A 143,314-nucleotide genomic window follows, 5' to 3' on the forward strand; every position below is an offset into this window, starting at 1 on the left:
TGATTTGCATAATGTATAAACACACCCACAAAACAACAGTGCTTCATAGCTACAATTCATTTTTTACATTTCTTAATTTTATATTCATTCCTATTTGATATAATTTGCAATAGTAAACCATTTCATATAGCTACGATAAAAATAAAAATAATGGATCCAGAATATAAAAAATCTTTGGGTTGGATATAGTGAAGAATTGACAATTTTTATACTCCTATATTTAAATAATTCTTTCTTTTAAAATAATTTATTACTACTATAATTTTAAAAAATGTACTATTTATTGGTATATGTTGAATATTATTAAAAAAAACCTTGAAACTAAAATTAAATCAAAGAATCATGTTTTAATTACATTTTTTAATATCTTACACATGGTTTATTTTAAAATCAAACCAGAAAAACATTCCATATTCAAGCATTTAATATAAATATTAAAATAGAAAATAAAAACCCAAATTTCTGAATAATGTAGAAGTCAGGTAAATATAAATCTCCAATCCTTTCGGATACTTGGGGGGAATAGTCAAAGAATCTAAGATATACGAGAGGCACGCTGCAAGAATCAAAATAAACTTAAAATAATAGTCTAATTAAAAAAAATGATATTCTAGATTTACTATACAGGGTCTAGGAGTACAAAACAGGCCTACCGTATTGTTCTCTAAAATCATTTTTAGTAAACTCAACAATTTTTTAGAGAAAATTGCAATACAAAATACAAATGATGAAATTTAGTCATGCGGAGTATTATATTTTTTTCAATTATACTACTTTCAAAATTAGCTAATTACTAATTCCATATATCATGATTTTGACATTTTTTTAATTGTTACATTCATTTAGGTTTTTGGAAGAAATTATATATGACGTGAAAGTCTAAATACTTTATCGAATCTTGCATTCTATATTTTTCATACTATAATTAATGGTTATTATGAGTGATACACAAAATTGTAAAAATATCATGGAATTCGGCATCCAATTCATACACAATTTCTCTTCAATTCAAAATCAATAGATAATTGAGAAAAATATCAACGTTATGATATAATTGACTAAATTTACAAAATTAACCAAACTTCACGATTTTTCTAGCTTTCCTCTTTAGTTTCACGCTATTTCTTCTCCCAAGTCCTAATTTTATTCTAAATTTTTATTTTTCTTTACCTTTCTAGTACGTACTCTTAAATTTCGTGAGGTTGGAGGCTGAGTTGTCATGGCTCAGTGGCCGATTACGGACTCATCGGACGGCAATGAGGCCACCGACCCCAGTACAGGAATCGGTCATTAGTTCATCCTCTCGAACTTGGTAGTGAATGCTAGAGATTGACATCAAACTTCATAAAGCTAATGAAGTCACACATCTAGGTGACATTACTATTGAAAAAGTAAAATTTTCGCATCAAGACACAATATTTGTAGATTGTTTAACTAGTCGTTTTAGCCACTTATAGCTGTTACCCAAACTCAATTTTAAATCTAGTTGTCCAAACTTACTATTACTAATGTAAAAAGAAACAAATAATGCAACCAATAATCTTATTTTTCCCATTTTATTTGTTCACAAATATTAGTCTTATTCTAGTTTTGGTAACGTCGTCCACCGTTTCTTACATTCTCCTACCTTTTCTTCTCTATTTTACTTATTCATCTTCGGCTAATAATATTTCAGTTATTATATTTTGGGATATTGACATCTAATATCATGAAACTTTCAAAAAGTTGAATTTTTCCCATGAATTTTAAAATTAACAAATAATATCACGAACTTTACTCCGGGTTTGTTTTTTCCCACGAATGAAAAAATTCATGCTATTTTAATAGATTGAAGAATAATTTTGGAGGGTGTGCTTCAAGAAAAACTATCTTCGAAGATTGTAAAACTTGAAGCTCTCAAAATTGTTGTCGAAAAATTACGAAAAAAATTCCGTATCATAATATTATTTGAGAAATTTTTTCATTCGTGGGAAAAACAAACCTGGAATAAAATTCGTGATATTATTTACTAATTTTAAAATTCGTGAAAAAAATCAAACATTTTAAAATTTTCATAAATGATATTAGATGTCAAATATCCCTTATATTTTTCTTCTTACTTTATTAGATTTGTGCTCATTCTCAGCCAAATTTTATTGATTTTGACAAATGAAATTTGTGCTCGTTCACTGCCAAAATTATTGCCAGGTGTATTTCTTACCTCCATTCTATCTTATTCATAAACACAATCAATAAAATACATTATCCAGTTGTAGCCATTAAGAGTTTCGAACAAGAATATTTTTCCATATTAAATGCATATCACTAGATGGGGTCAAGGTTTTATTCATTAATTAACCTTGTTTCCAATCAATTAATTACTACTACTATATTGGGCAGTGCCTCATGTATTGATTTTGATTTTTCCGTTTGGCGTGAGTGTGACTTCTTTGCTCACTATATCTTCTTGAAATAATATATACTAAAAAAATAGTAATGCTTTAGAGAGTTGGATTTTATCATGCAAGTTGGCACTACTAGTTTGGGTGAAAGTGGATGGTATGACGTTAACCCTCTTCTCAATTTTAATGGATTTAACCAAACAATGCTTTCGTAAAAAGCGTGCTTCACTTTTCTTGGCCACGAATGGGCATATACACGTGTAGAGACATCTGGCCTTTCATGGGGATTTAAGGTCATTTTATCTTATTCCAGTAATTAGATTACCCAAGAAATAACCTTTACTTCCACTTTTGGCGTTTTCGTGGTAAAAAAATGTTGGATTCGGACCCGGACTATGTAACCGAATAAGACGGTTACATGGTCCGGCTTGAGAAGCGTAACCGATGATCAAGTCCGGTTACAGTTAATTCGACATCCCTATAGATAAAATGAAATATTGTATTGGTATTATTTAAAGCCTATTTCGAGATGCAAATTTAAATAACATTTAAATAATTTAGCGCGGTTGGTCCTTATTGCAAGCTAAATTTGTTTTTTTTTCCTCAAGAATTTTAAAATTTAACAACGAATTTTTGTTTCAGCATTGAAAAATTACTACAATATGACAAGTTCACAATTTTAATCACCAATTTTAAAGTTCATGAAAAACCATATTTCACCCTAAATTTGGTTTTAGCCACCAATTGCTGTTTTCTATTGTGTGCACGAGCCTTTGTTTTATTAATTTTTTATAGGAGTATTTTGTTTTGTTGGCATTTACACCGACAAATTAATGCGTAGACCAATTCATTTAAAAATAATATTTGTGCTGTAAATCATTTTTTGTTTAGTCCGTTACGTTTTGAGAGTGGGTTTTCCCAACTTTTAGCAAGAAATTATTTTGTGTGAATTTCTATTATGTTTTCAGTTTGCTATTTCAGGAGAACAAAAAACATTATTAAAAGTAAACACACACAAAATTTGATCTTTTTGTTAAACTACCGATAGCTGTCTGCTCACATATTTTGCACAAATGACTACAGGTGGTAATGTTCAGGACGGCCCCGGCTCAGCAAGTCGCAGTCCGGAGCATCAACGCAATGGGCTACCATGTATGCAACTGATGACTGCATCTAACACTACCTCTTCTTGAAACTACCAAACCCGTAAGCCATTAAAGATCGTTTGCAGCATTCATCCCCCTCTTCCGTCACTCTACATTGGCTGGCTGGCAAAAACATGCTTCATGCAGTTATCGACATATAGCACCACCCATCTCTCGCCAGTCAGATATTTGATCGTACAAGAAGATGCAAGCCTTCAACTTCAGAGGATTGATGGTTGAATGAACTTTCGAGGAATGGGTTTGGATCACAAGTTGCGTCTACTCGGCTGGAGTTGTTTTCCCCATTTTCTTAACGAATACATGCAGCCAGCAGCCGAGAATAGTCCAAGGGCAGCAACAGAGGTAATAGTTGAATTTGCAATGTAGTGATGACCTCTCTGCAATGCCAACACGGTAGCAACAAATCCATGTCAAGGAAAAAATAGATCAATAAAAGGAAGTACAAAAGGAAGGAAGCTATGCGATTTAGTTCAGACTGCAAAAAAGGCAATCGAAAACCCCAAAATTTCACATGTGCATGAAAATATGTAAATGTATAATATGCCCTCCTAAGTCCCAAGGAAGATACACATGACAGGAAATTTCATTAACTTTTATCAATTTCAAGTCATCTTTAGAATTCTTTCGGAAACAATTTTGTTAATGCAATTTTGTACCCAAAGAGACAGGTTATAGTGAACAAAGTAGCCTTTCCATAGTAAAAACATCTAAACCCATTGATTCTATTATAATTATGTTTACAAATATGTGATGTGGAAGTAGAATATACCAGGACCAGAAGAAACAAGATTGCTGCATTTGCAGGCATGAGAGATAAGCTCATCATTCCACCACGAATTTCATTTGGCAGATACCTGCAGGGGGTAGTTAGAAGGATAAGATTGCAAACAACACTTGTGTTCATCACTCGAGATCAAACATCAGGCGATAAAATAATTCATCACTGAATGTCAACATAGGGTTCATAAATAAGTAGAAAGTAATGATAGCTTACGTTGTTCTCAGTCTGGCAAGAAATGGCAAAACCATGCCCAGGCAAGTTTGAAATAAGCAGAATAATGTTACCAGAAGTCCTATTTCCTGAAATAAGGAAAACCTTAAACCAAAATACTACAACAAGAAGATTAAACACAACATAGTTAGCTGTAAGAATGAGTATGAAGTTAGCTCACCTGATAATCATAGGCCACAATAGACAAAGCAATGCCCATTATGGTGAATGCATACATTAGGTATTCCTCTGTCCGAAGCACTAATGGCATGTGGAAGAACCATGGGAATCCAGTGCTACCAAGCATCTTCGAACCAAGCAAACAAGGATATATCAATCCCAAAGACACCTCCCTTCCATCAGCCTGTAGCATAATACTGGTCAAACAAATTTTTAAGATCTTTTTACATAGTTAATAGGAGTATAATAAGAAACAATAGCAATCAAAAGAAAGTTTTCAAGCAAATACACCATAGTTAATATTTAGGTTGAACCAAAAATACAACTTAATTGTTGAAAAGAAATTCTAGCAAGTGTCAACTCTCTATGCATGTGCGAGCATTATAAGACACACACACACACACATATACATTAATATACATAGAAGAACATATGGCTAGATCATGACAAAAAGAAACATATGGATGATCTAGAAAATCCAGTATCTATGCGCTGCAGATAAATTCTTTATCATAAAAGTCAAATGACCTCGCAAGTTTCACAATTTTTTCAAGATACTGAACACTATCAGTACCATCTATTTTTCTATGACTCCAAATCCATAGAATTATAAAAGGAATAAAAAATGTGCACCAAATTAGCAAACCCACAAATTGCACCTTGCATAACTGTGACATCACAGGCTATAATAAAAGTGTAGGGGACAAACTGATGCCTTCATAATCATACCACTATAGATGGGGCCCAAAGAATCCAAAATGCTGCAACAGAAAAATACACGCTAGACTGTGCCCACGACAAGAGCCATATCCTTTTATCTGCAAAATGAGAATGCATTGTTACTCACTAGAGGATTTTGAGCCAAATGCCAATAACAGAAGTTCCTCTTATAATTCCTTAAGGTTGCAAACCCAAACATATGCCATGAAGGAAAGAACATGCATTTTGATATACCACAAATAACATGTTTGTGAAACGAAACACGATAATCCTTCAAAATCGTTGTTTGAGGAGCTTCTTGCCAGCCTCGAGTGACAAGACCAACAGCAAGAACAGCCAAAACTGCAGCTCCAATCCACAAAGATTTAATATTTCTGATCACATTATCATCAATAAGATAATTTGCAAGTGCCTGGCTTCCGATAAAAGATGCAGACTCCAAGAAAGTCATCAGCCAAAACATGTCATTCAGTACCTCTTGCCTCTGCCCAAGCTGCAAAACATAAGTACTATCACCATCATAGCAAAATATAAAAAGAATTAACATAAATAAATGATAGCCTTAAAAAAAATCCTAGACCAACCTTGTCCTGCTCAACAACCATCCATGCCTCGAACCCGAAGGAAAATATCGATGATGCCAGTGAAAGAAAGATGCTTGTTAACCAAAAAGTAGAAGTTCCAAAGACTAGCTTCCATAAACTCACCAAAAGGTGTAGCAAGAAAAACAACAAGCACAGCTTCTTGTAACCTCTGCGCAGACAAGATTTTTATAGAAGGTGAGTAATTACTCAAAGCATTCGCAAAATTGTCACAATGTTCAAAATATCCATACTTATAAGGTAGTTTCCAGATGTACAACTACAAAAAAGACTAATTTAGATTTCATTTCCTGCAAAATTGAGCAACACATTACCATCCAAACACACACAAAGAAAGGCCACATCTTGGCATAACTATTGAGTGACCATACTTACAATAAATCAGATAGCACTCCGATGAAACTCCCGATAAACAGAGAGACCGCAAATCCAACGGAAATAACATTCAGCAATTGATCTTTACTGAATCCATAAAACGCCAACTCGTATTCTCCAAACGCAGCCCATAAACCCTCCATCACTGTCGACACACAAATAAATTTTGTCAGCCAAAGGGGGAAACAAAGTAGAAGTTAATTTAGCAGGAAATAAACCTACATTACAAAAACACAAAATTGCAGTGACCTGAGGAAATAGCGAAGAGGAGGAGAAATTTGCGCTGGAAGCGGAGAAGAGAAGCGGAAGACGCGTGATCGAGCACATTTGCACTCGATTTGGCGGGCAAGCAGAAGATTGAAACCACAGAGAAGATGAATAAGAGTATATAAATTGATTTGTTTGGTTCCCATATATCAGATTCAATCACAACCCCCATTTTTTTACACGGATTGTCGCATGAATGTTGATTGGTGAGCTCACAATAAACGGTAAATCCAGTCGAAAATCGTGGTGAAATCAGAAGAGAGTATTATCAGCCGGGAAAGAGTTGTGGCCGGATTGAACTAAATTCTGCGTCCAAATCAAATTGACAGAGCATAAACTGAGCACGAGACTTAGTAAAATGGTTGGTTCCTTCTGGTGAAAGTTGTTGAATCCCTGTTAATAAAAATTACTACTAATTTACTGAAATACTCCCCCCGTCCCACACTTGTAGTAACATTTAGTTATGACACATGTTTTAAGGAATTGGTGGAGTGTGTAATTAATGAAGTGAGAGGTGGAGTGAGATGATGAAGTGTGTAATAAATAAAGTGAGTTGGTTGAAAGTGGGTCCCTCTTTGACTTTTTGGTTTTTTGTTTTTGTTTTGATTTATTTTAATATAGATAATGACATTTGGGTGTAATTTTAGTGAATAATGGGGTAAAATTTTATGTGCAAATATGGTAAATTCTAAATGTTACTCCAAATGTGGGACGGACTTTTATGGCAAAATATTACTACAAATCTGGGACGGAGGGAGTATATAAAATTTATATAATTAAATTTTAAAAAATAACTAAATTTATTGAAATATATAAAATAAATAAAATCTAGATTTAAATAAAAAATATGTTATAATCCGTGGACCAAAATGTGCTTATGTTTTTTCAATCATTATATTGGAGTTATCGTGTGTTGATTCCGGCGATGTATATAAGTTCAGAAATTCTTGGGTGCACCTTGATTTGGGGGTTGCTTGCGGGTGAGGAGTTGGTCATGTCTACATCCACCCAACTATGCTTGGCTCCTTCATCCTCAATAATCATATTAAGCCGTATGGCGTATACATATATGGTATCGGCTAACACATCCTTGAACGATTGCGAACCATGTTTGGAGTACGATAAAACATCTTTTTTAGCTAAATCATGCTTCCGCGACGAAACAAACCCTTTTCGATTTGTTGGACACGAAAAGGTCTTGACAAAAATCGACCACCTAGGATAGATTGCGTCTACAGGGTAATATCCATTGTCGCACCAATATAAATTGAGCTTAAAGTTTACAACGAGCACACATATTACTTTAGTGGTCAAGATTTGATTGGCTTCCATTGCAATTTGACGTTTTACATCCAACAAATAAGTTGATGGTTCGAATTATCATCGAAATAGATGAAAAACCATTATTGATGCTATTTAAAAAAAGTTAATCCATGCCACAGGCTACATGGGTTGGGGAGAGGTTTCACTCAAAAGTAAAGCAAAACAATCAAAGGGAATCATCCACTCATAATTAATGGATACATAAAGTAATATTGCAAAAATATACTCTTAATACACAGAAACTGGAAAACTCCAACATATACGAGGGTTATGTTATGATAGCTAGTTATAAAACAATTCTTGTAACTGACAAATGATCAAAATATAAGATCACAAGGGTATCAACGGCTGCATTTGTTACATTACCACAAAGCTATGCTGTGTTTTGCGAGCAAGGAGGTTGAGCTATTGAGTTCGGCTCCTGCTATTCTCTGCAGCCCTTACTTGCGAGAAATACGGATGAGCCTACAATAAGATTAGTCGAGCACAAGATTAGAGTTTGAAAAAGAACATACCAACAAAAAGACATCAAGATAGGTTAAAAGCCATTTCATAGCTTCATCAAACAAAGTTTATCTTGATATCAAAACATAAGTTAAACTCACATTTTCAGTTTTTTTAAAAAGGTCAAAAAGTCGGATTTTAAAAAAAATTAATTGCATGTAAATATACAAAGTATGCCCAAATTTTTGTTTTCTGCAACAAAAATGCAATAGAAATTTTCAAAATGCAGGGGGCAGAGTAGCTCAGTCGATGAGTACTATAAGTTAGCAAAGCAGTGAAGAAATACCATAGCTTCTCTTGCTGTGAGCCTATCTTGATGATCATATCGCAGGAGTTTATCGAGGAAATCGATGGCCTGTCAGAGTAAGACAAAATTTCTAAATTTGGAAAAAGAGGAAATTGATTTATGAATTTCATTTGTGTAAGTAATTTTGCTTAGAATTTAAAAGGTTGAAGAAGGAATGAAAGAACAAAGCATGACCTCTGGTGACACAAGATGCTGATTATCTGAATTAACAAACTTCGACCATGGTTTCCTGCTATGCCTGAGAAATTGAAAGTAGTTAAATGGAAAGCATCTAGTTAAGTCACAGCCAAAGACCAGCTTTCATCTAAAATATTTTACTACACATAGGATGAGTTAAAAGTTTAATTTGGATTCATTTTGTAACTCTTAGCAAATAGCATACCTTCCAACAAGAGCTTCTAGTTGAGGATCAAGCTCCAACCGGTATTTGTGTAGATACGCATTTAACTCATCAGTCCCAAGGACCTGGAGGAGAAAATCTCAAATCAGATGAGTTACATAGGAGATCCACAAACTTTAAGAGATTGTCAGCTGCGCCACTATATTACTTTGTGTCTCTATTAGTACAACCCATGAGTGTTTAAATATATGGGAGTTGAATTACATACAATGTCTCAAATACTCTCAATGGGCAAGCCAACGTATTTACCTTAGCGATTTTTACAAGTTGATCCTGGTTATCATGTCCATAGAAAAAAGGTTCTTTCCGAAAAATCTACATAATCAACATGAAAAAAAGATAAGGACAAATAAGGAACAAACATCGATGGAACTGATAAAGTGACCCATTCAATTATCTAACCATCCCGGCAAACATGCAACCCAGGCTCCACATATCCAAGGAATAGTCATAGTCTTGCAAGTCAACGAGAAGTTCTGGACCCTTGAAGTATCTGAATCAATAGAAGAGATTTAACATAATCATATCAACCAGCTAACAGTTTCTGAGTTACATTCCAAACAAATACAACCTCCGAAATCTACTACTATTAACAAGCAAAACTGAAATGAAGAACGTAATCCTTCCGATAATCCATACTCTGATATGCTAACTGAGTAGCAAGTAACACCCAATTGGAGATTGGATCCACCAAAATCCAATAAAATAAACGGGAAACGCATGCCTGCACGGTTCTATGCTAACAACATACAAAAATTAATTTAATCCAATATAGAATACAGAGATTAAGTCATTTATATTGGTTTCCGTAGAAAGTAAATCAAAGGTAGGGCCAGCTAGGCAGGTAGGGTATCCGGTCGAAATAAGTATTCATGACCCTAAAGTTATTATAGGTATGATACGACTGAAAGTGAGTAAAAATGAAAATAAGCATGTGATGTCATCCAACATATACAAATATAAATTTGTATATGCACTAAATATATGAAGTAACGGTACTTAACCTATAAAGTACATGCACTTTCATGATCCTGGGTTTGAAATTCGAATCATACAGGGCACAATTACAAGACCATGAAAGTGCAGTTACCTTATATGTCAAGTGCATTTACTCTATACTCTATAGGTTAACTACAGGATTCGTAATTTTACGAAAAAACAAATTTTTACCATAACCCTAACTATAAATGAGCTAGTTAGTTCTACTTATGGTCTCCAATTCCTAATTTCCTATGTTTTTTCTTCACAAACGCAAATCCAACTGGAACAACCTGTAAGGAAGAAAATTCAGGAAGGATATTGTATCCATCTGTATCCTAATGGCATGAGTCGTCTCTGGAAATGAGAAGTCAGAGCATCAAATGAAAAATATCATACTAAGGATAATCAAAAGGAAACATGAAAATAGTAACTCAACAAATCTAGTTAAGAAACATGAAGAAGGAGAAGAAAATATATAAAGGAAAAAATCACTACCAATTACCCTAAGAAAATAGCCACAATGTACCTTGAAGCAACACGGACATTATACTCCTTGCCAGGATGGTAAAATTCTGCAAGACCCCAGTCAATCAAGCGAAGCTTTCGCAATTCATGGTCTATCATCACATTATGAGGCTTAACATCTCTGTGCATTATTCCCTGAGAGTGAGAGTAATCCAGTGCCTACAAAGTAATCAATGACAATAGGATTGAAATACTATCAAACAAGACAAGTGATAGAGACCACTATTTAGTTATAGTTATCTTTAGTATTTCTGTAGTTTACTAATTTAGGGCTAAGTTATCGAGGGCTGTAATAAAATAGTGCATTGGTGAGTGAAGAAAGAATCTCACATCAAGGGCAGTGTTAGTACAAGTAATGATTAATATATCTGATATCACTTTCCTTTTTGGTTCCTCCCCCCACTAACATATGGTGGCCCCTTTCTCCACTAAACACACTTAGTTTTACCATACATTTATTAAAACCCATGCCGAACCCAAAGTGATACACTTAGGAGTAATTGCACTGTAAATGGAGAAAGTGAAGGTCATGTGGTGGAGATGGTATATAAATTGATATACTACAAGATAAATCCCTCATATAAAAATTATAATACATTTGAAAAAAATCAGTCAGTGCAAAGCCACCTAGCCTGTAGCACATGCACAAGCACCCTCCATATATGATAAATAAAGCCAACCGATGGTGGGGGTTTCTAAGGTACATCCTAAACAATATATAATCTTTCTTAACATAAGAAGTTTATAAGCATATTTTCATGAAAATATGTAGCCACTAACTGAAAGGTCAAAAGTATGAAATACAAGATTTCGTAGGAAATTGAATTTTCATTAATATGACATTGAAGCATATCCTCACCTTGAGAAGCTCATATATGTAGTAGCGTATGTCATAATCGGTTAATGTGGGGTACAGAACTTTGAAATCTGTACTATTAACAAATTCAAATATCAAGCTAGGAGTTTTAGAGTGCTGATCTCTAACAATGTCAAGGAGTTTGACAACATTGGGTCCCCCACATAGGTTCTGCAGAATTTTGATCTCTCTTTTTATCTGCACAGAAGTTTACAAGAAAACATTATAGACACAACATTGAATCACGGGACATAAATATGTAATTGGTCCAGTTACATGAAATTTTTTATATTTCTCATCGAAGAAGAACACTTTGATAGATAACCAAGAACATCAGAAATGACAATGAAGAAAAAAAAAATGAAATGAGATTGTAGAAGAAAAAAGTTATAAAAGAAGCTATAAATGGATACTTTCAGCAATGTAGAAAAGCATACTTTTTCATGCAGTTTCCGTTTACAGCTCAAACAAATACTTAACGAGTATGTAAGACAAAAACTTGAAACTGTGCACAAGTAGTACTATCCAAGTACAGCAATCTTTTTTTACATGAGGAAGATTCAATTTCATTCAGTTTAAAGATAATTTCGATCAAACAATTGGAGATGGATATAAAATCCACCATCAAAAGTCACGTGTCAGGATAGGTCAAATCTCCAAAGAGCATAAGCACATTGAGAATATGTGAATTAATCACTGGCCCCCATTAAGAGGATAAAAACAAACCTTTTTCTTCTTAACAGGCTTCAGAATCTTGATTATGCACCTTTCATTGCTATTTACATTTATGCCTTCAAAAACTTCACTGTATTTTCCCCTACCGACTTTACGAACAACCTCGTAATCATCCTGGTCTCTGGAAGCATATAGGAAACAAGTTAAAACATATTAATAAGTGCTCAAGGCCCTAGTGTTCGATAAGATATTTCTTTCAAAAATAAAAATATGAAACTTCTATAGAGCCACATTGGCCCCTAATTCTTCAGGCGTAGATAAGAACAGGTTGTTGATTGTTTTCACCCCCAAATGGATTAAACATTCGTTCTTCTTTTTCCATGTAGTAATACACAAATAATCTATGTTGAATCATAACACCTTATCAGAATAAGAATTGGGAAATTGCAAGATGAAGAGTAAGAGATGCATTCCTATACAATCTCGATATTGCAGGGCACCATTTTCTTTTTCAAGAATGATCTCATAACTAAGAAACAAGTGCAACTCAACTGATAAGATGCCTTTGAGTCATTTCGGTGAGTGCATGTGGATCTAAAAAACGAATGCTCTCCAAAACTGACAACGAAGCCCAACTCAATTAATAAGCCAGCTTTCGAGTCATTTGGGTGAGTGTGTGTAAATCTAGAAAAAGATTATCTTCAAATTCTTTCCAAGGTCTCATATATTGATTAAATTACCTTCACAGCTGAGTTATATATCATTACTTGGTTATCCAATACTCAGGAGATTTTAAGCACACAAGCACTTACTCGATAAGTGCCCCGAAAGCCACAGTCTTCTTTCGTGTTCAACTTAGAATATATATTAGGCAAAGAATTCACCACGGAGCAAACACAAATATATTCAAATTGAATGAAATAAAAGAATTTAAAATGCATTTACCAGACATATTAATTTGCTCAAAATCTTCCCATTAACAACTCTAGCTCAAAATCCTTACAGTTGAACATTTATCACGAATCATCCCCATTGGCACAAAATTACCGCTGTATAACTATAAAATTAGGTGGAAATAATTGTAATTAACTACTTACCCCCACTGAACAGTGAGATTCTCGTAATCCCAGTATTCTCTGGGACGCAGCACGTTAATGTCCGCGTATACCCGCGCTTTCGACATCACAGTGGCGCAGATCTCCGACGAGAAGGCGTCGTTGGCCTTACTTACAGCAGCAAAGGAAAAGGCCGAAGCGGACGGTTGATTGTGGAGCTGCGCGACGAGGGCGCAAAATAGCGAGATTTGGAGCAATAGGGCAGAGAGGTGCGCCAGCAGCGTCGATCAATTGCAATTGCTCGTTTTTTTTCTGAGCAACGATCGGGAACGATGATTAGCAACTGTTAATTCAGTGTGGATTAGAGCAGATAAATTGCATGAAATCACAGAAATTCGATTCGATCTGAGGGGAATAAAGGAATTGCAGTATCGATTTTGTTTGGAGGTGTGGATGAGTGATAAAAGATACAAGGAAATTATGGTTTGATTAGTACTCCCTCTATCCCATTAAAAATGAAACATTTTCCTTTTTTGTTTGTTTCATTAATGAAATGTTTCCTAAAATGGAAACAATTCTATCTCTACTTTTTCATCTCTTTTACTTTACTCTCTCCTCATCAACTCACAAAAAAACACTACATAAAATCTTGTGCCGATTCCCAAATGTTTCATTTTAAATGGGACGGAGGGAGTACGATTTATCCCAATTTACACAATGCGTACATACTAAAAGAGCTTTATTTGTCAATTAGTTGACTTTTTTCAATTTGGACAATTAGTTTCTTTAGAATAATTTTTTGCTTTTCTAAACTTTAAAATATTTAATTATACTACAAATAGTTGTTTTGGACTATATGTTGCCCATTACGTGTGAATTTAATTTTACGTGGACTATTACGGTATCAGTCGGTCGAAGACTCCACACTAGAACATTACGGGAAACAAATTCTTCACACTTGAGATACCAAAACCTCCCAAATTTCAGAAATCCTGCAAACCTTTGACAAATTTCTCACTCGTTACTTGAATCCCGACCGAGTGGATAAAGTTGGTGGTGGTCCTGCAGTTGTTGGCAGTAGGCGGATTCCCACGTGATCCCAGATTATTTGCATCATTCTGAGTGGTTGGTGGTCTCCATTCGTTGTGTCAGGAAGCTATGTCTTTTGGTGGTCCACAATATGGGGACGAACACCAATCCAGAGAAAAATAGTGGTATGATATCCTCATTGTGTTTTGACTATTTAATTTGATCGAAACTAGGATTTTGTTCCAGTTTATTTTAATTCGCAGTTCTTGACTTTTTAAATAGAGAAACAAAGTTCAGAATCCGATATCACTATGGCATGAGACTATGATTCTTGATGATAAGTTTGAAAAGTATGTAGGAAATACAATAATTAAGGTAATTTTTTAACCGGATTTGTTTGATTTTCAAGAGTTGGACCAAATCTTAATATGAAAGAACTAGGCAGGGACTTTAAGCTGATGGTATGCACATGATGCTATAAAATGAAATTGTATGATGCAAAGCATAAGGCAATTGAGTTGTTAAGGAGTTCTGTATAAGATTATTAAACTAAGATTAGGAAATGCCTTCTTAAGTTGATGATTGGGATTTTTGTTCAAGTATATGTACATGTGATTTAGTGATTTTGAGAAACGAGTTCCATATTTTTTGTAGAAGGATCATTAGCTTGGATGATGTCTTCTTGAAGAAAAATGGGAACAGCCAGATATTCCCTATAGCTTGGGCAATGATTGAAGTTTAAAATACGAGATGTTGGAATTGGTTCATCAACATTTTGGCAGTAGAATTCGGTTTTAGTGAAGAAGTTGGCATAATTTCTATTAGTGATCAATAGAAGATATACTTTTTTATTTAACACTAATGTGAAAGTTATAAATATTTTTCTTGTTTTTGACACTTGATTTTTGTAGGGTCTTGAGAAAATTGAAGCATTGGCCCCACCTAGCATAGAAATTGTGCAATGGGCATTTATGCAAAATGGAAGAAGAGCCACAAAGGATCTGTCTTGAATAGTCTATTATGCTGGTTAGGAGCACATATGTAAACGAATAGAATTGCAACATGGCATGCATGGAAATGGAGAAGGAAAATGACGTAGCGTTTGTCGACATAATGGATAAGAATCAAACTAGATTTTGTAAGACCTAATAGTACTTGTGCAATGCTCTGATTATTTTAAATAATGTTTGTGAAAGCTTCAATGATTATATAGTTAATTCTAGAGTTAAATTTGATTGATATACTTAAAGGACATGAGAATCTCTTTGATAGAATGAAATTAGTATTAGGATATCTTGAATCATTACTGTTTGTCGCTAGCCAAACGGAGGTCTTGCTTGAAGGTCCGAGGTTTGGAGACGTCCCCGGCCCGACACTATGAAATGTTTCAGTTTTGAGCCTTAATTGTTGTATTAGGCCTAGTTCGTCTCTTGTACCTATTTATATAGAAGTAGAACACAATAACTTTGTATCTGTAACCGCAGTCATAATACAATTTGTTTTCCGTTCTTGCTCGTGGATGTAGCCAACACATCGCTGGTGAACCACGTAAATTCTGTGCTTATTTACGTTCTTTTGTTTATCGATTACACAATTTCCCTATTTGTCATAACAATTAGATTAGACTAAGTTAGACGAAATTAGTTCTTATACAGACAAGTTGTGTCCGAAGATTAGGAAAAAGCTCGAGGCCTTGAATTATGAGGGGTGGACATTGTGAGTAGAGATGTCAATCGGGCCGGCCCATCGGGTTTCGGGCTGGCCCTACTCGGGTTGCGGGTTAATCGGAGTGGGCTAATTGAGTTGTGATTTTTTTCGGGTTATAAAAGTTCAACCCTAACCCTAAAAGCTCGGGTTTCGGGCTAGCCCAACGGGTTAATCGGGTTACTACCGATAAGATTAACATGCGATCAATCAAATAAATAGTGATGAAAATTAGTTATATTCATAAAATGTAAAATATTTAATTATTATAAATTTGAGATATATGCTCAAACTCAATCATAAACATGATCAAATACTAATTTTTGAGATATTTCGTGAAATTTTAATGCATGTTTTAGGAATTTAAATATTTTTTAAAGTGAATTTGAAGTTTTTAATTATTTATTAATTATTATATTATTAAAAATTTAATATATAATTTTTATATTTGATACAAAATTGAAAGGTATTTTTTTAGTTATTTTTACTCTAAAATTAATCAATGAAGTGTTGAATTAGAAGTAAAAAAATAGAATAATATAAACTTTATCGAGTTTTCGGGCTAGCCCATCGGGTTTTCGGGTCTGGCCCTAACGAGGCGCAGGTTAATCAGGTGCGGGCTAATTGGGTTTTAATTTTATCGGGCTAGAACCCTACAAATTTGACGGGTTATTCGAGCCTGCCCACGGGCTACATTGATATTCCTAATTGTGAGACTAGGGGTAGGTAAAAATACTGAAATACTATTATTACGCACTTATCGTATTGAAAAAATATCAAATTTTCAGCATATCGTAACTTTCGGTATGGTATGATATCGTACGGTAAAATTTCGGTATGATAACGGGTATGAATATTCTTACACTTCGGTATACCAACCATCTCTAGTAAAGAAAATGTGTGTTGGACCAAAGAAGATTAGGAAAAGAGACCCTTTTGAAAATGATTCATCTAGACCTGTGACATACACTGGTTCTTCAACTAGGATTATGAGACAGCGAAAACATTCCCACATTATATACACATGTTATGTAGATGTCGACATATATGGTGGGAAATCAAATACACATCGGTTAAAATCAAATAACAAGTACAAACTTGAATAGAAACGATTTATATAAGTTTCAAGGTCAATGCATGGAGAAAATCCAATCTCGAAGGTCTATGTATGGAGAAAATTCTTCAATAATAATCGACGAACCCTAGATAATCGAGGAAGAAAATCTTATAAATATTCAATTCTTGATTTAAACGTTTTCAAGTACAAAATGATGTCTTTTTCGGATACAAAAATAGCGCCATTTGCTTTAATTATAGGCCCATGTAAGTTTTTAGATCAAGCACAAAATCAATTTCTTCAAAAAAACACAAGTTCGAGTCAGATTGAAAAAATTACACATATCCTCAAAGTTTGTAAGATAATTGAATCTTTTGTTGAAGTTTATAGGAAAAACCGAAAAGTCTCAAACGTAGTGATTTTAGCAGCTATTACCTTTTTTCTTTAAATTGACATTTTCGAGGGTCGAAAAACACGATCCTATTTTTGCATTGATGGTCGTGGTTTCTCTCACCCTCTCTGATCTTTTTCAACGAAAATATCAGATTTACCGACGAAGATGTATTGCACACACTACACACTATGCACACCCTGCGCACACCCTGCGCACGCTATACACACCACACACACCACACGTACACAATTTCATTCCATGTATTCCTTACATTCACCAAGCACAAGAATGGAATGAGGATTCCATTCTATTCCCGTCCTCATTCCATTACCATCTCCATTCCCTTCTCCTTCCATTCCATCATACCAAGAAGACTCTTACTAAACAAAACAGTTGAGAAATGTTCCCTTGACATTCCTCATACGAAAGTTGCCACGATAATCCAATATCCAACCATTAGGCCAAAATGGAAAAAATAAACCAAACAAAGCATGAAATGTCACGAACATTTATTTCTCGGTCGACGGCTCATCAATGATCACCATCTACAATATCATGCTGTATATGGCGTACCAGCACTGGGATGGTGAGCTCCGGCGAGCTGAGCTGTGGCAGATGACCCTCTGTAGGGACCACCTCGACGATGGACTTCCCGCCGAGATTCTGGTGGATATACTCGGCCACCGCGACCGGCACGGCCAAGTCCTTGGAGCTTTGGATGATATGGCACGGTACAGTCACGCGCTCGAGGAAGTGCCTCAGGTCGAACGTGAATATCATCCTGAACATGCTCAGCGCTATATCCGGCCGCATGCTGAACAGCGTCCGGCTGAACTCCTGCACCGCCACTGAATCCATGTCGCCCCCCACCACCAGGGGCGCGAACCCCGACACCCACGACTTGTAGTTCGTCTCCATCGCGCCACACAGCTCGTTGATGTCCTCCTGCTCGAACCCTCCGAAGTAGTCCCCCGTGTTCAAGAACCTATCAAAATTAAAGCTTGAGCTAAACTGTATCGCATTTATTTCCCCCGTGTTCAAGAACCTATCAAAATTAAAGCTTGAGCTAAATTGTATCGAATTTATTTTAGAAATAAGTATAGATACTATAAGAGAGTTTCTATTTATTGAGATACCAAATAGAAAATAAAGGATCTAATATCCTAACTATTAAAAAAATTGAAAGAATTATAACTATGAATATAATCTACTATAATCATTCCAAATCGTGTATATGTAGGATTCGTTCTAGTTGAAAAATTATATTGAATTTCACTAACTTAGTCTCAAATCAATATTCATATGATATTAACTTAAGAGTAAGTGACTAAAATTTAGTACTACTAATGAGTGATAGCATCCAAATCTACTTCCTTCGTCCCCTTATAAAATTTTGAAATAAAAACAATTAATTGTAATTAAAATGACATTGGGAGACACCTTGGGGAGGCGGAGAGCATGATGAGCTTGTGAAATAGATCGGGGCGGAAAATGGAAGCGATGGCGCCGGCCATGGAAGAGAGCGAGTGGCCGACGTAGATGCACTTCTGGACTCCGAACTCCTCCAAGATGGCGAGGAGGTCGTAGGCGTAGCCTTCAAGGGTGGAGTAGCGGTCGAAGTCGAAGTAATCGGGATTGGTGGTGCCGGCGCCCATGTGGTCGTACACGATCACCTTGTAGCAGTCCACCAGGTGCGGGATCAGGTGCTTCCACACCGACTGATCGGTTCCGAACCCGTGCCCTAGGACCACCACGGTGTCGCCGCTGCCTAGCACGCGGACGTTGTGCGCTTCTGCGATCGAGCTCGCCATTTGCTTTGATTTTAATTTTTTTTTTTTTCAATTTTGTTTTGTGAATCGGTTTGGGGAAATGGAGGAATGGTGAGTTTGGGATTTGTGGCCTAGTTTTGGCTGTAGCGGGAAGGCGGTGGCTTTTGCTTTAATAAAAGTGATGATGCTCCGTCAGAATCTTTTCCTTCGATATTTTTAGCAATAGTGAATAGTGGTGATTTCAAATTTTAATATAGGTACTTAGGATAATTAATTTTTAGCAAAACAAACCGGAACCGGCAAAAATCTAAAGTTATACCAAAATGTCGCTTAGAGCATTCACAGCGGTGCTCGCTGGGACTGACGCCGTCTGTGCCGACGGTGCGGCACTACTGTGTCCGCCACTGGCACGGCGCTACTCGATGCATCGAGCACGTCCGTGCCATTGAGCAGGCGACGTGGCGCGTTTCTATTCGCCAACGGATTATCCGTTGGATTTTCCTTTTCTTAAAAATTTTTTGAAAATAATACCAAAAAGTTAAAAAATATATTTTTGGATTCCCAAAAAATATAGCCGTTTATTACTGTTTTTTGAAATTTTTTAAATTTTTTTAAATCCAAAAATCATCTATAAATACACACATTCATCATCCACTTTTCACATCAAATTATCTCTCATTCATATTTTTTCATACAACTCATCTACATCTTCTTCTCTCACTCAAACCCTCTCTAAAAAATTCAAAAATGGATTTCATCGATATCATTGCGGAAGCGTAGCGCGAAGAACAAGAATACTATGAACAATATCGTGCCGCCTATGTCGCCGCCAATACCCCTGCCCCTCCTCCTCAACCAACTAGATCAATTCGCCGCTACATCCCTTGTGACCAGGAGGGAGCCAACGAAAGGCTCGTTACCGACTATTTTTCCGACCAGCCGCGGTTTTCAGAAGATTACTTTCGGTGCCATTTTAGTATGTCAAAACGGTTGTTTATGCCTATTGTCAACACATTGTCCTTCGTGTTGAATACTTTCAATCACGTAGAGACGCAACCGGTCGACAAAGTCTCTCGGCGTTGCAGAAATGTACTTGTGCCATCGGACAACTTGCTACTGGGCAACCGGCTGACCTCTTCGACCAGTATTTGCATGTAGGTGAGTCAACTAGAATCATATTCCTCAAAAACTTTTGCGACAACGTTCGTTCTGCTTTTAGTGAGGAATTCCTTCGGACACACCACTGAAGATTGTCAATGGTTGCTTCATCTTCACGAAACAGTCCACGGTTTTCCCGGTATGCTTGGCAGCATTGACTGCATGCATTGGAAGCGGAAGAATTGTCCGACTGCTTGGAGGGGGCAATACTTAAGCGGCCACAAAGGCGGCAGCCCAACGCTTATCCTTGAAGCGGTTGCCGACTACCGCCTATGCATTTGGCATGCATATTTCGGTGTTGCCGGATCCAACAACGACTTGAACGTGCTCTTCTTCACCACTCTTCGATGATGTTTTGAATGGTGTTGCATCGGCGATCGACTTCATCGTCAATGGAAATGCATACCACATGGGTTACTATCTCGCCGATGGTATCTACCCAAGGTGGTCGACTTTCGTGAAGATGTTCAGCAATCCGCAAGACCCGAGACAGATTCTTTTTTGCGCAGCGTCAAAAGTCTGCTCGGAAAGACGTCGAAAGAGCTTTTGGGGTCCTTCAAGCCCAATTCAACATTGTGAAGGCCCCGTCTGGGTTGTGGTACGTTAAGAATATCGCCGACATCATGTACACGTGTATTATCTTGCACAACATGATTATAGCTGACGAAGGACCGAGTGTGGCTAACTTTTACGACGAGGATGAAGCCGGAAGCTCAACCGCGAGGTCTCTCCCACGCCGAGGTGTGCATACGACGGTGTGCGAGAGGATCGAAACAAGACACGCAATGCGCGATACCAGAACCCACATTAAGCTACAAGAAGACCTAATCAAACACATTTGGGCGAAATTCGGCCACGAGTAGTAGATGTTTTTAATTTTATGAATTTAATTATGTAATTTTAAATTTTTAGGATTTTAATTATGTAATTTTCATTTTTTTAACTTGTAGTAATAGTATTACGGGTATTTTTAATGCATTTTAATATTGTGGAAATATTTTTATTTAACTTGAATAATTGAATGATGGGACCCTTGAGCATATCCTTGCAGAAGAGCATGAATGTGGGTGTTGTGCTCTTCTTTAAAAGTGGAGAATAAAAAATGAATAAAAGTGGGTCTAGATCCACATTCGTGCTCTTTGGCAAAAGCACGGATGTGGATGCTCATGCAACCCTATTATTATGGTTTGTAGTTTGCAGGCATAAAAGCCCAGTTGTGATCAGTCCCTTATAGTGGATTTTTTTTGACATATAATTTGAGATATGTCAATTTTTCAAAATACTTCCACAAAACTAAGTACTTTATGTCCTTTATTTATTATGAATATCACTATTTCATTTTAAGACGTTTCTGTGAAATGTTTTAGTTTTTTTAGATGGATTTCAGATTATATTAATTTATTTCATTAATAATATTTAAAAACTAATAGTAGTATATATAATTAAGATTCATCATTAACTAATTTTTTCACTTTCTATTATATATATTGACTAAAATCGACGCCAAATAAAAATGAACAACTGACAAGGAAATGAGGGATATCTGTACTATAGAAATTAACAAGGAAATGAGGGATATCTGTACTATAGAAATTAACAGATCATTCATCTTAATTCGGAACGTATCTAATAAATATATTCAATTCATGTACTTAAAAACGTAGGGGCTTCATATTTATCATTTCATTCCAGCAAATCACAAGTATTAGCAATTTAGACTAATTAAATATGCTTTTTATTAGCTATATGTATACTGTCATTGTTGTTCTATTTCATAATCTAGAAACCAAAGGGAAGAATTAATATCGATAAACGGTACCAGATACATCAAAGGGAAAAACTAATACCATGATATGTTAGTTCATAATTAATTCTGGAAAAAAAGTAACGGTTTCAGTTTGTAACCTCCAGTTGTTACAGTCAAGCCATAAATTAGGGCGTGTTAATTCGATTATCACTAATTGACCAGAATTGGGGTCAAATTATTGCAATGTCGACGGTTCAGTGTTCATTAACTTAACCTGCATGGCCCTTGATTACACCTCCAGCCCGCACTGTTGGATTTGACTTTTGCATGAAATGATTCACGGCTCCCACTTGATATTGGAAATCTCGTTCGCTGCAGTGATGCAAATTTTGCGGCTAGATTACCAATGTAGCCCTCAAAATTTTTGGTCCCCTCCCCCCAACACGCCTTCCGCCTTCATTTTCAGATGTGCATTTGGGAATACATTCTCTCTCTAGATTGCACTCCCCATATGTGTTGAGCAGATGGTGGCGAAGATCCACAGGTTTCCCGGCGTGTTGAGGCCGTCATCGAGTAACATATTTCCTTGGTTTCGTTTTGTCTATATTTTTACCCCCCAACGTTGTTTGCAAGTTTTTTTTTTTTTTTGCTGAATGTAACTGTAGTTGTTTTGTTTACAGACCCAGATCCGTGTGGTTGGTGGAGGAGAGGGACTCTGACGACGTCAGTTTCTTAGAAAGATGAAGTTTCTGTGCAAGGTATGCGTGTGTGTGATACGAGATATCTCTATGAATATTCCCTCTACCCTATTACTTAGTTAGTTATTGATTTAGCAAATCTTTCCCATATTTTCCCATATATCTCTTAGGATCTTGTGTCTTGCTCATTAAATTAGTATCCCTATTATAAATAGGGCTATTGTTATTATCATTATTCATTCAAGAAATATGAAATTATCTTTTTAGCTTTTCTCGTGTTTTATCTTTTTGCAATCCTAAATCTTGGTTTGATCGACCGGCAAAGCTCCGGCGACTGCCTTTTATCGTGTTAAGGGAACTTCACCCTTAACAATTGATGCTTCCATCTTCGAACTCATGGCTCGTTACGCCAACAGAAATCAACAACGACAGCCTTGGGGTATGCATGTTAGAGTTAGAATACTAGAGTTCATGTTTCGAGTGATTGAATACTATAAACTCTTATTTTATTTTTCAAGGAATAAAACAGATTATTTTTGTGATAATATTGTTATGTTTTACATTTAATGGATGTTAATTGCATGTTTAATTGTATAAGTTAACTTAACAAAGTCTAAGTCTTTGTTTTAGTAGACCGGTTGTGGGCGACGTCCACTTTAAGGTAACACAGTCAGTCCTAAACAAAGAAAAAGAAGAATTTCACGACCTAGATGGAATTAGACTATCTATTGTGAAAGGTTGCAATGTCAATCCGCATATTTCTAAGCCTTACTGAAATAAGATGACATTGGTGTGGTAAAGCACTGAACGGATCTAACAGCAAGACGTGTCTTTGTGCTATCTACTGAAAGACGAGGTCTTGATAAATATTTGTTTCTTAATCAATGTAGGTTAGCATTGAGCATACGGTATTGATTATGCATTACTTTGACTTATCAAATGGTGCGGGTTTTTCGTAACCCAATAATTGGGTAGTGGTGATTAATATCTAGCGGTGCTAGGATTGCTATTATATTGAATCGTGCGCGAGGTGAGTCTCGTTTGATAATGTCCTCAAGATGAGCGTGAAACAAGGTTTTATTATTCAGAACCTAGCTAGTTGGAGTTTGATCACTCTATGAATAATAAATAAGCGTTTCATGCTAAGTCCACTCTTGGAAATAATAAGAAGTTAATTAATTAAGTTCATAGCAGACATTAATTAATTAATGGATATTTTTATCTTAAGCGCGGGAAATGAAAGTTAAAACGGAAACCCGGATTACTTATAATTTCGGATTTGGATGGAGAGAGTTCAATATTACTTCTGTAGTGGCTGCTCGTAATATTCCAATTAATGTTTATATTAAATTGTGGGTTCAATTTAATTAGCAAAAAGTAAATTGGGTGAGCCCATATCCAAAACCTTCCATAGATCCCTGTTTGGGCCAAAAAAGGAACTTAATATAAATAGGAGAATAAATGAGAAAAAAAACACAATTTTATTTTGCAAAATTTTCGTCCTCCCCCCCCTGGAGTTGGGCGATTTTTCCCTCTCTTCCGTGGAGTAAAATTTCTGTCTTCTTTATTTAAGTCCTAGTATTCCAGTGAGATCAGCCCACACTGATATTGGAGTACAGTTCGGGAACCAGAGAGAAGATTCATGGTCTAGTGTTCAAAGCGTCACGTGGATAAGTCGCTAGCCATCATCAATTCTTTGGAGAATTAATAATGGTATTATTTCTGCTCCGTAGAAAACCATGTTTTAGGTTTCAATGTACTTAAAGCATGATCAATTCAAGTTATGAGCATGATACATGTGAGAATTACGCGAATAGATTTTGTCTAAATAATCTGCTAAATAGATCTGATTATTATGTGATTTATTTGTTCGATTAATTATTAAATTATGGATCACACGCTTCCGCTGCAAGTTCCTTCAATGCCTCCCATGGAGGACTTGCCGCAAGACCCTCTGTTGCCGCCTCTGGAGGAGGCTAACACAATAGATCCGACCGCCGCTCAGCTTGACCGCATCTGTGCTGCACTTACTAACCTGGAGGCCCGGCTAGCCCTGACCGATCTTCGCATGGGAGAGCTCCGCGGGCCATCGCAACCGGACCCAGACCCGCCCGACAACACTATGACGTCTGGACCACTGGGATTACCACTGAATTCGGTGACTGGCCTACCAAGCCCGACACAATTTTCACCCTTTGGTCAGCCGACCTTGACTAGCCCAGGCTCATATGCCCAGCCACACAATTTTCACGCCGCCTACCACGCACCCCAGTGCGAGGTACAGCAGCCGCACATCTACCAGACTGGGCCAGACCCATATGCACAACTGGCCTACCAGGCCCAACATCCAACCTGCTGGGACCCGCCATGGATGCGAGATCAGTCGCCGCTCCCGTTCGTTGATGGACCAGCTCCTCAACAAAATCCTTACGCCGGGTATCCGGGGCTACAACACGAGCCTCATAATGGTCGCGCCGAGCATCTCCGTCAACCCTCTTGTTGGGACCCACCCAGCTACCGCTGCCCGCAGACCTTCCACGCCGGTTATCAACAATGGCAGCTGAATTACCACCCGCCAGGAGTGCTGCACATGCAGCCAACGTACCAGCCATCGCAGTTCGACCGATCACTGAGTCACTGCACAACGTCGCAGCCTGCCGTTGCCCAACCACGATCTGGCTCCACGCCCTTTCTTCAACAGTTCCGCGAGTTTATTGATTCGGGGCAGCCGCGTGGTCCCAACAATATTACCAGCTCTCGGTTCGATCGCCCTCTCCTGCCCAACTAGCTGCCGTAAACGATTACAACGAGAAATTACGTGTTTACAGATTAGACCAAGTCGCCCTGTTCGCCCTTGTGACCGCTTGGTTTGGGGAGAAGCATTGATGATGAACATATAGTTACGGAAAACATTGATAATACTCCCACAATGGTATTGAGTGAGGATATCCTTGAGGACATTAACGATGTTTCCAACAATGCTACTCGCAATGGTGGTGCTACTCTTGATGTTCTAGACGACGAGTCCTGCAAAGAGATCCCAAGGAACGACAATATGATGCCTCAAGTGCTCATTGAGGTATATGATGACAAAACTGGTGATGGAATTATTGTTCCCCATCGTGGATTGGGAATAAAATCTGACATCGAGACTTTGCTTGAGGAGAATGTTGTCGGCTATGCGGATAACTTTATTCATGTTAGGAGTCTATCTAATAGAATTATTGGAGCAACAAAGCTTTTGTTCACCGGCATAATTGAGTCATGGTGCCGATCTAGTATACAAAGTTTGTTCTTTTATCGGCACCGACCATGCACGTTTGATCCAGGAGGGGAGGTCTCGCCAAAGCTTGTGTTCGCGATGCTCTTCATTGTGTCGTGGTTCCCACCTTGAGGACAAGGTGGATTTCAACCGCAGGGGAGTTGATACGAGATATCTCTATGAATATTCCCTCTACCATATTATTTAGTTAGTTATTGATTTAGCATATCTTTCCTATATTTTCCCATATATCTCTTAGGATCTTTTGTCTTGCTCATTAAGTTAGTATCCCTATTATAAATAGGGCTATTGTTATTATCATTATTCATTCAAGAAGAAATTATGTTTTTAGCTTTTATCGTGTTTTATCTTTTTGCAATCCTAAATCTTGGTTTGATTGACCGGCAAAGCTCCGGCGACTGACTTTTATCGTGTTAAGGGAACTTTACCCTTAACAGCGTGTGAGGGACATTTGAATGTTTCACTTACGTTTCTCGGACTAATTCGAGTAGAGGGGTGGGAGAAGGAAATACGAAAAAGGGATGAGGACATTTTCGTCTGACAGCACACAAGCTCCCATTTCTTCACTCCATTTAAGTAACAACAAACATCCACAAATGACGTAGTGGTGGGTGGGCCGGCCAGAAATATTTAAGTCAACATTCATCTCATGCATTTACATTTAGTGATAACCGAACACGCCTTTAATGTCTATGTTGACTACATCCACTTATGACATGGTAGTCATCCATGCATTGTAACTAGGGGTGCTTAAACAGTTCTCCGGTTCTCGATTAACCGGAATCGGAACCGGAACCGACCGGTTAATTGAGGAACCGGAACCGGATTTTCCGGTTCCGGTTCCGATACCGGTTCCAACTTTTTAAATAACACCGGTTCCTAACCGGGAACTGGATTATAATTCAATTTTATTTTTTTATAATTTAATATACTAAAAAATCTAATTTATTGAATTAATTTTGAATTAAAGTAAAATAGTTTGAAATATTGAGTGATTTTTAGATTTAAATGTTTAATCTGTGATACTTTGAATCTACAATTATTTCCCTAATCCATTTTTTATAAACTAACTACAATGAGTAGAACGTCATAAGTTTGTTTTTAGTTTTCAAAAGAACTTATACAAATACAATATCAATTCATATGATATATTTATTACAAATTTATGTAACAATTCATTTAACATACGATTTTAACATATTTGTGAATAATTTATTAAGTGTTCCGGTATAAACCAAATAGTCACAACAATATCAATTAGTATTGGAAATTCCAATGAATACTGTGTTTAGCCAAAAAAGGGAAAATGAAATTCAATTTTAAAACTCATTTTTTTAAAAAAAATTGCTAAAGTTTAGAACTCCTATTTTTGTATTAGTAAAAAATTGCTAACATAAACTAGTCCGACCCGACCTACTACACTTGGCATCACTCTTATCCATATATGAATATTATTGTATTGTTGGTTTGTATTTTGTGTATTTATTTTAAGTTTTAGGTATTATTTGTTATAATTCTAGATGTTGGATTATTATTTTTTTAGTATTGTTACTATTTAAAATTATAAATAAATTCGGATTAAAATTACACATCGGTTCCGGTTCGGAACCGGGATCGACCGGTTCTTAACCGACCAATTCCAAACCGGAACCGATCGGTTCCGGTTCCGGTTCCGATTCTTGAATTTATGAAAATTTAAAACCGGTTTACCGGTCAATCGGTCCGGTTAGAACCGGAACCGACCGAATAAGCAGGCCTAATTGTAACACACAACTAACACATTTTCTCTGCATAGCAAACTGCCTCACCCAGCTTTGTCTTTCTGTCAAAGTTATTTCCTTGATATTATTCAGTTCGCCGGAGCTGTGTGCTGCTAGCAGTGCTGCTACTTCAAAGACGAAACCGTTTTATCTTTAGAGACGATACGCCAATCTGAGAGCACTATCGGGACGTATCTCGTCTTGCGCAAAGAGGACTCCTCGACTCGGACTTATTTTCCATTACAGTTTAAAGTTTCGATTTATATTTTCAATTCAATTTATTTCAATGTAAGCTCTTATCTTCTTTGGTTTGTACCTTGCTAATGTTTTATATACCTGTTATACCCAATACTTAAAGCTTTGATCAGTAGATTAAATTGTCGTGTCAGTAACAAAAATAAATACCCTCTCTTCCCATTTTCTAAGTTGTTCCACTAATAATAAATGATTTATTTCTATTTTTGGATATCTTTAGTATTCATACGGTTTCAAATAGTACTCCCTCCATTCTACAGTAATGGATGCGTTTCTTTTCGGCACGGAGATTAAAAAAAAATTGTGTTAGAGCACTCCCAATGGTCCGGCTAAAAACTCTCTTAATTCTCCCTAACTCCTGTCATATCAGCGCCACATCAGCACCAAAATTTATCCCCAATTTTTAGCCAACTGCTCCAATGGTTTCTCCCTTATTTCTCCCTAACTCAACATTTCATTTTTACATCATTACTAATTTAATTGTTTTATTTTTGTATATAATAAAGCTAGCTAATTTATAAGACAAGACAAATAATAGTAATAAAGTTCGTTGTATTAAACACGAGTAAAAAATTACAACGACGAAAATTAAAAAAAAATAGGGGGGAAATTATTTTAAATTAATTATTAAATTTTAAATTTATAGGGGGGGGAAAATTAAAAAAAAAAAAAAACTATTTTTATCGCCGGATTATCGCCCACAGTGGTCGGCGATAATCCGGCGATAATCCGGCGAATTTTCGGGAGTTGGCGTTAATTCGGTAGAATTAACGCCGAATTATCGCCGAATTCTCCCCAACGCCGGGCGATAATCCGGCGATAATCGGCGATTTTTCGCCGGATTTAACGCCGACCCATTGGGAGTGCTCTCAGGTGAGTTAAATAAAGGGAGAATAAAGTGGAAAATGAAAAAGGTAGAGAGATGAAGAGAGAAAAAAGTAAGAGAGAGTAAAGTAGGTGTGGAAAAAAGTGTTGAGTTTTACTAAAAAGAGAAATGACTCTATTATTATGGAACGTACCAAAATGGCAAAATGACTCTATTACTAAGGAACGGAGGGAATAATACCTAACTAGATCATCATTTAATCGATATGGGACAAAATAGGGTTTCAATACATGCATGTAATGTGTGAGCCGGAATGATCGTCGGACATGCATACTTGCAATAAAGAAACTCATCATCGACTTAGGTCCGCTATGATACCGTTTAAATGAGCTACTTGTTATAAGGAAAGAGAGTTATTCACTCCTTTATAGAGGAGTTAGGATCATCATTTTGTTCGATATAGAAGTAGTTTCCATATTATTAACATTAATAATGGGAGTGTAAGTGTTTGGTTTGCCTTTTAGGAGGATTAAATGCATCAATACACTCCATTTCTATCGATTGATTTGGCTTTTACCATTTCTGCAAGGCTCGCATTAATTGCTCCGGCCCGCCTAATTAAAGGCAATTCCTTTAGTTATGCTAAGTACCCAAACTTGGCATGTTACAAAACAAGAGTCGGTTGTTTAAAAAAAGAGAAAACTTGAATTGTCTAAAAGCCAAACTAAACACAGAAAATTGAACTCCGTAATGATAATGGTGAAACAAAACATTTGTTATGTAACATGAATACCATGAAAATATAAATATTAACAAGAGTCCTTCCTTTTCTAATGAAACCGAAAAAGACTAAGCAAGACTATTAAGATAAAAGTATTTGTGCCAAACTATCAACTATGCTCGAAAAGATCTTTAGTTTCTCAATTAGCCATCTACAATATCATGCTGTATATGGCGTACCAGCACCGGGATGGTGAGCTCCAGCGAGCTGAGCTGTGGCAGATGACCCTCTGTAGGGACCACCTCGACGATGGACTTCCCGCCGAGATTCTGGTGGATATACTCGGCCACCACGACCGGCACGGCCAAGTCCTTGGAGCTCTGGATGATGTGGCACGGCACAGTCACGCGCCCGAGGAAGTGCCTCAGGTCGAACGTGAATATCATCCTGAACATGCTCAGCGCTATATCCGGCCGCATGCTGAACAGCGTCCGGCTGAACTCCTACACCGCCGCCGAATCCATGTCGCCCCCCACCGCCAGGGGCGCGAACCCCGACACCCACGACTTGTAGTTCATCTCCATCGCGCCGCACAGCTCGTTGATGTCCTCCTGCTCGAACCCTCCGAAGTAGTCCCCCGTGTTCAAGAACCTATCAAAATTAAATCTTGAGCTAAACTGTATCGAATTTATTTCCCCCCGTGTTCAAGAACCTATCAAAATTAAAGCTTGAGCTAAATTGTATCGAATTTATTTTAGAAATAAGTACAGATACCATAAGAGAGTTTCTATTTATTGTTAGACTTAATAGAAAATAAAGAATCTAATATTCTCTACATATATATAAGCAAGTATTATAGTGCCCCGGACGCGCCAGAAGAACGATTCCATATTTCAGTACTGTTACGTTAGAAGATTATAGCATGTGTAAAGCAATCATAGAAATCTTAGATTCTCATTAATCATCATAGAAATCTTTATATAATTTTCCATTCCATTCCATTATTTCATGGTCTCATCAATTTCTAATTAAATTTAATCCATTTTCAAATAAAAGCTATCAATTACTTCATAATTCATCAAATCTTATCAAATTCTAATATCCTAACCATTAAAAAAATTGAAAGAATTATAAACATTTAATATTATCGTATATGTAGGATTCATTAGATTGAATTTCATTAGATTAATCTTAGATGATAATAACTTAATAAGTCATAATCACCCCATTTAACTAAAATTAGTAGTATCAATGAGTGATAGCATCCAAACCTACTTCCTTGGTCCCCTTTTATAAAATTTTCAAATAAAAACAATTAATTGTAATTATTAATTAAAATGAAATCACCTGGGGGAGGCGGAGAGCATGATGAGCTTGTGAAACAGATCGGGGCGGAAAATGGAAGCGACGGCGCCGGTCATGGAGGAGAGCGAGTGGCCGACGTAGATGCATTTCTGGACTCCGAACTCCTCCAAGATGGCGAGGAGGTCGTAGGCGTAGCCTTCAAGGGTGGAGTAGCGGTCGAAGTCGAAGTAATCGGGATTGGTGGTGCCGGCGCCCATGTGGTCGTACACGATCACCTTGTAGCAGTCCACCAGGTGCGGGATCAGGTGCTTCCACACCGACTGATCGGTTCCGAACCCGTGCCCTAGGACCACCACGGTGTCGCCGCTGCCTAGCACGCGGACGTTGTGCGCTGCTGCGATGGAGCTCGCCATTTGCTTTGATTTTATTTATTTTTTTCAATTTTGTTTGTGAATCGGTTTGGGGAAATGGAGGAATGTTGAGTTTGGGATTTTGCTTTAATAAAAGCGATGATGCTCCGTCAGAATCTTTTCCTTTGATATTTTTAGCAATAGTGAATAATGATAGGATAATTAAAATCGTGAACAAGAGTAAGCAAAACAAACCGGAAACGGCAAAAGTCAGAAGTTGAACCCAAAATGTCGCTTACAGCCCAATTATTGTGCTTTGTGGTTTGTACCCACAAAGCCCAGTTGTGATCATTCCCTTGTAGTAGAAACTTTTATAAACATGAGATATGTCATTTTCCAGAATACTTTGTCCTATATTTTATATGAATATCACTATTTCATTTTAAGACGTTACTTATTAAATGTTTTAGTTTTTTATTTTTTATTTAGATGGATTTCATATTTTATTAATTTAATTCATTAATAATATTTATAAAATTAAGATTTATAATTAATTAGTTTTTTCACTTTCCATTATATTAATTAAAATCAATGCCAAATAAAAATGAACAAATAACAAGGAAATGAGGGATATCTGTACTATAGAAATTAACAGATCATTCATCTTAAACTCATGTACTTAAAAACGTAGGGTGTCATATTTATCATTTAACTCCAACAAATCACAAGTATTAGCATAGTATACTTTTTATTAGCTATAGCCTATATGTATTCTGACATTTTTTTTCTATTGCATAATCTAGAAACCAAAGGGAAGAATTAATATCGATAAACGAAGAATTAATATCGATAAACGATACTGGATACACCAAAGGGAAAAACTAATACTGAGTTACGTTAATTCTGAATTAATCATGTAAAAAAATATAGTGACCCTCAGTGATTACAGTCACGCCATGATAGCAGTCTTAAATGCATGTGTTGACTACATCCACTTATGAAATGGTAGTCATCCATGCATTCTAACACACAACTAACACATTCTATCTGCATATCTAACTCTCTCCCTACAACCATTATTTAGTTTGCCGGAGCTCTGCTGCTAGCGGTGCTGCTACTTCAGAGACGAAACCGTTTTATCTTTAAGGATGACACGCCTATCTAATAGCACTATCGGGGCGTATCTCGTCTTGCGCTTCGACTCAACTTATTTTCCATACAGTTTAAAGTTTCGATTTGTATTTTCAGTTCAATTTATTTCAGTGTAATCTCTTATCTTCTTTAAGTTGTATTACGCCAAATAATGATTTATACCTCTTATACCCAATACTTAAAGCTTTGATTAGTAGATCAGTGGTATAATAAATTGTCATGTTAGTAACAAAAATATATACTCCTCTCTTCCCATTTTCTAAGTTGTTCCACTAATAATAAATTATTTATATCTCTTTTTATTTCTCTTTTTTGGATACTTGCAATAAAGATGAACTCATCACCGACTTGGGTACGCTCTGATATCATATATATATATATATGAGATACTCGATGTAAGGAAGGAGAGTTATTCACTCCTTTATAGAGGAGTTATGATCATCACTTTGTCGATACAGAAGTGGTGAGGGAAAAACATAAATTGAGGATTGTGATATGTATCACTAGTGCTTCATATAGTGCAAACCAAACAACTGTTTCGAATAACCAAAATATCGATTTGTGACTTTTTTTTATCTAGATCACACCTTTGCATGCATCTGAAACTATTGGAAAAAGAGAACGCCCTAATAATGGGATTGTATATATACATTAAAGAGATGTGTGGTTTGCCTTTTAGGAGGATTAAATGCATCAATACAATCCATTTCTATTGTTTTGTTTGCCTTTTACCATTTCTGCAAGGTCCTCATTAATTGCTTTGGCCCGCCTAATTAAAGGTCATTGCTTTAGTTATGCTAACTATCCAAACTTGACATGTTACAAAACAAGAGTCAGTTGTTTAAAAAAAGAGAAAACTTGAATTATCTAAAGCCAAACTAAACACAGGAAATTGAACTCCATAAATAATAATGGTCAAACTAAACATTTGTTATGTAACATGAATGCCATGAAAATAGAAACATTAATAAGAGTCCTTCCTTTTCTAATGAAATCGAAAAAGCCTAAGCAAACTATTGAGATAAAAGTATTTGTGCCAAACTATCAATAGGGCTCGAAAAGATCTTTAGTTTCTCCCACACTACATTTTTAGAGAAAACCCTCTAACAAGCAATCCCTTGCTTCCACTCGCATCAATGGAAGCAAATAAAGATATATTCTTGCATGCACAAGTAAGAAAAGAATTCAAACCTCCAAAACCAAAACCCCCCACTAAGATTCTCACAACAAATAGTATCAACTTTTCCCCTACATAAATGCAACTCATATATCTCACTTAACCTTCATTCACAACCCAAAAAAGCTCAAAAATCCCATCAAAACCAAACCCTACTCTCTTCCCCCTCCCATGGCTCCGGACCTAAACAACGCCGCCTCTCCCACCGACCGCGAGAAGCAGAAGAATCTCGACCAAGAGGTTCGAGAGATGATCTCCACCCTCACCAGCCGCTTGGGCAGCATCCAACGCTCCCAAAAATCAGGGAGCTCGAGCTCCCACGCCCAAGCTGACGACGACGAGCAAGGCATGAGGATGATCACGCTGGCCGGGACCAACCTAGGCGCCACCATGCGCGGCGACCTAGACGACAAAACCGCCGCCCCTCAGGGCCTCTCCCTGCCGGAGCAGGAGGAATCCGCCTCCTACGTCGTCAACAGCAACTTCCAAGCCATCAACAACTCCATCATGCTCGGGGGCAGCTACAAGACCAACGATCCCGGCGTTCATTTGGACATCACTGACTACGTTGACCACAACGACGGCGACAAGAAGGGGAAGAAGAGCAGGAGAGGGGGCCACGGCGGCGGCCACCACCATGGAAAACGCTCCGACAACCTTAGCGACACGGAGAGTGAGAAGAACTGAGAGAGATCGGTCGACATTGCGCACCATATGTGTGTGTGTGTGTGTTTGTTGCACTAAATAAATATTGCTGGTCTTATTTTTATCCTATTCGAGTGCCTTGATCATTTGTATCTTAATGTCGGTTATTTTTATAAATGACTATTTTTCAATAATTCCTTGCGCGTATCTATTTGATATAAGTAGACTTTGAAAATTGGTGTCAACTTGAGAGTTACATCAATACCAAATACGATTAAGTCATATTGGCTCATTGCTTTATTATTTTAAATTTAATTTAAGTTTTCTGGATAACTATGAGATGAACATACAACGCTAACTAAAAGGTCATATATCTCAACTAATTATATAAACAATCACCATATTAGTAGATAAACACAACATGAATTGTATTATAAACATAATAGTACTTCATCCAAGAAGTATGAATTATTTATATAATCCATCCTGAAAAGTATGAAATTTTCTATTTTAGAATAATTAAATAATATATTACCATTAAATATCATTTTCTTTACAACTTATATCATATACTGCATTATTAATGATGTAGAGTCCACTGCACTAAATTACTTATTCTACCATTTATATCTCTATCTTACTTTACCAATTATACATTAAAATTTATGCCGAATCAGATGTTCATAGTTTTTAGGGACAGAGGTAGTATATACTTTCCATTTGTTCCTACTTCTTTCATTGAACATGCGACAAAGAGGTATAGATCTCCAATACTTCGCACAAGACCTGACGCGGGTTTTAAAAAATGTAACAAGAAGTGGGATGAAAAAGTTAGTGGAATATAGATCCTACTTTTATATACTCCATTCATCCCACGGGAATATGCATTTTTGTTTGGATATGGGTTTCAATGTACATTGGTAAAGTAAAAGAGAGATAGAAAGAAAAATGAATTAAGGTATTGTTAGTGAAGAATGAGAGTCTCATCTCAATAAAAAGAAAAAAGTTCTCAAATAGAAAGTGCATATTCTTGTGGAACGAACTAAAAAAGAAAGAATGCATTCTTTTGGGGATGGAGGGGGAGTATTAGAGCGTCATTAACCCCGGTCTGGATCCAAGCCCCAAGTCCTCTCCACGTCATCATTCCCTTAATTTTCAAGGCAAGCCACAACTCCCATAACCCTGCAGGCACAATCCACACTCCAACTATTAAATTGCATTATTCACAATTAGAATCCATTTTACTCGTAAAAATAGAAAACAGTGAGCAATTATAACACGAGAAATTCATAATTCATTCCAAAATTGAAAACAACAAACATAGAAATTCAAAATTAAAAAAAATACAATAAAAAAGTCAGCCCATTAAATTTGAACAAATACTTAAATTAATAAAATTGAAATAAAATCTAGCCCATTAAATATATTAAATCTAAATTTTCCTCACTCCTCTTCTTTCCCTCCTCTTCCCACGCAGTCATGACTCATCTTCTTCCCCTTCTCTTCCCACGCAGTCATTACTCATCTTCTTCCCCTCCTCTCTTTTTCATTTTCTTTCTCTACTTCCATTTTAGTCAACTACTTCTCCCCTCAACTCGAAAATACAACAAATATGAAGGTTCAAATACAAAAACTAAAAAAAAATTGAACTTTTATATAAAAAAATTGTTTGCGGCCCGCCCCAGGAGCGTATAACGCCGGGCCACACTACAACCCGGCTCGGCCTCAGGTCGCTGGCTCGTCCCCAGGCGCGGCCCAGACCCACCCCCGCTTCCCTCCAACGCGCCAAGCTGCAGGCTGGAACCGGTGCGGTCTGACCCGCAACTTTAATGATGTTCTTAGTTTTATAATAAAATGTGAGTGATAATGAGTTAGTGGAATGTTTGGTCTATTGCCAAAAGTAACAGTAAAAAATAAGTGTGACAAGTATTGGCGGCCAAACTAAAGAGGAAACTAATGACAAGTAATGATCGACGGATTGAGTAATTTTTATTCATAATTTTGAAATAAGTACTCACTCCGTCCCAAAAGTATGAACATTTGGTTCGATACGGATTTTAATGTATAAGAAAGTAAGAAATATATATAAATGATAGTGTATGCAGTGTTATGGTGGAGAGTGGACTCCATTGTACTATAATGATATACTAGGTTGTAAATAAAATGATTTGTAGGAGTAAGAGCATCCGCAATGGTCGGCTAGCGACCGGCTAGCCGATTCGTCGCGCTAGCCGATCGGCTAGCCGAACCATTGCAACCGGCGAGGGCGATTTCGGCGAGCGGATCGGCATGGGCTGGCCGATCGCTCGTCGCTGGCCGAAGTGCTAGCCGATCGGCTAGCCGCCATTGTGGAGGCCCGATCGGCCAGCGATCGGCCAGCGCCGATTTTTGTTTTTTTTTTTTTTTTTAAATCATATATAAACGCGATTTTTGTTTCATTTTCATTTGCACCACTTGTTTTAACGAGTTTTCTATCTCTCTAACTTTCTGTACAAGAGCATCATCGAACGATGAGTAACGCGGGTGGTAGCGGTAGCGGTAGTGGTAGTGGTAGTGGTGTGGATCCTGAGTAGTACGAACGGAGGATGAACGAGGCTATGGAGGCCTACATGAACCGCGGGATGGAGCGGTACATGCGTATGGTGGAACAGCTGGCGATACCTCGCCCTCCACGAGTTGTCCACCACCGAGCAGTGATTGATCGGGATCACGTAGCTGCACATCAGCGGCTGTACGAGGACTACTTTGCAGAGTACCCGCGGTTTCCCGCCAACATGTTCCGGCGGCGTTTTAGAATGCGCAGGAAGTTGTTTATGCGCATCGTTGGGGCATTGGAGCGTCAATATCTGTGTTTCCGCTTCAGGCACGATGCGGCTGGCAGACCCGGCCACACCCCTATCCAAAAGTGCACGGCGGCAATCAGGCAGTTGGCCTACGGAGGCGCGGCAGACATGTGGGATGAGTACCTCCACATCGGTGAGTCGTCAGCCCTGAAATGTCTGAAGGAGTTCTGTGGGGGCGTGATCAGCATTTTCGGTGAGCAGTACCTTCGAAGCCCTACTCCCGAAGATTGTCAGAATTTGATGCAGATGCACAGGGAGAAGCATGGGTTCCCGGGGATGTTAGGCAGCATAGACTGTATGCATTGGGAGTGGAAGAACTGTCCGACTGCCTGGAAGGGGGCCTACACGACCGGCTACAAGTCAAAGAACCCCACGATAATCCTCGAGGCCGTAGCTGATTACCGGCTGTGGATCTGGCATGCGTATTTTGGGGTAGCCGGGTCGAACAACGACCTCAACGTCCTGAACTCGTCTCCCCTCTTCAACGAGAAGTGCCAGGGCGTCGGTCCAGCCGTCTCTTTTGTGGCCAACGGCAACCGGCATGATATGGGCTACTACTTGGCGGACGGGATATACCCTCGGTGGCCGGTCTTTGTGAAGACGATCCGACAAACAAGTGATGAAAAGAAGGCCTACTTTGCGCAACGACAGGAGTCGGCGCGCAAGGACGTGGAGCGCGCATTTGGTGTGCTCCAGTCTCAATGGGCGGCAATTAAGGGCCCAACGCGTTTGTGGGATGTCGGATGCGTTTCCGAGATAATGTACGCCTGCATTATCCTGTACAACATGATCGTCGAAGACGAAGGCGTACAACTGACTAGTTGGGTCAGTGACGATGAAGCCGGTCCAAGCCACGGAACGGCCACCCCTAGTGTACGACAGGGGGTACCTCTCGATGAAGCCGGCCGACTCAAGGAATTTTCCAACATGCGCCAAGTGGATGCTCATATTCAACTCCAAAAGGATATAATTGAAGAGTTGTGGGCACGGAGGATTGCACGGCGATAGTTTTTTTTCTTTATTATGCATGTAATTTTTTTTTATCTATGTAACTTTTTTAAATGCAATTAATGAATTTTCTCGTATATGTGTCGTAAATTTAATTCCGTATTTTAATCGTAATTTTAATTCCGTAAATGTAGTATATTTTGAATTGTTTTTATTGCGGCTGGCCTATGGCTGGCCTAAATCTGATGTGGCAGGTGGTTTTTTTAGTGTTACTGACGTGGCAGGGGAGAGAATGGCTGGTCTATGGCTGGCCTAAGCACCATTGCGGATGCTCTAATGTGTTGTTTAACTACTCTAAATTAGAAAGTTCCTAGTACTTTTTAGAGACATAGGAATAAATAAATAGTTTATACTTTTCATGGATAAGGGAGTCCAATTTTAATTGTTGTTTCTCGTTATATGTTTTCGACATTTTAATATCACGAAAATTTTAATATTGAGTTCTTAAATCTATGTTATTTTGGTATTTTATTTTATTTAATACTATAAAAATAAAATTAAAGAAAATGATTGTGAAATAACTTAGAGTGAATTTTTAAAAGAGAATTTAAAGCTTTATTGTAATGCTGGGTCAGCGTGGGGATGGGGAAACTGTGTTTGTGTATAGCACAGCAAAGCCTTAATCATCGCCGCGCGATGGACCCACCACTCATACAATTCCAGCTGTAACGTATATATACTCCAGCAAATATCAATTGCAAACAGAGCAGATTACTCTAGCTGTGTCTAGGGACAGACGATTCCTTTATTAGGAATTTTTCTATTTTTAGGCAATAATATTACTGCATTTCTCAATTTCATTTGCTTTTAATTTTTTATACATATGTCATTTAAAACGGTTCATATTTCATTGTTAGAAATGAGTTTTTACTACCACATCCGTCGTAAAAATAGGAGTGAACTACATAAATCATATTTGATTTTTCACTTTTATACATAAATGATATCCGGTCTTTATTTTATACTCCCTTCGTTTATGAAAATTCATCCCGATTTGACCGGGCACGGATTTTAAGAAATGTAATAGAAAGTGAGTTGAAAAAGTTAGTAGATTGTGGGTCATATTTTTATATATTAATTTTATAATAAAATGTGAGTAGGAATGAGTTAGTGGAATATGGGCCTACCAAAAATAGTAAAAGTGAAAGGGACAAATTTTGGGAGACGGACGAAAATGGAAAAATGAGACAAATTTTGGTGGACGAAGGGAGTATCATTTTTAGTACCCAGTGACAAAAATAAACCTAGATACCAAATATGTGATTTTTTTATAGAGGATATTTTTGAAAATTTCCATTAAATAGTACTAAATATGTGATTATTTTTTATCCTTTTCTCTTTTTCTTCTTTAGTTTCTTCTTCTTTCTTTTTTCTTCATCTTCCTTTCTTTTATCTTTTTTCTCCTTAGTTTATGTTTCTTCTTCCTTCTTTTTTCTTCTTTCTTTTTAGTGATTTATACATACATCTAATTGCATTCATAATATAAATAAAAAATAAAATATCTAATTAAATTATTTATTTAAAGTAATTAAATCAATCGAATATTTTTTATTAAATTATTTTATAGTTTTTTTGAAACACCTAACTAAAAATATTCAACTTTTAATATCATTAAGAATACAATTCACAGTGTTAAATTTTTATTAAGGCTATATTGTTTCGTTACTAATTTAATGTAAAATAATGATAATAATTATTACATAATATTATGTGATTCATAATATATATGATTATATTACAATTATTTATTAATTACTATCAGTTTTTAGTAATAATAATCTATAGTGACTAGTTACTAATTTAATGTAAAATAATAATAATAATAATAATAATAATAATAATTATTATTATTATTATTATTACATAATATTATGTGATTCATAATTTATATAATTATATTACAATTATTTATTAATTATTATCAATTTTTAGTATTATAACAATAATAATTAAATATAATTATAACTATAATGATATTTAGGAATATAAATATAATATTGAACGATATAAAAAATGAATATTAATATTAATATTAATTAATAATAATAATATAAAGAATTAGGAGAATGAGAGAAGATATTATAATATCACTTTTGGTACTAATATTATGTTTGCCCAAAATATCCTCTGTAACATAAATGGGAAAATATATCATCAGGTACCAAAAATGTGATTTATAGGTACAAAAACGATATAAAATAAAGATCAGGTACCATTTACGTGCGAAAGTGAAAGATCAGGTACCATTTATGTAATTCACTCTAAAAATAAAAGTATCTGCGATTGTACGAGTTTTACATCTAATTGATATCCCTCCGTCGTCAAAGTTTGTCTCATTCTACCATTTTCATTCATTTTATAAAATTTGTCCCATTTAGATTCTTACCAAAAATAGACATTATATACACCCTAAATCTTCTCAAGATGAGATCTTTATTCCAATATCTTTGTTTTATATAAAGTCAAACAATTTCTTAAAACTCGCGGCGAATAAAATAAGGACAAATTTGGGCGACGGAGGGAAAAATATATAAAGAAATAGAAGTATCCGCAATAGTATGAGATTTATATCTAATTGATAATATACGGAAGAGATAGAAAAAAAAGTTACTACTAGAATATATTAATAGAAAAATAGGCCCATCTGATTAGAGAAAGAAATAGAAGAGTACCATAAGATAGATCAAAACAGATAAAGTCTTTTTTTATAGGATGAAATGAGTATAATTTAACGTGTTAATCATAGAGAATTAAATAAAAATTCAACTTTTTGAATAAGAAAGTAATATTTAAAATCGATTAATATGAGTCGGTGGCAACTGTTGTATAGCATTGTAGATTAAAAAGAATACAAATTTGATGGTTGATAAATTGTTTCTATTTATTTTTTCGTCTTTGCTAGTGCTAAGTATAGGAAACTTTAATGAAGTCACTGCCTCAAATTACGGAGATTTTTAAAGTTGGAATTGCTTAGAATGAAATGTGTGGATTATTTTGAAAAAATAGGTCGTCTTTCAGATTAGCTGTGCTGCTATTACAGTTAATTGTTTAGATGGAATTTTTAGTTTTATTAATTGTTATTCAAAGAAATTATAGCTACAATTCTATATTTTTATTGCAATTTTACTTTTTATGTACATTAGTTGATCGTTTTTATTGAATAGATTTTATTAAACTTGATTTTTGGTCACTAATTGATTGTTAATTTTTAAAGATCACGTTATGATGAACTTATATTTTAAAGGAGTAGTAGTATTTTTTTGGTTTAATTAAATATCAAAGTATTTCGATTAGTATAATTCAGTTTCCTATTAATTGTTCCGATAGCTAAGAGTTAGAGATCATACCTCTATATTTTAGAGTAAGTTTAAAAAAAGTAGTACTCCTAGTTGGTCAAAAAAGATAAAAATTATGGAGTAGGAGTATATGAAGCAATTAGAAAAACGCGGAAAAGAGCCGTTGGTGAGATGGCGGGTCCGGACCTAATCACATGCTAATCAGGCAACTCCACTCTGTTTAATGTCTTTAATCTTCCACTCTCTTTCCTTTCCCACATTTCTCCTTTATTTATACATTACAGTTTACACTCTCACTCACTCACTCTCAAGTCTCACCTCTTCTGCTCTTCCCACTCCAAATTCTCTCTCCCCAAACCCAGCCATGGACAGAGGAACCGCAATTCTACTCGCATTCATCTGCCTCGTCGCCAGCGTCGGCGGCATTTCCCCCTCCTCCGCCCCCGCCGCCTCCCCCACGGCCGCCAAGGTCTCCACCCCTCCCTCCGCCTCCCCCGTCGCCACTCCCCCTTCCAAGCCCACAACCCCCGCCCCCGTCGCCACTCCCCCAGTCTCCGCCCCACCAACCTCAACTCCCCCAGCCTCACCTCCCGTCGCCGCCGCCGCCCCGCCGCCGCAAGTCAGCTCACCACCATCTCCAGCTCCCGTGAGCTCGCCGCCGGCAGCCACTCCCCCTGCCAAATCGCCGCCGTCCCCCGCGCCGGTCGCCGCTTCCTCGCCGCCAACTGAAGCTCCGGTCGAGGCTCCGGTTGAGGCGCCAGCGCCTAGCAAGAAGAAAAGCAAGAAGCACGCCGCCCCTGCTCCGGCTCCTGAGCTTGCTGGACCTCCAGCGCCGCCGGTCGGAGCTCCCGGACCTTCCGATGCCTTCGCCCCTGGCCCTGCTTCAGTTGGTGATTTGGTACGTTTCAGATCTGGAAATTATCTGCTCTTTTTTCTGCATTTAAGCTTAAACTATAAATCTGGAGCTCTAATTAACCAACTAAATCACAAGATTTATATGCTAATTAATTGTAATTAAAGTAATCACTCTCTGGATTTTTCAGATCTGTGTTAGAAGCTACATTTGGAAACACTAAATTTGTTTTATTATGACTCGTGCTTAAAATGTCGGTGCATTGTAGCGTCATTACCAATTGATTGTGTGTCTTAGTGGTCCCAAATCGAATTAGGTTTTTGCCTTTATAAGTTAGATTTGGAAACACTAGATTTGCTCTTTCAGATTAAACTTGCTCTTTGTCACATAATGATAAACAGTAGTATTAAAATAGAAGCGAATATTGGCTAAGATTACAAATAATAAGGTGTTCGGATCTGAGTTTCACCATGATTGGTAACTAAGTGATGTCAAATAACTAGAAAAGTTAGATCTTGACTAGTTTTATATATTTAGATCTTGTCGGTGTAGTATATAGTTAGAAAAATGATGTTCCAAATCTAAGATCCATGATTAAAATAGGAGAAGAATAGTAGGTTGTGTGAATTAAAAATTATAAAGACATATTTATTGAGAAATTAATGGTGGTTTACTTATTGCAGAGTGGGGTGGAGAAATTGATGAGCGTGAAGAAGGTGTTGGCAAGTTTTGCAATGGCCTCCGTGGTTGGGTGGATGTTGTTCTAGAAACTTCATTCTTTTTTTGTTTATTTGCTATTTTTATTTATATCGACAGGGCCCATCCACGTGCACATTATGAGCACCATAATTTAGCATATTTATATGTGAATTATATATGTCAGACATGATGGGGCTGTATTGGATTCTTTGTGCTTGGGTAGAGATTTGAGAGCGAGAGACAGGCTTTTGTTCATTTGTATTGTTCATTGCTTTACTTCTGTCATGTGCTACTACTTTATTAAGGCTCATTAATTTTATTGATTACTTATTATTTATGAGTAATACTACTACTCCACAATGGTTCTTTTTGTTTTTCGATTTCATAATATACAGTACATCTTTAGTCGGTGACTTATTTTGTCGATGGTAAATTGGGAAATTTTGATAGTAACAAGTTGCCGATGAATTTAATTACTACATCATGATTTGTTATATAAATGAAACATTATGAAACGGTACCAATTAATTGAAAATTTTGTATTGTATTGTACCATTAGTTGTGTTCAAGCTCAAACATGTATTGTACCAATTGAAAATTTTGGAGAAAGTATAAAGTTTTGGCTATACAAAATAAATGAAGACAAGTTCTATAATGAAGAATTGACGATGGTATATCCAGCTATTGTTTGTACTAAGCGGCAAGTCTTCACTAAGTTCTCAACTGTAAATTAATGTCATTAATTACTCCTACCAAGAGAAGTTAATTGCACAATAAGTTCAGATTCAGTTCTCACATTATTAATTAGGCTACACCTACACAACACTACACTACACCAATATAGCCGTTTTACATTTAACTAATAACAAAAATGATTAATATTCCTAGTTTCCACGTGGAGGAAGGAAAAAAAATACTATAAATCAGCACAGAATAATTAAATAGAGAATTCGTTTGATTGTAAAAACATGACTTGATTTCCATTCCTAGCAAATGCAGTAGATGTTTGTCTAATGATACCATTTATTGCCTAGGGGCAATAACGCTTTAATTTTACTGATGTATCAGCCTACCTATATCCAAGGTCCTTTTTGATATAAATGAAATGAAATATGATTTTTATTTTCATTCTATTAATTCGCTTGATATAAATGAATGAGGGATGTAATTGAATTAAAAATACACAGATACGTTCATATCAAGGACTTCAGTTATGCATGAGTTGATCTAATAATAGTGCAATAATTAACGTGTGAGGCCATTAAAGTAGTAGTAATATTTATTTACCTATATAAAATAAGTCTAAGTAATCTTGCGTAAGAATAAAGTTTTTCTAGCTTTATTAAAAAAGATAAGATGGAATAATGCAGGTAAAGATGAGAAACTATCGTACTAGTACACGACATTTAGTATATGAGTGTACAATGTTTTGTAAAAAAATAATCTCCATCCCTTTTTTTATAATTGAGCCGGAACTTTTCGGTATGAAATTTAAGAATTGTTATTTAGTGTGTTAAGTAGATAGATAACAAATTATAAAAGAGACAAAATAGAGAGAATAGAGTAGAAAGTTAACAAAGTATAGAGAATAGAGTAAGTGAGACTGTGAGGGTAAAGTTTTAATTAGGGGTCCTACTATGTATGGAAATGACTCAATTATAAGAGAACTTACCAAAATAATAAAAAAAAATGACTCAATTATGAATTATGGGACAACGGAGGGAATATTTGCCTAGGGGTAGGTAGGTACGGTATACCTTACCGAAACCACCATACCGTATACCTTACCGTAAATACGGTATGCGAAAAAGTTATACCTTTACCTTACCAAAGTTTTCGGTATACCAGACTTCGGTATACCTTATTTTCGGTATGATGACTTTCCATACCAATATCGTACCTCATTTTCGGTATACCGTACCGAAGTTCGATATACCCTACTTTTGCGGTATACCTGACTTTCAACATCAATTAAAATATAAAATTAGAGTTTTTAGAATATTATTTATATTATATAATTTTGAAAATAAATTAAATATAATTTATTCATAATTATATTTATATTTCACAATAGATTTTATAATTTAAAAATATATAAAATATATTTTATATATAATTGTGTTTATATTTTTGCGGTATATACCTTAGTTTACGGTATATACCTTAATTTACTGTATATACCGAATTTCGGTATGCAACGGTATATTGCGGTATTTGAAAATTCATACCGTTACCTTACCTGAATCTTTCGGTAAGGTATCATACCGTACCGAAAGTCTTACCGAAAGTCATGGTATACCGAAAATTCGATATTTTCGGTATTTTTTCGGTACGATAAGACCAGTATTTCGGAATTTCGGTATTTTTCCCCAGCCCTATATTTGCCTTATAAAATTTTCAACTTTGACCAAAATTCTAATTTTATAACCAATTAAGATTTTGGCGCTAATATGAGTTTTATGACTTACGTAAATGATAATATTAGATGTCAATTAAAATGACATCTTATTGTAAGCACCGAAATGACTTTGTATTATACTAAATTCAATAAATTCATTTTTGTACTACCTTTCATCTTGTTTCTCAATTTTCCGTTTCTTCATTTCTAAATTCCATTTCATTCTTTCTTAATAATCCCTCCGTTCCGTAATAGTAGAGTCATTTCATTTTTTGCATTCGTTTTGGAAAAATAATTAAAAATAGTTAAAATAAAGAAAAAGTAAAATAAGTGAGAAGAGTCTTATCTACATAATTCTCTCTCTTACTTAACTCTTTCTCTATTTTAGTTATTTATAATTATTTTTCAAAACAAGTGCAGAAAATGAAAAGACTCTGCTACTGTGGAACGGGGGAATAATAAACTATAATTCAACAGAATATAATCATTTAATTTCCTACTCCAACACAACGGCCTTTTGTCGCCTAAAATGTGACACCATTTTAGTTTATGTCCGATAGTGCTACGTGAACAAGTCATTATGCTATGTTAACGCCAAAATCTTGATTAATTGCAAAATCAAAACAATTCAATAAATTGATTAAATTAAAAAAAAATAATACAATTGGTTGCAAATCAGAACATATTCAATAATTTAGAGATAGATTTTAAGGGAAGTGATCAATTGCTAACTCATCATTTAATTGCTAACTACAACTAATTTAAGGTCATAGAATTTTAGAAACGTGTGGTCTATAATTTGCCACGTGTAATTTTCGTTTTTATTAATAAAATAAAAAAAGATAAAAAAAAACCCTCCAAATTAGGGTTTTAGATGAAAATGTCAATACAGTGTTTCGAAAATATCAACACAATGCTTTGAGAATGTCAACACAATGTTTTAAGAATGTTAAACCATTGCTTATATTGACATTCTACATGTATTATATTGACATATTTTATATAGTATGTTGACATTTCTGCTGTACGAAAAAATTAAAAATTTTCAATTTTTTTTTTCAAATTTTGACGTCAGAACATATGCATGTAGGATATCGTTGGAATCCTTATGAAATTATCTTTAATTTAATACTCCCTCCGTCCCGCTTAAGATGACACGTTTTCCTTTTTAGTTTGTCCCAACTAAGATGACACATTTCCTTTTTTGGTAACTTTCTCTCTCCAATTAATACAACCCAACCACTTTTTCTCACTCCTATTACAGTATCCATCTATCTTCATCTCTCTACTTTAATACCTACACTCACCTTCTCTCTCTCCAATTAAACACTTTAACCAATAACTCCTAAAATCCCGTGCCGGCTAAGCAATGTGTCATCTTAGCCGGGCGGAGGGAGTATATGTTATATGAATTTAAAGTTTTGAGATTTCTTTTAAAAGTTAGTTATAATTAAATATATAGTTAATTGACATTAATACCCATATTGATATTTTTTGAAATTAATCCTATGACCCTATTGACGTTTTTCGTTGATCGTATTGACATTTAGAGACTAATGATCTAAGCCCTTAATTTGAAAATTTAATAACTATTATTTAATTGTAGTTAGCAATTAAGTCATGAGCTAGCAATATACCACTCTCCTAAATTTTAAACTGATATTTAAAACCACAATTTGACGGAAATTTAAAATTTTATAGGGCGAATTATACTCTTAAAATTAATCTTAAATAATTGTGTTAAAATTTAAATAAGCCTCAGCCCAAATAATACTATTTCTCGGCCCAATGTTGATGCGAACGGCCCACAAACAATTTCCAAACAAATGGGGTCTTTCTCTTTCACCACAGCCCACACTGTGTGTGTGTGGTGAAGCTTAATTGGGAGCAGGCAGAGAGCTTCCATGGCGTCTTCGTTTCAATTGGTTCACTCCACCACATCATTGAAGAATTCTATTTTTTTCCGCCGCAGTAGAGTCCTAGCTTTTCCTCTCGACCTATCGCCTTTCTCCACCTCCTCCGCCATTTTTTCTTCCAGTATACTACAGGCGCATAAAAAGTCGAGGCAACCCGCTGCCGGCGTGAAAGTTTGTAGAGACGGTAAGCTTCAGACCTTCCATTTTATTGTTCACACGCACACGCAATTTCAGCTTCAATTTCAGAATATTTGCAATGACTGACTAGCTAGGATGTTATTGATTATTGGTAACAGAGTATTCAGATTATTCTACGGAATCCTACCAGCTATACGATCTAGCGATTTCAGCATTGTTATGCTATTATTCTGTGGTGATGATTCGACTTATAAATGTGCAGAAATTGTGAAGGATAATCCGACGAGCAATGTTCCTGATTCCATTTTCTCAAAGCTTGGATTCGATAGGAGGAATAATGCAATATTCAGCTATTTTGATACCAACTACGCCAAAAAATTTGCAAAGTTCGAAAATTTATGTCCTATAGTCTCTGTGAAAGCGGTAGGTTGATTTCCTGATTACAGATTTCAAGTTTATATCTCTGTTTTAACTACCATGTCTTCACACATCCACTCTGATTTTTCCACTGAATCCCATCATGTTATTTCTTGCTTTCGTTGTTGGATGCTAATTGATGATAATCCTGTGCTTTACATATTAACCTCTATAGAAAGGTCGAGCTTAATGCTCTTAGCAAAGCGTCCTTGGTTTGACAAGGAATTGTTTTTAGGTGCTTCCCATAAGATTAAGATCAACTAAAAAATTATGCCTAATTTCTGATGCTCAGTTGTGACAAAAATAGCCTACAAAACATAAATTTCCTGGTGCATTACTTATTTACTATGAGGGTTAAAAAAACAACTAGGCTTAAACTTCATGCAACTTGTAATTGTTGGGAAAATATCATCAGTTGTCACATACAGAATCAAGATGATTAGCCTATCTGTTGTAGTCAAACTTGGTTGACTGATTTGATGGGATACTGGAGCCAAATTGTCATGTTTGGAAAATTAAATTCACCTAATTGGGATTTAGAAACGATTCAAATCTTTTTGTTAGTTTGAACCTTAGCTATCTGGCTTTACCTCCAGGGCTTAACTAGCAACTTAGTATAGAAAGTAAAAGTAATTCTCTACATCAAGAAATTAGCTTGGGTTTCTGTTTCTCATCTTGAATCCTACGGATATTGTCGTAATCTTGTTTGCAGGATAAACATCTAACATTTTTTTTATCCTTGTACTTCTCCAATCTTATTTCTCTATTGATGAATCTGTAAATTTATATCGTGAAAATGAAAATATCTGGAAACAATAGTATATCTCTGTGTTAGCTAATTTTAGATATATACAGATTAGCTGCAGAGATAATCTCATAGTATATGTCTTTTTACAACTTGTACTTCTCAAATCTCATAGTATATGTCATTTTAGGTCATCCTTCTTAAAATAACCTAAAAACTAAACTAAAAATGACCTCCATGAATTGGTTTTGTGTTCTGCTATATGATTGAGTTAAGCATATATATATATATATATATATATATATATATATATATTGTTTTCTAAAAACTTAATGAAATCCTCCCCATCCTCGCTAATTCAAAGTGGAACTTGACCCCCTTTCTCTTCTTTAACTTGAAGGTTGAAAAACCAAAATCTAATTGATATATGTGTGTGATCAGTACCAGGTGGAAATAGTCGGAATGCCTGTCGGAAAGTTGTCTACATGTAAGCTCTTACGTCGATTCCTAACCCATCGCTTATTCTCTGTGGCTAGCTCCTTGAATGAACCAATTGCTGACTCAATATTCAGTGACACACACAAGTCGGGGTCCTACACGCGGGGCGACTCCACCTTTTACTCCCTTATTCAACACCATGCCCACTCTGGTGATTTCAAGGCCTTGGAGCTTATCTTTCAACGGATGAAGCGTGAAAACAGAGCCTTTTCTGAGAAGATTTTCATCCTAGTCTTCAAGGCTTATGGCAAAGCATGTCTCCATCGTAAAGCTGTTGAATTGTTCAATAGCATGGAGGATAAATACAGCTGCTTGCCAACTGTTAAGTCCTTTAATTCTCTTCTTAATGTCATTATTCAGCAGGGATTGTATCGTGATGCTCTGGAGTTCTATCACTATGTTCTTAACGATAAAAAGCATATTTCTCCCAATGGTTTAACGTTTAATTTAGTCATCAAGTCGCTGTGTCGATTGGGATTAGTTGGTAGGGCTGTAGATATGTTTAGGGAGATGCCTGCTTTCCATTGTAAGCCTGATACATATACTTACTGCACTCTCATGGATGGTTTGTGTAAAGAGGATAGGATTGATGATGCTGTGGCTTTGTTGGATGAGATGCAAATAGAAGGGTGTGACCCAACTCCACCTACATTCAATGTGTTAATCAATGGGCTTTGCAAGAAGGGGGATCTGGCCCGGGCAGCTAAGCTAGTTGATAATATGTTCCTCAAAGGCTGTGTTCCGAATGAAGTTACTTACAACACGCTCATACATGGGTTGTGTCTCAGAGGAAAGCTAGACAAGGCAGTCAGTCTTTTGAGCAGAATGTTGTCAAATAAGCTCAAGCCAAACGACATCACTTATGGAACCATAATAAATGGACTAGTAAAGAAGGGACCAGCTACTGATGCTTTGAACATGTTACTGGGAATGGAGGAAAGAGGCTATGCACCAAATGAGTATGCTTATTCTGCTATTATTAGTGGGTTGTTCAGAGAGGGGAAATCAGATGAGGCACTAAAACTGTGGGCCAAGATGTTAGAGAAGGGATGCAAACCAAATACAGTTGTGTATAGTGTTGTTATAGATGGTCTGTGCCAAGACGGAAAGCCCCATGAAGCTGAAGAGTATTTTTCCCAAATGATTGATGCGGGTTGCTTGCCAAATGCACACACATACAGCTCCCTGATGAAGGGCTTCTTTCAGGTCGGAGACTGTGATAAGGCAGTTCTTCTATGGAAAGATATGGTTGAGAAGGATTACATGGATAATGAGGTTTGTTACAGTGTGCTTATTCATGGTTTCTGCAAGAATGGGAAGTTGGAAAATGCTCTGGTGATATGGAAGCAGGTGCTGGCTAAAGGACTTACACCCGATGTTGTGGCTTATAGTTCCATGATTCATGGTCTATGCAATGTTGGCTTAGTAGAACAGGGTTTGAGCTTATTTAATGAGATGCTATACAAAGCATCTGACTCCAAACCTGATGTAATCACCTACAATATAATCATCCATGCCTTGTGCAAACAGGGCAGTATTACCCATGCCATGGATATACTTAATCGCATGTTAAGTGAAGGCTGTGATCCTGATTCAGTTACCTGCAAATTTTTCCTGACAGCTTTTAGGGAAAAGCTTGATCCACCTCTAGATGGTGGAGAGTTCCTAGATGAGCTAGTTCTAAGGCTACAAAAATGTGATAGAATAATTGGAGCTTCTAATATTGTTCAAGTGATGCTTCAAAATTTTCTCCAGCCAAAGGCCTCCACTTGGGACAAGGTAATTCGAGGGATCTGTAAACCAAAGAGAACTGAAGCAGCCATCAACAAATGTTGGGGGGACTTATTCTTCTGATTCAGCCAAACCAACTTTTGGTATGATTTCATACTTCTTTAATATCGTCCGGACATGGTATTTAGCTTCGTTTCGTAAGCTTCTGGAAATCTGATTATTTCCTCCTGGTCTTTGCGCTGCTCGAAAACTGTGTTACTGCTTTCTGTTTGATGTTTAGTTCTCAAATCTTCGTCTTGGACCACTGCAACACCTTCTTACTAAAACTGTAGTTTCTCTTGTTGAGTAAAAAATTACTACTCCTATATTTTCAGTATTTATTTAATAATTAAGGTCATGTCTTATAAATTAGAAGCATCGTAAGTAAAATACATAGGTCATGTTTGGTAGGGTAGATAACTCATCTGGGGATGAAATTCTATGAACAAGTTCATTTATGAACCATGATCCTCAAGGTTATTTAGAATTTATTTAAGGTCAGTGAAGTGACCACAGTGTAGACAGGTTCGGAAGGCCTATCTGCATTGAGAGATTTGGACTGGAAGTGCTCTTGAAGGTCACCACACTCAAACGCTACGTCAAGCACCAAACATAGAAGTATGAAAGACAATCAAAATCAAGTCTGCCGCTGCAAACAAACACATGAAAAGGAGCATTGCCATTCTGGATGCATAAGCTATGGTAATCACTCTCTTATCTTATCTTATCCTATCCAATAAACTCACCAATTAATTTTGTTTGATCACATTTTCAGAACTTCGAGAGTTTCACTAGCCCGGGACAGTAGGTTCTTCTGCAGCTGTACAAGATTTTCTACGACAACTATCCTGAGGTATTGTTTGTGTGTCTTCATATAGACCTCACAACCTGTGGAGGATTTGACAAAGAGTTTATATGCTCTTTTTGTGGAAATATTGCAGGCATTATCTGTCATGGTGATTGTGAATGCAGGGCATGCCTTTAACTTGCTATGGAACGCGTTGTCAAGTGTTTCCTCGACCCTCACACAGTGTCCAAGATTCAGGCATGTTGCCAACTGCTGCATCAGCCGCTTGCACCTCTCTCTAACTTCTAAGTGAAAAGGGCGTTTTTGACGCAGCAAGTACCAGAGCAGATTGCTCAAATTGGTTGGTCAAAGTTATGTGTAGCTATCTATGTATGCATGATTGTGTTGTTTTGATGATTTTGATGCGCATTTTTGGAGTTTGTTCTAGCTGGCTGCCCGATATTCTTGGGGGTAGCTGTTGCTGTAGGAGTGAAGGATAGTGTCAAGAGGTCCATAGAGAAACACATATGGGGCTGAAGGAATGTTTGTACTATGTACTTATTTTTAATGGTGTATGATCAAATACTAACTAATTTATAGTAATAACTAATAACTAACATCAATTTTGTATGTTAAAAATATCAACACAAGGACATAAATTTATCAATATTCTTGTGTTGATAAACTTATGTCTTTGTGTTGATATTTAAAATTTACATGTTGTATTGATATAATTATGTCTTTGTGTTAATTTTAATACACAGAATTGAAAGTTATTTGTTATTACTGTAAATTAGTTAGCACACTAACGCAACCCTATTTTTAATCGAGACCAAATATTGAGGAAAGTTTTCATATTTTAAGTGGATTTACACTCACATGGCTTAATTTCTAATGCAGTGGAGTGGATGCGATAATTATATGATTAAACTTGTTAAAAAAATACTATTGTTTATATACACCAACTCATATAATTAATCTGATGTATCAAAGTGATCTAGATTCACCAAAGGAGCAAGAGTTTCATTCCTGATCCTCTTAACATTAGGGGAAACCAAGCTCCTATGCCTAAAACCATAGAAGCTGAGAACTTGATTATCCGCAAAGTTGAAAGCTCTATCCATACTCTTCAAACACCTCTCCACTGGATAGTTCCCATAGCCACCACAGGGCTTGCAACCCACAAAATGCGTCACAAACGGCCACCTCTCGTCTCCCAATCCCGGGTGGTACTTGTCCATCATCTCCTCGTACCGGTCCACCAACTCGACCCAATACCCGTGCAAGTAAAAGGCGTTCTCCACAAACACCTTGCTCATCCACTTGTCCTTTTGTGTGATAAGCAAGTATATTAAAGCGGACTGATCATCCGCTTCAAAGGCCGGCCGATCCTTGAGATAGGCCGTCAAGACCTTTCCAGCCTCCTCGCGCGTTGGACCCTTGGGCCCCATGGGCGCCCAAGCATCCAACAAATCCAACGACCACTGGCAGTTTCGCAACAGGAAAATGCCGGTGTTGAGGGCAAGCCATGACTTGTTCTCGAACAACATATCGGGAAATCCATGGATGATCAGGTTGTAACCCTTGTACTTGGACATTGGAATCTCAAACACCATGTCTGTGAACATGGCATCACTGTCCATCCACCAAATCCACTCCACCTCCGGATGCGACAGCATGAGGCGGCGGAGCAGAGGCAACTTGGCCCAAAAACCAGCCATTTCCTTATCTAAATGAGCCATGTTGTAAAGGATCTGAATCCCATGAATCCTACAATAATCCATCTTGTTTTTCAGAGCCTTCAACAGGTAGTGATCACCAACTGCATTCTCACAAGGATCCGGCTGCGACCCACTCACAAGCAGAACCCTAGGTTTTCCATTAACATAGCTCGGATTTTTCCCCACAAACTGCTCCTGCTCTATCTCGGATCGGATCCATGCCAGCCCGAGTGTGCCAAGGAGCACCAGAATGGTGACCAATACACTCATCTTAATGTTGTTGAACGTCTTGCGGATGCGCGTCCATATGCTCCCCTTCTGAGCCCTCATCCCTAAAAGATTGGATTATTGAAGGTTATAGAAAGATGGAACAAGTGAACATGCATACTAATACTATTGTTTTCTTAATCCTACATGGATATATCATCTCATAATTAGTTTTACATGTGATTTTGCTGGACCGAAAATTCCATATGCTCTCACGTTTGGTGCATTACTGTCCAAATCTCACATTTTATTTGACACGGGGATGCACGCATACACCGGTTTAAAATGAACTGAATTATTGCCATTCAATAATTCTATGTAACATGTAAAATATAGAAATAATAGTATTGGTTTAGAATAAATCAGTAGTTGGGAACATTTGTTAGAAATTGAATAATTGAGGACGACGTGCTTCATATGTTGAAATAAGTACTAACATAAAAGCATGTAGTATTTGTTTTTAAAAAGTTAAAAGATCAAGTGATTGGTAGAGATTGATTTTAAGATTAAGTTGTTTAATTTCCTTTTTGTTCTTTAGAAAAATAATTTTAATTTTATTAAAAACAGTTAAGATAGTTAAAAGATATAAACAATATGTCGTCATTTCACCGTCGTTACCACCACCTCCGACACCAAATTAAAACCTTAATTAGTTTTGTAAATACAAAATAAAAGCAAAAGTTCACATAGTTCTTTAATTTAAAACCTTAGTTTTGTAAATACAAAATAAAAGCAAAAGTTCACATAGTTCTTCAAGCCAAAGACCTTGACCCACGGTTCGAGCAGTCGAAGATGCATCATTTTATTATAGAAATCGATGAATTCATGGCTTTTGAGGCTACCGCAAATGGGGTAAAGCAGTGGTTGATTGTGTGAGTTTATAGTGGCGCTGAACTTTTTAGTATAAAAAATAAATAACGATAATCATTAAATACTTTAAAAGAATTCTTAAACCGTAAGAGAAAGGATGTCAAAAGCAGTATTTATGGATCGAACCTACTAGAAGGCGATTTGGATGAAAAGCTTCTAAAACGAAACTAAAAACGAATAAAAACGTTGAGGATAAAAAATTAACAGAGGTCTACACTTCTATCCCTATATGTTCTTTGTTGTAAATTTCGGGGTACAAAAAGTATGCAAAAACAAATACTCCCTCTGTCAGAAGGTAGTTGAGACGTTTCTTTTTTACACTCATTTTGTGAAAATGATAATAAATAGTTAAAATGGAAAGAGATTAGAATAAGAGAGAGAATAATGTACACAAGCTGACTCTTGTCTATAATATTTTTGTAGTTGAGTCCCAGAGGAAGAGGTGTTCTGTTGAGCAACCTCAAAGTTTTTGGTGTTGAAGGAGCATAAGCCAAAGTTATACAAATTGAAGAAAGCTCTATATGGCCTTAAACAAGCTCGAAATAGAGAATAAAGAGTAATTTGCACAATTAATTTGGTCATTCGTGCATGTATTCAAAGAGGTACATGACTATTCTTTGAGTACTGCATTAATTGATCAAACATAATTGTGCTTTTTCAACAATTGTACATTAACCTTAAGGATCAGCATATTTAGAATTTACATTAAAATATATTTTGATGTGGCTGTGATGATCTGGTTTTTGGGTTCTTCTTTAGTGTAGCTTTAGTTAATTAATAAATATCAACGTTGATCGCAGGGATGTTAATTAAAGCTTAGTATTTCCCATTTTATAATGATACCCACGATCAACATAGAGCAAGATTTCGTCAAACTTCATTTTTATATGGTGTGCACCTAACTGGTAATCCAATTTAAGAAATAAGAATAGCTCTACATTGAGGTTATGAGGCTAACAATATATACTTGTAGCTGTCAATATAATTCCATGCAATAAATATAAATCATCAATCTGATTTTATTTGTTATGAGGCTAACAATATATACTAGTAGCTGTCAATATTCCATTCAATAAATATAAATTATCAATTTGACTTTTTTTTGTTAAAATAGTGGTTTTTTTTAGATCACTACTCTCTCTCTCTCTCTCTACATGTTTGTGTTAAAATGACAACTCCTCTTAAAATGACAACGTGACAACGCTTATACAGTAATATTATAAATGCTACACAACAATATTACAAACACTACACAACAATCTATAGATTGCTGTATAGTGGTCGGATATTGCTGTTCAAGAAAAATTGCTGTACAAAGACCAGCATATTGCTGCCCGTCTTTTTCCAGAATTTTTTTTTTGCCACGTGGCAACTTATTATTCGTCCACGTGTACAAATGATTGGCTAGAAATGGTGGTATGGTGTTATTTTAAGGGGTGGTGGCACCCTAACATGCTCGGATTGTGATCAATTGAGATTTTTTTATGCTAATTGAGAAATGAGATGCAATATGAGCCATTCATTTTTATTAAATGAGTGGTCCAGATTTTTCCACATGGAAAATATCTTTAGATTAATTAATTATGAAAGGGCATAATGGTAATATCATGATAAATTTTATTCAATAAATATTTTTTTTAAATTTTTAAATTTTTTTTAAATTTTTTTTAAATTTTTTAAATTTTTATTTTTCAACTAAATATACAATTCATGTCAACTACACACATATAATGTCAACTATGTGTACAATCCATGTCAACCACACACACAATTCATATCAACTACACACATATAATGTCAACTATGTGTACAATCCATGTCAACTACATGTACAATTCATGTTAACTACATAATATAATGTCAACTACATGTACAATTCATGTCAAATACTCACTCCGTCCCACATTTGCAGTAACATTTAGGACTCGTTTGATAAAAAAGATGGTATATGAGAAGATATGTAAAATAAGATAAGAAATACGGGCTTCATGTTAAGATATGCAAAGATATGATTTTTTTCCGTTGTTGTTTGATAGAAAAGAAATTATCTAAATTTGTATTGTATATTAAATAACATGGCTTAACTTGACAAATTGGTGGGATACATAAACAAGGTTAATGTTATAATTTTGGTAAGATTAGATAGGGCCCTGGTCTTATATTAGGCTTTGAGTTAAGCTTAAGTATGGTATCAAACAATTAAAAATGTCCATATATAATTCTCTATCTTGGTATTACTAACTTATCAAACATGCCCTTAGTTATGGCACGAGTTTTAAGGAATTGGTGGAGTGTGTAATTAATGAAGTGAGAGGTGAAGTGTGTAATAAATGAAATGAGATGGTGGAGTGAGATGATGGAGTGTGTAATAAGTGAAGTGAGATGATGGAGTGTGTAATAAATGAAGTGAGTTGGTTGAAGGTGGGTCCCTCTTTGACTTTTTGGTTTTTTTATTTTTGTTTTGATTTATTATAATATAGATAATGGTATTTGGGTGTAATTTTAGTGAATAATGGGGTAAAATTTTATGTCCAAATATGGTAAATTCTAAATGTTACTCTAAATATGAGACGGACTTTTATGGCAAAATGTTACTACAAATTTGGGACGGAGGGAGTAGTATTTATTGAATAAAGTTGTTGACATTTGATGTGTAGTTGACATGAATTGTATATGTAGTTGAAAAAAAAAATTTAAAAAAATAAAAAATAATAAAAAAACGAAAAACAAAATTAAAAAAAATTAAAAAAAATTAATTTTTATTTTAAAAAAATAAATAAAAAATAAATAAAATTACAATTATGCCCCTCTGTTGACATAAACTACATGACTGTTGACATTTCACAAATATTCTGGATATATATATAGGGGAGCATTAGGGTCCAAGTGACCCTTTAGTGTTAAGTTCAAATGTATTTCCAGACTTAGGATTAACTTGATGGACGGATTAGATGTAAAGTATATATCATACCCGAGTTACATTATTTAGGAGTTGTGGTTACATTATGGGGGTAAAATTAGTACATCTTATTCAGGATTCGGTTTTTAAACGGAAGGAGCAAAATATCCGCTATTTCTCTCGATTTCTCTCTCTCATTTACCCCAAATCGACGAAAACCTAGTTTCCCACTTTTGCTCTCTGTATTCAATCCTAGTTTGTGGCGATTCCTTATCAAATGAAGACGAAGACCTCAATCCATCGCGAAAAAGTGGAAGATGAAGCTTATATCAACAATCGACGACCGAAATTGTGGTGTAGACGTGTATTTGTTCAAAATTACGCCGAGTATCGTAGGCTAGAAACTTTCAGGTCGGGCCTCCATTTTTCAAATGATTTAAGGTAATTTAGACATGTTATTCTCTCAATCATCTCCTATATATGTTAGTTACTCAAATGCCCGATTAGAATTGTCCAATTTTATGTTTACATTACCGAGACAATCCCTAGAATTTTTGTGAAAAGAATCAATTTTTAAGGTAAAGATTCGTTTGTTGTCGGTAAGCATACTTCATTTCTCTTGTTCGTATTTAATTACTGAGCAAGGTTATGTATATTATTGATGTTCATTGTTTGTAGTTGTCTATTAGTAGTTGTCGTTACATCATTCAAGGTTGTTGTATACATTATTGCTTAGTCAGCATACATTAGTCATCATGTTTGTACTACATTATTGTGAATTGTCGTGTACATTATTTGTGCTATAATTTACATTATTTACCCCAGTGTGATAAATTAAAACAAATCCATTATGTAGTAATGTATGCTCTCTACGGCAATAATGTAAACGACATAAGTCTTTATGTTGGTGTGTAGATACATTATTCATCTGGTGATGTAACATTATTCATTTTCAGCATGTCTTTATTTTAACGCATATATGACGTACATTGTTCAGTATGCGATTATAATCTCACTTTTATTATGAACTTTTGAATAGGGTCGAAGAGGACAAGAGTAGATTATGAAGATGAATTTGATGATTACTTTGAGGAGATGGATGTAGAGGATGTATGGGATGGAGGTCGTCGAAAGAGAGATGATGTGCTCTCTTTTAGGAGGACATGAACAGTACTGTAGCAAGATTTTGTACTACGTTTAGTATTGCAAATGTATATATATTATTTTCTATGTTGACATTATTCGTGGAACATGTTACATTATTTAATAGATTATGTTACATTATAACATATTCATCATGTATTAAAGTTTGTTATCTTATAATAATGTAAACCTACGTTATCAATAATGTAGTCGTTACAGCTTTGATGTATGGATTGCTAAATTAAATAAAGTAAATAGTATATCTCAAAAATTAAAATTTTCTATGCTTTCAATTTCAGCGGTTTACGTGTTATTTAATTATAATATGCTATAACAATTTTATTGTAGAAAGATGTGGTTTAGATTAAGATTTATTCTTGTTTTATGAATAATGTAACATGTTAAGTTTTTTGTTGGCGTTATTTGCATGCCCTTTGTTTCATTATTTACTACTTAGTGATATATTTTCCAATAGGCAACTCAGAATAATGTATAGCATGTTTGTTAACATTGTTGTCATGCGTATGAGCTTTGGAATGCAAAGTGTTTGTGATATACGTTACATTATTAAACTCAATCACAACATTACAACAACTTAAATACACTAATATATGCTGCTAAAAGCAATAATACATGATGCGTCTTCATGTTGTTGTTATATACATTATTCAGTTGGTGCTGCAACATTATGCGCTTTCAGCATAATTATATTTAATACAATTGTGAAATATATTATTACCCTGAAGAAACATTTTGCACACTCTCTCTCTTCCATTAAAATTATCTCATGCTCCATCTCTTTCTCCCACAATTTTACTTATTTTTCCTCCTATAAAAATGATAAACATCTAGCTTGCATCGACCTCATCAATAATAATTTCTACACGTATAAGCTCATTTCTATTAGCCAAATTTCACTCGAAAGAAACAATTTTGCCGTCGACTTCTTCTTCTTTGGGGCGGGCCGGTGCGACGGAGGGGGCAACCATGGTGGATTTCTGTCGGAGGCAAAGGGAAATTGGCCGGCGGAGGGCACGATCGACTTCTTCTTCTTTGGGGTGGGCAGGCAAGACGGAGGGGGCAACCATGGTGGATTTTTGTCGGAGGCAAAGGGAAATCGGCCGGCGGAGGGTGCGACCGCCCCCTCCTCCACTGCTTGAGACATTGAAAGATGGCGCAGAGTTCTTACTTTGGTTGTTTGATTTTGTTTCATTTACGGAAGGGAGACTTAATCTTGCTAAAAAAAAGAAGCGTGAATCATGGAAACTTACTAACTGCATAATATATCATATGTCAACCTTACCCTTTTATCATTATTATAATTATTAAAAGAAAAGATAAAATGGAGCCATATAAACTGTCCGATCCATAAATTGAAGGGATGAGATTGACTTGGATATTATATATATATATATATATATATATATACAAACCCCCTATTATACAAACTATACAAACTTTAATCTCATCCACTAAATATAATTAATCAACGATTTTAATATATGTTCCATATAAATGTCAACGTGTTATGTAAAATTGGTCAACAAAGGTTAATTTAGAGATAAAAAATATAATCTGAAATCACTAAATCCGTTTAGATTTAGGAATCCCGATAAGTTCGTCTATTCATTTATCACGTCTCCCTCTCTCTTCTTTTCCTCCCAATTCAACTTTTTGTCTCTCCTCGTCGCCGTGAAGCTTATCATCTGCGGCTGCATCATGAGTTCTCACCGACAACGAGGGCAAGTTTCGGCGCCGTCAATTGAAAGTGAGATTTTGTTGCTGACATTTTGATATTAATGGTTTATTTTATGTTGCTGACACTATGAATTGCTGACATTTTGGGTAGTAAAGGTTGATTTCTTTTGCTGCTGACATTATGAATTGTGTATGAGCTTCTACTGACATTACCAAGCAAGGAACCCTGTTATGAATTGTTTTTTTTTCCCCTTATGTTTGTGAATTAGTATAGCACACGACCTTATTTAGTTGGTAGCGACACCTTTGGTATTGGTTTCAATTTAAGTGTTAATGATACATTCCTACTGAGAGTGCATAATTCGTTTTATGGACATTGCTTACTGACTTGGCCTAGTGACATTGCTTATTGAGAAATCCACACCGTTCTGGAAATTTTTGTTTTGTTCGTATTATTGAAATTGATTATTGACATGGCTTATTGACATGGCTTAGTGACATTGCTTATTGAGAAATCCACACCGTTTGTTTGAGATATCCACACCGTTCTGGAAATCTTTGTTTTGTTCGTATTATTGACATTGCTTAGTGACATTACTTATCGAAATTGGTTGTTGACATTTCTTTTTGACATTACGTATCGACATTGATTGTTGACAGTGCTTACTGACATTACTTACTGTCATGGCTTATTGACATGGCGTATCGACATGGCTTATTGACATGGCTTAGTGACATTGATTATTGAGAAATCCACACTGTTTGTTTGAGATATCCACACCATTCTGAAAATCTTTGTTTTATTCGTATTATTGACATTGCTTAGTATCATTACTTATCGAAATTGGTTGTTGACATTTCTTTTTGACATTACGTATCGACATTGATTGTTGACAGTGCTTATTGACATTACTTACTGACATTGTTTTGTAAGTTCTGGAAATGTTTGTTTTGTTCGTTTTATTGACATGGCTTAGTGACATGGCTTATTGACATGGCTTAGTGACATTGCTTATTGAGAAATCCACACCGTTTGTTTGAGATATCCACACCGTTCTGGAAATCTTTGTTTTGTTCGTATTATTGACATTGCTTAGTGACATTACTTATCGAAATTGGTTGTTGACATTTCTTTTTGACATTACGTATCGACATTGATTGTTGACAGTGCTTACTGACATTACTTACTGACATGGCTTATTGACATGGCGTATCGACATGGCTTATTGACATGGCTTAGTGACATTGCTTATTGAGAAATCCACACTGTTTGTTTGAGATATCCACACCATTCTGAAAATCTTTGTTTTATTCGTATTATTGACATTGCTTAGTATCATTACTTATCGAAATTGGTTGTTGACATTTCTTTTTGACATTACGTATCGACATTGATTGTTGACAGTGCTTATTGACATTACTTACTGACATTGTTTTGTAAGTTCTGGAAATGTTTGTTTTGTTCGTTTTATTGACATTGCTTATTGATCTATTGCAACTTTTGGTGTTTTACCTGTATCAGCAATACGTCAATCCAAGGGCAAAGCAATAGCAAATGGTGAGGGAGGGAAACGATCTAGAGCAGCTGGTAAGAAATCCTGATCTATAGTAATATGGTAATGGATGGTGTGCTGTTGAATAACGTTTGCTTGGTTTGTTATGGTGACATTGATATTGCTTAGTTTGTTTTTGAGGTAGTAATAAGACTTGGTTGATATTAATGTTGACATTCACAAAGATATTGAATTTTTTGGATGAGTGTGGAATTAAGAACCTGTTTGGATTGCAAGTGATATTTTGCCTATGGGTGTTTAGATGCTGCTCAGTTTGTTAGGAAATAAGATGGTGTTGACATTTAAATACTATGTGATTTGCGAGGAAATAAGATGTTGTTGAAATGGTTGGATGCAGTGACATTGTATATGTTGGTAGTGACATCCTGGTTGTGAGCGGTTGAATTTGTTGTTGACATTTTTTTTGTTTGTTGGTCATTGACCAAACGTATTTATGGTTGCTACTTTATCAGTGAGTCGTCTAGCAAAAGGGAAAGCTGCAGACGATGGCGAGGCAAGTGGGAAGCGGAAATCTGTGGTTGGTGTCCTTGCACAAGCAAAGATACCTCAATTAAGAATCAAGAGAACAACTCGTTTTTTCTTGCGCATCCTGAAGTCAATGAACGAAAGGCAGAAAACTGCTGTAAGGCAGCTCGGATTCGGTGGACTTCTCGATTTTGACGTGGCATCTGTTCCAGGAACCTTAGCATATTGGCTATTGGAGCATTTTGACCACCTACGTTGCAGTCTTATGCTGCCTAATGATGTTCAGTTAGTGGTTGACACGAAAGACGTTGAGCTTGTTTTTGGTTTCCCAAATGGGGGGCTTAAAATTGATCGATGTGACATAAACACCGGCATCAAATACCTGGAAACTATTCCACTCGAAGAGGAGGTTGATATTAATGCGATGCAGACGAAGGTGCTAGAAACTAAGTTGCTACAAGAAACCGGGGGAGGGGGGGTGCACTGTTTAAGAAGATATTCTTACTGCTGATGGAAACTGCACTCATTGAGACCTCACCTTGTGGCTATGTCAGACCTCGGATTGTTGACATTCTCGGTGATTTGCAGAAGGTAAAGAAGCATGATTGGTGCGGGTACTTGCTCAACAATATGTTGAGGACACGCGAGCTGTGGAAGAATAACAGGTCGAAAGTTTTCAGCGGGCCAATAGTCTTTCTAGTGGTATGTCCTATTATCGCAGTAATTTTGTCTACTATTTGATGTTTAATTGACATGGTCTTGTGTGTGAATATGAATCTGTTTTTTTCGTGTCTTTACCTTGAGCTTAGAACACTGTTTTTTTATTTATATGGGGTTTGTTGTTGACATTTTGTATATATATATATATATATATATTTATTTACTGCAGGCCTTCTACGTTGATCGAGTTGTACACCGTAGGAGAAGTGTGCAACGTGTCATTCCTAGGATAAAGAGTTGGACGGCTGAACTGTTAAAAGAGAGAGAGGAAGAGGAAATGAAAGAAGATGATTTCAGACTTGGACGAGTGGCATCACAATATGATGAGAATGAACTTGGTAGTGCAAAAATGTCAACAGGAATGGAGCATCCAACGGTTACTGAAGATGATGTTGAAGATAGAGATGGTTCGGAAGAATCTGTGTATATGAGGGGTGTTTGGGGGGCAGTCAAACACATTGGTGATGGTTTCAAGCTGCTGGCAAAGGAATTGAACCAAGCGCCTACAGAAATAAGGAAAATGGACAGCTTTAGAATAACATGTGACACCCTTAGGAGAGCATTTAGGCTGGACGACAAAGACGTAGACCCTGTTGAGTCAATGACGCAGACGCAAACTGCCCAATGTAGTTCAGCGGAAGACTGGTCAGCCTTGAAATCTTTATTGGACTCGGCTGATGAAATGGATATACTCGAAAATAAGGACGAATACCCAAGCTTCAGCCTTGGCTTTGATTCCAGCCAGGTTAAGTATATATTGTACAACTTTTGTTGTTGGAATAACACTTCCCAGGTTAAAAATATGTTGATATACTTAATGGAAGTGTGACTTTTTTTGTATATTGTAGGATGGTGACGCTTGTCACCGTGATTCAGAACGTCGACAGGAGGACAATCCAGCCAATGCTGAAGAGGTTTGATGGCGCACTTTTTTTTTTGGTTTAAATTGATTGCTTACTCAATCATCCTATCTTACTTTTCGTGAAGGATGATGTTTCGGAGTACGAGCTTAGGGAGCCAGCCGACCTATTTTTAAGTGGGGATGAAGTTGTGTCCCAAGAAGGGGAAAGAGAGTCTGCTGCAGAATTGGGAGGAGACGGTCTGGATTTTGTCACTGGTATTGACATTGAGAGAGAGCCAATGTCTGCTGCGAAAGTAGGGACAGTTGTGAATGAGGAGAATGCACTCGACGTGGCTATGGCGATAGCGCGTGATGTTGAGTCGGAGGTATTAGTTGGTGACATTTGGTATAAGTTGATTTTGGGTTTTATTGTTGACATTTGCAATCAGATGTTGATTCTGGGTAGGGTTGTTGACATTTGGCATAAGTTGTTGACATTGTATTCTTTTTTTAATGCAGCACGACGAAGCAGATGTAGCCCTTTGTTCTGCTGTGGAAGCAATATATGAGCTAGGTGATGCTGCTTTCGAGACACAAATTGTTACGGGGGGCGTTGACAAGGGTAAATTACCTGTACGTGGATATGTAGAGATTCATCATGAAGAGAGCACGTTTGCGGACATACAACCTGCTCCAGCAAAGAAACTCAGATTGCCTAAAGGTAGAAGAGGGGGATCGATGTCAACGCGCATCAGCCCTTTATGGACTAGAGAAGAGAGGGATTGTTATCAATTCCTAATTGCAACTCCCTACATGTGGACGTAAGCAAAAAATTGTATTATTATTGGGTTATTTTAACAAAAGTTGGTGACTTGAATATAACTTATGGTTGAAATCTAGGGATTATGTTGTCTACAATGATGATATGGTGGAACTTAATAAAAAAAAATTCAGCACGTTGAAGCCACATGAAGCTGTTGATGTTATAGTTGTTGATGCTTGGGCTGGGTATCTGAATCGCATGGAAGAGCAAAAATCAGTACAGAATCCCAGGAGATTGTTTGCCACAACATCTCCCACGGTAAGCGTACTATTAATATGATATAATTTGATTTAGTTTATGTCTACTGACATTGTGTAACTATTGCAGACATTCAACGTGGTTGAAAGGAGAACTAGTTGGGTAGATTCTGAAGCTGCAGATTCATTCTGTGAGGAGATGGATGGTCAATTCAACAGCGATGGAAACTTTGACTTCAGAGAATATGATTTGGTAATTGTTCTCTTGTTTAACTAAAAGTGACATCCTCGAAAATGAATATTGAAGCAAGTGTATTATATGTGCAGATTTTTTTCCCAGTCTTTGCAAATAGGCAGTACTATTTGGTGTGCTTTTCTTTTAAGACTGGGCTTGCGGACGTGCTAGACATTGTTGTGTCTGAGAACGGTATTCCAGATCTGACCAAATATGGGAGAGACTTGGGTCTACTTGTAAGTACACTATTGACACTATATTGAATGTTGGATGTGTTTGAACATGTTGTTTACATTGACATTTTGACATTTTGTGTGAGAATGATGTTGACATTTTACACTGACATCCCAACTTTCCAATGGATCAAGGCTGACATAAAAGACCTTACATTACCCCTGACCTTATTTTGCAGAGGAATTTTCTGGGTATTTATCCCAATTCGAAGGGACTGCACGCAATGTCTGAAGTAATAATCAATGAGCAAAGAACGCGCTTGCTAGACTTGCCCTGGAAGACAACCCAGACCACTAATGACTCGGCAGTATTCCTGATGAGACACATGGAGACCTACAAGGGTAACCCTGACAATTTAATGGCTATTGGTCTTCAAGGAGCTAGTGTGAGGATTCTGCAGATTTTGAGAGGTAGGTATTGCAAGAACATGCTCCTTGCACCGTTCAACATTGCCAAAGAAAGGTTCATGTCCCTCATGAGTAATTACATCAACGTGACTCCTAACTTCAGAACAGATTATGTGCGACAAGTGAATAGCATTTTGAACAAGGCTCCCAGCAACGAGCAACACAATCAGCCTGCTCGGAAGAGAAGCAAGTTGAAATGAGTTGATGTGATCTGTTTGTTAGCCGTTAATGGTAGTTTTTGGATATTGATATTGGGAACTTTTAGCTTGATTACCTGTTGTTTTGTTAAATGAATTATCAACATTAGGAATTTGTTTCAAGTTATGAAACTTGGTATTGGTATTCTCTCCATTGTGATTCATTGAATGGACTTCATTTTGAACATGTTTCATTATGACATGGTGTTGATTTGTTCAATTATCACAGTGTTGATATGCATGTCCATTCTTTGGTGATTGTGTGTTATGGAAAAAAAAAACCTTGATGGAAAAACTTCGGTGAAACAACATAATTAAACCCTGTTGACATTTGAGACCTGTTGTTTGGTATCAATGAATAATCTACATATCGAGTAACCTTGTTGACAGTCAGTAACGTTGTTGACATTTGCTGCTCTTGGTGGCATTGATTAACCTGGTCTAAGTTTGCTGAAATTTGCTGTTGGTGTCGTGTTTTTGCTGCTGTTGTTGACATTGCTTAACCTTGTTGACATTGAGTAACCTTGTTGACATTTGCTGCTGTTGTTGACATTGCTTAACCTTGTTGACATTGAGTAACCTTGTTGACATTTGCTAATGTTGTTGACATTGCTTACATTGGTTATAGAGAAAAATCCTTGTTCAGTAAAATTCATATAAACAACATAATTAAATAATATATTGACATTGGTTGCTTACAAAATTTTGAAAAAATCGACACAGCATCAAGTTGTTGACATGAGATGTATCTATGACTTTCTTCTACATTCTATCACAAATAAATCTTTCACTTTCAGCTGTTCTTTAAAACAGTATGGAATCTAAAAGTAAAAATCCTACATCTTGGACTTTCCTTTCTCCCTACCACAAGTCCTTGCATCGTGATGACCCACTTCTCCACACTTTGCACATCGCCTCTTAGGTTTGTTCTGTAGTATGATAGCCTTCTCTAATGCTGATTTGATTCTTCTTCCAGAACGGCTGCCGGAACCCTTTGTACTGACTACATTGGGAGGGTGCACGCTAACAACACTCGGTCGAGCTGACCCATACAGATTCTCAATCCTCTGTGCTTTATTCATCGAAGACACTAAAGGTACAGTATCCCCGAAGAGTTTTTCACTTAGTTCTTCCATTCCGTCGAATAACGCAACAATGTCATCTTCATTGCTCTGTGCTCGTTGGAATAAACGGAAGTATAACGAATGTAGCTTGGTTGCTACAACCCGTTTATGATCCATTTGTGAAACTACATACGGGCAATGTCAGTAAAAAATCACAATATGTTGACATTATATATGAACGAATCATGGAGAAATTAAACTGAATCATGTAGAATACAAACCTGTGTCTGACGATGCTTCGTCACTAGGATCACAGTGGACTGATTTCAACAAAGGCGTCTTCAACCACCTTGTACCAATATATGGTTCTGGTAATTCCTTCACGTCATGGTTCTTGAACAACCAAAAAATGTGGCAACATAATATTCCACGCCGCACAAACAACTTGCAATCACAATGGTACGATTCAGTGCCAACTTCGTGACGGACAACACCTTTGTTTCGATGGCTGTCCGTTATTGTGTATATCTCAGTATTGTCCTCCATCTCAAAGTGAGTCATTCTGCAACGTCGATGCGCCTCGACGATCTCATCTTGAACTTGCTGAAAGATGCGATCTGTATACATAGCCGCTGCGTGTTTCTCAAATAAGAGCTCCGTTGACATGATGGGGACTTTTGTAGCATCAGAGAAATCGAGTCTTTCTGATATGTTACGTTGAGCATCCAACGCGCTGTTGTAGTGCATCACAAAGTCAGCAAGAATAAAGTGTGGTTTTGTGTACCTTTTGAAAAAACTGTTCTCGGACTCAGAGAATGATGTTGTCTTTAACAACGACCCCATTGGGAAATCCCTAAAATATGCTGGAATCCAATACTCTCGTTGTGTGAACATAGTTGTGAACCAAGATTCGTTTTGTAAACCATATTGGTCCATAATGGTCAGCCAAGTTTCTTCAAATTCCTCTGGCTCCAACAATTCAGACCATATACAAGAGTCTAAATCCTTCTTCAACTCTTCGTTGACAAGTACACTTTTGGGAACCTTTTCAGGAAGCTTCATCATAATGTGCCACATGCACCAACGATGCCTAGTACTAGTTAGCACACGTTCTATGGCAAGTTTCATCCCCCAATCTTGGTCAGTTATTATCAACTTAGGCGCGAAACCCATACATTCTACAAACTCACTGAGCAACCAAGAGAATGAGTCAGCTCCCTCATTTGACAAGAAACCGGCACCAAACGTAACAGGGCATCCGTGGTTGTCTTTTCCAGTGAATGGCCCAAACACCATGCAATACCTATTCAACGAGCATAGCAAGCAATGAGCGCGCGGAAAATGTCAACAAGAGCTCAACATAACACCTGAATTGTGAGCATAATAAAAAAATATAAAAAATGTCAGACACTATCTACACGTGAGATTACATGTTTGTTGAGTACGTAGTATCAAAGGATACAATGTCACCGAACATCTTGTAGTTCTTTCGCGACACAGCGTCACACCAAAAAAGACTAAGTAACTTTCCATCACTACTTTGCTGGAATTTGTAATGAAAACCGTCACTGGTGTTCTTCATCTCCTCCATTTGATTTAAAATCATTTGGACATCAGCGCCGTTCATCTCTTGCAATATGTCGCGCTTGCCGTTCCGTAGATCAGTAACGGTACAACCCACAGCATCATAACCACCCAAGAACTCCTTCAATAAATTGAAAGTCTTTGTAGGTCCAATGTTGGCCTTTGTGCAGTCCTGCAGGAATTTATAATGGATATCCCCAAGGTTACGGTTGGATTTCATGTATCGGACATGCTTTGTATCGACCATATCATGATTGTGTTGGTCTACAAAGTTGCTTACAGCATATCGGGCACTGCCGGAATCGGTTATATACTTCAACGTAAGTTTGGCATTACAATGACATCTGCTAGAACGGCGTCTACGTTTGGTAGAACTACCCTCTTCGTCGACATCCCACTTTTCACCTTGCCTGCTGCACACGATGGTCTGCCAGGTTTTGATACCATTTGCGTATTTGTGTCCAAATCTTCGAGTATCAAAACGGCAGTCGTTGGCATATGCTTCATAAAAGGAAATTCCTTCGTCTAATGTTTCAAACACCTGACCAACGTACGGTTTCAGCTCGGGTCTGCAATCTGGAATAACTGCAGCTGTACACACAACAGAGAATCGTCATCGAAGCATGTCATCACCAAATGTCAGCTGCCGAATGTTCAGAATATCATCGCAAACTATAACAGATAAAGCACATTGCTGGCAGATTATGTACAGAGCATCAAAACAAGCATAAAAAATTAGATAATACTGAACAAAATCTACATTTATAAAACAGATTCATCAAACATTTCGAAATATAACCTAATGCTCATGTCTTCTACTCTACCTATACTGAAACACAGAATGTCATCGAAGAATGTCATCACGGAATGTCAACGGCCGAAATGAGAATATCATCATAAACAACATTGCTGGCAGATTAATTACAGATAACATTTCGAAATATAACCTAATGCTCATGTCTTCTACTCTACCTATACTGAAACACAGAATGTCATTGAAAAATGTCATCACGGAATGTCAGCGGCCGAAATGAGAATATCATCATAAACAACATTTCTGGCAGATTAATTACAGAGCATCAGAACAAGCATAAAAAACAAGATATTATTGAACAAATTCTACATTTCGAAAACAGATTCATCTACCATTTCGAAATATAACCTTATGCTCATGTCTTCAACTCTACCTACTCCAAAATACGGAATGTCACCGAAGAATGTCATGACGGAATTTCAGCTGCCGAATTGGCAGAATATCATTGCAAACTATATCAGATAAAACACATTGCTGGCAGTACAGAGCTTCAGAACAAGCATAATAAATTAGATATTATTGAACAAAATCTACATTTCGAACACAGATTCATCAACCATTTTGAAATATAACCTAATGTTCATGTTTTCAACTCTACCTACTATGTCTTCTCCGGTCAAGCACATCAACTTCTACACTAGATATTCAACAATTTTTTCACCAAAAAAACGACAGCAGCAAACTTATCACAGTGACATCAACCATTTCGAACTATAACCTACTACTCAACCTCATCCATCAACACACATAAAAACATCGAACATAATCGTCATGGGTTTCAACATTATGTTACACCTATTATTCTAATTAGTAAGAAAAAAACCTTGAGCTTCGTAATCCATTTCCATTTCAACACAAATGTGTACGTTGACCTTACGCCGGAGAAGAACGCCGGAGAAGATTTGGGATATGAATTTCAACAGGAGATTGAACTTGATATCGCAATGTTGAATAATTAAGATATGTTATTTTTTATGGCTGAATGAGTAATGTAAACTCTTTTCAAAAAATGATATTTACGTCAACTGGAGAGTGGAGATAAATTAGGGCCTCATTATTGACTAATCACGCCTAAAATCGGTTACAAACAATTCTGGAAATGATTATACCAGATTGGAGTGAAATGAGGATGTATGTAACTGAAAAAAAAAGGATTTCCATATACACCCCCGCTGACATAAATTGTACTACTCGGTGACATTGACTTTGTAACCTCCTAACAACCGTAGATTAGTTACAATGATGGTGTATGATTAAAGTTTGTAGTTTGTATTATAAATAGGGAGTTTGTATTTGATCACACCTCTATATATATATATATATATATATATATTTCATCTATCAAAAGAAGCCCCTAAGTATAGAAATACAGACCATATACCCACCGTTAGATTTGAAGATGATCTGGATATGAATGGCCACGATCTGGATTGGTCAATGTTTTCTGTGGGTCAGAATAGGAGCGATCTGTGTATGTAAGGGTAATTTAGGGATTGAAAATATAATGAACCGCCCTTCCGTTTTTTAAGAGCGGATTAATTGGGATCATTACTCCACACACTATTAAGTTGATTCTTTGGTTCCCACACCACTCTCTCTCACCAAAAATACATCACTAAATCAACAAACCCTACAGACTAGAATCAAAATCCCCCAAATCGTCTCTGCGTCAAAATCACCCAAACCCTACTAAACTCAAACTATATTTTTGGCGACGAAGGAATCGTCTGGGCATCAAAATCGACTTTAAACCCATACTTGGCAAGCACGATTTGTAGAGCGTCTTCTTCAACCATGGTGGACAAAAGATCTTCTGAAACCGCGACACATGATGGAAAAGGTTTGTAAGTTTTTTTTTTTTACAATTTGACCGAAACTCAACTCAAATCTGACCCATAATTCAATTCCATTGGTTTGCTGTAACCTAGTCCATGAACGAAATATTGGGAAGAAGAAGGCACCGGTAAAACCTAAAGATCAGAAAGGTATGTCGACTACATTATCTGGGTTATTATTTGAAGGAATGAAATTTTAGTTCTTTTTTGTGCACTCTGTTTTTTGTTTGTGTGTTTTTTCATAATCTGCTTTGTTTGTGTAAATGTTAAACATTAAATTATTGATGCTTCATGTACAACATCACAAAAGAAATCTCTGCAAAAAGTGAAAAAGGGGTAGCAAATGCAAGAGATGTTACTAATTCTGGAAAAGGCCAGACAAAATAAATCATGACTTGATTTGATTGTGATTGTATCTCAACTACACAATTGTTGTTTATTGAAGAGTATTAACCTCGTCTTGATGCAGCGAATTTGGAGGCAAAAGTGGGCAAAGATAATTGATAGTAACGTTATGTCATACTAATACGATTCTGAAATCGACGAGGAGGGTGATCCAAAAGCCTACTTCAACAGTGGTCGACACTCGAGCTTCTGGATCGGCGAGGCCTGACGGAAAAGGTTAGTATGATTTCGTACAACGATTGACTTAAAATTGACAAAATTTGGCAAAATTTTCACTTCAATTGGTTGGATGTCACGTAGTGTATCAGAGAACGACGTGAAGAAGAAGATACCGCCGATTCCAAAAGCACCGAAAGGATGTTTAGAATACCACTATTTTAATGAAACGATGTTTAGAGCTTGTAATTCTCTTTTTTAAATCATGTTTATATGTCGGCTGGATGTCATTGTTACTATATATTATTTCATCTGTAAGATGAGATAAACTTCCATTACAATGACCTTGGAATGCTTTCCTCTTGTTTCTTTGTAGATGATAGCCCATGTGATGAGCATTACTCGATACATTGGGTCATAGTAAATTAATATTTGTGTCATAGCATTGTTAAGTTAATTTGTGTCATAATATACCAACATTCGAGGCATGGCATAAAACTACCGAGTACCAGAATGTCTCATACATATCAAACAAACTGAATATTAGTGTGACCGAAGAATATTCTCATGTTTTGAACATATTAAAAAACCAAATACACGATTGTTCTCATGTTTTAAACATATTAAAAAAATCAAATATTAGTACGGGAGAAGAATACACAAACAATAACCAAAAACATCATCTATGTTTTTGGGTCATACTAAACGAATATTTGAGTCATGGAAACATATGGGTAAATTGAGTCATAATAATCGAATATTCGAGACATGACATAAAACTACTGAGTACAAGAATACTGTTATAATGCCCAAAACATCATCTATTCTTTTGGGTCATACTAGATGAATATTTGGGTGATGGAAACTTAGGGGTAAATTGAGTCATAATAATCCCATATTCGAGTCATGACAAAAAACTACTGAGTACCAGAATGCATAATACAAATCTGAACGAACTGAGTAATTTCAAACAACGTGACATTGCAAATAAAATGGACTAAAAAAAAACTTAAAACTGTCGTTACTTCAAAAACAAAATAGTACATGGTATCAAACTTCATAATTTCTTCAATTAGTTTCTTCTTTTGGGCTGTAGACGTTATTAAGCCGTCGACGAAATTCTGTTGTCTTGCTTCACGAACTATAGATGTCACCTCATGAATTTGATCAATATCAACACATACAGCCTGGTACAAACCCAAAATCTCTCCCAACAAAATTGTTTGTGCCTTCTTCTTCTCAGCAACATAAACATGCGTTGCTACATCTTGGCATTGAACAACATGAACAACCTTAACTAGAGGAGATTTCAAACTCAATGGCGTTGTCCAATGTTGGGAAGCTATGACCAACAAATGGTTTAAGCTCTACAGGGCATTATGGTGTATTTAAATCTGTAATAATTCATAATTAGAACACTCCTAAAAACTAACGATAAAGTAAAGACAAGTTTCCATCTACTGGATTTAGAATGATAATAGGTCATAATAAAGACAAATCGCGGCATACAACACGTACAAACTATCTTCCATGAAAATCGGTCATACTAAAAACAAATCGAAGCATAGCAGAAAAATCGATCAGATAATATAGGTGAAAAGATTCATAAAACAGAAGACAGTGACAGTCAACAATACAAAAATATGAATCAGAGCATAACAAACAAATGAAAATAAAAAACATAACCATAACATGTATTCTTAAGAACGGAGTATGATTGATTATCTACATGCGAAGTAGAATGTGTATCGGATGCCATATTAGTAGGTTACGATTATGACCGCCGGCTGAAATGAAAAATCATATGAGAAACGATGGTATGGAGTATTAACTTCCAGTATATATGGGATCTGCCAACGACGATGGTATAGAATTGAAAATGGAACAGATTGATCTAGAACACGACACAACGACGAAATCTGGACACTAATTGCACAAGAATAATAAATCTTCTTGGAGTTAAGATTAATGGAAGATGAATGGAAGATCGTCTGATGAATATGGAAGATATGAAAGAGTAGAAGTTATGGAATGATAATTCATCACTCACGCATGTGAGAGGCAAAATTATAGGAATTGCATAACAGACGTTTAGATGATATGACATAAATAACCTTAGAGGATTATTAGACATTAGAATAATAATATTTAAGACATTAATATAGCCATTGGATCGTATAATCTTAAGATGATCTGAACTAATCCTAAGGACCAGATTAGGCCTTGATTTCTTTATTTAAACTAATTCTTGTTTTGATCAAAATCATATATATAATATATATATATATATATATATATATAGGGATGTACTAAGATGACAACCCTCTTTATTGTAACACCATACCACCATTTTAGGCCATTGGATCTGAAAATCGTGTGCTTGTCATGCTGCTACGTGTAAAAACACGGATGGGTAAAATAGGAAATTTCTAATTTTACGTTACCAGATTGCAGTGCTGTTCATTGAATATTGCAGTTTTACCACAACAATATTGCAGTTTACCACGACTGCAATATCTAATGCAGTAGACTGCAATATCTAATACAGTAGACTGCAAACTCGTGTTTTTTCACGAAACTTAATCCTAGCCGTCCATAGATGAGATCTAACGGACTATATTGGTGGTATGGTGTTATCCTATCTATGGTGGCACCATAGTGCACCCCTATATATACATATATATATATATATACATATATATATATATATATATATATATATATATATATATATATATATATATATATATATTACTCCATCCTCCATCCGTCCATAAAAATAGACCATTTAGTCTTAACATGTGTTTTAATGTGTAATTGATAAAATAAGAGAGAATGAGAAGAAAGTACTGGAGTTGAAAATTGAAATTATGTAATGGATGATGTGGCCCATAAATAATAAAGTACTCTTCTATTTTTATATAGAAATAGATTCTTTGAAGAAGAACTCCAGAAGACAAGACATACTGCGTAGAAAGGTGAAAATAGATTCGTATTCACATACATGAGAATTATATAAGAAAAAAAATATCCAAAAAAGGATGTCATACATGGATATGGATGTATTTGTATGGGAAGTGAAGGAGCAAGTAGTATATATAAACATATGACCCCCTTCATAAATAAAAATTGTCATCATTTCATTATTACTCCTACCATGCCAATGTTAATAATTCTCCAGCCCAATTTCATGAAATTGTGTCCAAGAAACAAACTCCATTCCCCCTACTAATATTACTCCCCATCCAAATCTATTTCCTAAGTTGGATTTTGTTCTCTCCACAGCCCCTCGAGCCGTGGACAAGATGTGACAGCGGCCTCGTCTACGTATGTGACCTTCCGCCCGCCTTCAACAGTGAGCTCCTCCTCAACTGCCACGATTTAGGCCCATGGAAGAACTCACATCCATAACTATGTCGTGGTACTGGATCGACATTTTCACGGGCAATGTCATGTACCATGCAAGAATGTTGAAGCACAAATGCAGGACCATGGAGCCCGGATCCGCTACGGCCTTCTTGAAAATAGGTCCAACATGAGAATCAAGCCTTTCTTGAAAAATCAAACCACGCGTTAATATACACAACAATACCACATGGGAATAAGAATTGATGTGTTCGGTGCTATGGAGATTGAAGTGTGTTGTAATTATAGTTTGATTAAATTATATTTAAAGTTACTTATATTATACTATAATTTTAAATCATTTGATGTATTTTTAATTTAACCACGTTTTAGTATGAACATTTAATTGATTTGTTTTTTGAAGTTCTATATGTAGTGTGTCTGTGTGTCCCGTGTGTATATTACTCCCTCCGTCCCGGATAATTCGTCTCAGTTTTTCATTTCGGTCCGTCCCACATAATTTTACCATTTTTGGTAGTGTACCCCATATTCCACTAACTCATTCATACTCACATTTTATTATAAAACTAATATATAAAGGTAGGACCCACATTCCACTAATTTTTTCAACCCACTTTTCATTACAATTCTTACAACCCGTGTCCGGTCAAAATGACTCGAATTATCCGGGACGGAGGGAGTATATGTATGCTCTGAGGTGTGGGTATGTGTGTAACAGTGTAAGTGTTTTATTGTTACGTGTGCAAGTGTAATATGTATGCAGTGTGCGTAGTGTTTATGGAGAGATATTAAATTATTACTATGTGAACTTTTAAATATTTATTTTTACTATAAAATTGTATTCAACATCTTCTTAAACTGTAGTTTCACTTATTGAGAAAAACAAATGACTATATTTTTTGTTTTCATTTAATAATTAAGGTCATGTCTTATAAATTAGAAGCATCTTAAGTAAAATAATGTCTAAAGCCAGTTCTTTATTCTTATATTTTTGGTAGTTCATTTATGAACCATGATCCTCAAGGTTATTTATAATTTATTAAGTTCACCACAAACGGAGGAGTATGAGAAGACAATCAAAATCAGGTTCCCTGCTTGCTCTGCCGCTGCAAACACATTAATAGGAGCATTGCAATCTGGATGTTCAAGCTATGATAATCACTCCTTCTCTTAACCTATAAACTCACCAATTAATTCACATGTTCAGAGCTTCGAGCAACTAGCCCGGCAGTAGGTTCTTCTACAGCTGCACAAGGTTTTCTACGACTATCCTGAGGTAATGTATAGACCTCACAATCTGCGGAGGATTTGACAAAGAGTTTATATGCTATATTAGTGGAAACACTATGTAATTGGTGATCGTGAATGCCAGCCCTGATTTCGAGTTGCTTTGGAACATCGTCAAGTGTTTCCTCAACCCTCGTACAGTGTCCAAGATTCAGATATGTCGCCAACTGCTTGGCTAAATTCTATAAATGGTGTATTCTGCAAAAATCGTTCCACCAATAGGTAGGTTTTTTTTTTTATTTCTGTAAATGGGTGTTGCGCATTCTTAGAATGCGCAACTAAGCTAAATCGGCGGTCAACGAAATACGCATTCTTAGAATGCATTTCTAACTTGAATTAAATTGGGCAAACCAGAACAGAACGCAACGCACAACAGACACCGCCTTCTTCGATTCTGCTGTTTCTTCGCCGCCGCCGCCGCTCCTCCCGTCGACCTGCCGCCGCCGCCGCCGCTCCCGTCGACCGCCGCCGCCGCTCTCCCCCCCCCGGTATGTACCTCTGCCTCTATCCTTGTTTCCCCTTTGCTTAGGGTTTGTGCAATCTTTTGTAATTGGTTTTTTTTTGGAAGAATTGAAACAAGAATGTGTGCATTGTGAGATTAAGTTTGTAATTGTCTTTATTGTGCATTGTTAGTTGATGATGAAGCTTCGTTTTTAGTATATTTGAATTGATTCTTTAATTGAGATTTGAATAGCAAATAGAACAAGCTAGTTCACTTCATACATGAAATTAATGGTGGAATTGGAAAGAGTAAAAAAAACAATCCTTGGGTTTCATTGTTTGAGTTAGGAGGAAAAATTCCATGGATTAAAATTGTATGTATTAAAATTTTGTGTTGGTTTTTTAAGCTAAACAAATATGTTATTGAGTAGTGAGTAGTATGTATTTGTGCATGTTCAATTTTTTTAGCAATGACATCATCATCAACTGGACCGTCCCCTTTGTATTGTGGTCCCGAAGACCCGAACGTACTTTACTTGCATCCGCATCATATAACTGAAAGTATAATCTTTGGGAATGATACCGACACCTTTCAACCACGCAAATTGGATAATAACATTTTTCAAGCTCCAATGCATGACCGAGTGTTGGGGCATATAGAGCGGATGGGTTTTGGTGGCGTGTACCGTTGTGGAAAGCCAAAAATGTTGGACGCTTCACTTATTGGGGCATTAATTAAGAGGTGGCGTCCCGAGACACACACGTTTCACCTTCCAATTGGTGAAGCTACAGTGATCCTTCAAGATGTCGAGATGCTTTGGGGTTTAAGGGTTGATGGTGAACCAGTTATCCTTACACAAGTGAACCACACGAGATAGTACTGGGTGGATACGTGTTTGTCGCTTTTAGGTATAGAACCTAGTCAAGCTGAATTGAACTTGGGGGGATTTAATGCCACTACACTGAAGGATGTTGTTAGACACCGTCTTGACGACGATCTACCCGAGTATTATTACATGCAGCATGCACGTATATTTGTGCTACTCCTACTAGGTTGTTTGATCCTCCCAGACACTTCGGGGAGAAAAATTCCCTTCCACCACATTCTATTACTAGATGACGAGAATCAGTGTTCACAACTTAGTTGGGGTGCAGCAGCGCTTGCCACTTTATATCACTACCTTTGTGAAGCTTCGTGTCAAAAGCAGAAAAATATCGGTGGCCCATTGGCCCTTCTACAGATGTGGGCTTGGGAGAGGATACCCAATATTCGACCCGAAAATAAGATATTCGGTAGAGTACGAAAATAAGATAACCCTGGATGCTCATACTCCTGCTCACTTGGCGGGACTACTGGGACGTACCTACGAGGCACATTCAATGTCTCATTGTCGGATGCATCTTCGTTTGCTTCTGATTCTTCACTCAATTCAGGTGGGGTTGTTGATTTTTCTGACACAAGGTCTTCAGATTCAGAATCGTCACTAACTTCATTATGGGGAGATAGTCCCCCATCCCCAAAACGAGACCCACCCTCCCCAAAGCCAGGCTCATCATCCCCAAAACCATGCCCATCATCCCCAACATTAGCCGGATCGTGACTAACGTCATTATGTCTAGATGGCCCATCATCATATTGTACTCTATCTTGAACTTGTCGTTGTCCCCTTCTAGATTGATAGACAACGACCGGATGTGGAGTACGTTGTTGTGCTAAATTAGCTTGGTAGTCAACAAATAACTCAATTTGACCTGATTGAATAGCTGTTGCAAACATATCCCTCATATATGCATCGCAAAGTCGAACGCCCACAAAGTGATATCCATTACCCACTTGAATTGCACGTTTCCATGTCAAACTAATCATATACCCACTCACATTGATTCCAATGCAATCACATATTCTGCTAACCAACTCGAACAAACTCATCTAAGACAAGATATGCATTTGCCACGGGTGGCTCATAAGACAAACCAATTCCTCCAATTTGTACTATTCTTCCATCCCAATATAAAAGGACACAAATAGATTCTGTGTCCATAATCCTGAAATACATACACAACTTTATCTCAAAATTTAAATAATTAAAAATAAACTATATACCAAATCTTACAAATTAACAATTCAAAAGACACTACTTACCAAATCTTAGTATTTAATAACACACATTGAACATACAATTTATACCAACAATGCGTATTTTTTTTTTTTAGCCACAAACCCTAGAATCACAATTTTCACCATAAACTATGGATATAATGCTAAATTAAGAAGAAAGCACGTAACTTACCTTGAGGGAGAAACAATTAGATGAATTTGGGTGATTTATGCAAGAATCGGACGAAAATGTGGCATTCTTGGAAGGGATTCGCGGGCAAGGAGGCTGGAGTTCGCGCAGAGGGCAGAATGCTTCTGCCCGATTCTGTTCTGGTTTGCCCAATTTAATTCAAGTTAGAAACGCATTCTAAGAATGCGTAATTAGAATACGCATTCTAAGAATGCGTATTTCGTTTTAATTCTGACTTTTCTGGTTGACCGCCGATTTAGCTTAGTTGCGCATTCTTAGAATGCGCAACACCCATTTACAGAAATAAAAAAAAAACCTACCTATTGGTGGAACGATTTTTGCAGAATACACCATTTATAGAATTTAGCCCCAACTGCTGCATCAGCCGCTTGGACCCCTCTCTAGCTTATAAGTGAAAATGGCATTTTTGTCGTGCTTGGTTTATCAAAGGTAAATGTAGCTGTCTACCTATGCGTGCTTGTGTTGTACTTGCACTAGCCCCGTTTTGATGATTTTGTTGTGCATATTTGGAGCTTGTTCCAGCTAGCTGACCTATTTCATTGGGGGTAGCTGTTGCTGTAGGAGTGAAGGAGGGAGATTCAACTCAGAGAGAGCCCCTTGGACAAAAACATCTTTGGCTTAAATTGGAGAATGATTTATAAGGTATGGTTGGCTGGATTATGGCTTTGATGCTATATAAATTGGAAATATAGATACCAATATAATAATATCCATTGAATCCAAGAAGTCATTTGTTGATCCTCAAAAGTACATTAACCTTAGGATAAACACATTTAGAATTTACATTATACTCATTTTGATGTGGCTGTGATGATGTCCTTATATAAGCCATACCTCTTTCAACTTGATTCTCTGGTTTTTGGCTTTTTTTTTTTTTTTTTTACTAATTAAAGCTTATTCCCTATACATAATGATACCCACGACCAAAAGATTAAGAATTTTTTTTGTCAAACTTCATTTTTATATGGTGTGCACCTAACTGCTAATCCAATTAAGAAATAAGAATAGCTCTATAAACAGATCATTTACAATACCTCAATCATCCATACCAATGTTAGAAAATCTCCATCTCAAGTTCTGTTCAAGAAACAAATGCAATTCCCTCCTACTAATATCACTCCTCATCCAAATATATTACCTAAGTTCCATTCTCTACTCTCGACAATCCCTCGAGCCGTCAAGATGCGACGCTGGCCTCATCTACGTCTACGACCTCCCTCCCGCCTTCAACAACGACCTGCTCCTCAACTGCCACGATATAGGCCCATGGAAGACCTCGCGCTGCAACCACCATCCACACCGTGCCGGAAAGCCTCGCTCCGTCGTGGTATTGGACTGATATGTTCTCCGGGGACGTCATGTTCCACGCAAGAATCTTGAAGCACAACTGCAGGACCACGGAGCCTGAATCCGCTACAGCGTTCTACATACCGTTCTACGCTGGCCTCGCAGTGGGCAAGACTTTTTTCCCTAGTGACACTGCTAGAAATCGTGATCGCCAATGCGAGGATATGCTGACGTGGCTCCGTGATCAGCCTCCAACGGCTCGGATCACTTCATCCACCTTGGGAGGACGACGTGGGACTTCCGACGGTGGAGAGACGACCATTGGGGGTCCAGCTTCCTCTACATGCCGGCGATGAAACAGATCATGCGGCTGACGATAGAGAGGGAGGCGCGGGACCATCAAGACATCGGTGTTCCTTACCCCAAGTCAAAATTGGAGGTTGCCCAATGGCTAGATTTCGTGACATATCGTAATAGGACGAGTTTGTTCACATTTGTGGGAGCCAAGCGCGATACCAAGGGCGATTTCAGATCCTTATTGTTGAGCTATTGCTACAACGAGACGGGATCGTGGACTGCTCGGGATCCCGGTGCTACGACGGGACGCCCGAGATCCAAGAGGCGTTCTTGAACTCGGAGTTTTGTCTGCAGCCTAAGGGGGATTCGTACACTAGAAAATCAACATTCGATTGGATGCTGGCCGGTTCAATTCCGGTTTTCTTTCAGAGGGAAAGTATTGAGCATCAATATGACTGGTTCTTGGGTGACGAACCGGACCGGTTTTCGGTGTTTATAGATGAGAAGGATGTTAGGAATGGTGTGTTGATTAGGAAAGTGTTGGAAGGGTATAGTAGCGAAGAAGTGAGAAGGATGAGATAGAAGGTTATTAGTTTGATACCAAATTTTATTTATGGTGATGGGAATGGGATTGGTAAAGATGCCTTTGATATTTCTATTGATGGAGTGCTTAACAGAGTCAAAAGAGGTCCAGCCTGAGTCTGAAGCATTTCATGAATAAGTATAAGGATTAATTTTATAAATGGCTCCTTAGGGGAGGATCAATTGCTAACTCATCATTTAATTGGTAACTTCAACTAATTTAAGGTCATATGATTTTAGAAAACGTGTGGTCTATAATTTGCTACGTGTAATTTTTCATTTTTATTAATAAAATAAAAAAAGATAATTTTTTTTAGGTTTTGGATGAAAATGTCAATATAGTGTTTTGAAAATATCAACACAATGCTTTGAAAATATCAACACAATACTTTGACAATGCTAACCCATTGCTTATATTGACATTCTACATGTATTATATTGACATATTTTATATAGTATGTTGACATTTCTGCTGTACGAAAAAATTAAAAATTTTTGAATTTTTTTTCAAATGTTGACGTCGGAACATATGCATGTAGGACATCGTTGCAATCCTTATGAAATTATCTTTAATTTGATATATGTTATATGAATTTAAAGTTTTGAGATTTCTTTTAAAAGTTAGTTATAACTAAACATGTAGTTAATTAACATTAATACTCCTATTGATATTTTTTGGAATTAATCATATGGCCTTATTGACGTTTTTCGTTGATCGTATTGACATTTAGAGATTAATGATCTAAGCCCTTAATTTAAATATCTAATAGCTATTATTTAGTTGTTGTTAGCAATTAAGTTATGAGTTAGTAATATAACACTCCCCTGGTTTCTTATCTAGAGTATTTGTGTTAAATTAAGTAGTACTAAAATTTTATTTGTTTCAAAATAAGTATCTAATTTATTTTGTTTTAACTGTTTAGTTGTTTTATTCCACAATAATTCATTTATGGAATTAACCTTATCTTATACTCCCATAGTAACAAGTAAAATATCACTTATTTATCGTTTTCGTATTTGGAAATAAAATAATATTATTAAATATTAACCAAAATCAGTTTCATACTTTATTACTCCAGTATATTTTAGTTAATAGAGTGGAATTTGCCGTTCACATGTGTACTTATACAAGGGAAATTGTTGAAAATAATTACTCCATAAAAAAAAATGGTTTCGTCTTGCAACTTTCGATATCAATTGAAAATTTATGAAATTTGAATTTGTTCGTAATTATTCTAAGACTGAATTTTTGGTGAAACGGAGTATAATATGATAACCGGAAAATCATATATGGATACAATTCTTGATTTAATTTAATTAATTTTAATCTATATAGGATATAGCAATTAAAGTGTCACCTACTATGTTCTTTATGAATAAACTATTTACATATAATTCTTTTTTCCATGTAAATTTTGTCCATTAGAGCATCCACAATAGCAATAGGCCAGCCACAAACTCCTCCTGCCACATTATTAGCACTAAAATTTCTCCTGCCACATCATCAGGACAAACAACTGGACAAGCAATAAGCTAGCCACATCATCAGAACTATAAAAAAAACAACTAAATTTGCGGAATTAAACACAAAATACAGAATTAAATTTACGACACATATACGGAAAAATTCGTTAATATTATTTAAATAAAAAAAAAGTATATTAACTAAAATTAAAAAAAGTTTACATAATAAAAAAAATCAAGTCTTCCACACACGAGTCCCCGCCCCACTCTACTCCTCGTCGTTGTCGCTGCCACCCGGGACCCCGGCATCTGAGCCCGCGTCTGATCCTCCCAACTGTGCCGCGGCGGTATCCAAATCGACCCGCATACTCTCGAGCATTGAGTGAAGAAACCTCTTCTCCACGAGGTCAGTTGCCTCCCTCCATTCAGCTAAGATCTTGTGCATCTGTTTACGCGTTTGTTGACGCGCGTAAAAGGCGAGCTCGGCTGTCAACTTGCCAGCAGGGGGGATGCCGATTGGACCTCCTGGGACCCCTGGGCGACTCCCCTCGCTGCCCGTTGCGCCCTCCTCTGACCAATCGGGCGAGTGCGGCGAGCGAAGGATGGTGGGGAAAGGAACTCCTGAACATCCTGGGGGAGGTCGTGGGAACCTCCGCTGCTGTCGCTGTAATCACCGGCATAGTTCAGCCGCTGCTTCTTCGGCCATCCAGCATCGACACCCGCCCGAAACTTCTCGGAATCCATCAGCACCAGATAGCAGTTCCAGTAGGTGAATTCCTTATACAGCCCCGACACGGGAAGGCTTTCTCCGCTATCCTCCTGCAATCCTCGTCAGTCTGGCCACTGGTTTTCATGCGGAGGGCGTTGGTGTACAAGCTCGCAAATTGGGAGACCGCAGCCCTGATTCGCTCCCACCCCTTCTGGCACTCCTCCCCGGTGTATGCCTTCCCATGCGGGCAATTCCTCTTGTAGGCTGCTGCAATTTTAGCCCACATGTTGACGATCCTCTGATTGTTCGAATTGAGGGGATCATCGCAAACAGAGATCCAAGCCTTTGACAGCGCGACGTTCTCATTATCCGTCCACTTCCTCCGTACACTGTCGTCATCAGCCGGCTGCGACGACTCGCCTACTACCTTTTTGCCCTTCTTCTTCTTCGGTGCGCCCCGACCCTGCCCCCGCCCCTGACCGACTCCCACTATATCCTTGGGAGTGACATCGTATCGATCGACTTGTTCCAACAACTCCTCTAAGGAGAAAGTCTCATCTCCAGTGAATTGAGTCTCCACTGGGGTCGATGCGTGGGAAGATGCAGTCAAAAAATCAAGAGTGGGGCGATAGACATTGTACCCCCCACCCCCCCGTCGTCCCCTGCATCACGGGCTGCACCCCCCGCCCACCACCCCGGCATCATCTGCATCCCGGCTCCCCAACCGGGCATCATCTGCATACCGGGTTGCATGCCCGGTATCCTTTGTGGCATCATCTGCTGCCAAGGGTACATGCTGTAGTACCCGCCGCCCATCGGCCCCCATCCCGCTCCCGCGGGTACCGTGGGGGTTTGAGTCCCGCTCGTCGCTGGAGTAGACTTGTTGTTGTTATCCATTCTGCGTTGTTGCTCTTGTACAGAAATTAAGAGAGAGAGAAAACTCGTTAAAACAGGTGGTGTGAATGAAAATAACGTGAAAATCGCGTATATATAGTGTTTCGAAAATTTAATTAAAAAAAAAAAGCGTTGGCCGATCGCCAGCCTACAACGGCGGCGAGCGGATCGGCGAGCGCAGCGCTCGCCGAAATTCTCGTCGATTCCACGCTCGCCGATTGCAATGGTTCGGCGAGCGAACCGGCCTGCGCCGAGAATTGGCTAGCCGGTCGCTCGCCGACCACAGTGGATGCTCTTAAGTTTTTGCGTACTAACTTCATTAATTCTATTTCTTTCAATGGAATAGAACACCAAACATTAATAAAATAAATTTAATTCCAAAAAATTGGATTAGTGTACTCCTGATTTATTAAAAAGCAACCCACGTCTTTAAAAGTTAAAAGCAAAAGCATGTAAAATAACAAAACATAATTAAACCCTAAGATAAAACCTGATTTAATGGTTCGCGCCAAACATAAGATATGAAAGGTAAAAGACAGAAGAATTATTTGATACACATTTAAAATGTCAAATCGACTGGCTTAATTCAATTTAAAATATAATTAATGATAACGTGATGAGATTATAAAGAGAAGAACGATGGTAAGAATAAATACGATGACGTTTCGTCAGTATAGTATCCTTCACAGATAATGATAATTGAAATTTAAATTATGGATTCCAGTTCCGTGGGCAAAAATGATGAAGACGACCAGACAGGTTCCAGTCGAAAATTGTTAGAGCATCTCCAATGGTCGGCGAGCGACCGGCTAGTCGATTCCCGGCGCTGGCCGGTCCGCTCGCCGAACCATTGTAAGCGGCAAGCGTGGAATCGGCTAGAGAATCGGTGAGCGCTCGCCGATCCGCTCGCCGCCATTGTAGGCTGGCGATCGGCCAACGCATTTTTTATTTATTTTTATTTAATATCCGAAACACTATATATACGCGATTTGAACATCATTTTCATTTACACCGCTTGTTTTAACGAGCTTTCTAATCTTAATTTCTGTACAATAGCAATAACGCGAAATGGAGAACAACAACGACTCTCCTCCAGTGACGAGCGAGTCTCAAACTCCTACGGTACCCGTGGGAGGTGGATGGTGACCGATGGGTGGGTACTACAATATGTACCAATGGCAGCAGATGATGGCCGCGATGACAGCCGGGGGTAGTGGGATGCTGGGCGGGCAGGGGATGCCGGGGTGGGGGCCAGGATGGCAGGGGATGCAGCCCGGGATTCAGGGAATGCTGGGGGTGCAGCCGGTGGTGCAGGCGGAGGGGGGGGACAATGTCTATCACCCCAGTCTTGACTTTTTGACTGCGCCTTCCCACACATCCACCCCAGTGGAGACTCAATTCACTGGAGATGACACTTTCTCCATAGAGAAGTTGGTACCGGGCGTTCGATACGAAGACACTCCCATTGATACAGAGGGAGTAGGTCAGGGGCGGGGTCGGGGCGCACCGAAGAAGAAGGGCAAGGGAAAAAAGGTGGTAGGCGAGTCGTCGCAGCCGGCTAATGACGACAGTGTAAGGAGGAAGTGGACGGATGATGAGAACGTCGCGTTGTCCAAGGCTTGGGTGTTTGTTTGTGATGATCCCCTCGTTTCGAACAATCAGAGGATCGTCAACATGTGGGCTAAAATTGCAGCAGCCTACAAGAGGAATTGCCCGCATCGAAGGCATACAGCGGGGAGGAGTGTCGGAAGGGGTGGGAACGAATCAGGGATGCGGTCTCCCGATTTGCGGGCTTGTACACCAACGCCCTCCGCATAAAGACTGACGAGAACTGCAGAAGGATAGCGGAGAGAGCATTCCCCGTGCCGGGGCTGTATAAGGAATTCACCTACTAGAACTGCTATCTGGTGCTGATGGATTCCGAGAAGTTCCGGCTGGGTGTCAATGCTGGCTGGCCGAAGAAGCAGCGGCTGAACCTCGCCGGTGACCACAGCAGCAGCAGTGGCTCCCACGAGCTCCCCGACGATGTTCAGGAGTTCCCTACTCCACCATCGTTCACTCGCCGCACTCGCCTGGTTGGTCAGATGAGGGAGCAACGGGCAGCCAGGGGAGGCGCCCGGGAGTCCGAGGAGGTCCAGTCGGCATCCCCCCCCAGTGGCCAGTCGCCAGCCGAGATTGCCCTCATCGGGCGTCAATTGCAGCAGGAGAGAATGCATAAACTCATAGGTGAATGGAGGGCGACAACTGACCTCGTGGAGAAGAGGTTTCTTCATGACCTCCTCGAGAGTATACGGGTCGATTTGGCGGCCGCCGCGGCAGAGGCGGGGGGCTCAGATGCGGCAGGTTTGGGGGTCCCGGGTGCGAGGACGGCGGTGAGGAGTAGAGTGAGGCAGGGGCTCGTGTGTGGAAGCCCGGTTTTTTTTATTATTATGTAATTTTTTGTAATTAATGTACTTTTTGTATTTAAATGAAATTAATGAATTTTCTCGTATATGTGTCGTACATTTAATTCCGTATTTTGCGTTTAATTCGGTAAATTTAGTTGTTTTTTTTTAGTGCTGATAATGTGGCAGGGGGAGTTTGTGGCTGCCCTATGGCTAGCCTATTGCTATTAGAGATACTCTTAATGCTATCGAATATTCTATCTGCAACAATTTTCTAGAATGAAATTGTAACAAAATAAAATAGTAGAAATAAACTTAAATAGAAAATTTTATGTGATAATTTAATTGCTATATATAATAAAATAATTAAACAAATTGAATAAAATTATAAATAGTTTAAAGTATAAAAACTTTAGGAGTACTCATTTTGGTACAAATAAAATTTTAGCAATCAATTTGACATATGGACTATAATTTGATAATCATTTATCCATTTTGACTTTAAAGTCTCAATCTTGAATTGGCTTATTTTATATCTTGAACGTCATTTTTGAACTTCAAAAAATGGTTTAATATATAGCCAACAAAACTAGTTTCTAGTTTCTACAACAAAAATTGTTTGGTTGCAGACATTGATCTATTAGTTGTTTTATGTTATTCACAATAAAATCCATCCTCATTATTTAAAAAATGTCAAACATTATGTCTAAATCTTCGCATTTACATAGATGAAAATTTTAGTATATAACTCAATAGTTTTGGTTGTGTACGAGAACAACTTATAGCAAAAGCTATAATAATTAGTGTTTTTGGAATTTTTCGGATAAAAGTATTTCTAGTTGCTCAATAAAACCTGACATTGTTATTGTTGTTTAAAGTTTATTATAATTATAATGTTTCTCTAAAGTAAAGCTATTAAATAACTTAAATCAAGATTAAGACTGTAAATTGACAAATATTGAAAGTTCAAACTTTAAACTATAATTAACTATCGAGATGGTCTTATGTGCCGTCATCCATGATGGCTGACATATATAAAACTGCACATTAACACGATATTTAATGCTTAATCATCTAAATTAATATATCAAACATCACAATTTTCGGTCATAAGCCCTGCGCCTAAATTTGAACGGTCTTATTTTTCAGCTAATTAAGCCTTTATTATTTTTTCTCTTTTCTTCTCAAATTTGTTTTAATCTAATTTCGTTTTGAAAAATGTTTTAGAGACAACCATAATTTCATAATGAGGTTAAAATTGTAATCTTATACTATATTATATTTTTAATTAAATCTACACTTTTTTACATCTACCTTTTTATCCTTACATCTTAAAAAAAGCAACTATGCTCATAATGGAATTTTAATTATGATCATAAATAAGGATGTGATAGCTTAATTATGGAATATATATAAATGTGGAAGATATGATTTAAAATTAAAATATATACCTAAAGAAATAGAATATTAGAGAAATGAGAGATTTATTCATAAATGTTTTATTCAACGTAATGTTCCAAAACTAAGGGAATAAATTATGAGATTTGAACTTAATGAATAAATATGAATCCATTTTATAAAAATACTAATTCTCTTTCTCTCTCATAATTTATTCAACATAATTTATCTTCAAACCATTATTACCATACTAATCTCTAGAGATTTGAATGCTGCATATTAAACATTTTAATTTCTTTCAAGATTTAATGTCTTTATACGTCAAGATTATTAAACTCAATTATTTTCTATATTGGGTTTGTTTGTTAAGTATATCTCTTATTATAATTTTATGTTCTTTATTAGTAGTATTTTATATAATTGTTTTTTATGATTAAGGTTCAACATATTTATTTTATTATTAATTATCTCCTTTTAGTTACAAGTCATTTGACAATTAAATTTATGATTTTTAACATTAACAAAATAATTGAACCTCGATCTAAAATAAAATTAGTTACAAGCCATTTTGATAGTTAAATTTATAATTACAAATTTTATATTTAATATTTTTATGAATTGCATATTTTTTATGTTAACTTTTTACTTTCAAAATAAATTTATAATTATAAATTTTATATTTATTATTTAGTCAAAATATCACTAATTGGGCATTGATCGTCATTTTTTTACGGAACTGTAAAAAAAGGACCAATCCGACGACAATTTCGTATGTTTAGGACCCGATTTTCAAAAAGTGAATGTTTTTTTACTAAATTCATATTTCGGTCATATGTTTGTGACCAATTTTTACCTTTACTCTAAAAGCAATATATAGTAGAGTTCTTAGCTAATTAACTATATTATGAAATAAATTAAAATTTGATATATCAGTATTAGTTAAGTAACAATTTGGATTGCAAAAAATTAATAATTTTTATTTAAATCCATTACTTCCATAATTCAATTTCTTTAAGTTTTTATTGTTTGAAATGTTATAGCTGAACCTTGATAACAAAATCATACTTTATGTTTCTAACTAATCTATGTAATACCTATATTATTTTCTTCTTTTTACTTATATAAAATATTAGAGTTTTAAGCTCCATTCAGTATATCATTAAATAAATTAATAATAATAATAATAATAATAATAATAATAATAATAATTAACTTTATAGTTTTTATTTTAAGAATTTTTTAATTTTTATTATACTACTTCTTTCCTTTCCAAAATTTTAATTTATTTAAATTTTTTATTCTTAGAACATTGCAATCGAACTTCGATCAAATAAATAATTACAAGGCATTTTCTCTTTTGCTTTATAAATAATTGAGTTATTAGCTCAATTCACTATATCATGAAATAAAATTAAGAAAATATGTATAATATATTAATACTAATTGGGTGTAGGTTTTTTTATATCATATTTGCTATTCTAAATTATTCAATTTTGAAAATTTAATTTATTCAAATTTTTAATTTTTGGAAAATTATTGTCGAACCTTAGTCAAAATAAATATAATACTAATTGAATTTATTGTTTTAATTTTAAGTATTTTATAATATTAGTACTCTAGTTTGATTTTTGAGTATTTATTTTTATGTTATTCCTATGTAAAATATATAATATACTAATTTCAACATTAGTTTTATTAGTCTTTATTATAGAAATTAGATCACCCCCTAATGATCATGCTAATTGATTTTATCCAAAAATAGCGTTTGATTATATTTGTCCACATATAAAATATAATTATGACATACAGACATAAGTGTATTATGGCATGAAGACACTATGTCTCTAAATCACTCTTTTGTATTTATGACATTGAGCTATCCAATAATTTAATCTCCGCCTTTAAATCAGCCGCGACGCGCGTCGCCCTTCCATCTTTTACATTTTATTATTGTTGCATCGAAGATTGAGAATTAATTTATAGTTAAAATCTAGTTAACTAATTGCGTTTTTTGCATATCGTGACAACCACTGAATTCTAATCACATGATCGGTCCACATTAAAATTTAAATTATGCTTGGTAATTGTGATAATTAATGTGACCCTTCTATCATTACGTTTACTAGATACCATTCCACGTTTTCACCCCTTGAACATTTAATACAGAGAAAACGTCTTTTTTATTCCACAAATTTTGTAAACTAATTTTAGATTCGTGAACTTTGAAAATATCATTTGAGATCCGTCAACTATGAGTTAATATCAATCAATGTACTCTTTTTACTATTTCCAAATTTTTTCGGACGAAAATATCCTCAATACCTTAAAAATGAATGCCACCGTCAATAGACGATACTTGAATATTTTCATAGTTCACGTACCGAAAATGAGAGTTTGGCAAAGTTCGTGGATAAAGTATCTGCTATTAGTAATTAACTTTTTTCACAGCGAAGTTAGTTAATCCTTATTCCGGATCTATACTGATCCCACGATCAAAATGAAAGTGGACTATTTTTAAGGGAAAAAAATAATGTGTTCTTATTCTGCATCTATAATACATATGATCTCTCTCAAAAAGTGTACTTCATATGTATTCATTATTTGTAGGTAACTATACATCCCAATGCTGATGTTCAGAGAACTATATCCAAGATATAGAATCAATTCCTTGGTACTAATATTACTCCTCTTTCATATATATTTCCTAAGTTCCATTCTCTACTCTCATCAGCCCACAATATGCGGCGCCGGCCTCGTCTACGTCTACGCCCTCCCGCCCACCTTCAACGACGACCTCCTCCTCCACTGCCACTATTACGAACCATGGAGCTCCGCTGCAAAGAGCCCTCCAACGGCAGCCTCGCGCCCCAGCTCACTCCGTCGTGGTACGGGACCTACATGTTCGGCGCCGAGGTCATGTACCACGCGAGGATCACGAAGCACGAGTGCCGCACCACGGAGCCCCAATCCGCTACGGCCTTCTACATACCGTTCTACGCTGCGGTCGCACTGGGGAAGTACTTGTCCACTAATTACACCGCTAGAGATCGCGATCGCCCGTTCGAGGAGCTGCTGACGTGGCTCCAGGATCAGCCTACGTGGAAGAGATCCGACGGCTCGGATCACTTCCTCCTCCTGGGGAGGCCAACGTGGGACTTTCAGCGGCTGACAGACGGCGGGTGGGGGACCAGCTTCCTCCACATGCCGTTGATGAAACAGATCGTGCGGCTCACGATTGAGCGGGCCCCGTGGGATCATTGTTCCTTACCCCACCGGATTCCACCCCAGGTCAAAACAGATCGTGCGGCTCACAATTTTACTACTACTAATATAAATTTACTACTACTAATAATAAATTATTACTATTATTATAACGGTTATTTTGATAATATAATTAATATATACACACACACAATCATTGCAAATATTTTTTATATTCATTATTATTATTTGGGTATTTACATAAAATACTAATAGTATTATAGTATTATACTTTATATGTAATTTTTTTTAATGTTTTAACTATTATAAATTATTTAACTAAAGAAATCAAGACTTCTATGTTATACATCCTCGTTCATGAAAAGTATGAACATTTAGTTTGACACAAATTTTAATATATAATTGGTAATAGAAATAGCGATAAAGGGTAGTGTAAACAATGTTAGGAGAGAGTAAGCTTCATATGATTAAAATGATGTGTAGGGGTAATATGTTATTTAACTATTTAAATAATTAGAAAATTCATAATTTTTGGAGACGGACTAATAAGAAAATAATTCAAACTTTTTAGGAAGGGAGTAGAAAAATTATGTAAATACATGATAATATTTAAACATATGCAGTGATATATTTTGAAAAATATAATGCATATTTTCACATTATATTTTTATATAAATTGAAACTAAAAAATAGTATTCTCTCCGTCTCGAAAGAGTATGCACTATTTTCTTTTTTCGTCCGCCCCGAAAGAGTATAAACTTTCAATTTTGGAAACTCTCCTCTCTAATGAGGTGGGACTCATTCTCCACTAACAATACTTAAAAACATTCTTTATCTATCTCTCTCTTACTTTACCAATAATGCATTAAAACCCGTATCGAACCCAAAATTCATATTTTTTGGGGACGGAGGGAGTAATGTATAGTATAATGATCCAAAAACATAAAAGCTGAAGCTAGCAATATCAAACTGAATGAAAAAATTTTGGAAACAAAAGTACTATATAAAATACACATGTGATGTTTGGTTGTACATGTCAAAAACATGTACATGTCAAAAACATACCGCCTCATAGCCACGCAACACAAGTATTTTCCTTTTTGTGACGTTATCTCGTTCCGAAAATCTCATCAGAGTATTTTCCTTCTTGTGGTTCGGGACTTCATCAACTGTCTAATAAACCAAAAGCTGTATTTTGAACAAGTAGTACACTGGACAGACAACTGCTAAACCTCATAGAAAAGGAGAGCATATACATATAATTAACAACAACAATCAATTAATAGATTACTAATAATCTCCTTCCAATCACAATTCTCTCTCCTTCCTAATCCTCTGCAAAACCCCTTCAATAGCAATATCAAAAGCATCCTCAAAATCTGTTGATCCACCACTCTGAATCCCATATATAATCCTAGGAATTGTCTCAATCACTTTCTCCCTCTTCCTCCTAATCTCCTCCTTGCTAAACCCCTTCAAAACATGCTCAATCACAGAGGTCTTATTCATCACCTCCTCATGGTTTATATAAACCGAGTAGCTCTCCGGTTCGCCCGGCAAGAACCACGGATACTGCTCGTAAGCGGTCTGGTTCCAGAAGATAACCGGCACCGAACCGGCTATCATGCAGTCGAAAACCGACCGCCTCGTGAAGCTATCCCCCTTCGGCTGCAGGCAGAATTCCGACGCCAGGAGAGATTCCATTATCACCGACGAGTCCGCCGAGCATTTCGTCGCCGCGCAGTCCACCGCGCGGCACGACGGCGAGTTCGAGCAGTAGGTTAGAAGAGTCCCCCGGAAATCGCGGCGGATCGGCTCACGCGCCGCGCCGATGAACGTGTAGAGGCTGCCGCGCTTCTGTTTTCGCACGAATTGTTGCCAATTCTGGAGGATTTCTCTGGATTCGGGGTGGAATCCGGTGGGGTAAGGCACGCCGACGTCGCGATCGTCGAAGTCGGCCTTCTCGATGATGAATCGGGTGACCCGCTGCATCTCGGGCATGTTGAGGAATGTGGAGCCCCAGATTTGGGCAGGGTCGGCTAAGCGGCGGAAATCCCATGTGATTCGGGCTAGCGAAATGAAATGATCAGAGCCGTTGGATTTCTTCCAATGCTCGTGCTGATCGAGCCACGTCAGCAGCATCTTGCAATCGCGGTCGCGTTTGGCGGTGTCGTTCTTCCAGAGGTGCTTCCCCACCGCGAGTCCACCGTAGAACGGGATGTAGAACGCCGTAGCGGATTCCGCCTCCAGGGTTCTGCATTTGTGCGTCAGAATCCGTTTGTGGAAGATCAGCTCCAGGGCGAATTGGTTCGTGCGGAACCAGGATTTGTAGAGATTCTCCGGCAGGAGGCGGCGGAGCTCGGCGGCGCGGCCGCCGAAGCCGGCGTTGGCGGCGATGCCGCACTGCCAGTTCCAGTTGTCGAGGTCGGTGCAGCTGTGGAGTAAGAGGTGGTGGTTGAACATTAAGGGGAGATCGTAGACGTAGACGGTGCCGGAGGGGCATTCGTCGGCGGCGGGGCGGCGGGGGAGGCAGGGCGGCGCAATGCGGACGGCGGAGATGATGAAGAGAGGGATCGAGATGGAGGCGAGTGAGATCCATAGATAAGGGTGGGCGAAGAGGAAATTGAGGGGTTTCGACGGTTTCTGCCGGGACTGGAGCTCCGGCGAGTATGCGTGGTGCATAATTAGTGTTTGAAGGTTTTGGCTATTGGAGAAGAATGTGAAGAAATAAAGAAATTTATTATTGATGAAATAATTGAACTGGACGCGTTACATTTTTAGAGCAGCAGACTAATCAATAGTGTAGCACTAGGACTACCCAAACACAATCTTTGCCATGTTACTAGAGTAACCACCTTTTGCCACATCACTAGGACTAATCACAGTCTAGTAATAGCCTAACACTAGCCGATAGCGTCAGGACAATAGTGGACGAGCGATCGGCTAACGCTGACGCATCGCGGATGACCGCTCGTCCTTGCTGTTCGTCAGTCGTGCTTTCGCCGCATGCAATAGCGGACGAATGCGATGCCCTAGCGACCGGCTAGGGCGTCGCGTTCGTCCGGTATTGCGGTTGCTCGAGAAAATGATTTAATTTAATGTGAGTGTTTTCGGAAATATCGTTGAGACATTCATTGACCGTGACATTCATTTTACGAGTATCCATATCTTAAAAATATTTTAAAATTCTTTAATTATAAAAAGTTGAAAAAGAAACTTTTCTTGCGTGTCACAAAATTAAGTGATAATATTAAAGCTCAAATTATATTTTAAAAAATTATCAAAAATATATAGTAAAGATATTTATAAAAAGAATATGAGTTTGTTATAAGTTCATTAAAAATATATACCATTCAAGGTATTGAATTTTCGTCCAGAAAAACTTGAAAGTAGTAAAAAAATACTTCGATTGATATTAACTTATAGTTGACGGACCTCAAATGATATTTTCTAAGTTCACAGATCTAAAATGAGAGTCCGACAAAGTTTCGTGAAGAAAGATGTTCCCTCTTTAATACTCCTTCTGTCCCATTAGAAATGAAACGTTTTCCATTTTTGGTTGTCCCATTAAAAATGAAACGTTTCTTAAAATAGAAATAACTTTATCTCTACTTTTCCCTCTCTCTTACTTACTCTCTCTTCTTTAACTCACAAAATAACACTATATAAAATCTTGTGTCGAAAAACAAACGTTTCATATTTATTGGGATGGAGGGAGTATATTATCTGCTAGTTAAAACTTATTCCGGATCTATAATGATACCCACGATCAAAATGAAAGTGGACTATTTTTAAGTGAAAAAAAAATGTGTTCTTATTCAGCACCTATAATACACATGATTAACCCCTTAATTTCATTTTATTCATAATACTCTCCTTTCTCTCCAAAAGTGTAATTCATTACTCCTCTTTCATATATATTTCCTAAGTTCCATTCTACTCTCATCAGCCCACAATCTGCAGCGGCGGCCTCGTCTACGTCTACGGCCTCCCGCCCGCCTTCAATGATGACCTCCTCCTCCACTGCCACTATTATGAACCATGGAGCTCTCGCTGCACAGAGCCCTCCAACGGCGGCATCGGCCCCCAGCTCACTGCCATCCCCTCTCCGTCGTGGTACATGACCCACATGTTCGCCGCCGAGGTCATGTACCACGCGAGGATCATGAAGCACGAGTGCCGCACCACGGAGCCCCAATCTGCTACGGCCTTCTACATACCCTTCTACGCTGGGTCGCACTGGGGAAATACTTGTCCACTACTTACACCGCTAGAGATCGCGATCGCAAAGAAATATGACATCTTTTGTGGGACAAACTAAAAAGGATAGTGTGACATCTATTATGGGACGAAGGGAGATTAATTTTATTTGTACTCCCTCTCGTCTTGTTTCTCAAATTTTATTTTTCGATTTCTCTTTTACATTTCATTCTTTTATGATGTCGTACACCAAAAATAGTCTTATGGGTGGATGTCTCATGTTTCAATGAAAAATTGATAAAGTGTGAAAGATAAAAGAGAATGTTAATAGAATAGTGTTAATAATTTTAGAGACGTACGATTGTTTGTGGACACCGAAAACAGAAAAATGGGAGTAAGAGTGAGCTAATATAAATTTCCGATTGTTTGTTTGTGCTTCATTTTGCCTTAAATACTCTCCCCAACCATAGGACAGTACGTGAGTGGCACGTCTTCCAAGAAGTGAGTCTCTTCTCAATCGCAATTGGAGTTACCTTCTTTTATCGCTTAAGCTCACAGATTGGCCAACTTCGTGGCTTGGGTATCTGAAACAAATTGATCCACCTTTCACACCTCGCGTTTACGTTTTCTTACTCTTTCTCCTCAACTCCTTTTTTCTTTATGCTCCCGCTCGTGAAATCGAAAACCACCATCTAACACATCAATAATACCGGTGGTGGATACAGGGAGGGACAAGAGGGTGCAGTTGCCCCTGCCCGACGACTAGTTACCATAGACCCTGACATATATTTTCTATGGTCGTCCCCCCCCCCCCCCCCCCCCCACCCCCAATTTGCTACTAATTTCACTTCGAGGATGAAGCGCATGGCAATTCCGCCCTCTCCATTTCTCAATCCTGGATCCGGCATCTTTGCAAATAATATCCATTCAAATCATAATAAATGGTCGAAACACATGCATGACATTGATCAACCTATCAAAATTAAATTTTGATTCATTTGTCCACCACTTTTTAGTATTACTATATCCTTTAATTTTGTGATTTCGTAACTTCAACTGTCTAACAAATTACGTACAATATATAGTGTCCTAACTAAATGACCACCGAAAATCAATTGCTGATACTTTTTAATAATATGCATTAAATTTGTTATAAATATTTAACTAAAAATTAAGCATATCGTGTTTTACAACCTAAGTGCAACACTGAACATGCTTAAATAAATCCTCCTTCAAGTGGAAATTAAAATATATCAATGCTGTTGTTTGCATAAAAGAAATTGATAATTGGAGAATTAAAAAAAAAGAAAAGAAAAGAAGGTTTTTTCAAAGTACGTGATTGAATTTACGCTGTTATTTCTGTAATTCCTCAAATCCATATAGTATTTGAAACCGAGGTGGTAGGCCAATCGAAATTTTCAAAATTTTGACTATATATAGGTGTATCGTAGTAGTAAGTAAAAATAGAATATAGCTAGTGTGTGCTATGGTGCACATGAAATGTAGTACCGGCGGTATGTAATTTTCAGTGTGGCTAGCCAGCTAGGTGTGTACAAGGATGCTGCTCCGGTTCTTGAACCCCGGCCAGGTCCATGGCGTTCGCAACCGTTCTTCTAGTGGTTCTGTATTTCCGGCACGGCAAGGATGAATCAGATGCTCATTGAATCTGAGAATAATGTAACGAACACGGCAATTATATACTCATGAAAAGATATAATCATCCTTGAATTTATTGAACTAGCTACTTCTGTCAATTAAACTAAACGTTCTATCTTTAAATGCATATTAGAACCCAAGTTTTGAACTAAACAAGTAGAAAAGGCTAGCAAAGGTGATGTAGGACGAGAGGTGACTTAGCAGAGGACGGACGAGAACTAGGCCTCGTTTAAAGGAGAGAGATATATCAGAGTTTTAAAAGATGAAATAATGAATCAATATTGCATTTGGCAAGAATACAATAGTTGTATTAGGTTTCAACATTGTTTTGCATCACAAAAAAAGCAGAATGTCATTAAATAAAAACTAACGGAACAGTTAGTGTAGGACCAACTGTGATCCGACACTACAAAAAAGCGCGCATTTACCTAGCACTTATTTTCGAGCACCAATATGTGCTCGGAATTTACCTAGCATTTTCCGAGCACTTTCTGATAGTGCTCGGAATGTTGAAGAAATTATGCACCCTGCGACCACATTTCGAGCATGGTCAACGTACTAGGAATGACTATTGCAACTTACGAGCACAAATTAACTTTGCTCGGATAAATTCCTAGCACAATGACTATGCTCGGAAAAATTTTCTAGCACAATGACTATGCTCGTAGAATTGCTAGCATAATGACCATGCTCGGCAAAAAATGCCTAGCACTATCAATGTGCTCGGAACATTCCTAGCACAATGACTGTGCTCGAAACATTCCTAGCACAAATTGATTGTGCTCGGAATATTTTCTAGCACTTGCAAGGTGCTCGGAATTAGGATATTATTTCCACACAGATCTGGATCTAACTCCTATCATTTAACTTCTTCCATTTTCTCTCCAACTCGATTTCTTCAATCTTTTCCTACATTGTTTCAATCTTACCTTGTTATTTCTTCAAACCAAAGTTGTCTCTTTGCCCGTTGCCACCTTGCCTCGTTATCTTTTATCTAAAGGTATAATTTATATTTTTTAGTTATTCTCTCTAACTTCATGTTAAATAATTAGAATATTATTATATCTGTTTTAATTTATATTAATTTTATGCTATAGGGATAGTAAAATGGATAGGTTACTTTAATTTATTTTTGAATTTAGTGACTAATATATAGTGGACTTACCCATGAAAATGATTGATTAGCTAACTATTCTATATCAAACTTCTCTAGACAAGAAACTTGAAAATTTTAATAATTTGAAATAATATTTTTGTTCAAGTAATATTTTGATGATCAATATTATAATTTTTATTTGCTAATATTTTTTAAAACTCTTTGTAAATTTATTGAAAGTATCATTTTATTTGTTTTGATTTCATACTACAGGATAGTGAAATGGATAAAATTCTGGGACGACAGTGGATGTATGAGCGAAAGTATCCCACCGGAGAATTCAATTGTGATTTTATCGATGGGTTAGATGCGTTTATAAATTTTGCTGTGTCATTTCCCTCTAAAATGGATGGTTCAAAAATTAGATGTCCATGTGCAAAATGTGATAATAACAAATTTTTTTCTCCTGATACGGTGAAAGAGCACCTTGTGAGAAGGGGGTTTACCCCAGATTACTATGATTGGAGATTTCATTGCGATGTAGAAGCGTCGTCCAGTTCAACACTGGCTGAATCTATGCATTTCGATCCATCATCGGATCCATACCAGCATATGGTATACAATGCGTGGGGACAGACAGCCAGTCACGAGCCTCATCATTTCCAGGCGCAACATTCCGAACAATATGTCCTGCCTACTTACATGCCGGAATCACCCACTAACGAGTCGCAGCAGTTCTATAATTTATTAGAAGCGTCTCAGGCTGATTTGTGGGCGGGTTGTGATTATTCTGAGTTGTCAACAAATGCTCGACTGATGACTATGAAGTCTGAACATCGAATGTCTCAGCGAGCTATTGACGAATTGTGCCAATTTATGGAGGAACGCTTGCCGAAACCAAATCGTATGCCTAGTAGCTTTTATAAGTGCAAGAAACAAATGCAGACCTTAGATATGCCGGTTCTCAAGATAGATTGTTGCAAGAGAGGGTGCATGATCTACTGGAGGGAAGACGAGAACCGAACTGAATGCAAAGTTTGTGGTCAAGCCAGATTTAAGGGTAATGGCACAAGTCCACTTAAACGGATGTACTATTTCCCTTTAGGCCCAAGGTTGAGGCGTTTGTATGCATCCGAAATTACCGCTCAATCCATGCGATGGCATGCAGAGCACATCCAGACTCCAGGAGAGATGTCTCATCCGGCAGATTCTGTAGCCTAGAAAACCTTCGACAAGATACATCCTTTCTTTGCTTCTAAATCAAGAAATGTCAGGTTAGCACTTAGTACTGATGGATTTCAACCATTTGGTCAGACCGGTTCACAGTACTCATTATGGCCAGTGATTTTAACTCCATACAACTTGCCTCCATTGATGTGCATGAAAGATCCATACATGTTTCTCACAGTGATTGTGCCCGGTCCGAAGAATCCCAAGCAGAATATTGATGTGTTTCTACAACCCCTGATCGCAGAGCTCAACGATTTATGGACAGAAGGAATCCCTGCATATGATATATCAAGAAAACAGAACTTTCAGCTACGCGCAACGTTGATGTGGACTATCAGTGACTTCCCTGCGTATTCAATGTTGTCAGGGTGGAGCACATCTGGACACCGTACGTGTCCATATTGTATGGAGGACTCGCAAGCTTTCTCCTTGAAGCATGGACGGAAAACCACTTGGTTTGATTGCCACAGGAGGTTTCTCAACAGAAATCATCGATTCCGCAGAGACAGAAAGAACTTTAGAAAGAACATAATCGAGCATTCTGGTCCTCCTCCATTCTTAAATGGAGAACAAATACTTGATCATCTGGAACAATTTGAATTCAAGAGAGTATTTGATGAAGATGCGGAAATAAACTCTGAGTTGAGCAAGATTTTTGGGTGGAATAAACGAAGCATATTTTGGGATCTTCCGTATTGGAAAACAAATGTGATTCGCCACAATTTGGATGTCATGCACATAGAGAAGAATATTTTTGATAATATTTTCAATACCATTATGAATGTAGAAGGCAAGACAAAAGACAATGCTAATGCAAGAAGGGATTTGGAATTGCTTGGTATACGACCCGAGCTTTGGCCACGTGGCGGAAAATATCATAAGGCTGATTACACGCTTGACAAAGAAAGTATGGAATTATTGCTCAAGTGGCTACACAGTTTGAAATTTCCGGATGGTTATGTTTCCAATCTATCAAGGTGCATTGATATGAAGAAACATAAGTTGTTCGGCATGAAAAGCCACGACTGTCATGTGTTTATGCAACGATTATTACCAATCGGACTCCGTGAGTTACTTCCACACAGAGTATGGGAACCTTTGACCGAGTTGAGCAATTTCTTCAGAGATCTTACGGCTACGGTGATAAGGGAAATTGATATGACAAAGTATAATGAGTCGATTGCAGTTACTTTGTGCAAGCTTGAGATGATATTTCCCCCGTCTTTCTTTGACTCCATGGAGCATCTTCCAATCCACTTACCATATGAGGCGTTAATCGCAGGTCCGGTGCATTTTCGATGGATGTATCCATTTGAGCGGTACATGCGCAAGTTGAAGTTAAATGTCAAGAACAAAGCTGCAGTTGAAGCATCTATATGTAATGCCTATTTGACTGAGGAAGCATCACATTTCTGCACTTATTACTTCGAGTCACATGTCCGTTGCCGAGGTAGAGATGTTCCTCGTAATGATGATGGCGGAGGTTCTATCCACCCCAAAGATATGCTTCCAATTTTCACATATGATACGAGATGTGTTGGGAATGGACGAACACGATTCTTGTCAGAAGTGGAATACAAAGCGGCACAAACTTACATATTAGTTAATACTCAGGAAGCAAAGGAATTCGAGCTGTAAGTTTGATTTCCTCAATACTCATTTATTTAACTAACTAAATGTTATTTAACAATTGTTTTTTTTATAAAATAGTATGTTCATTGCACAATTGTGTGGGTGGCATCCGGGAATAACACCTCCTCAGATAGAGCAACAATTAGAAGATCATTATGCATCATGGTTCAAAGAATATGTAAGTTTTCTATATTTTTTCTTTGTACATTATTTGTCGAAAAATATACTTATTCACTAATTGTGTTTGGCAAACAGGGCCGTAATAACTTGCCTCGTGATAGTCATCTATACTATCTGTCGCAAGGACCATTAACTGAGGTTACAAGTTACAATGTTTGTTTTGTCAATGGATATAAATTTCACACAGATTCCTATGGAAAGAGTAAATCTACAGTCAATAGTGGGGTATGCATCAGAGGGTCGAATTACAGCTATGATGAGGATGACTTCTACGGCATTTTGAAAGAAATTGTGGAAGTGGAATATCGGGCATTACCAATAAAGAAAGTTGTATTGTTCAATTGTGTATGGTATAATCCGGCTCCAGCTCCACGCGGTGGTACAATTGTTCATCCAAAGTACAAAATTGTTGAAGTGGATATTCAGAAGGAGTACCCAAAATACGATCCCTTCGTCTTAGCCAAACAAGCATCACAAGTTTATTTTGAACCTTTTCCGAGCAAGAAAAGAGACAAGGCGAACTGGCGGGCAGTATTCAAAGTTCGAGCAAAGAAATTTTATGCTAGTTATGCCACCACAAAAGAGAACAATGAAGATGCTGCTTTTCAACAAGATGAAGTAGAAGTTCATGAAATTTCTGATGATGTTCAACTCATAGACCCTCCACGATGTGATCCCAGTGGTGCAATGATTTCAATTTTGAGAGAAATTGCCGACAATGATCAAGAAGAAGATGAAGAAGAAGATGAAGATGACAGAGACGAAGAAGATGAGGATGAGGAAGAAAATGAAGACATTGATGAAACGGTAAACAATGATTTAAGTGTAGAATGACTTAAGTGTTATTTACAAACTCGTTAGTCATAATTAATTCATTTATAACCAAATGTGGTAATAATTATTGACTAAAATTATGATTGACTAAATTATGTGATAATTATTGACTAAATTATTGTTTGACTAAATTATTGCTTAATTAGCGGATGAGATGGTGATCCTCATTTATTAATTAGGGCTACTAAACCAAAACACTTCACACTTACAGTGATCTCGCCGCTCTCTCTCACCGATCTCGCCGGTCTCGCCGACGCCGCTCTCTCTCACTGATCTCGCCGGTCTCGCCGCTCTCTCTCACCGATCTCGCCGCTCTCTCTCACCGATCTCGCCGGTCTCGCTGCTCTCCCTCACCGCTCGCACACATCTTCCATTCTCACACCTGCAGGTTAGTGAATTTGGCCGATTCCATGTTAAACTGTAATTATTGCTGTGGTTTTTGTGAATTTGGTCGATTCCGTGTGTGAAACTATAATTATTTGGTCGATTCCTTTCAAAGCATAGAGTTTCGATGTTGAAGCATAGAGTTCAATTTTATTCACGAGCTTGTTGTAATGTAGCTTCAATTGACTCATCACTCTTTGTAATTATTTGGTACTCTCTCTCTCCCCCTCGCTTTCAGTTGGATTTACGCTGTCTTCTCGCTGTTTGTGGCTATCAATCTGCGTTGGTTGTTGCGTTGGCATTGACTCGAGGTTCAATTTGAATGATTTTGCATCACTGAGAAACTAGTAGAAACCGCATCGGATTTCGTTTATTCTGTACTGCTACTTGCTGCGATTTGGTTGAATTTGGAGATTTGTGTTGTTGATTTGTTGTTTTATTGTGTTTATGTGTTTGTTTATGGATAATGAGCTGCATGCGTACTTCATTTTTGCAGATCTAGCTAGTTCATGCATGAGTTATGCATTTTGGTTAAACATAAGTGAATCTTCACTGGTGAACCTTTCTGCAATCAAAACTTGCTATTGCTGCTGAATGATGCCATCTTCTGCATGAATTTTTTTTCTGATTTTGACGCTAAGTTTGTGTCAAATCCTCCGTGCAATGAACATACTCTATTGGTATAGTTTATTGATCGATTCTCGGATTTTCTGTATCTTTATCTCTGCGGGTCTCCAAATTCTAGGTTAATTGGGAAATTGGGGAAAAACTAGTAATTCGGATGAAATGTTAGGTACATATTAGGTTTTAGTTTTCCTCTGATGCTTTTGGAGAGGGAATGAATTTACTTGATCTTGTAAATTTTACCATCATTTTTGCTGATAAATTAGTTTTTCTAACCTCATCAGTAAAGGGCTGGGTAATTAACGCATCTGCTAAACGAGATGGTTGCTAGTATTTAACACGATTGTGATTGACTAGTTAAGAGCTACTATGGGCTAGATATGGTTACTTAGAATTTAGAAATGATCATCGCCCAGCTCATGTAATATGGAATTCTCAGCTAATAAATTAGGCAGCCTGGCTTCTGTAAGTAATTTGTTGGTTATCTGTAAGCTAATTTCTTGAAATTCATCATTCTAGCTTGTTTTCTTTTCATGAATGTGGATTGTTTTGAGTTAATTTTTGTGATTTTGTCCCACTTGACTGAACTATTCTGGTTGGACGCATAGAATGCATATGGTGGAATGCATGGAGGTGCAGTTGGGGCTGTTGCTGAGAGGGTTGCCATTGCTTGTGCTAGCACAGTAGTTGGAGACGACAAAGATCTCTTCCTTGGAGAACTTGGCCTCTCATATCTCTCTGCTGCTCCACATAATGTGAGTTCTCAAGGATATAAACACGGATGCTAATTAAGTAAATTCTATACCGTCTCTGCAGAGATTTAAAATTTCTGCTGAAAATTAAAATATGATTTCTGCAAAGGATAAAAAATCAATTTTCATATTTGGTGTGCTCTTCATTATGGATTCTAGAGGGATTTTGTGATAATATTGTGGATTATAATGGCATTCATAGTGTTTTTGCTTTGATCTCTTTCTCAGTGTTTGTCTGTTTGATGTCTGTGTGATAATATTCTAGAGGGATTTTGTGATATATTTACTTTTCAGATTCTTGCTTTATGTGATGAAATTGCTCTACTGTTCATACCGTTGCCATTCCAAAGAGCTAACTGAGTTTCATTTTCTGATATCATTTCCCTTGACTGTTCATTTCTCCTTATATAATTCAGTTTTATGTCTTGTTTGCAGACAACAAAGAGCTAGGCCCATAATTATTGATCGTGGACTGGTATTAGAGATCCGGTGTTTTCAGATTATTCACTGGTATTCTGGAAATTTCTTAGACTTAATGTACTAATTTTCCCACTTCATATATATAAGCACAAGTCTAATAACTTACATAAATGTCAAAAAGCATAGTTATTTCTTCTGAAAGACAATGAGATACATGCTCCTTTCTGCATTGTCATCATGATTTTTTTGAAGCTTGATGTAATGTAGCTTCACTTGACACATCACTTTACTGTCTTTGTGAATTTTTTCTATGTTACATTTATTAGCTTGTGTGAAACTGTAGTTATTGCTGTGGTTTTTGTGAATTTGGTCGATTCCGTGTGGAAATGTAGTTATTGCTGTGGTTTTTGATCTATGTCATGAGGTATTGAGGTTGTGTGTTTTTGGTGGGATTTTGCTGCATTGTCTGATGTGTCAATTCCTTTTTCCAATATTACAATATTGTTTTTCTTTCTTCATGCCTACTGAAAAGTACTAATCACATGCTCCTTTCTGCCTTGTTTGTGGTAGTTATATAATTGTAGAAATGAGAGGGTCATCATTGGGACGCTCAACTACATACTCCGATGACTCACGGCCACTTGGTTCTTTAGAGTTGGTGGACGAGAATAGTGACGAGGAGTATTCAACCGCTGCTAACGTTGAAGTAGAAGGTAGAGATGCAGCCACTAAAAATGCTAAAAAGTCAAAAAAAGATGGATATAAGAGGGACGCAAGAGGCCGGATATATGTACAACTTAGGGATGGAACGTACGTGCTCATTTAATTTTATGCATTCATTATATTATTTTTTAAGTTACTAATTGTATATTAATATACAGATTGCGTCCGACTGGTGTAGTAGCCAACATATGCAATAAGGCTTTCAAGCACATAGTTGATCCGGGAGGATACAGCCAGGCAAAGCTTTCGGAGGAATATATTAACCATTATTGGAAAGAATTTGAGGTCAAATTGTGCATTTTATATTTATAACTCAGTTATCATAAATTATTTAATACTTTATTATTTTGCAGAAAGATGCCAACTGGCGAAGCTTATGATCAAGTGGAATGCAAGAAAGCTTTTCACAGTCAGTGCAAAGCTAGGTACGGTGATTACATTGGTTATAAAAGAAAGACAATGAAGAAACCGGCCTATTTCACGGATGCCCAGTGGACGACATACACCGATGCCTGGCAGCTTCCTGAGAATATTAAGGTTTCTGAGAGGTGCTCGAGAAATCGTAGACAAGGGCGTGCGAAGGCCTTTGGAACACATTGTAATGGTTGTATTCCATTTGAAGAGACAGTTGAAATAATGGTAAAATTTATATTGTTCTAGTTTGATTTCTTTCCTTTTTTGATTATATTTTTAATCCTTTTTAAAGTTTTGCAGACAGAGGAAAATGACGGGATAATGCCTCCATTTGTAGATATCTTTGGTAGGACTCACACATTCAAAACAAAAGATTCACAAGGCCTGGTTTCTGAACGCGCAACACAGATTCGTGTAAGTTTAATCTTAATTTGACTAATTTGACAGTAAAAGATCAGATGATTCAGTAATGTGCATATGCTTGAAACCAGCCTACTTAGTGTATAAATGCAGGTTTTAGCTTCTCTTCCTTTTATATGCATGCTAGTGGTATTAATAACCTTAGATGGCCTCCATTCCATGGCAATGTTCTGCTTTCCTCATTGTTTTTCCAACTTTTTAGTGGATTGTTTTGGTTAGTTCATACCGTCAAAACCCCACTGCATTAGAAGATGTATGATCTCACAATTATCAAGCTACAAAGAGTAAAGAGTAAAAGTATATGATAGAGAAAGGGAAAGATATAATCAGTACATTCTGACTTGGATTAATTTCTTAGAACTACATGATAATAGGTATTCTGAGTTAGCATTTATCCTATTGTTTAGTAGTAGCTTTAGGGAAAGCATCCTTGAAAATGGCAGAATCATAAGACTTATTCATCGTGTGATTCTCATGCCAGAATCATAAGACTTATTCATGACACATAGAATTCTGCCTTGAATGTGGGTAATTCAGCAATCCAATATGGTTATGATTATATTAGGCTCTCTGGTAACTAATTCCTTTAGACGCTACAACCTCAGATTTGGTTATGATGTAGGACTCAGAAAATTACCTTGGACTTGTTATGACATAGAATTACCATTTGCGTAGCAAACACTAATACTGAAGATGATCTTGGACTTGGTTAGGATGTAGAATTACCATCTGCGTAGCAAACACGAATACTGAAGATTACCTTGGACTTGGTTATGCCGTAGAATTACCATTTGCGTAGCATCCTTGAATTATCTTGTCTTGTTGAACATTATACATAAGTGTACAGAATGTTTGTGGAACTTGCTGTGAAACTTGTCAGTTTGTTGTGAAACTGTTTTGCAGTGAAACTTGTCAGTTTGTTGTGAAACTTGTCAGTTTGTTGTGAAACTGTTTGTTTGCTCACCTGCTTATAGTAGTATCTAATTTGTGTTTGCTTGTTGGAAGGATGATGTTAGGACAAGGGCAGAAGAATTAAGAGCCGAAGGGGTTGAGAATCCGGATTTAGATGCCATTTTCTTGGAGCGTCATGGGAAGGTGAAGAAGAGAAAGCAGATTCCTGGGGCAGGAAGTGCAACAAAATTATACTTCCCATCAGCTACATCAGCATATGCATCTGTACGCTCGACCGACATCGATCCTAGCAAGATGGACGAGCTGATCGAGCAACGACTTGAAGAACGACTTAAAGAAGAGCGGGAGAAAATGCATGCCGAGATGAATGAGAGAGAGAGAAAAATTAAGGAAGCGAATGATATGAATATGGAAATGATGAAGGAGCAGATGAAAGAGCAGATGAAAGAAGAGATGAGGAGCTTGTTCAGTGAAAAATTGGTTAAATATAGATTTAGACTTGCATTTTGAATTGATCAACTTTGAGAATTTTGGTGAAATATAGATTTAGACTTGCATTTTGAATTGATCAACTTTGTGAAACAATTGAATTCTTGTAATCCATTGGGCTTTTCAATTAGTTTATTTTATTTCTAGTTTTGGTTTAATGTCATTTTAATTTCATTGAATTAACAATTAAAATGAAGCTGAAATAATAAAAAAAATATGAAAAAATAATGAAATTCGTGAATATGAATGAAATGTACAATTCTAGCACCAAATTGTGCTAGGAGTTTTGAAATGCAGTATTCCAAGCACCAAATTGTGCTAGGTTTTGTTTCTTGAATCACATTACTCCGAGCACTAAACTATGGTAGGATTCTGAGACGCATTATTCGAGCACACACTGGTGCTAGGAAGAGCATTATTCCGAGCACACATTGGTGCTAGGAGAGCATTATTTCGAGCACACACTGGTGCTAGGAAGAGCAGAGGAGTTGACCAAGTTTCCTAGCATGTTTCGAGTGCTCGGAAAAATTTGAGTTTTGCTCGGAGAGGCGCTCGGAAATAATTCCGAGCGAGCAAATTACTAGCACCCTATGTGCTCGAAAATGTGCTCGGAAACCTCTATTTTTCCTAGCACTTTGGGGTTATTCCTAGCACTTCGGTGCTAGGTAAACGCGCTTTTTTTTGTAGTGCGAGTTGAAATGTTTGGGATACAAAAAATCAAAAGATAAAGTCTAGGACCAAAATCATAAAATGGACATATGTTCAGGACCAATTTTGGCTTTTACTCTAAATAAAATTACAAATAGCTAGGCTGCATATCCGTATCCGGCTAGGTATGACGTTTAGGTGCATGCCGAATATCAAAGTGATCTACATTCACCAAAGGGGCAAGAGTTTCATTCCTGATCCTCTTAACATTAGGGGAAACCAACCCCCTATGCCTAAAACCATACAAGTTGAGAACTTGATTATCCGCAAAGTTGAAAGCTCTATCCATACTCTTCAAACACCTCTCCACTGAATAATCCCCATAGCCACCACAGGGCTTGCATCCCACAAAATGCGTCACAAACGGCCACCTCTCGTCTCCCAATCCCGGGTGGTACTTGTCCATCATCTCCTCGTACCGGTCCACCAAGTCGACCCAATACCCGTGCAAGTAAAAGGAGTTCTCGACAAACACCTTGCTCATCCACTTCTCCTTTTGTGTGATAAGCAAGTATATTAAAGCGGACTGATCGTCCGCTTCGAAGGCTGGCCGCCCGTTGAGATAGGCCGTCAAGACCTTCCCGGCCTCCTCGCGCGTTGGACCCTTGGGCCCCATGGGCGCCCAAGCATCCAGCAAATCCAACGACCACTGGCAGTTTCTTAACAGGAAAACGCCAGTGTTCAGTGCAACCCATGACTTCTCCAGGAATAACTTTTCGGAGTAGCCATGGATGATCAGGTTGTAACCCTTGTACTTGGACATTGGAATCTCAAACACCATGTCTGTGAACATGGCATCACTGTCCATCCACCAGATCCACTCCACCTCCGGGTGCGACAGCATGAGGCGGCGGAGCAGAGGCAACTTGGCCCAATAACCAGCCATTTCCTTCTCTAAATGAGCCATGTTGTAAAGGATCTGGATCCCATGAATCCTGCAATAGTCCATCTTGTTTTTCAGGGCCTTCAACAGATAGTGATCACCAAGTCCATTCACACAAGGATCCGGCTGCGAGCCGCTCACCAGCAGAAACCTAGGTTTTCCTTTTCCATCAACATAGCTCGGATTTTTGTCGAGCCACGCCTTGCGATCTTCATCCCACGTGCTGATTCTCGGCCCTAGACTGAAAGTTTCGTTTAGGCCGAGAAACTCCTCGTCCTTCTCCTGCTTACTCGAACGTGTCTCGGTTCGGATCCACGCCAGCCCGAGTGTGCCTTGGAGCACCAGAAAGGTTACCACGCCGCCGAGGACAGTGAGCTTAATGTTGTTGAACGTCTTGCGGGTGCGCCGCGCTCTTTTCGCCTGCGATACGCCACCGGAGCTCGGCTTCATCCCCAACCCTAATTAAGTAAGAAAAAAGTAGGATTTAGAATATAAGAGGTAAAAAAGCAAACTAAAAGATGCTTCCAGCTCGCCTCCATTAATCGGTGGCTTCATATTCACATTTATATAACCTGAGCTATGTAGTATTGTTATTAGATAATTAAATTTGATTGTTGAAGATGATACTTAGAAATTGTGAAGAGCACACATGGAATGGAAGGGTCAATTTACATGTGGTTTGTTAAAAATGAGTACTACTACATCATTCCATGTGTTTCCATAGTAAAATATTGTCAAATTTATTTCTTTTAGAGCATAGAAGATTCATGGAAAAAGTGAACAGTTGACATTTTTACATGTGATTTACGATAGTCCGGTTTAAAAGGAACTGATTATAGTCCGGTTCGAGCAGTCGAACATGCTTCATGGCTTTTGAGGGCAGTGGTTGACTGTGCGAGTTGATGGTAATTTGGTAGCACTGAATTTTTTGAATTAACATTAAAGTATATTTTGATGCATGTGGCTGTGATGATCTGGTTTTTGGGTTCTTCTTTAGTTAAATATCAACGTTGACGGCGTGGATGCTAATTAATGTTTATTTCCCATCTGTAATGATAATTGATACCCACGATCAAAATTTTGGTCAAACTTAAGTTTTATATATATATATATGGTGTGCACCTAACTGATCTGTTGACATTTTTTTATGTCAACTTGGTGGCAACCTAGTTTACCTATTTAAACCAGTATGAGGTTCAACCGATCTAGCTGGAAACCGGTTTTCCGATCTAGCTGGAAACCGATTTTTATTTTAAAAACTGTTGGTAGGGCTTGAACTCATGAGGTCTACTTGAATTAACAAGAGCTTAACCACTCCACTACAAGCTGCATATACAAAAATAAGAATATTAAATAATGTTATACATAATATTATTATTTTTATTTAAATAAACTATTAATTTATTTATTTTATACTTTTTTATGTAATTATTTATTATGATGCATATAAGTACCATCCTCTAGATTTAACCAATACTCTACTAGTTACTAATATATTATAACTATCGTTATATTGTAAGGTTCAATTTTTTTGATATATTTATTTATTATAGTTTATTATTTACTAAATATATATTTTTATAGTATGTATTTAATTAATGTAGCCTAACTATTGATATTAAAATAATTTTTTTAAACTAATTCATAATTTGTATTCATTATAATATTATTCCACCACATACATTTTTTGAATTAATATTAACTCTATTTATTTTTATACGTAAAATATATAAGTTTTATCCACACTAACTAACAATTTATACTATATATTTTATTATATTCACTAAATTTTAAATTTTTTATATTTGTATATATACTACTACTACTTATTTATAAGAATGAATATTTTTTGTGATACATTATTGATCATATTTTATCATTTACAAAATTGGACACTATATTTTGCATTATATATTGAATTATATATATTTGTACTCCCTCCGTCCCAGATAATTCGTCCCAGTTTTCCATTTCGGTCCGTCCCACATAATTTGTCCCACTCCACTTTTATCATTTTTGGTAGTGGACCCCATATTCCACTAACTCATTTCTACTCACATTTTATTATAAAACTAATATATAAAGGTAGGACCCACATTCCACTAACTTTTTCAACCCACTTTCCATTGCAATTCTTAAAATCCGTGCCTAGTCAAAGTGACCCGAATTATCCGGGACGGAGGGAGTAATAGTAAAACGGTTCGACCAAATCTTCTTTCATTTTTGATATTTTTATAAGCTATAGATTTTATTTACTAAATTTGTTATATATATTTATTTTTGTGGCCCAAGTCTTTCATTTTTGATATTTTTATAAGGCTATTTTTTATTTTTTATTCACATATTTTATTATATGTATTTAATCTGTTCAACAGTGGTTATTGAACCAGTGAACCAGTAATGACACCGGTTTATTTGCCGATCCGGTTTTTAAAATATTAATTTGAAGTTTGCATTTGATTAATATGAGTCTATGACCCCTTCGTTACATTATATATTCATCTCAAGAAACTGATCATTTCATTGTTACCTCAAATTCAATCATCCATTTATGACATGACAATATTAAAAAATCTCCGGCCCAAGCCAAGAAACAAACTCCATTCCATTCTACTAATATTATTCCTCTTCCAAATCTATTACCTAAGTTCCATTTTCTACACACCACAATCCCTTGAGCCCCTGGAGCCGTGGACAAGATGCGACAGAGGCCTCGTCTACGTGTACGACCTCCCGCCAGCCTTCAACACTGAGCTTCTCCACAACTGCCGCGATTTAGGCCCTTGGAAGAACTCACGCTGCGACGCCCTCTCCAACGGCGGATTCGGGCCCCGGACCACTACTCCAGCGTGGTACTGGACCGACATGTTAACGGGCGACGTCATGTACCATGCAAGAGTCTTGAAGCACAGATGCAGGACAACGGAGCCCGGATCCGCTACGGCCTTCTTCATACCCTTCTACGCTGGGGTCGTAGCGGGCAAGGCTTTGTTCACTAATGACACGCCTACGAATCGCGATCGCCAGTTCGACGAGCTGCTGACGTGGCTCCAGGATCAGCCTCTGTGGAGGAGATCCAACGGCTCGGATCACTTCATCCACATCGGGAGGCCCACGTGGGACCTTCGCCGTAGGAGAGACGAGCATTGGGGTATCAGCTTCATCTATATGCCGGCGATGGAACAGATCATGCGGCTCACGGTGGAGAGGGCACTGTGGGACCACCACGACATCGGTGTTCCTTACCCCACCGGATTCCACCCCAAGTCAAAATTGGAGCTTGACCAATGGCTACATTTTGTGACAAATCGTAAGAGGTCAAGTTTGTTCACATTTGTGGGAGCCAAGCGGAATAAGATCAAGGATGATTTTAGATCCATATTGTTGAGCCATTGCTACAACGAGTCGGCCTCCTGCCGGGTTGTGGACTGCTCTATATCTGAGTGCCACGGCGGGACGCCCGAGATCCAAGAGGCATTCTTGGACTCGGACTTTTGTCTGCAGCCTAAGGGGGATACGTACACTAGAAGGTCAATCTTCGATTGCATGCTGGCCGGTTCGATCCCGGTTTTCTTTTGGAGAGAGAGTATTGCGGGTCAATATGATTGGTTCTTGGGTGATGAACCGGACCGGCTTTCGGTGTTCATAGATCGGAAGGATGTTAGGAATGGTACGTCAATTAGAAAAGTGTTGGAAGGGTATAGTAAGGAAGAAGTAAGAAGGTTGAGGGACAAGGTTATTAGTTTGATACCAAATTTTATTTATGGTGATGGAAGTGGGATTGGGAAAGATGCATTTGATATTTCCCTTGATGGAGTGCTTAAGAGAATCAAGGGTCAAAATAAGAACATAAGATAAAAGCCTTTTTTATGCAAGATTAGTGTTTACTCAATGCCTTTGATATTGCGATTAATTTGTTTTTTTTTGAAAAAAATAAGTAGTAATATGAAAATATGAAGTGTTGAGTATTTGTAAAGGAAAAAATTGGTTCCATAACAATTTTGAAATCCTATGCTAAAAGTAAGGAAGGAACAATATGAAATGCTATGTTAAAATGGTATAATTACTTTTTTTGTTATTAAATTTTATTATTTTCAATTTAATAATACGTGACATTAATTTAAATTGTTAGATTTTGAATTCTTAATCGCATACCATGATTAGGCATTTATAGCAAAACATCTTTCATTAATATGAGCAATTCAAATTGTCTAAATTTTATTTATTTCAAAATGAATTAAATTTTATATTATTAATAGCCTAATTTAATTTGTTAATTATTTTAATCTATATAGAAATTAAAGTGTCACCTAATATTTTCTTTATGAATTAACTTAATAAACTATTTACATATAATTCTTTATTACATATAAATTTTGTCCATTAAGTTTTAATTTGTCGTTCTAACTTCATTAATTCTATATTCTTAAAAGAAACAGAGTCAAATGAATTAGAACACCAAACATTAATGAAAATTATTTTAATTCCAAAAACTTTGATTAGTGTACTCCAGATTTATTAAAAAGCAACCCACGTCTTTACGAGTTAAGAGCAAAAGCATATTCTATAAAATAACAAAACATAAACCCTAAGATAAGACCTGATTTAATGGCTCATTCCAAAAAAATATATAAAAGGTGAAAAACACAAAAACTATTTGTAAGACATTCAAAACTGACAAATTCATAGTTTAGGATGTTTAGGTGGGTGATTAACACAAGTTGTTGAGTAATTTGATGTATAAAGTTTAGGTTTCATCCACTTATTTGCTAATTTTAGAGCTAACGAGAGTGTCAAAGTCTTGATGCAAAAACAGGTCCAAAATGAGCTTAAACGGAGTTGAACGGGCCAATACAGAGAGTTTTGCCCACCCGGGCGTTTTCTAGGCGAAGAAATACCCGTCGGGCATTCTAGCTAGAAATGCACACAGAGAGACAGAGAATTCGCTCGGTCGGGCGTTTTCCATCCGAAGAAATGTCCGTCTGGGCGTTTTGAAGCGAGTTACGAGTTCTAGACAAAACAGCCAGTCGAGTGTTTTGACAGTCACAGATCACCCAGTCAGGTGTTTTTGACAGCTTCCTTATTTTGCCCATTTTTCACTCCAAAATATAAAAGGGACTTCACACATTCGAGCCCTAACTCCCACACTACCAAATCAAGAGCTGAAACAAGAGAATGAAGAGGATTTGAAGGCCAAGGAGCTTCTCCTCTCAAGAGATTGAAGGAGAAGACTCCCCACCATCAATCCCACACATAGGGAGTTCTAGTTTATCTTTCTATTATGCTTTTTTTTCCATTTCCTTTGGTTTTCTTCTTGTTTTGTCTTTGACTATGAGTAGCTAAGTTTCTAATAGCGATTTGGTGAAGTTTGTGTTAGAATGCCTTGAATCATTGCTTAATTGATCAAGCTGAGCGGTTGTAACCTGAGTTGATCAGTTGTTAGGTTGCCATTGAATCATTGTTGAGTTGATCAAGTCAAAGGGTCGAGCTAATCAAGCTAAGAATGTTAGGTTTCTATTATTGGGCTTAATTGTTGTATCAAGCCCAGTTTGTCTTTTGTACCTATTTATATAGAAGTAGGACACGAGAATTTGTAAGAGCAGTGGCAGCCTTTTAGAATTGGCATCGTTGCATTTGTATTCGTAGTCATAATACAATTTGATCTTCGTTCTTGCCCGTGGACGTAGCCAACACAAGGTTGGTGAACCACGTAACTTTTGTGTCTCCTTACGTTCTTTTGTTTGTCGATTACACTATTACCCGACCTGTCATAACAAACTGGTATCTAGAGCCTGAGTTATCGAACTAGGGTTTTGAATTCTGCTGCTAGGGTTTTCTGGAAAATCGATCAAAGATTTCTGCTTTGAACGTGAAGGTTGACAAATTCACCAGGAAAAATAGGGTTTATGGGAGCAGCTCAAAACGAAAAAGGCTACGGAGGATGATAAGGAATGGAAAACCTTAGACGAAAAGGCCCACTCGACCATCACGTTGAGCCTGTCTGAAGATGTTATCATCGAAGTTGCGGATCAGGAGACAGCTGCTGATCTTTGAGCGAAGTTGGAGAGTCTATACATGACGAAGTCTCTAACCAATAAGTTGCTTCTGAAGCAACGTTTGTTTCGGTTACGCATATAGGAAGGTAAGCCCCTTCGGGATCATCTGGAAAATTTGAATAAAATTTTGCTAGATTTGTGTAACGTTGTAGTTAAAGTAGAAGATGAGGATGCTGCTTTAATTTTACTTGTGTCTTTGCCTGAATCTTAAGAAAATTTTGTTGAGTATTTTATGACTGGCAAGGAAACTCTTTCGTTGGAGGATGTTCGATATGCTCTTCACATTAGAGAGGATTGTCAACAGGCAACGAGTTCGGCCACAGAAAATCTGCCATTTACGGGTAAGGGACATAAGAAATTTGGACAGAAGAAGCAGAGCTCCAAAGGTTCGAAAGGTCCTAAAGGCCCTAAGCCAGATGATATTTACAGATATTGTAAGGAACCAGGGCATTGGAAGGCTGATTGTCCAAGGATAAAGAAGAAATTGGGCAACAAAGAGGATGCTAACGGTTCTGCGACTGTTGCAGAAGCTGATGACACAAATTCAGAAGAAGAATTGGCCTTGGTTGCGGATGAACAGACACACGGTAATGATGTGTGGATTTTGGATTCATGAGCGTCGTATCATCTCTGTCCTCACAGGGAATACTTCACCACTTATGAGCAGATAGATGGAAGCAATGTTACCATGACCAACAGTGTTGTTTGTAAGGTGGTTGGCATCAGCTCAATCAGGATTCAGACGCATTATGAGGTCTTCTGCACCTTGAACGATGTTAGGCATGTTCCACATATGACGAAGAATCTGATATCCCTGAGTACATATGATAGTAAGGGGTTCAGTTTCAAAGGTGAAGGTGGAGTATTGCGTATTTTGAAAGGTTCAAAGGTGGTTTTGACAGCGTTGAAACGGGGTACTTTGTATGTTCTGAGAGGTTCCATCGTGGCAAATTCTGCTGATATTGCATCATCCGAGGTTGCAACCAAGGATATGACCAAGCTATGGCATATGAGGCTTGGTCATATGGGAGAACGTGACATGAGAATCATGTCGAATCGTGATTTTCTTTCGGACCATAAAGTGCAGAAACTTGATTTCTGCGAACACTGTGTATTAGGGAAGCTTCATCGCAACAAGTTTCCAAAGAAGGGTGTTCATTGAATGAAGGGGACGCTTGACTACATTCATATAGATTGTTGGGGTCCCTCACGTGTTGTGTCGATGATTGATGACTCCTCAAGAATGACCTGGGTGTTTATGATGAAACATAAAGGTGAGGCATTCATGAAGTTCAAAGAGTGGAAGACTCTGATTGAAAACCAGACATGGAAGAAACTCAAGCGATTGAGAACAGATAACGGTCTGGAATTTTGTTCGTCTGAGTTCGATGAGTTCTGTAAGAGTGAAGGGATCGTTCGCCATCACACCGTTAGATATACACCACAACAGAATGGTGTAGCAGAACGCATGAATTAGACGTTATTGGAGAGAGCTAGATGTATGCTCGTGAACCCCATCCCTCACTACTAACCGATCCTGCGATCTACCTCCCCTCTGCTTCGATTAACTAATGTTATTCTTTCTAATATTATTTTTTGTTATTCGTAGATCTTGTTTGTGAGATTGAGAAAAAGAAAGCTATTTCCAGACTGTTCTAATTTCTATGTATACTAAACTATGCCGATTGCATATACATAATTGTATTAATTTCTTTTTTCATTTTCTTTGAATGTCTTCTTTGTTATATCTTCTTTTCTTTCTTTCTTCAGATAAATCCAAGATTCCAGAGTATATCTTCCCACGAGTCAAAGTCAGAAAGACGCTTCGAATCTTTTTCTATTGAATCTTATCTCTTAGAAAGAAAGATACTTTCATTTTTTTTATTGAATTTAATCAAAAAAGAGAAAAGTATCTTTCTCGCATACATTCTCCATTACACTGTCGTAACAAAAATATCAGATGCGACAATGCAACATAGAAATGGTTGGTACATGAAACCGCAATCTGATAGCTATATATCTAAATAGCCTTTGTACTATCAATAGAATCAATTATAACAAGTCACACACTCATATTCCGGAAATACAGAAAGAAATAAATTCCATGATCGAACTATCAAAATAGAATAAGCCATTAAATTGAGTTCTAACTTATTTATTTTTTATTCAAAAATTAAAAAAGCTAGGACTTTGTAATTCTTATAGATTTAATTCATTGAAATTCCATCCAATAAAACGGAAGAATTATAAATCTCCAAAATAATAGATAGAAATACCGCAAATAGAGCCATTGCGACACCCATCAATAGAGTCGTTCCCCACCCTAGGAAGTTTTGGGCAGGGGTAGTAAACACAGTTTGTTATCTGATCAACCGTGGATGTAACACCCCTAACCCGGTCGTCGACCAACCGAATCGAAGGTGTCACAAATCCCGGTATCAAAATTATGCTGAAAAAAGATTTCATTTTCGCAAACCAACTAGTAACTAACTACATTATATAATAAGTAATTTTTATATTTTATATATAGACGTGTATTCCAATTTCAGCAAAAGAAACATGTTCTGTAGCATATTTACAACGCAGCGGAATCCAAAATATAGAATTTATCTTGGTCATGCCACAACCTTCAAAACGAGATATGTACCCAAAACAAGACTTGATCAGTGACTAGTAAGGCGTAGTGCTGACGTAGAGGAAAGGACTAAGGCCAAGCTCCAAAATATGACAACCTGTACACATTTCAATATTATCACCAAATCACAAATTAAGTACTAAAAAGCAAGATTAGTAGTATGTTTTCAATCCATCTTGAAACATCATTTCTTCTAATTACTTGTAACACCCCAATAAATCAAGTAGCATATATAATCATAAACATCTCCTTAATAGCAATAATAGCAATGAAATAACCTCAATAGCTCGGTAATGTGCTGGTCTTAAAACATATTACTTCTACTATTAATCAGAGGCTCCAACAAAGGCTCCGGAGAGCAAAATATTTCAGAGGCTCCACAGAGCAAGACATTCAGAGGCTCTGAAGAGCATACCAGAGGTCCCGAAGGACAAACAGAGGCCCGCAGAGGGCAAACAGAGGTCCTCAAAGGACAATGCAGAGGCCCATGAAGAGCGATACAAAGGGCAGAAATTTTCATGTCCAAATAATCCATTTCATACTTAGCAACAACATCGCAATATCCAATTAATAGTAAAACTAAATCTCAAATCTCTAATTCACATCTCCCAAAACATTTTCCAGAGGTATGCCAATATATAGGTGCACATATTTAGATCTCCAAAACTACAAGTTCATCATTCCCAAAACGCATTATGTATACAAATATATACTTATATATATAAAGAATGTATGGGTGAATAAAGGATTTCCCAAATCAAAACCATTTCATTTCATATATACATGTATATGCATAGATATTAGATATTACGTGTGTATTCAATATATATATAAAGAGAGGTAGCCTATATATATTTACATATATTGTTTTCATCCACTATATCCTTAATTTACAATACTACTAGGCAATTATCTCAAGTATTTAAAAGAATTGTGTGTGTAAATGCAAAGACAGCAATTGTCCATAACTTTTCCATATTCACATGATGATCATCTCCTATAACTTCAAATTAACCCATAAGAGCAATTACTATTCAACTAATCATTTGCCTTTCTTGAATATCTAGTCCTTAATTTTTTTTAGATTCACATAGCAACATAATTTTACCCAGTTATCATGTATTCAACAAAGACCTAAATAAGTAAAATAATTTCAGCCATATTTATGAGAGAAATTCTTGGTCCTTAGTCGATTACTCACTAGGTGATAAGTTTCTTCAATAAATCCCATCATTTTGAGCATAGTAGGAGTTAAAAACAATCAAATTCTTACTCTAATTTCGTCAACATCGAAAATGAAAACCACAAACTTGATTTCCAAGCTTGAACCCTCAAATTAAGGTGAGAGAAAAGGCTAGCAAAAAGAGGAGATGATGAATATTGTTGGGGAAGAGGATGCCGAAGATATTGGATAGCCGGGCAGCACCGTCGATGGTCCGATCGGAGCTGCGTACAGTGAGTATAGAGTGTGGTGTTCTTCTTTTTGCTTTCCGGAGAGGGAGAGTAAGGGGTGGAAGTGGAAAGAGTGATTGTTGGATTCCCTTTAAAGAAATCTAAATAATATCTATTTTAAAAGCATTTCTAGAATAATCTATACTTCTCTCAATTTTTCCACAAAATTACCTATTTCCTTATTCATTTATTTTCCACATTCAAATAGGTAAATTACATATTCTCTCTATTTTTAAATGACATCTAATTATTACTAACTATTAATTTACCTTCTCACTACATTAGACATTGATTTAATTTAATTTATTTGGTCCTTTCATCCATTCCCACACTTTATTCCTATTCTTATTTGGTCAAATAAAAATAATAGTTTAGTACTTACTATAAACCGATAACTATCATACCATCAATATTATTCATCTTTACTCCAATTCATATAATAATTCTAATTCTAAATTATCACCATATTTTAAACTTCATCAATTTATCAATTATGCCTAGTAATTATTTTACGTTTTCAATATAAATCACTATTTTTCAAAAACCTAAATAATTGATTATATGATTGGAACAGTAATTTCGTATAGGGCCATTTCTAGGGCGTTATAGTGGACCTCACACTGGCATTGAATGCAAGACACCATACGAGGTATGGTCCGATTCACCTGAAGATTACTCTGTGTTGAGATTTTTTGGGAGTACTGTTTACTATCATGTGAGTGAGGGTAAATTGGAGCCAAGAGCTAAGAAGGGAGTATTTGTTGATTATGGAGAAGGAGTTAAGGGGTATAGAATCTGGTCATCTTCAGAGAATAGAATTATTCTCAGTCGGAATGTGGTGTTTGATGAAAACTCTATGCTTAAATCTATTGTGAAGTCTATTGCTGCAGAGGATTTGGAAGGTGTTGATGAACAGGTGGAGCTGCAAGTTACTCACGATGAGAGTGAATCACAACTCCAAGGTGGAGAAGATCAACACACTACTACTGAAGCCACCGATACTTCTAGTTTGGATGTTCATCCACAAGCTCGTCAGACAAGCATCGCTATTGACAGATCTAGGAGGACAAATGTGAAGCCTCGGTCGATGTATGGTTTTGAGGACATGATGGCATATGCACTGCAGGTTGCCAATGAGGTCGAAGATGAGCCTTCGGCAGATGAACCACCTACCTACAAGGAAGCTGTTTCGGGCACTGAGCGTGCCAAGTGGCTCGCTGCAATGGAAGAAGAGATAGAATCACTTTTGAGGAACCTGGCTTGGGAATTGGTTCCACGGCCTAAGGGAAGAAAGATTTTCACTTGCAAATGGATTTTCATGAAGAAGGAAGGCACTACACCAGATGAGAGCATTAGATACAAAGTTCGGCTAGTTGCAAGAGGATTCACGCAGAAGGAGGGGGTTGACTATAATGAGATATTCTCACCAGTGGTCAGACACACTTCCATCAGAGTGTTACTTGTTGTAGTTGCACATTATGATTTGGAACTTGAGCAACTAGATGTGAAGACGGCTTTCCTACACGGATTGCTTGATAAAGATATCTACATGACTCAGCTAGAGGGGTTTGTGGTCCGGGCAAAGAGGATTATGTTTGCAAGTTGAAGAAGTCCTTGTATGGACTAAAGCAGTCTTCGAGCTATTGGTATAAGAGGTTTGACAGTTATATGATCAAGTTGGGATTCAGCATTAGTCCGTATGATTGTTGTGTGTATCACAACAAAGCTGATGATGGTTCTATGATCTATCTTGTTCTGTATGTGGATGATATGCTCATTGCTGCGAAGTCAAAGTCTGAGATTAAGAAGCAGAAAGCCTATATGAATGTTGAATTTAATATGAAGGATTTGGGTGTTGCGAAGAAAATTTTGGGCATGGAGATTTCTAGGGATAGAGAAAAGAAGAAGCTTTCTCTGTCACAGAAGAACTACATTGAGAAGATTTTTTTTAAGATTTGGCATGTCTATATCTAAGGCTATTGATACTCCAAGTGCCACAAACATTCGTCTATCTTCTGATCATGCACCGAAATATGAAGTCGAGGAGGAGTACATGTCTCGAGTCCTGTACTCTAATGCAGTAGGGAATTTGATGTACGCCATAGTTTGTACTCGACCAGACATAGCACATGTTGTTAGTATTGTCAGCAGGTTCATGTGACATCATGGAAAGGAGCACTGACAGGCTGTGAAGAGGATCTTTCGTTACTTGAGAGGTACGTCTGATATTGGTCTCGTTTATGGAGGTGATACTCACTGTTTAGTGACCGGTTATTCTGATTCTGACTACGCTGGAGAGTCGATAGTAGAAGATCTCTGACCGGTTATGTTTTCACTCTTAGTGGTTCTGTTGTTAGTTGGAAAGCAATTTGCAGGCTGCAGTTACTTTGTCTACTACTGAGGCAGAGTATATGGCGTTGACAGAAGCTGCTAAAGAGGGAATATGGTTGCAAGAGCTAGTTGGTGATCTTGGTTTACATAAAGATCAAGTTGTTGTGTTCTGTGACCGTCAGAGCGCTATTTGTTTAGCCAAGGATCAATTCCACCATGAGAGGACTAAGTATATTGATGTGAGGTATCATTTTCTAAGAAATGAGAAAAGAATTGAGGTGAAGAAAGTAGGTACTGCTGATAATCCTTCTGATATGTTCACCAAGTCAGTCCCGCAGAGCAAGTTTCAACATTGTTTGGACTTGTTTAATGTTATGAGCTGTTAGTTGCCAATGGAGGGCAAATTGAGGCAAGGAGGAGAAGTTTCTTCGTCTGGTATTATGATAATGCATTTGGAAGGATGATTCAAGTCAAGGTGGAGATTTGTTAGGATGCCTTGAATCATTGCTTAGTTGATTAAGCTGAGGGGTTGTAACCTGAGTAGATCAGTTGTTAGGTTGCCACTGAATCATTGCTGAGTTGATCAAGTCGAATCATTGCTGAGTTGATCAAGTCGAATCATTGCTGAGTTGATCAAGTCGAAGGGTCGAGCTGATCAAGCTAAGAATGTTAGGTTTCTGTTATTGGGCTTAATTTGTTGTATCAAATCCAGTTTGTCTTTTGTACCTATTTATATAGAAGTAGGGCACGAGAATTTGTAAGAGCAGTAGCAGCCTTTTAGAATTGGCATCGTTGTATTTGTATTCGCAGTCATAATACAATTTGTTCTCCGTTCTTGCCCGTGGACGTAGCCAACACAACGTTGGTGAACCACGTAAATTTTGTGTCTCCTTACGTTCTTTTGTTTGTCGATTACACTATTACATGATCTATCATAACAGTTTGAATGGATTGAATTTATGGTTGAATGCTTATCTATCTCATTTTGTTGGTTTTGTTGATTCTTGAGCTTTTATTATCTATTTGCTTAGCTACCAATTAGATACATTTTTTGCTTAATTGTTGTCATTAAGAAATGCATGATTAGGATAGATGTGCAATCAACAACTCTATGCAACCCATGTAATCGAGAGATGCTTGTGCTAGAGAGAGGGCTTGAGTCCATCGGTCTTAGGAGTCGTTCTCGAAGTGTTGAGAGAAGACTCCGACATTAGAGGCCGACCAACGCGTTAGATGCACTCGAGAGAGGGTCTAATCAAATTTTATTTATATATTCTTAAAAGAAACAGAATAAAATGAATTAGAACACCAAACATTAATGAAATACTATATTTTAATTCCAAAAATTAGTGTACTCCTGATTTATTGAAAAGCAACCCACGTCTTTAAGAGTTAAAAGAAAAAGCTTACTCTATAAAATAACAAAACATAAACCCTAAGATAAGACCTGATTTAATGGCTCATTCCAAAAAAAATATAAAAGGTTAAAAACAGAAAAACTATTTGTAAGACATTCAAAACGTCAAATCGACGGGCTTAATTCAATTTAAAATTAATAGAATAATAACGTGATGAGATTATAAAGAGAAGAACAATGGTAAGAATAGATACAATGACGTTTCGTGAGTTTAGTTTCAGTTCGAAGGGAAAAAATGATGAAGACGACCACTCATTTGCAGATATTAGAATGAAATTGTAACAAAAGAAAATACTAGAAATCAACTCAAATAGAAAATATTACTATGTGATAATTTATTTGATAGATAGAATAAAATAAGTAAACAAATTGAATTAAACTATAAATAATAGAGTACTCATTTTGAAAAAAATAAAATTGTAGCAAACTAGATATTGTTATTGTTGTTTGTAGTCTATTATTATAAGTATAAATTTGGTCTAAAGTAAAGCTATCAAATAATTTGAATTAAGAATAAGACTAAATTGAAAAATATTAAAGATCAAACATTAACTATAATTAAGTATAGAGATGGTTTTATATGCGCGTCATCCCATTATGGCTGATGCACCGACATATATAAAAACTGCAAATTAACACCATATTTAATGCTTAATCATCTAAATTAATATCATAAACATCGCTGTTTTCTGTCATAAGCCCTGCCCCTAAATTTGGTCGGTGTTATTTTCAACAACAAAGCCTATTATTTTTTCTATTTTCTTCTCAAATTTGTTTAATCTAATTTTGTTTTATGACATTGAGGTATCCACCTTTAAATCAGCCGCGACGCGCGTCGCCCTTCCAACTTTTACTTTAGTAATTTATATTGTTGCATCGAAGATTGAGAATTCATTTCTAATTTAAATCTCAGTTAACAAATTGCGTTATTTGCGCAGATCGTGACAACCACTGGATGCTAAATTGCTAATCACATGATCGGCCCACATTAAAATTTAAATTATGCTTGGTAATTATGATAATTAATGTGGCCCTTCTATCATTACGTTTCCTAGATACCCTTCCACGTTTTCACTCCTTGTACATTTATTTAATATATTATCTGCTATTAATAAATTTTTTTTGCAGTGAAGTTAATTAAGCCTTATTCCGGATCTATAATGACACCCACGATCAGAAGATTATTTTTTTAAACAAAAGTTAGCTCGATAGGTGTTCCCTCGTGGTTCGTTCTTGATTATGAATAAAGTCATGAATCTATATTAATTTAATATTCAAATTTCTAATCATTATTATTCATCTCTACTAATTCTAGAGAGATGAGATTTGACCCTAATGAATAGCATTATAGCCATAACTTTTTAGGTGAATTAAATTCCTCGCTAAATCAATTTTTATTTGAATCGAAATTGTAGCAAGTCATATTGTTACTACATGGCATCCCTCTTTTTATAAGGTTGTTGACCTAATTATTAATCCAATTCACATTTAAAAATAGCTCCACATAGAGGATAGGTCATAGGTGGCTAATTACACTTGGTTGAAGTGCGCCCTAAATTAAGACTATAATATTCCATCAATTATATAGTCTTATTTTTGTTTTGTTGCTTTATATTATTCGTAAAGGTAGTCGAAGTTCTTCACCAAATTAGCACCCCTCTTCCTCTCAAAAACTCCTATTTCACTATTTGTAGCTATACTATATACTTCCATACATCCCAATGTTGGAAAATCTCCATTTCAAGATTGATAAATTTTGTCCAAGAAAGACAATCCATTCCCTCCTAATTTTTTTGCTCAAATGCTCATTTTTCCTAGTAATCCTCCTCCTCTTCCAAATCTATTCCCTACGTTCAATCCTCAACTCTCCACCACCGCCACCGCCGCCGCCACCCCTCAAGCCGCCGTCAAGATGCGACGCCGGCCTCGTCTACGTCTACGACCTTCCCCCGGCCTTCAACGCCGACCTCCTCCGCAACTGCCACGATCTAGACCCATGGATATCTAAATGCAACACCCTCTCCAACGCCGGCTTCGGCCCCCGTGCCACATCCCTCCCGGCCATGCCGGAAGGCCTCACCTCGTCGTGGTACTGGACCGACATGTTCGCGGCCGAGGTCATGTACCACGCGAGGATCATGAAGCACGAGTGCCGCACCACGGAGCCCCAATCCGCTACGGCCTTCTACATACCCTTCTACGCTGGGGTCGCAGTGGGAAAGTATTTATTCACCAATCGCAACTACACCGCAAGGGATCGAGACTACCAATGCGAGGACATGCTGACGTGGCTCAAGGATCAGCCTCCGTGGAGGCGATCCAACGGCTCTGACCACTTCATCCTCCTGGGGAGGATGACGTGGGATTTTCGCCGGCGTGGAGACGAAGACTGGGGGTCCAGCTTCGTCTACATGCCGGTGATGAAGCAGATCGTGCGGCTGACCGTCGAGCGGGACCCATGGGACCACCGCGAGATCAGTGTTCCCTACCCCACCGGATTCCACCCAAAGTCAAAATTGGAAGTTGACCAATGGGTTGATTTTGTTACATCTCGCAATAGGACTAGCTTGTTCACATTTGTGGGAGCCAAGCGGAATAAGATCAAGGATGATTTTAGATCTTTACTTCTAAGCTATTGCTACAACGAGACGGGGTCGTGTCGCGTTGTGGACTGCTCAGGATCGCGGTGCTACAAGGGTACGCCCGAGATCCAGGAGGCGTTCCTGGGGTCGGATTTTTGCCTGCAGCCTAGGGGGGACGCGCATACTAGAAGATCGACGTTCGATTGTATGCTGGCCGGTTCGATTCCGGTTTTCTTCTGGAGGAGGAGTATTGAGCATCAGTATGAGTTGTTCTTGGGCGACGAACCGGACCGGTTTTCGGTGTTTATTGATTGGAAGGATGTTAGGAATGGTTTGTCGATTAGGAAAGTGTTGGAAGGGTATAGTAGGGAAGAGGTAAGAAGGATGAGAGAGAAGGTTATTAGTTTGATACCAAATTTTATTTATGGAGATGGGAATGGGATTGGTAAAGATGCATTTGATATTGCTACTGATGGAGTGATTAAGAAAATCAAGGAACAAAATGAATCCAACATGAGATAGAAGCCTACTTTGTCACAAGAAGAAGAAGAAGAGGTGCAAGGCCGGCAAATCTAGGTATGTATGTACGGAGTTGAAAAGGTCAAATTTTTTTATACCTAATTACTAAAAATGTCAATTTTTTGAGAAAACGATTGTGTTGAAATATCATCAGAGATAGATATTACTGTTTTAGTTAAAGATTTAGTTATGTTCTTTTCTATTTTCTTATAGAATATACTTATTGTGACAAAATTCTCTTGTATTTGCAATAAAGGGATATTTTATTTTCATCGTGTATTACACATGTATATCGCACTGGCGTAGGTTTTTATATTATTTTTTTCGGCAAATAAGGAATCCAATTTCAATATGCCAAAAATGCCAAGCACAATGGATTCCTACTTTTCTAGATGTTATGATAATAAATGTGATGCTATTGATGCAGTTTTTAAGCAGGATTGAAAAATCAAAAATTCAAATTCAATAGTATTTCGATTCAATTCATACAATTTTAGTCGATTTTCAATATTTTGCCTCTAAATTGTAAATTTAGGTCAACATTTAGCATTAATTAATTTGACTTAACTTTACACGGTCTCAAATGAAAATGCGACACCTGCTAATGCTATGGCCGAAGTGTTTTACTTTCTTGAACTTCGTTTGAACGTAATTGAAGGCTGATAAGCCGCTAATCACAGTTATATTCACACTTTTATATGATTCAAAAGCATGGTACTGTACTAATCAGGTGACCAGCCAAACTGATTAAAATAATTAAAAATCAATGTACTTAATACTTGGTCAATAAAATAGTTTACCTAAAATAAATTAGTATCCAAATTTTGAGGGAGAGTATGCCAAAGTATTTACACATTTTTTGTTTTATTACTTTATGTATATTTATTAAAATAATTGTGTATGATTAGTTATAACGTGGCCGCATAGTTTTGTTGTTAAAAATATTATTCTATTTTTCTTTGAAATTAGAGTTTCTGCTATAAATATTAAATATAGTACTCGTATGAGTTTTTATTCTATTTCAAAGGTCTTCAGCGAATCGAAAAAGTGAAAATAATTAATGATTCAGTTTTGTTTTATGCATGCATAGTACGGAGTAGTATTCTTTGATGATTAAGTTTTAGTCTAAACTGCTACCTACTTTTTATATTTTTTTAGAATTAAAATATATGAATTTTACTCTTTTTTAGTTTTCCCTTCAAATTAGTTTTTCTCCAAATTGAAGCTGATGTATCTGTCGTAAAATCCTACATGGAAAAAATAAACGTGATGATCATTAATACAACATTGTTTTTAATAAATAGTGATATTTGCCTCTAAATACAAGAATTTTTTAAGTTTTCCAGTTTTCACTCAAACTTTTGAGACTAGAAAAAATTAGAAAATATCAAAAGTTCAGATATGTACAAGCAAATTATTGAAAGATTGTACGACCATTTTTTGTAATGTAGATAGTAATGTCATGCGCGTAGTTCACATCAATGGGAAAAAAACTTCAAAATTCATATATTTCGATCAAAAATAAAAAATCTTTTAAGTCTTCAAGTATTGCTAATTAAAGTTTTAAGGCCCAATATTGTTCAGTTCATACAATCTTTTTGAGTTATTCAAGGTTTACCTGTTCCTTGTCAATTCTATTACACATGCAAACAAAATTTAAATCTAGGCATACTATGCAACTCCACATCTTTTAAGGCTTGGGCTGACTCGCCTCAATTGAGAGGATCTAATGGACGCCCCCTCTCACGCCTCTCACGCCAGGTGGTGTTCGGTTTGCTAGAAAAAATAATACCAAGATATAATTGAGGATTGAGTTGTGAGATTATTTTAGTCATAGGGGTTAGCTATGACTAATTATCTCATAGTTATCTATCTAGGATTGAGTTGTGGTATTGTAGAACCAAACACACTACATAATTAATCCGGGACAACAATATTGCAACACTCCCTTAGGCCATGTTTGGTTGACGGGAAAGTAAAGTTGACAAGGAAAATAATTTCTAGGAAAATGAATCCAAGGAATGTGATTCGTAATAACTTTACTTTCCCATGTTTGAAACATATCAAGATTTTAAATTTTATATTTGATTTAAACACTAACTAAAAATATGCTTATTATCATTTTTATTTATAAAAAAGAATAATAATATAATTTTTTTAATAAGTTATTAATTATAAATGGTAATAATTATATTATTATTTAATTATTACGATGGATAATTTAAATATGAATTATCCAACATAATATATAATAATATAATTGTATTTATAGTTACATGGTATTATATTAAAATCATAAATGATTATAATAATATACTCCTATATGATTATTTTTATTATAGCTAAAATATTTATAATTTAAAATTTCAGTATGATTTTATTGATTAATTATTAATTTATGAAAAAATAATAGTAATTATTTATTATTGTATGATTTATATTATATAGTTATATTTTAATTATTTAATAAATTATTAATTATTATCATGATAATAACAATTATATATACATATCATAATAATATAGTTATAATTATGATAAATTTAATTATAATATTTATTATACTGAAATTAAGTATGATATATAATTTAAATTATTTTTAAAACATTAATTGATATAGTAATAATAAAACTATACTATATTGCATTAAATATGTAAGAATCCTAAAACTGGGAATAAGAATACCTAAGAAAAGTTAGGATTCAGAATCCTGGAAAGTTGTACTAACTTTCCTTGTTTCGGGATTCTGATTACTTTCCCAATTTGATTAAAAACCGAAACAAACACAAGAATTTAAAATTTAAGGAATCGGATTACTTTCCCTGGCAGAATCCTGGCAACCAAACATAGCCTTAATGTATACTACTAGTATTAATCCTCGTACGATGCTTAGACCCAATTCATTTTCATCGTACTATTTTCATATTGTCATTTAATTAGTTAAAATAAGAAGAAATATAATTACATAGAGTAATAGAATTTTAAAAATGTATATATATTAATTTATTAGAAAAAGTATAGAAATAAAATTGATTTAAGTTTGAAAGTAGATCACATAGACATATATGTCAATTGAAACACTTTGGATCTCTATTACAGATAGAACAATTACACTTTAACAACAGAAAATAATTCTATACCGAAATATCATAATATTTATAGATAGGGAAATCAGCGATTGTTTTTATATTACCAAGTGTAAGCAATACATCAATTACTTTTGAGTATTTGAGACTTTTAAATTGCAATTGACCGAAAATTTAATTAATAAATCATTCATTATTCTCAAAATTTATTTGGGAAGCCAATGACTTTGTGTTGTATCGGACAATGGTGTTGACCAATAACTTTTGCTTTTTTACTCTAATTAAGAGTAAAGGCCAAATGTGGTCTCTAATATATGACCGTTTTATCAATTTGATCCTTAACATTATCATTTTGATTATTTGGTCCCTCACAAATAAACTTGGACCCGAATCGGTCCTCACTTAACAGAACCGTGAAAAAATAGACGGTGATTGCAATTTGACTATATTAAATTACTAATGGTAATTAATTATACATAATTATAATTCTTAATTCCTATTAAATTATAAATTATTCATTTCATTTTGCAACTGATACTATCTTTTTTCCAATTTTGCTAATAGGAAAAGAATTATAATTAGGTATAATTAATTATCATTAGTAATTTAATATAGTCAAATTGCGGCCATGATCTATTTTTTTACGGTTCTGTTAAGTGAGGACCGATTCGGGTCCGAGTTTATTTGTGAGAGACCAAATAATCAGAAAGATAATGTTAAGGACCAAATTGATAAAACGGTCATATGTTAGGGACCACATTTGGTCTTTACTCTCTAACTAATGATCATATTTCCCTCTAAAATAACAATCTTATAAATAATCTAAAAACTTTCTTTTTATATTAGTAGTATAGATAGATTACTCATTCAAAACATATGGAGTACTATAATATATGCATAATTAATTGTATTATCACAATCATATGCACAATTTCAATAAAAATTAATAATTAATGTGATATTTTTATACATTTAATATAATTTTTGTAATAATTAGAAATTGACTAATCAACTTCTTCTAAAAATGCATAATAATGTGAATTTAAAATGCAACCTAAATACACAAATTTTTAATATTGATAACAATTAAAAACGGACAGACCCACTTCTTCTAAAAATGCATAATTAATGTTAAAATAGATGATTAAAATTAAAATACAACCTAATACACAAATTAATTGAAATTTTGAAAAAATTAACACATCGAACTAACCCCTCTTCTTATTCTTCCATGGCAGCTCATTCCCACCCCGCCATCACTGGGTGTCCACGCGGTGGCGGACGCTCGTTGGACGCTGCGCCCTTCACAGCATCGCGACTCTGCTCGAAACTCCTGTTATGGATGCCTCTTAGGTCCAATATGAGTTGAATTTGTGAGCTTCAAGTTTATTAGTATGATTCTATGCCCAAATTAAACATTTTGTTTAATTAATCAGGAGCTTAAGTCTTTTATAAAGTAGGTCCAGGCTAAGTTGAGTTCTAAGATTAAGAAAGCCCAACAACCCAACATGACCTGCTTGCTTCATAGACCTCACTGATCTGAACCTCAAACTGATCGGGCTTGGCCAGGTCAGATCGGCCCCACCTCACAATAACTTAACTGAGCCCGAACTTTAAATGAAACAAAATACTACTACTTCCTTTGTCTCTATGTGGATGAGTCGTAGTATCATTTTGTGGGTTGATTTTAAGGTATTTTTGACCCAAAAAATAAAAAACGTAACACAAATAATATTAACTCGAAGTTGACGGACATCAAAAGATATTTTCATAGTACATGGAGTAAATTATTTAAATCTTTTCTATGAATAATATTACACGCGGTATACTCGTCTTTCAAAGTGGAGATCCCTAAATTAAGGTGTATAAACCCATTAACTCCTTTTTGCTTTACACATTAACTCCTTTTTGCTTATTTCTATATCGTGCCGGTCTCCACTTTATTAAAGAAGATATCATTGAACATAAAATAAGCCACCATATATCCGCTCAAAAAAATTATATTAAGACAGTTATTTTGACTTTAAGGTAATTTATTGCACCGATTTCTTTTCTTTTTCTTTTTTAATTTTTTCTGTATTATTTAAATACCCATCATTAGCATTGTCAATACGACTATAATATTTATTCTAGTGACTAGAAACTGAGTATAATATCTAAGAGTTTTCGTTTTAATACTAATAGAGATGTTAATCAAGTCAATATACAAATTCAATTTTGAGGCCAATTATATCGCGCCTGCATTATATTTGGATCGACTAAACCTTCTATATTTAGTTTATCTTGTTGGGTGATAATTTATTTACGAAAAAATTAGTATGCACAATTTTAATTGACGTCTACATTCGTGTAAAAATATACTACTCTCTATTGTCAGTTCAGGTGAATAATGCAGAATTCTTTTAAGAATAAAAAATTGTGGAGTATATATGTACGTAATTGGAGCTGAATCATCAATCTAACCTCCGTCAATCAACCCAATCACTATTTGTATAATTTGCAGAAAACTGGATACTATCAATATCATAGACTTGGACCATTTTTTATTTTTTCCATTTTTCCAACCATTATTGAAAAGGTGATTTCCAAAAATACTCATTTAATTAAATCATTTTCCCATTAAAATGTCACGCCCAATTCAATTACGTTAATTTCTTTATTTCTTCACATTCTTCTCCAAAAACCAAAACCTTCAAAAAACCAATTATGCTCCACGCATACTCGCCGGAGCTCCAGTCGCGGCGGAAACCGTCAAAACCCCTCAATTTCCTCTTCGCCCACCCTTATCTATGGATCTCACTCGCCTCCATCTCGATCCCTCTCTTCATCATCTCCGCCGTCCGCATTGCGCCGCCCTGCCTCCCCCGCCGCCCCGCCGCCGACGAATGCCCCTCCGGCACCGTCTACGTCTACGATCTCCCCTTAATGTTCAACCACCACCTCTTACTCCACAGCTGCACCGACCTCGACAACTGGAACTGGCAGTGCGGCATCGCCGCCAACGCCGGCTTCGGCGGCCGCGCCGCCGAGCTCCGCCGCCTCCTGCCGGAGAATCTCTACAAATCCTGGTTCCGCACGAACCAATTCGCCCTGGAGCTGATCTTCCACAAACGGATTCTGACGCACAAATGCAGAACCCTGGAGGCGGAATCCGCTACGGCGTTCTACATCCCGTTCTACGGTGGACTCGCGGTGGGGAAGCACCTCTGGAAGAACGACACCGCCAAACGCGACCGCGATTGCAAGATGCTGCTGACGTGGCTCGATCAGCACGAGCATTGGAAGAAATCCAACGGCTCTGATCATTTCATTTCGCTAGCCCGAATCACATGGGATTTCCGCCGCTTAGCCGACCCTGCCCAAATCTGGGGCTCCACATTCCTCAACATGCCCGAGATGCAGCGGGTCACCCGATTCATCATCGAGAAGGCCGACTTCGACGATCGCGACGTCGGCGTGCCTTACCCCACCGGATTCCACCCCGAATCCAGAGAAATCCTCCAGAATTGGCAACAATTCGTGCGAAAACAGAAGCGCGGCAGCCTCTACACGTTCATCGGCGCGGCGCGTGAGCCGATCCGCCGCGATTTCCGGGGGACTCTTCTAACCTACTGCTCGAACTCGCCGTCGTGCCGCGCGGTGGACTGCGCGGCGACGAAATGCTCGGCGGACTCGTCGGTGATAATGGAATCTCTCCTGGCGTCGGAATTCTGCCTGCAGCCGAAGGGGGATAGCTTCACGAGGCGGTCGGTTTTCGACTGCATGATAGCCGGTTCGGTGCCGGTTATCTTCTGGAACCAGACCGCTTACGAGCAGTATCCGTGGTTCTTGCCGGGCGAACCGGAGAGCTACTCGGTTTATATAAACCATGAGGAGGTGATGAATAAGACCTCTGTGATTGAGCATGTTTTGAAGGGGTTTAGCAAGGAGGAGATTAGGAGGAAGAGGGAGAAAGTGATTGAGACAATTCCTAGGATTATATATGGGATTCAGAGTGGTGGATCAACAGATTTTGAGGATGCTTTTGATATTGCTATTGAAGGGGTTTTGCAGAGGATTAGGAAGGAGAGAGAATTGTGATTGGGAGGAGATTATTAGTAGTCTATTAATTGATTGTTGTGGTTAATTGAACTTTGATAGTCATCATATAGAGATCTTATATCAGGAATATACTTATAATTATATGTATCTGCTCTCCTTTTCTATGCGTTTTAGCAGTTGTTTGTCCAGTGTAATAGTACTAGTTAAAATTGCAGGTTTTGGTTAGGATTTTTTCTGAGTTTTTATCAGACAGCATATGGCATTGATGAAGAAAATACTCGTGAGATTTTCTGTACGAGATAACGTCACAATCCCATAAATACATTGTCTGTAGATGGGAGATGGTGTTGTAAGAGCATCTACTATAGGTGGACAAGTTTTGGTGGACAACCTTTTTTTTTTTTTTGTCCATAGCCCCATTTTATTTGTCCACAGCCCCAAAAAAAAGTGTCCGCAGCAATAGTGGACACTTTTTGGTGGACAACTTTCACTTTATTTTTCTTGTTGTATTTTTTAATTCAATCTACAAATTATCGGACTAAAAATAATTCGAGAAAAACGGCTAGTGCAATAAAATTAAAATTGAAAACTAAATTTTCGTCGGATTAAAGTGAGAGGAAAATTACAACGAAAATTTGATCTACGGAAATCACACATGTTGTTCATGCTACGCCGCCTCCCCTACGTGCCCAGATCTCTTCAATCAAATCGACCTGGAGTTGGTCATGTGCTGTGCTCCGGCGTATATCAGCGAAACGTTGGATCAGATATTCATCACTACGTGGTACACCCATCTATATCGGCGCGGAGGCAACACCGTGACTTGTACTTGCACCATCTTCCGGCGCCCAACGTTCTGCAGCAAATCCTTCATCTTCTATTATCATATTGTGCAATATGATACACGCTACCATGATATCCGCGACATCATCTTCGTGCCACACTCGTGCCGGGCAGCGTAGAATGGCCCATCGCGCTTGGAGCACACCAAAAGCTCGCTCCACATCTTTCCTAGCGGCCTCTTGTTTGCGCGCAAAATATTGTCTCTTCGCGCCAGCCGGTTGCCGAAGTGTCTTGACGAATACGGGCCAACGAGGGTATATTCCATCTGCCAAATAGTATCCCCTGTGATACTGCGTGCCGTTTGCTACAAAACTGATCTCTGGACCCTCTCCCCGGCACTCATCATTGAAGATAGGCGACGACTGCAGAACGTTGATGTCGTTGTTCGAACCTGCAACACCGAAATATGCATGCCAGATCCGCAAACGGTAGTCAGCAACGGCTTCGAGGATCATCGACGGATGTTTCTGCTTGAAACCGGTAGTGAACTGGCCTTTCCACGCCACCGGGCAGTTTCTCCACTCCCAATGCATGCAGTCAATGCTGCCCATCATCCCGGGGAAACTGTGCACCGCACCGTGCATATCTAGCAGTCTCTGGCACTCATCAGGGGTTGGCTTTCGTAGGAACTCCGGACCAAAGACTTGCCGAATGCCCTTACAAAACTGCCGGAGCACAGTTAGACTAGTCGTCTCACCCATCTGTAGGTATTCGTCGAACATATCAGCCGGTCCGGCATAGGCAAGCTGCCTAATTGCAGAGGTGCATTTCTACAAAGTAGACAGACCGATCCGGCCAGTGCAATCCCTCCGGAGCGTGAAGCACTCGAACCGGTCCACCAATGTCGTCGCTATATGGGTGAATAGCGGTCGCGACATTCTGAAACGGCGACGAAAAATCTCAGCCGGGTAACGAGGCTGATCACTAAAGTAGTCGGCCATAAGCCGCTCAGCCGCTCCGACATGGTCTCGTGGGATTGTCCGACGATGACGAATCTCACGAGGGATCGCCGCCGCCGCCGCCTCCTCGTCGGCCTCCCTCTGCACCTCTTGAATCAAAGAATCCCATGCTTGATTCCACAAATCATCCATAAATTGAAAAGTTTTTAGAGATAGAAAATTTGGGTAGAGAGTGAAGAAGTGGGTGGAGAGAAGATGAAAATGGAGGAATATTTATAAAAAAACCTTTATAAATTCGAAATTAAAAAAAAAAAAAAAAAAAAAGGAAAGCCGGCGACCGCCGCGGCGGTTTCGCCGCGCAATAGATAGGCGCGGCGGCCGCCGCTTTTCTCTCTCATGCGGCTCGTCCTCGCCGACTAGCCGGCGATGGCCCTTCCGCCCCAGCCAATTCGTCCTTCCCCACTACACATCGCCGCGGCGCCGCCGGAAAGGGGGCGGCCGGCGCGCCGCCCCTATAGTGGACGCCCTAAGAGCATCCACTATAGGTGGACAACTTTTTTTTTTGTCCATAGCCCCATTTTATTTGTCCACAGCCACAAAAAAAAGTGTCTGCAGCAATAGTGGACACTTTTTGGTGGACAACTTTCACTTTATTTTAGTTGTTGTATTTTTTAATTCAATTACAATTAAAATTATCAGACTATAAAATAATTAGACAAAAACGGCTAGTGCAATAAAATTAAAATTGAAAACTAAATTTTCGTCGGATTAAAATGAGGGGAAAATTACAATAAAAATTTGATCTGCGGAAAATCACACATGTTCTTCACGCTACGCCGCATCCCCTACGTGCCCAGACCTCTTCAATCAAATCGACCTGGAGTTGATCATGTGCTGTGCTCCTGCGTATATCAGCGAAACGTTGGATCAGATATTCATTACTACGTGGTACACCCATCTGTATCGGCGCGGAGGCAACGCTGTGACTTGTACTTACACCATCTTCCGGCGTCCAACGTTCTGCCGCAAATCCTTCATCTTCTATTATCATATTGTGCAATATGATACATGCTACCATAATATCCGCGACATCATCTTCGTGCCACACTCGTGCCGGGCAGCGTAGAATGGCCCATCGCGCTTGGAGCACACCAAAAGCTCGCTCAACATCTTTCTTAGCGGCCTCTTGCTTTCGCGCAAAATATTGTCTCTTCGCTCCAGCCGGTTGACGAAGTGTCTTGACGAATACGGGCCGACGAGGGTATATCTCATCTGCCAAATAGTATCCCCTGCGATACTGCGTGCCATTTGCTACAAAACTGATCTGCGGACCCTCTCCCCGGCACTCATCATTGAAGATAGGCGACGACTGCAGAACGTTAATGTCGTTGTTCGAACCTGCAACACCGAAATACGCATGCCAGATCCGCAAACGGTAGTCAACAACGGCTTCGAGGATCATCGACGGATGTTTCTGCTTGAAACCGGTAGTGAACTGGCCTTTCCACGCCACCGGACAGTTTTTCCACTCCCAATGCATGCAATCAATGCTGCCCATCATGCCTGGGAAATTGTGCACCGCACCGTGCATATCTAGCAGTCTCTAGCACTCATCAGGGGTTGGCTTTCGTAGGAACTCCGGCCCAAAGACTTCCCGAATGCCCTTACAAAACTGCCGGAGCACAGTTAGACTAGTCGTCTCACCCATCTGTAGGTATTCGTCGAACATATCAGCCGGTCCGGCATAGGCAAGCTGCCTAATTGCAGAGGTGCATTTCTGCAAAGTAGACAGCCCGATCCGGCCAGTGCAATCACTCCGGAGCGTGAAGCACTCGAACCGATCCGCCAATGTCGTCGGTATATGGGTAAAGAGCGGTCGCGACATTCTGAAACGCCGACGAAAAATCTCAGCCGGGTAACGAGGGTCAGCGCTAAAGTAGTCGGCCATAAGCCGCTCAGCCGCTCCGACATGATCCCGTGGGATTGTCCGACGATGACGAATCTCACGAGGGATCGCCGCCGCCTCCTCGTCGGCCTCCCTTTGCACCTCTTGAATCAAAGAATCCCATGCTTGATTCCACAAATCATCCATAATCGAAATGTTTTTGGAGATAGAAAATTTGGATAGAGAGTGAAGATGTGTGTGGAGAGAAGATGAAAATGGGAGGAATATTTATAAAAAAACATTTATAAATTCGAAATTAAAAAAAAAAAAAAAAAAAATTAAACCGGCGACCGCCGCGCCGGCGTCGCCGCACAATAGATAGGCGCGGCGGCCGCCCCGCTTCTCTCTCCATCGCCCCGTCCTCGCCGCAAAGCCGGCGATTCCCCTTCCACCCCAAGTTTTTCGTCCGCCCGCGGGGCGGACGCCTTCGCCCCTATAGATCGCCGCGGCGCCGCCGCGATGGGGCCGGTCGGCGCGCCGCCCATATAGTGGATGCTCTAATCCAATAGTTATGCAATTTATAAGACATTAATGAGTTGCTTCTATTGTGAAATGTGGCGAATCATAAAATAGAAAACAAAATGACCAATACAGGTAATGGCTTAAACTCTGATGTCACATAACAACGTTTGGAAAGAAGACACCAATTTTAAGAAGAAAAAAAAAAGCGTTAAGTGAATTAAGTAAAAGAAGAATAAAGTAAAAAATGAAAAAGTTAGAGAGGTGAAGAGTGAATAAAGTAAGAGAAAATAAAGTAAGTGAGAAGAAATATGTTGACTTTTACTAAAAGAGAGAAATGATTCTATTATTATGGAATGTACCAAAATGCCAAAATAACTTTACTACTATGGAACGGAGGGAGTAGGGCATAAAATCTCGTGTCGTCTCAAGGCGCAGTCAGCTTCCCTGTGACAGAGGGAGATGAGGGAAAAATAATACTCTCTCCATCCCAAGATAAGTGGCCTACTTCTTTTGGGCACGGGATTTAAGGAATGGTATTTAAATAAGTTAAAGTGGAGAAAGTAAAGTATGAGAGGGGGAAAAGTAGAGGAGAGAAGTGTTGGAGTGTGGGCCATTACTTCACAAATAAAGAAGTTATGGGACTAATATGAAAAAGTTACAAGAGTGTTTTGAAATTAGGTTAGGCAGCGGCTAATTTGGGGATTGTGAGCTGGAGCTTGAGCTCAATCGGTTACACCAGATTAACTGCCTCTGATTCGCATATAAGGCTCGGGGTTGACGGTTTTCAGCTCAAGAAAAGAGTGTGATGCATTTGTCTTTGTGAGGAAACCATTGTAGTTGAGAGAGCTCTCGAGTTTGAGCCGACTGGTTTCTAGAGTGCGTCGTTTGTATTGCGATTAACCTTTTCGTTTTGTAATCGTAGCGTGTGAATGAGAAATAAAGATTGAGTGCTTTTCCCGTGGATGTAGACCACATTGATCGAACCACGTATATCGTTGTTGTTGTGTGATTTGTTTTCTTGTTCTTGGTTATTGGTTGTTCGTAGCGATCCGATCGATTCATAACAAATTGGCGCCGTCTGTGGGAAGCGATTGGGGATTGATCGGCGCGATGTCTACAGCGAAGTTCGAAATGGAGAAATTCACCGAAAAAAATGATTTCGGCTTGTGGAGGCTGAAGATGAAAGCTGTGATGATGCAGCAGGGCCTCTGGGAGATCTTGAAGAATGGGGATGAAAAGCCAGCTGAGGGAGCGGATGAGAAGGTCGATCCTAAGGCGCAAGAACTCCAGAACAAGGCTTACAGCACCTTGATTTTGAGTCTCAGTGATCGGGTATTGAGGGAAGTCTCTAAGGAAGAGACTGCTGCCGCGATTTGGGCCAAACTTGAGTCGATCTACATGACCAAGTCTCTGGCCAACCGCCTTCATCTCAAGCAGAAGCTGTTCACATTCAGGATCTCTGAGTCTAAGCGCATCTTGGAGCAGCTCGAGGATTTTGCTAAATGCATCGATGATCTGGAAAATATAGACGAGCAAGTTAAAGATGAAGACAAGGCCCTTATGCTCTTGAATTCGCTCCGAAATTCTTACGAGCAATTCAAAGATGCTATACTTCTTGGAAGGGATTCCAAGATCACTTTTGAAGAAGTATATTCAGCATTGAAATTGAAGGAGTTTCAGAGATCTTCAGGTATGACTCTTGATCCAGTTGTTGAGGTTTTGAATGTCAAAACTACTGCCAAGAAGCAGGATAAGGGCAAGAAACCAACCAATGATAAGTGGAAAGACAAGGGGCAGAAGGAGGCAGAACAAAAGGAGACTAGGACTTGCCACTATTGCAAAAAGCCCGGCCACATCAAGAAAAACTGCTATGGGTGGAAAAGAAAGCAAGCTGAGGAAGAAAATGGCAATAACATTGCAGCGGTCACTGAGGAAACTGAGGTGGCTCAAGCACTCACTGTCACCAACAAGAGCTCGATTGAGAATGTTTGGATCATGGATTCGGGCTGCAGTATTCATATGACCTCAAATAAAGGTTGGATGTCTGATCTGCAACCGGCAGAGGGGAATGTTCTTTTGGGAAATGACAATGTTTGTCATGTTGAAGGAGTTGGAAATGTTAAGATGAGAATGATGAATGGGACCATCAAAGTGCTTACTGATGTTAGATACATTCCATCAATCAAGAGAAATCTAATTTCCTTAGGAATGTTGGAATCCAAGGGCTTCAAATTCTCTTCTGCCAATGGTGAGATGTTGATAACTAAGGATGTTGAAACTGTCATGAAGGCCAAGAGAGCAAATAATCTTTACTATCTGGACGCTGAGGTCATTGAGGGGGATGTGTATCACACTGAATCTCAGCATTCTATCAACTGGCATTCAAGATTGGGGCATGTGGAAGAATCTGGATTGAAACAGTTATCAAAGCTGGGATTGATTCAGATTGAAGGTGATCAAACATCAAAGGATGTTGCATCTTGTGAGGAGTGTATATTGGGGAAGAGCAAGAAACTTCCCTATGGTTCTGGAAAGCATACTTCCACTGAGCCTCTGCAATATGTACACAGTGACATCTGGGACCCTCTCAAGTCAACAGCATAGGTGGTGGCAGGTATTTCTTATCCTTTGTTGATGATTTCTCTAGAAAACTTTGGGTGATTATCATGAAAGAAAAGTCAGAAACCTTTAAGAGATTTCAAGAATGGTGTATTGAAGTTGAACTAGAAACAGACAGGTCTCTTAAATGTCTGAGAACAGACAATGGTCTTGAATTTCTATCTTCAGAATTTGATGAATTTTTGTAAGAAGAAGGGGATTAAGAGACATAGGACGGTTCCTCACAATTCCCAGCTGAATGGTGTTGCAGAAAGAGCTAACAGAACCATCTTAGAAAGGGTAAGGTGTATGCTCATATCTTCTGGAATGGGAAAGCAGTTCTGGGCAGAGGCAGCTGCAACAGCCTCTGTGTTAATAAATAAGTGCCCCTCATCATCTCTGAATGGTGAAACACCTGATGGCAGATGGTATGGGAAGTGTGGTGACTATTCCAGGTTGAGGCCATTTGGCTGTAGAGCTTATGCTCACACTAAGCAAGGGAAGCTTGAGCCTGGAGCATTAAAATGTGTTATGTTGGGCTATCAAAAGGGTGTAAGGGGTTATAGACTGTGGTGCACTGAAGAGGGGTCAGAAAGGTTATCATCAGTAGGGATGTGATTTTCAAAGAAAATGAAATGCCTTTCTTGAAGCAGGAACCAGAGAGAATTCAAGTTGAGGTGGAGCCTCATGGTCAGGCTGAAAAGGTGGATGAAGATTCTGATAGAGCCTCAGAAGATAACAACACATCTAGTCTGAATGATGAGGTTATTCCAGAAAGGGTGATAGCCAGAGATAAGCCTAAAAGGAGGATTAAGCTGCCCTCAAGATTCAATGACTACGACATGATGTATTATGCTCTAACAGCAGCTGAAGAAGTGGAATATCATGAGCCCTCATCATATAAGGAGGCTATGAGAAGTCCAGAAAAGGATAAATGGCTCAAGGCAATGCAAGAGGAAATCGATAGCCTGTACAAGAATCAGACTTGGATTTTGGTGCTAAGGCCTAAGAATCAGAAAACAATAGGATGCAAGTGGATCTTCAAGAAGAAGATAGAGGCCTTCAACAGCAACAAAGTGAGGTTTAAGGCAAGGTTGGTGGCCAAGGGGTTCCCTCAAAAGGAAGGGATTGATTACAATGAAATTTTCAGTCCAGTTGTCAAGCATAGTTCAATCAGGATTCTGCTCAGTATTGTTGCAACCAGAGGATGGGAGCTGCAACAAATGGATGTAAAAACAGCCTTTTTACATGGGGAGTTAGAGGAGAAGATCTATATGGATCAGCCCCCTGGTTTCATCAGTCCAGAAAATGAAAATAAAGTATGCATGCTGAAGAGAAGCCTCTATGGTTTGAAGCAAAGCTCAAGACAATGGTATCTCAGGTTCTGTGAGTTTATTCAGAATATTGGGTTCCGGAAATCTCGTTATGATAGCTGTGTATTCATCAAAAGGAGAAGTGGGGAAGCAGTGGCATATCTACTATTATATGTAGATGATATGCTAATCTCAGCAGAGCACAGAGAAGAGGTGGAGGAAATCAAATCAAGGCTCAGTTCTGAATTCGACATGAAAGATTTGGGGGATGCCAAGCGAATTTTGGGCATGGATATTGTGAGAGACAGAAAAGCAAAGAAAATTTGGCTGACTCAGAAGGATTATATCCAAAAGGTGTTAAAGAGGTTCCAAATGGACAGTAGCAAGTCAGTTTCTGTGCCATTGGGACATCAGTTCAAGCTGAGATCAGTGTCCTAAAGATGATGAGCAGAAGAAGGAAGTGGACAAGATCCCTTATGCAAGTATTGTTGGGAGTGTGATGTACACTATGGTGTGTACAAGGCCGGATATAAGTCATGCTATCAGTGTAGCTAGTAGGTTCATGGCTAACCCGGGGATAGAGCATTGGCATGCTTTAAAATGGTTACTCAGATATCTCACAGGCACTCAAGGATATGGTATACTGTTTGATGGAAATCACAGAGGTGAAGGTGGAGCATTGGTGGGATTTTGTGATTCTGATTTTGCAGTAAGTATGGATACAAGAAAGTCCCAATCTGGTTATGTTTTTCTTCTGTATGGAGCAGCAGTGAGTTGGAAATCGAGTCTTCAATCGGTTGTTGCATTGTCTACGACGGAAGCAAAGTATGTTTCTCTTACTGAAGCAATCAAGGAGAGTTTTTGGTTGAAGGGAATCTTGGCAGATTTTGGTGTTGAGCAGGATGCAGTAACGGTGTTGTGTGACTCAAATAGCGCAATATGTCTTGCTAAGCATCAGACATTCCACGAGCGTAGCAAGCATATAGATGTCAAGCTGCACTTTATCAGGGATGAGATTGATAAAGGGTCAGTGAAGGTATCGAAGGTAGGAACTGAGGACAACGCAGCTGACATGCTAACCAAGACTTTACCAGCGTCCAAATTAAGGCATTGCATGGAGCTGGTCAGTTTGGTGGAGCTGTGAGGGAAGAAAAGAATCTGGAGAAGGCAATCTGCATTGTTCACTAATGCCCCAAGGTGGAGATTTGTTGGAGTGTGGGCCATTACTTCACAAATAAAGAAGTTGAGGGACTAATATGCAAAAGTTACAAGAGTGTTTTGAAATTAGGTTAAGCAGCAGCTAATTTGGGGATTGTGAGCTGGAGCTTGAGCTCAATCGGTTACACCAGATTAACTGCCTCTGATTCGCATATAAGGCTCGGGGTTGACGGTTTTCAGCTCAAGAAAAGAGTGTGATGCATTTGTCTTTGTGAGGAAACCATTGTAGTTGAGAGAGCTCTCGAGTTTGAGCCGACTGGTTTCTAGAGTGCGTCGTTTGTATTGCGATTAACCTTTTCGTTTTGTAATCGTAGCGTGTGAATGAGCAATAAAGATTGAGTGCTTTTCCCGTGGATGTAGATCACATTGATCGAACCACATATATCGTTGTTGTTGTGTGATTTGTTTTCTCGTTCATGGTTATTGGTTGTTCGTAGCGATCCGATCGATTCATAACAAGAAGAGAGAATAAAGTAGGTGGAGAATAAAGTAAGAGAGATGACTTTTTGCTAAAAATGGAAATAGGTCACTTATAGTGGGACACCCCAAAAAGGAATACAAGTCACTTATCTTGGGACGGAGGGAGTACTACATCCATCAACAAAAATAGACAAAGTTGTAAATCATATTGATTTTAATGTGCGATTGGTAAAGTAAGAGAGAGGGGGGAAATACGTGATGAAAATATTGTAAGGACCATATTTTAAAATGATGTGGGGGTTAAAATGTTGTTTAAAATTTTGTATATTTAGAATCATTCTAATTTTAGTGGACGATCCAAAATGATAAAACTAAAATATCTCACTCCAATAAAACTAGAAAGAAAAATTTCATAAATCTTATGACAAACAAGTAACATATGTTA

At 37.5% G+C, this 143,314-nt stretch overlaps 13 protein-coding genes, 2 long non-coding RNA genes and 8 pseudogenes across 21 annotated transcripts; 13 read left to right on the plus strand and 10 right to left on the minus strand.

Annotated features, from left to right (window-relative positions):
- Nucleotides 1-3,376: 3,376 nt before the first annotated feature.
- On the minus strand, nt 3,377-7,058 carry LOC125211875 (Major facilitator superfamily protein). Of its 2 annotated transcripts, none has more exons than XM_048111826.2 (9): nt 6,665-7,058; nt 6,416-6,560; nt 6,023-6,191; nt 5,673-5,931; nt 5,448-5,536; nt 4,720-4,902; nt 4,542-4,627; nt 4,317-4,401; nt 3,377-3,924 (listed from the first exon to the last, which is right to left on the minus strand). In XM_048111826.2, exons 1-9 carry the CDS (start codon nt 6,852-6,854, stop codon nt 3,793-3,795), a joined length of 1,338 nt encoding a protein of 445 aa, XP_047967783.1. In that variant the 5' UTR covers nt 6,855-7,058; the 3' UTR covers nt 3,377-3,792. The 2 variants fall into 2 exon arrangements, with proteins under 2 accessions (XP_047967783.1, XP_047967782.1); XM_048111825.2 differs by having other exon boundaries at nt 5,661-5,931.
- A 1,100-nt stretch (nt 7,059-8,158) lies between these two features.
- Nucleotides 8,159-13,769, minus strand: LOC125214514 (casein kinase II subunit alpha-2). Its single transcript, XM_048115572.1, has 10 exons — nt 13,351-13,769; nt 12,305-12,434; nt 11,582-11,776; nt 10,724-10,881; nt 9,619-9,709; nt 9,466-9,531; nt 9,199-9,281; nt 8,991-9,054; nt 8,796-8,864; nt 8,159-8,470 (listed from the first exon to the last, which is right to left on the minus strand). The coding sequence occupies exons 1-10, from the start codon at nt 13,434-13,436 to the stop codon at nt 8,411-8,413; spliced, it is 1,002 nt and encodes a 333-aa protein (XP_047971529.1). The 5' UTR covers nt 13,437-13,769; the 3' UTR covers nt 8,159-8,410.
- A 3,854-nt stretch (nt 13,770-17,623) lies between these two features.
- On the minus strand, nt 17,624-19,421 carry LOC125211038 (karrikin insensitive 2 receptor IA-like). 2 transcript variants are annotated; one of them, XM_048110715.2, is made up of 2 exons: nt 18,933-19,421; nt 17,624-18,537 (listed from the first exon to the last, which is right to left on the minus strand). In XM_048110715.2, the coding sequence occupies exons 1-2, from the start codon at nt 19,301-19,303 to the stop codon at nt 18,024-18,026; spliced, it is 885 nt and encodes a 294-aa protein (XP_047966672.1). In that variant the 5' UTR covers nt 19,304-19,421; the 3' UTR covers nt 17,624-18,023. The 2 variants fall into 2 exon arrangements, with proteins under 2 accessions (XP_047966672.1, XP_047966673.1); XM_048110716.2 differs by having other exon boundaries at nt 17,624-18,477; nt 18,933-19,411.
- A 10,292-nt stretch (nt 19,422-29,713) lies between these two features.
- LOC125215623 (karrikin insensitive 2 receptor IA-like) lies at nt 29,714-31,676 on the minus strand (annotated as a pseudogene). Its single transcript, XR_016136576.1, has 2 exons — nt 31,057-31,676; nt 29,714-30,360 (listed from the first exon to the last, which is right to left on the minus strand). The product of XR_016136576.1 is annotated as a karrikin insensitive 2 receptor IA-like (transcript).
- A 2,111-nt stretch (nt 31,677-33,787) lies between these two features.
- On the plus strand, nt 33,788-34,532 carry LOC125197993 (uncharacterized). Its single transcript, XM_048096466.2, has one exon. The coding sequence runs from the start codon at nt 33,865-33,867 to the stop codon at nt 34,378-34,380; it is 516 nt and encodes a 171-aa protein (XP_047952423.1). The 5' UTR covers nt 33,788-33,864; the 3' UTR covers nt 34,381-34,532.
- A 7,231-nt stretch (nt 34,533-41,763) lies between these two features.
- On the plus strand, nt 41,764-43,381 carry LOC125209974 (uncharacterized). Its single transcript, XM_048109552.2, has 2 exons — nt 41,764-42,383; nt 43,022-43,381. The coding sequence occupies exons 1-2, from the start codon at nt 41,850-41,852 to the stop codon at nt 43,103-43,105; spliced, it is 618 nt and encodes a 205-aa protein (XP_047965509.1). The 5' UTR covers nt 41,764-41,849; the 3' UTR covers nt 43,106-43,381.
- Nucleotides 43,382-47,299: 3,918 nt separating this feature from the next.
- EMB1025 (Pentatricopeptide repeat (PPR) superfamily protein) lies at nt 47,300-52,329 on the plus strand. Of its 4 annotated transcripts, none has more exons than XM_048117007.2 (6): nt 47,300-47,535; nt 47,752-47,912; nt 49,093-51,023; nt 51,441-51,621; nt 51,695-51,772; nt 51,861-52,329. In XM_048117007.2, the coding sequence occupies exons 1-3, from the start codon at nt 47,340-47,342 to the stop codon at nt 51,001-51,003; spliced, it is 2,268 nt and encodes a 755-aa protein (XP_047972964.1). In that variant the 5' UTR covers nt 47,300-47,339; the 3' UTR covers nt 51,004-51,023; nt 51,441-51,621; nt 51,695-51,772; nt 51,861-52,329. The 4 variants fall into 4 exon arrangements, with proteins under 4 accessions (XP_047972964.1, XP_047972963.1, XP_047972965.1 ...); XM_048117006.2 differs by having other exon boundaries at nt 51,445-51,621; XM_048117008.2 differs by having other exon boundaries at nt 51,445-51,621; nt 51,892-52,329.
- A 351-nt stretch (nt 52,330-52,680) lies between these two features.
- Nucleotides 52,681-53,757, minus strand: LOC125209363 (putative xyloglucan 6-xylosyltransferase 3 pseudogene; annotated as a pseudogene).
- Nucleotides 53,758-62,136: 8,379 nt separating this feature from the next.
- Nucleotides 62,137-62,964, plus strand: LOC148930271 (uncharacterized). The gene has a single exon (XM_089068387.1). It carries the CDS (start codon nt 62,312-62,314, stop codon nt 62,852-62,854), a length of 543 nt encoding a protein of 180 aa, XP_088924513.1. The 5' UTR covers nt 62,137-62,311; the 3' UTR covers nt 62,855-62,964.
- On the plus strand, nt 62,854-65,171 carry LOC148930272 (uncharacterized). The gene is made up of 6 exons (XM_089066405.1): nt 62,854-63,045; nt 63,233-63,808; nt 63,912-63,977; nt 64,051-64,290; nt 64,424-64,985; nt 65,055-65,171. The coding sequence occupies exons 1-5, from the start codon at nt 62,854-62,856 to the stop codon at nt 64,727-64,729; spliced, it is 1,380 nt and encodes a 459-aa protein (XP_088922531.1). The 3' UTR covers nt 64,730-64,985; nt 65,055-65,171.
- A 1,662-nt stretch (nt 65,172-66,833) lies between these two features.
- Nucleotides 66,834-67,688, minus strand: LOC148930273 (protein FAR1-RELATED SEQUENCE 12-like). The gene is made up of 2 exons (XM_089068386.1): nt 67,343-67,688; nt 66,834-67,246 (listed from the first exon to the last, which is right to left on the minus strand). Exons 1-2 carry the CDS (start codon nt 67,686-67,688, stop codon nt 66,834-66,836), a joined length of 759 nt encoding a protein of 252 aa, XP_088924512.1.
- A 799-nt stretch (nt 67,689-68,487) lies between these two features.
- LOC148930274 (protein FAR1-RELATED SEQUENCE 5-like) lies at nt 68,488-70,307 on the minus strand. Its single transcript, XM_089066406.1, has 2 exons — nt 70,283-70,307; nt 68,488-69,236 (listed from the first exon to the last, which is right to left on the minus strand). Exons 1-2 carry the CDS (start codon nt 70,305-70,307, stop codon nt 68,488-68,490), a joined length of 774 nt encoding a protein of 257 aa, XP_088922532.1.
- Nucleotides 70,308-71,051: 744 nt separating this feature from the next.
- Nucleotides 71,052-71,444, plus strand: LOC125211833 (uncharacterized). Its single transcript, XR_007174572.2, has 2 exons — nt 71,052-71,299; nt 71,388-71,444. It is a non-coding gene; the product is annotated as an uncharacterized LOC125211833 (long non-coding RNA).
- Nucleotides 71,445-80,309: 8,865 nt separating this feature from the next.
- Nucleotides 80,310-81,575, plus strand: LOC125209364 (xyloglucan galactosyltransferase XLT2 pseudogene; annotated as a pseudogene).
- Nucleotides 81,576-92,465: 10,890 nt separating this feature from the next.
- Nucleotides 92,466-94,238, minus strand: LOC125211930 (xyloglucan galactosyltransferase XLT2 pseudogene; annotated as a pseudogene).
- A 4,614-nt stretch (nt 94,239-98,852) lies between these two features.
- On the plus strand, nt 98,853-99,668 carry LOC148930275 (uncharacterized). The gene has a single exon (XM_089066407.1). It carries the CDS (start codon nt 98,853-98,855, stop codon nt 99,666-99,668), a length of 816 nt encoding a protein of 271 aa, XP_088922533.1.
- A 174-nt stretch (nt 99,669-99,842) lies between these two features.
- On the plus strand, nt 99,843-101,315 carry LOC148930276 (uncharacterized). The gene has a single exon (XM_089066408.1). The coding sequence runs from the start codon at nt 99,843-99,845 to the stop codon at nt 101,313-101,315; it is 1,473 nt and encodes a 490-aa protein (XP_088922534.1).
- A 4,630-nt stretch (nt 101,316-105,945) lies between these two features.
- Nucleotides 105,946-107,568, plus strand: LOC148930277 (uncharacterized). The gene is made up of 2 exons (XM_089066826.1): nt 105,946-106,054; nt 107,066-107,568. The coding sequence occupies exons 1-2, from the start codon at nt 105,962-105,964 to the stop codon at nt 107,480-107,482; spliced, it is 510 nt and encodes a 169-aa protein (XP_088922952.1). The 5' UTR covers nt 105,946-105,961; the 3' UTR covers nt 107,483-107,568.
- Nucleotides 107,569-108,260: 692 nt separating this feature from the next.
- Nucleotides 108,261-109,653, minus strand: LOC148930278 (putative xyloglucan 6-xylosyltransferase 3 pseudogene; annotated as a pseudogene).
- A 1,955-nt stretch (nt 109,654-111,608) lies between these two features.
- LOC125217054 (xyloglucan galactosyltransferase XLT2 pseudogene) lies at nt 111,609-112,944 on the plus strand (annotated as a pseudogene).
- Nucleotides 112,945-117,611: 4,667 nt separating this feature from the next.
- Nucleotides 117,612-119,273, minus strand: LOC148930279 (uncharacterized). Its single transcript, XR_016136670.1, has 2 exons — nt 119,017-119,273; nt 117,612-117,840 (listed from the first exon to the last, which is right to left on the minus strand). It is a non-coding gene; the product is annotated as an uncharacterized LOC148930279 (long non-coding RNA).
- A 5,250-nt stretch (nt 119,274-124,523) lies between these two features.
- Nucleotides 124,524-126,314, plus strand: LOC125212428 (xyloglucan galactosyltransferase XLT2 pseudogene; annotated as a pseudogene).
- A 5,421-nt stretch (nt 126,315-131,735) lies between these two features.
- Nucleotides 131,736-133,446, plus strand: LOC148930280 (xyloglucan galactosyltransferase XLT2 pseudogene; annotated as a pseudogene).
- The last annotated feature ends 9,868 nt before the right edge of the window (nt 133,447-143,314 follow it).

Source organism: Salvia hispanica, chromosome 3 (assembly GCF_029641045.1).
Source record: "Salvia hispanica isolate PSC_SH4W2 chromosome 3, Shi_PSC_v1, whole genome shotgun sequence".
In the NCBI taxonomy this organism is placed as follows: domain Eukaryota; kingdom Viridiplantae; phylum Streptophyta; class Magnoliopsida; order Lamiales; family Lamiaceae; genus Salvia; species Salvia hispanica.

Excerpts from the sequence above, each read along its gene's own strand:
- LOC125211038 (XM_048110715.2), bottom strand. The coding sequence starts at position 19,303 with ATGGCGAGCTCGATCGCAGAAGCGCACAACGTCCGCGTGCTAGGCAGC. Across the intron at positions 18,538-18,932 it reads ATGCTCTCCGCCTCCCCAAG|GTTCTTGAACACGGGGGAAA; the intron begins GTGTCTCCCAAT and ends TAATTTTGATAG.
- LOC148930277 (XM_089066826.1), top strand. The coding sequence starts at position 105,962 with ATGCCTCCATTTGTAGATATCTTTGGTAGGACTCACACATTCAAAACA. Across the intron at positions 106,055-107,065 it reads AACGCGCAACACAGATTCGT|GATGATGTTAGGACAAGGGC; the intron begins GTAAGTTTAATC and ends GCTTGTTGGAAG.
- LOC148930273 (XM_089068386.1), bottom strand. The coding sequence starts at position 67,688 with ATGTATACAGATCGCATCTTTCAGCAAGTTCAAGATGAGATCGTCGAG. Across the intron at positions 67,247-67,342 it reads CGAAGCATCGTCAGACACAG|TTTCACAAATGGATCATAAA; the intron begins GTTTGTATTCTA and ends GCCCGTATGTAG.
- LOC148930272 (XM_089066405.1), top strand. The coding sequence starts at position 62,854 with ATGGAAACTGCACTCATTGAGACCTCACCTTGTGGCTATGTCAGACCT. Across the intron at positions 63,046-63,232 it reads GGCCAATAGTCTTTCTAGTG|GCCTTCTACGTTGATCGAGT; the intron begins GTATGTCCTATT and ends TATTTACTGCAG. Across the intron at positions 63,809-63,911 it reads TTGGCTTTGATTCCAGCCAG|GATGGTGACGCTTGTCACCG; the intron begins GTTAAGTATATA and ends TGTATATTGTAG.
- EMB1025 (XM_048117007.2), top strand. The coding sequence starts at position 47,340 with ATGGCGTCTTCGTTTCAATTGGTTCACTCCACCACATCATTGAAGAAT. Across the intron at positions 47,536-47,751 it reads CGTGAAAGTTTGTAGAGACG|AAATTGTGAAGGATAATCCG; the intron begins GTAAGCTTCAGA and ends ATAAATGTGCAG. Across the intron at positions 47,913-49,092 it reads CTATAGTCTCTGTGAAAGCG|TACCAGGTGGAAATAGTCGG; the intron begins GTAGGTTGATTT and ends GTGTGTGATCAG.
- LOC148930271 (XM_089068387.1), top strand. The coding sequence starts at position 62,312 with ATGGTTGCTACTTTATCAGTGAGTCGTCTAGCAAAAGGGAAAGCTGCA.
- LOC125211875 (XM_048111825.2), bottom strand. The coding sequence starts at position 6,854 with ATGGGGGTTGTGATTGAATCTGATATATGGGAACCAAACAAATCAATT. Across the intron at positions 5,932-6,022 it reads TGGTTGTTGAGCAGGACAAG|CTTGGGCAGAGGCAAGAGGT; the intron begins GTTGGTCTAGGA and ends TATGTTTTGCAG. Across the intron at positions 5,537-5,660 it reads TATTTGTGGTATATCAAAAT|ATAAAAGGATATGGCTCTTG; the intron begins GCATGTTCTTTC and ends CTCATTTTGCAG.
- LOC125197993 (XM_048096466.2), top strand. The coding sequence starts at position 33,865 with ATGGCTCCGGACCTAAACAACGCCGCCTCTCCCACCGACCGCGAGAAG.
- LOC125209974 (XM_048109552.2), top strand. The coding sequence starts at position 41,850 with ATGGACAGAGGAACCGCAATTCTACTCGCATTCATCTGCCTCGTCGCC. Across the intron at positions 42,384-43,021 it reads CTGCTTCAGTTGGTGATTTG|AGTGGGGTGGAGAAATTGAT; the intron begins GTACGTTTCAGA and ends TACTTATTGCAG.
- LOC148930276 (XM_089066408.1), top strand. The coding sequence starts at position 99,843 with ATGTTTCTCACAGTGATTGTGCCCGGTCCGAAGAATCCCAAGCAGAAT.
- LOC148930275 (XM_089066407.1), top strand. The coding sequence starts at position 98,853 with ATGGATGGTTCAAAAATTAGATGTCCATGTGCAAAATGTGATAATAAC.
- LOC148930274 (XM_089066406.1), bottom strand. The coding sequence starts at position 70,307 with ATGGAAATGGATTACGAAGCTCAAG. Across the intron at positions 69,237-70,282 it reads AATGGATTACGAAGCTCAAG|CTGCAGTTATTCCAGATTGC; the intron begins GTTTTTTTCTTA and ends TTGTGTGTACAG.
- LOC125214514 (XM_048115572.1), bottom strand. The coding sequence starts at position 13,436 with ATGTCGAAAGCGCGGGTATACGCGGACATTAACGTGCTGCGTCCCAGA. Across the intron at positions 9,532-9,618 it reads GTTGCATGTTTGCCGGGATG|ATTTTTCGGAAAGAACCTTT; the intron begins GTTAGATAATTG and ends TTGATTATGTAG. Across the intron at positions 8,865-8,990 it reads AGCATCTTGTGTCACCAGAG|GCCATCGATTTCCTCGATAA; the intron begins GTCATGCTTTGT and ends TTACTCTGACAG.